General features: G+C 53.9%; 2 protein-coding genes and 1 pseudogene across 2 annotated transcripts in view; all 3 read left to right on the top strand.

Moving 5' to 3' along the window:
- Positions 1-29,518, top strand: part of LOC130038923 (CAP-Gly domain-containing linker protein 1-like) — a gene marked incomplete at its 5' end in the record, with an annotated part of 68,248 nt that extends 38,730 nt beyond the window's left edge. Inside the window, 3 exons of the mRNA XM_056130713.1 lie at positions 24,573-24,642; positions 28,273-28,463; positions 29,498-29,518. Coding sequence (XP_055986688.1) covers positions 24,573-24,642; positions 28,273-28,463; positions 29,498-29,518 — 282 coding nt within the window. The remainder of the gene's footprint in view (positions 1-24,572; positions 24,643-28,272; positions 28,464-29,497) is intronic.
- An 18,554-nt stretch (positions 29,519-48,072) lies between these two features.
- On the top strand, positions 48,073-138,300 carry LOC130038922 (vacuolar protein sorting-associated protein 33A-like; annotated as a pseudogene).
- Positions 93,159-115,684, top strand: LOC130038876 (CAP-Gly domain-containing linker protein 1-like). The gene is given in 11 exon segments (XM_056130684.1): positions 93,159-93,243; positions 93,971-94,512; positions 95,466-95,590; positions 96,727-96,949; positions 100,453-100,627; positions 100,630-100,649; positions 101,004-101,107; positions 102,227-102,284; positions 102,675-103,349; positions 105,704-105,959; positions 115,620-115,684. Coding segments are annotated over 11 exon segments (2,328 nt in total).
- Positions 138,301-141,721: the final 3,421 nt, after the last annotated feature.

Raw genomic sequence — 141,721 nt, 5'->3', positions numbered from 1 at the left:
ATTCTCAAAAAATTAGAAATTGAGCTCCTATTTGACCCAGCAATACCACTCCTGGGAATATATCCCAGAGAGGCCAAAATGTATACTCGAAGTGACATCTGCACTTGTTTGTTCATTGCAGCACTGTTTACAATAGCCAGAATCTGGAAAAAACCTGAGTGCCTGAGAACAGATGACTGGTTAAAGAAACTTTGGTACATCTACACAATGGAGTACTATGTAGCTGTTAGAAAAGATGAAATCATGAACTTTACATACAAGTGGTACTACATGGAAAATATCATGCTAAGCGAAATGAGGCAGAAAGAGAGAGACAAACATAGAAAGATTGCATTCATCTGGGGAACATTAAGTAACAAAATAGGAGACTAACACCCAGCCTGATGGCACCTTCAGACTTCCAGGTACCCCCAAATTGCTGCCGTGCCTTGGACCAGACCCCAAAAACTTGGGGCAGAGTTTACCAAGAAAGTAAACAGGCAAAAGTTAGGTATGTGGGAGACACACCCACAAACCATCTCCAGTTCAGCTCTATATTTGGAGGCATCGCCTCTCTGGTTCCTGATTGAACTGCTTAACGGCCATGATACCAGACACTCAGAAACAAACCTCGAAACCCAACGGTTTTTGGCAGAAATGTGTCGAGTCCCTGCAGTAAGTTACAGGCGCTGGACCACTCCAGGTGGGAATAGATTTTGTGCCTTGGCCTGTTCCCCCTGGCAGCCTGCTGGCTGCCATCTTCCAGAGGCCATTGGACAATCAGGTTTGGGCCCACAGTGACGAGACACATAGGGCCTCATGGGATGGGGGTGGAGCTGGCCCTTTCCTCTCCAACGAGATCCCAAGTCGTCACCCACAAACGGCCTCTCTGGCTTCTGATCAAGCTGTTTAACAGCCATGATCCCAGAGACTCAGAAACAAATCTCGAAACTCAGCAGCTTTTGGCAGAAATGCGTCAGGACCGCACAATAGGTTACTGTTGCTGGGCCACCGGAGGGGAGAAAGGGTGCTGTCCCTGCACCTGCTCCCCCTTGGCGGCTCAGTGGCCACCATCCGCCAGAGGCCACCGGACAGTCAGGTTTGGGCCCACAGTGACCAGATACGTGGGGCCTCATGGGATGGGGGTGGAGCCGGCCTTTTTCTCCCAGTCTCAACAAGACCCCAAGTCACCGCCCACGAATGGCCTCTCTGGCTCCTGATTAAGCTACTTAACGGCCATGATCCCAGAGACTCAGAAACAAATCTCGGAATCCAGTGGCTTTTGGCAGAAATGCATCCAGACCCTGCAGTAGGTTACTGTCGCTGGGCCATTCCAGGGAGGAAAGGGTGCTGTCCCTTCACCTGCTCCCCCTTGGTGGCTTGATGGCCGCCATCCTCCAGAGGCCATTGGACAGTCAGGTTTGGGCCCTCAGTGATGAGACACGTGGGGCCTCACGGGATGGGGGTGGGACCAGCCCTTTCCTCCCCATCCCAACAAGACCTCTAGTCACCGCCCATTAACGGCCTTTCTGGCTTTGATCAAGTTGCTTAACGGCCATGATCCCAGAGACTCAGGAACAAATCTCGGAACCCAGCAGGTTTTGGCAAGAAATCCCTCCAGATTTAATTGTTAAAATTTTGGAATTCCAAAATCGCGCAACCACTACTGCAGCCACATGACATCATATGTTATTTAAAACCAGGAATAGAAAACAAATTGTCTACTGTTGCCTTTTCAGGAGATCTGAGTGTTGGGGTAAAATCCAAAATAATAATGGTGGGTCCCGTGTCAAAATTTTGAATGTAATCAAAGTAGAGAGAGAGTAATGTGGAAATCATTTCCTCCACAGGTAAGGAGAGGGTGTGGGATGGGGGTATACTAGGGTTTTTGGTGGTGGAGAAAGGGTACTGGTGACGGTATGGGCGTTTCATTGTATGACCAAGACTTAAACCCGAAAGTTTTGTAACTGGTCTCATGGTGATTCAATAAATAAAATTATAAAAAATGAAAAAAAAAGAACCACTGGTGAGGTTTAAAGGTAAAAAAAAAGCCAAAACAGGGGGCTGGAGAAATAGCACAGTGGGTAGGGCGTTTGCCTTGCACGCAGCAGACCCGGATTCAATTCCCAGCATCCCAAACGATCCCCAGAGCACCGCCAGGAGTAATTCTTGAGTGAAGAGCCAGGAGTAACCCCTGTGCACCACCAGGTGTGACTCAAAAAGCAAAAAAATAAAAAACCCAAAACAAATAAAACCTTTATTGTATTATTGCAAAGCTTCCAAATCAACGTAGCCTAAAATGAATACCTTCAGTGATTCTCCATAGCGATTTCACGAGATGAAACTAAAAAGACACCATGCAGTACAAACACCATCAATCCATAAAGTCTGGGAAAGAAACTGGAAGTTGCTATATCATTAACCCAAATTAACAGATTCAAAGATGTTTATAAGCACCAACTCCTGTACGTTTGACGCACGTCTCCTCAGGTTGATTTTTCTAGAGAAAGAGCTTGAGCAAGACTGTTCCTTTTAGCCTACATAATACCCAATAGCAGTCCTTGACTTTAGAATCTATGGTAGGGAATCCAAACGGTCTATACATGAATCATGGTTACTTTGCAGGATATCCAAATATTACATCGTACTGTGAATATTCTGTAATACTAGGTTGTAAGTCAGTAAACTCTAGATTGGAGAGAGAGCCCTGGGGCAAGGCTGATGCCTAGCAAGCAGCAAACCCAGATTCCTTTCCCTGGCACTTCATATGGTCCCCAGTATCCCCTCCAGGAGTGATGCCTGAGCAGAGCCCGGAGGAGCCTCAGCACTGCTGGATATGATTCCCAAGTCCCTTCACAAATATAAGTAAGCACCCATTTTGTGGAATATAATATATATGGTCACGGTCCTCCCGTTGTTCACCGATTTGCTCGAGCGGGCCCAGTAATGTCTCCATCGTGAGACTTGTTGTTACTGTGTTTGGCATATTGAATATGTCAAGGGTAGCTTGCCAGGCTTTGCCTTGCGGGCGAGATACTCTCGGTAGCTTGCCAGGCTCTCCGAGAGGGGCGGAGGAATCGAACTCGGGTTGGCCATGTTGGCTGCATGCAAGGCAAACGCCCTACCCACTGTGCTATGGCTCCAGCCCATAATACACACACACACACACACACACACACACACATATGAGATTGATATCCAAGGCTAGGAAAATGGGGGCCAGGAGGCCTTGTCAATGGTTGGAAAAAAACACAAGTGTAGGGGACAGAGGATACTTAGGATAGAGTAGGGACCAGTAAGTCAATAATGGTTGTGATGTAGGCAGGTAGATAGGGAAAGGCCCTTTGCAATGAAACAAAGTTTCATGGAAGAAGATTTCTAGGAATGAGCCACCTTGTGGATACAGAAAGCAAAGGCCCGATAAGACCATCTGCAGACCCTGAGGATATAGGCCTCCCCATGAAATTCCTCTTTTTGGACCTCCCTGGTAACCTCCTTAGCAACAGACTTTTACCTGGGAAGAAGCCTCAGGTGGGGGCAGGTTGGAGAAACCCTATAAAGGCCACCTTGAACAAAGGAGCCCATGTGCTGCTTGCGCCCACGTGGCCCAGCTCATGTGGTGCCCGAGCACATGTGTCACCCGCATCTCCCCTCTTGAGATGTGTACTTTCATGCATTCGTGTCTAATGCTGGGATGTGTGCAGGGTCTCTCTCCACCCTCGGAGAAGCCCGCGTTCTCTCTGGACCCTATACTCTCTCTCTCTCTTACTCTCCATTCCCCCGCTTATCTGCTTATCCCTTTCTCTCCCTCTCCAAAAATCCTCCATATAAAATCTATTTGTTTCACTGCTTGTCTACTCCTGAAATTCCTTTCTGCGAGGTGAGACAAGAACCCAGTAATCCTGGGTCCCGGGTGGAAGAGGCGGCTGGGGAGAAAGTGACCGTCTTTCTCCTCCCCGCTTCACATAAGTCACCCGTGGGACTCACCGACATCAATATCACAGTGGGAGGGTCTTGCCTTGCTTTTTGTCTGACTCACGTTTGATTCCCGCACTCTGTATGGTCCCCCGAGCACCGCCAGGAGTGCTCTCTGAGCACAGAGCCAGGAGTAAGCCCCAAATACCGCCAAATGTGCCACAAAAAAGAACTATCTTGTTACAGATTCGTTTTCTACATTTACTGTTATGACTAAGGAGAACAAAAACTTCAACCAGCGTATCAGGAGAAAAAGACATAATTTAACAGAATGGAAAAAAATCTTGAACTGAGGTGGAGCAGATAAGCCCAGAATTTGAACTTCCTGCAGAAATGCAAACGAAAGTCAGAATGAAAAGGACAAATAGGGGAATTGCAGGATAGCACAGCAGGCAGGGAACTTCCCTTGTTGGAGGCCAACCCAGTGTCGATCCCTGGAATCCCAGGTGGACCCTCCCCCCGCCAGGAGTGATCCTTGAGCGCAGCGCCAGGAGGAAGCCCCTCACATCACCAGGTGTGGCCCCAAAACAAAAGAAAAGAAAAAGGCAGATGGGCCTAAGCATATCTGAGCTTTGCTCTGAAGTCTGGGGCCACAGGGAGCACAGGCTTTGCAGGAGGCAGAGTTCCCTCCCTCCACCCAGCCCCCAGCAAGGAGCCAGGAGTATCCCCAAGGCCAGCCCACTGCCAGGCTGCCGAAGATGGAGGACACAAGGACGGGAAATGCGTTTCCCATGAAATCTACTGTGCTGTAATTCCCTGTGACACAGCGCACCCCCCACCCCACCCCCACCATCTGTTCTGGTTGTGGGGAGACCCCCTCCTCTGTACTCTTGAGTGGCGATTGTCAGGGTCTGTTGCGCGTCCACGGTTGCCTCCCATCTCAGGTCCTTCCATCCGCTCATCCTCCCAGCCCCCACAGCTGGTCCCAAATGGTCGGTTCATCCCTGGTGCTATTTGAAGGAGACAACTCCCAAGTTGGGGGCACACAGACACCCGAGTCCCATCCTCTCCCGCGCTCCCCACAACGCACAGCCCCCCAGAATCAAGGCTGGCGCCCCTGGCTTGAGGAGGAACCATCCGTTAGAACGGGAACCAGTTTTTTGTTTCATTTTGGTTTTGTTTTTTTAAGACACTCGTCTTGGCATGCAACTTAGTGCTGGAGCGGTAGCACGGCGGGGTATGGCCTTGCTCGCGGCCGACCCGGGTTCAATTCCCAGCATCCCATATGGTCTCCTGAGCAACACCAGGAGTAATTCCTGAGTGCAGAGCCAGGAGTAACCCTGTGCATCGCTGGGCGTGACCCCCGGCAAAAATAAATACATAAATAAATTCTAAAATCAAATGACCCATTTAACCACTTTTCCATTTCCCTCTGCTGTCTCATCACCTCTGTTCCCCTTCTCCCCCTATGTCCCAGGAATGTTTATGCAGCCATCCATGGAATGTCACTCTTTCAGGGGCCGGGGAAGTCGTAGAACTGGTACTATCTTGTCTTGTACACAGCTGAGCTGGGTTCAATCCCTGGCACCCCATGTGGTACCCTGAGCCCAGAGCCAGGGTAAACCCTGAGCATGGCCAGGTGTGCACCCATCCACCCCGAAGGAAAAAAACTTTCAGTGAATCTAAGGAACAAATGATGACTTTATTTTTTTTTTGTGGGAGTAATAAATTTTAAAACTATTAAAAAATTTTAAAACAAATATTGAACTGTTTCTTCTCGTTAATCATGGCAAGTTGTGTCTGATTCAGAAATCTGAAGACAACTCAATTGTAGCTAATCCCAGGATCTTCATCGCCAGGTAGAGATTGTAAAGTATTCAGATGTAGGTCTGAGTGTGATGGTACATAAAGTGCTAAAAGGAATTTGCTCTGCTCTCAGGTTGAAAGCCTAGAAGGGTTTAGGTCCACTTTCCCTGGGTTCATGCAGAAACTGCTGCCTGCCCCCAAGGGCCTTGTTGGCGTGCAGTCCTGATGGCGGAGGCTCTCTCCATCCTGGGCTCCCACATGGAGGCGCAGAACTGCTGCCTCTGAGCGAGGTCGTCGGCTACACTCACCCAATCCCTGGGTTTGCTGCGGTTTTTCCCCAGACTGTTGTTATCTCCAGCTTAGCTGCAAGCGATGTGTGCCAAAGGTGTGTCTCTGCACTTTGTGAAAGTCAGCGTTTCTTTCGGGAGATTGTCTCCAAGTTGGGTTTTCAGACAGGTTCAAAACAGGTCCAGCTGCGGAAGGCAGGGCCAGTCCTGCCCTGCTCAGACCACTGCTAAAGCCCAGAGAGGATGGCTGGGGGGGGGGGGGGGAAGTCCTGTTCAGAGTCCCCCACTTCCCTGACGGCCAGGGACAGATACCAGAACCAGAATGTCAGGCTCGGGCTTTGGTCAGGAACTCTGCGGGGCCGGGAGGCAGCCTCCGTGGTCCTGAGCTCACTGTGGGTGCTGATGTCTGGCTGTCTCCGCGCTCACGCGCTGCCGTGCTCACCTCACCCTCTCTTTTTCCTCCCACTCCTGCTTCCTTTGCTCTATCTGTGTGTTGTTGATGGAAAGACTAAAGAAACTATCAACGTTATAATAAATATCATATATTTTTTAGTTTCTAATATTTGGTTCTTGTTTTTTGCATTTTGAAAGGCTGCCCAGTAACACTTTAAGGCATTTGCATCATGACTGAGATTTATTTCTTATGAAAGTCGTAAGGAAAGAATCTGGGTAGTGTGATCCCTTGGGAAAGGTTTCTGGCCCCGGAGACCTCCCTTCCGGCTCTCCTCCCTCTGCTGTTCCTCATGACACCAAATCTAAAGCGTATTTGTGACTCGGGCATCGGTAAAGAGGCCCGATGTCCTCCAGCCACTTGTGGATTGCACGGTAGAAGTCAGAGCTGAGAAGAGACCAAAGGAATTAGCCGTGAGGACTGGTCAGCAGGAGCAGCTGCCAGGGTCTGTTTGGCCGTGTCCATGTAGGGGTCGCCACACGTGCCCACTCGAGGAAAGGCTGCCAGGTGATTGTGCAATGTTCCAGGCTTGTGTCAGGAACATGCCAAGGAAACTGCCCTCCCCTCCTGCCTCAGAGCTGATGGCTCAGGCTAGTTGGATAGTCCTGACCAAAGAATGGGAATGTGGGACTGGAGCGACATTCCAGCGTGGAGAGCGTTTGCCTTGCACACGGCCAACTTGGGTTCGATCCTTGGCATCCCATATGGTCCCCCAAGCACTGCCAGGAGTAATTCCTGAGTGCACAACCAGGAGGATCCCCTGAGATCTCTCCGTATGACCCCCTCCCCCCAAAAAAATCGGAATCTGCTCACGATCACGATCACAACCATCTTGTTGTTCGTCGATTGCCTCGAACAGGCCCCGGTAATGTCTCCTTTGTCCTAGCCCTGAGAATTTTTTAAAAAGTGCCATATTCAAGGCTCTTTCAGGGTTAGCAGAATGAGCCTCATCATTGTTACTGGTATTTGGCATATTGGGTAAGCCACGGGGAGTTTGCCAGACTCTGCCGTGTGGGCAGGTTACATTCGGTAGCCTGCCAGTTTGTCCAAAGAAAGAATGAGATAATAAGATGCTTCCGGGAGCTGGGTTTTATAGTCTCTGGGTCTTGGCCATTGATGGGATTACAGGGCACAAGGGGGCCAGTTGGTGGGTGTAACCCCTGCCTACTGGAATATGGAGGATCTGAGTGGAGGATGCTCAGCCCCAATCCGAGCAGGCTTGGAGATCTCAGCCCCAGGACACGCATGCCTTTGTTCCTCTGCCAGTACCTTCATGCCTGTGGAGAGTGGTCTCAGCATGGTGATGGCTGGTTGTGGAGGTCTTCGGATGCCGGAGCCCTGGTCGGGGTGGGGAGGGAAACTCAACCCGCTCCCCTCCAAGGGGTCCCGGCGAGGACAGCCAAGCACGGGGGCAGGAGACTCTGCTCATCCTCCTTAAACCCCTTCACTTTGAATAAACATTTAAAATCAGATTTTCTAAGTATGTGTTAGATTTAGAGCAAGGAACTCTTAAAATAATCTTGTGGTGGGATCAGTTACCAAATAAGTTTGTTTTGTTTTGCTTTGGGGACACAGTGCTCTTCAGTCATTCCTGCCTCCAGAGACCATGCAGCGCTGGGGACCAACCCAGCTCTCCTGTCTGTGAAGTGTAGACCCCAGCCCAGCCCCAAACACATGCCATAGGAAAGTCAAGATTCCTGACCCACAGGGTCGCATCAGAGATTTCCTTTCCACTAAAACGCTCTTCTTTCCACCTAAACAAGATCCTATTCCCTAGCGAGGTGTTGCTCAGGTAATAGCTTAACTGCACAGAAGTCCACACTTTCCGGTGTATTTCCAGCCCTTGGGTGTTGAATTCAGGAGATCTCTGCTAGTCTCAGATTCTTTGCTTACTACTTAATGATCTGGAGTGTAAGTGTGAGCCACGCACTGAGATAAATACACACTTCTCTTTTCATCTCTGTGAGAATTTCCGTTTGCCGTAAACCCATGAGAAGTCTGTAATGTGTGTGCGGATATCTTGGGTCTCACTAACCAGACATACATTCTGCCATTTCTAACGTGGGCCTCAGTCTCCGATTCCTCCTGTCAGTTTTCGGAGGCATCTGACACTCGGAACATGCTCCTCGTTCACCCACTCACCCGGGGACCAGGGAGACTCGTCTTTTTGCTGTAAGTTACGCCTCATTCAATGTGTCACCTGCCCGCATCACTGGTGCTATGGCCCAGAGCATGTGATCTAAACATGCATGACCCAGTGCTGCAAGGTGGGATGGAGGGAGTGCCCAGTGGCCCTGCCGGCTTCTCCCAGGGGTGCACAGATTCGAACCACTGAGTCGGATACGAACAGCCACAGCTATCCTGGGCCCCAGACTTTAATGAGATCCCCCACTTCACACGCACCTCTGTCTCTCTCCCAATATGCATCCCAGGAGCCACACTTCTGTCCCCTCTCATGTCCTTTCCAGGCTGTGGCATTGCCCAGTCTTGACTGAACGTCCGTCCCCACCCTGTGCTCCCCCACACACGTCCTTTTGTGTGTGTTTTAATTGTTGTCATTGCTTGGTAATAATTTATTCAAGAAATAGCACTTCAACCTGGGATTAGGTGTTTAAAAGAATTCTTTTTTGGGGGGGTGGGGTGGGGGTGCAACAAGTTCTTTTTTCCTTTTTTCTTTCTGTTCTCCATCTTCCAAAGTTATTAACTTGTTTCTTAAAATTCAAATGGACACAATGATACGCGGGTTCTGGCATGTACACACAGGCAAACTTTTTCTCCCTCACAGTCAGTAAAATTTCCCTAAACTTCTGCAAGCATCAAAGCCTGGGCCCCTCCCCCCCGCAATAGTCCTGGGAGCCGCTGAGCGTGGGTTCTAGGGCAGTTGTGCACTGGCCTCTCTCTGGGTTGATTTCTGGCACAGGAAGGGAAGTCGAGGTCCCAGGGGCTGTGAGGACCCGCGGGGCCCTTGACCAGCAGTCCGTGGCCGGAGGGTCCAAGGAGACTCAGTGGGCTGGGGGTTCCCGGAGGTTCATGCCCAGCCGCAGTAGCAGCAGAGCGCGGTGGGGAGAGGACGGTGGCCCCCTGCCCAGACCCGCCCCCGGAACGGCGGGCAGAGGTCGGGCCTCTCCTCCACGGAGAATGGGATGCAGGAGAGACCCCCGACCACGGGGTCAGAAGAAGCCGAGCCGTCTAGGCTTTGCTGCATACCTTTGAGCCCGTTTCCCCACCTGGAGTGGAGGCCGACCCCCCCCAGCAGGCGTGGGGGTGCGTGGTGAGTCTCGGGCGGGGGACGCTGCCGCGGGGACAGCCCCCCCTGCCGGCACGTGCGGGCCGCCCGGGCCTCCGTTGACCCCCATCTCCTTGGCCACGCGGAGCCGGGCGCCCACGAGGAGGAAGACGCGGAGCCCAAAGCCTGAGCCTGAAGCCACCGCCGGACGGGACCCCGCGCCGCATGCGAGGGACCCCCGCCCGCCCCGCCCCGCCCGACTGGTCAGACGCCGAGGCCGCGGTCTAGTCCTGCCGCCGCCACCACCGCCCGCTCCCTCGGACAGACGCCTCTGGACTCAGACCCCCGAGACGGAGGGGGGGGCCGCGCCCACGCCCCAGGACTCGCGCGCCCTGCGCGCCCTGCGCTCCCCGCGGTCCGCCCGCTGCTGCCCCCCAGGAAAGACAGTCACGTGGCCTCGGGGTGCGCCTCGCTGGGCGCCGGGGGCTGGGGGCTGGGGTCCGCCCCGCGTCGGGGAGATGGGCGCTGGGGGTCGCCCGCCGGGAGTCGCCGGCCCTGCTCCGGCCCCCGCCAACCAACCTGGCAACACGGAGCTCAGGCATCCGGCCGGAGGCCCCCCAGGGACCGCTGCGCGGGCAGCGCCCCCTCCTGCGGCTCCGCAGCCACGGGCCGTTCCCGAGGGGCCGGCAGGGAACCCCTGGGACTGGGGACGCGGGCCTGAACGAGGTGCTGCTGGGTGCGGGTGGGCGGGACCCCGAGCCAGGCAGGGCCCGGCACCTGTGCAGTTCGCACGGCGGCCAGCAGAGGGCGCCGCAATCCGCTCACCAGCCTGCTGGGGGTGCTGGTGGGTCCCTCACTGGGCAGGACCCGGCGATGGCCAGGGGAAACCGAGGACCCCCTGAGACCGCTCCCAGGAGCCGGGGCGGGGCGGGGGGGGGGAACATGCCCTCGCAAGGCCAGCTGGCAGTGCAGGGGAGATGACGCCAGGGCACCCTCGTCCCCCCGCCCCCAGTTTCCCGGGAGGGTCCCTCCAAGGGAGCAGAGGCAGCGCTGTGCCCCGGCTCTGCTGGGGGTCTGGGGGGTCTGTACAGCCCCGGGGAGTGCTGAGTCTCAGCGGCCTGTGACCTGGTTCGGTGGGTGGGGCACCCTCGGCGCCCCTAGCGGGACAGTGGGAGATGAGGTGGCATGGGGCCCTGGGGTCAGAGCTGGGGGCTCTTCTGCTTCCGTATGGGGGTCACAGAGACCTTGGTGACCTGGGCCCTCTGGGCTGGGGGCCACCTGCAGCCCCTGCTGTAGTCTGGGCGGGAGAGTCGCGGGGGCCATCCCAGCTGCAGCAGTGCTTGGGAACCATGTGGTGCAGACCCCTGTGCTGCCTCTCTGCCCCCATGTTCTTGATTCTTTCAAAGAAGCGTGTGGGAGCCAGAGACACTAGAGCAGACAGGGCACTTGCTTGGCGTGCAGAAGACTCGGGGTCGAATCCTGGCACCCCATAAGGCCCCCCTGGGTCTGCCAGGAGTGGCCCCTGAGCATCGCCAGGCGTGGCCCCAACAGTCCCCGTCACTGACACTGTTCATCGATTTGCTCGAGCGGGCCCAGTAACGTCTCCACTGTGACAATTGTTACTGTGTTTGGTATATCGAATAGGATACGTCACGGGTAGCTTGCCAGGCTTTGCTGTGTGGGTGAGATACTCTCGGTAGCTTGCCGGGCTCTCAAGAGAACTCGGGTCGCCATGTTGGCCGCTTGCAAGGCAAACACCCTTATTTTGGATCACACCCGGCAGTGCTCAGGGCTTACTCCTGGCTTTGCACTCAGGAATTACTCTTGGTGGAGCTCAGGGACCCTATGGGAAGCCGAGGATTGAACTCAGGTTGGGTCATGTGCCAGGCAAACGCACCTGGGCATTTGTGCCTCTCCCTCTGCCCCCACCCCCAAGAAAGACGTTTTCTCCCTCACAGTCAGTAAAATTTCACTAAACTTCTGCAAGCATCAAAGCCTGGGCCCCTCCCCCCGCAATAGTCCTGGGAGCCGTTGAGCATAGGTTCTAGGGCAGTTGTGCACTGGCCTCTCTCTGGGTTGATTTCTGGCACAGGAAGGGAAGTCGAGGCCCCAGGGGCCCTGAGGACCCTCAGGGCCTACAACCAGCAGTCCGTGGTCGGCGGGTCCTAGGAGGCTCAGTGGTCTGGGGGTTTTCCCACCTGGAGTGGAGGGCGCCCCCGAGCAGGCGTGGGGGTGCGGGGTGAGTCTGGGGCGGGGGCGCTGCAGCGGGGACAGCCCCCTGCCGGCACGTGGGGGACGCCCGCGCCGCCACTGACCCCCATCTCCTAGACCACGCGGAGCAGCGCGCCCCGGATGAGGGAGACTCAGAGCTGGAAGCCTGAGCCCTATGCCACCTCCACCAGACTAGGACCCAGCCCCGCCCGCCCGAGGGGCCAGACACCGAGCCCGCCTTCCAGTCTGGCTGCCGCCGCCGCTGCCCGGACCCCGCGGACAGACGCCTCTGGTCTCAGAGCCCCGCGCCCCCGCGTCCCAGGACTCGCGCGCCCTGTGCTCCCCGCTGCCCGCCCGCCGCTGCCCCCAGGAAAGACGGTCACGTGGCCTCGGGGTGCGCCTCCCTGGGCGCCGGGGGCTGGGGTTCGCCCCGCGTCGGGGAGATGGGCGCCGGGGGTCGCCCGCCAGGAGTCGCCGGCCCTGCTCCTGCCCCCGCCAACCAACCTGGCGGCACGGAGCTCGGGCATCAGGCCGGAGGCCCCCCAGGGACCGCTGCGCGGGCAGCGCCCCCTCCTGCGGCTCCGCAGCCACGGGTCGGCCCCCGAGGGGCGGGCAGGGAACCCCCGGGACGCGGGGACTGGCCTGATTGAGGCGCTTCTGGGTGTGAGTGGGCGGGACCCCCGCGGCAGGCAGGGCCCGGCACCTGTGCAGTTCCCACGGTGGCCAGCAGAGGGCGCCGCGAGCCGCTCACCGGCCTGCTGGGGCTGCTGGTCGGTCCCTCACTGGGCAGGACCCGGCGATGGCCAGGGGAACCCGAGGACCCCCTGAGACCCTCCCGGGAGCCGGAGCAGGGGGTGGGGGGCGGGGAACGTGCCCTCGCAAGGCCAGCTGGCAGTGCAGGGGAGATGACGCCAGGGCGCCCTCTCCCCCCACCCCCATCTTCCTGGGAGGGTCCCTCCAAGGGAGCAGAGGCAGCGCTGTGCCCCGGCTCTGCTGGGGGTCTGGGGGGTCTGTACAGCCCCCGGGGAGCGCTGAGTGTTGGCGGCCTGTGTCCTGGCTCGGTGGGGCACACCCGGCGCCCCTAGCAGGATGGAGGGAGGTGAAGGGGTGTGATGTCACTCTTTTCACGTGACCGCGGCGTCACGTGGCGGCGGGGCCCAGAGGCGCCAAGGCCACGCACCTGCCGTCAGGCGGGTGAACCTGAACGTGCTGAGCGAGTTCCTGGACATGTGCGTGGGCAGCAAGCTGAGGGCCAGGGCGGGCAGCAGCCTCTGGGTCCGGGGGCGCCCCCTAGAGTCGGCAGCCCCGATAGAGGGGGCGTTGTGCTCCCCGCCCCTGCGGCTCGGCTCTGGGAAGGAAAACGGGGGCGACTGGAGTCAGTATCAGCAGGACGAGCCCAGCCCCAGGTCCAGGCACTCCCTGCTGTCCCCGTGTGCGGGGTGGCGCTGCATACTTCCCTGGGTACCACTTCTCCCAGCTGCCCGTTCCTCCACGGTTCGCGCAATCAGTTACGCCAAATGGGGAAAAAGGACCCTGGTGTCGCACAGGCGAAATGCTCACAGGCCGCTTGGCATTCGTCCTGGCCCCCAGTGACACCACCCTTGCCTAGGTAGAGGCGAAGGTCAGCTGGAGGCCTGACTCTCTCAGGAGCACATGACACTGTCCCAGCTTTCCAAATACTCTCTCAGAATTAAGATACCTATGGGATACCTACACGAGAGGTTTTCATTTGATTGACGCTGGATTATATGACGCCTGTTACATGCTGGGTTGAACGGTTTCCTTGGCAGTTCACCCATGGGGTTCATGACCCCAGTCTGACCCCAGGACACTGCATACACAGTCTTTGTGGATGACAGTGAATGTGCTTCCGTGGCCAGTAGCACCCCTTGCCCTGACGCTGTTTTTCTTCAGGCCACGGAAAATGAGTGTGGTCAGCTATTGCTAACTGCAAGTTTTGTTTGTCCAGAGTTTGCAAATGACTGTTGTTTGCTGTTGGCCATTATTGAAATCCCTTTTACTAAAAGAACGGGATGCTTCTCTCTCCCGCAGGCAATACTTTGAGATGAGTATCTCACAGGACCATTTGGCTTGATTGCACAGTACTCACTTCTAAAGGTAAAAAGGTTTTGGTTATTATTATTTTTTTGAAACTGTCATTCTGGACTCTAGCAAGAGTAATATGATGTTCCACTTCTGGAGTAAGTGGTGTGCAGAGCTGTCTGGTTTTTAGAATCACTGACGCTGTTATGAGTGGTAAATGTTTTATCTTCTGTGGACCTTTTGTTTATTTATTTGAAGTAAAAAAAAACATTTTATTTGGTGACCTTTAGAAAGAGGACGAGCGGAGAGAGAGTAACATTTCAGGAGAGACCGTGGGCTTTTCCAAAGACAGAGAGAGAGCCCCTACACACAACCCAACATTAAAAAGGATAGCACAAAAGTCCCCATCTCAAGGAGGGACCGCATTTGCTCGGCTACATGGGCACAAGCAGCTCAGGGGCTCGGGCAGCATAGGAGCCTTCAGTGGACCTTTCAAGGGTGGGTGTGCACCCCCCTCTTCTCCTTGACGGAGCGGCATGTCTTCTGATTGTTACTTCATGTGGCTCAAAGTTTTTCAGACACGGGATTGGTTACTTCAGCCTGAATTTATACACCTGGCTTTGGGGAATCTAAATTTTTATCCTAAAGTGGTTTTGAATTTTATTTGGGGGCTCGTGCCAGGCAGTGCTCAGGACTTACTCCTGGCTTTGCACTTAGGATCACTCCTGGCAGTGCTCAGTGGACAGTATGGGGTGCTGGGGATAGAACCCCGGGTCAGCTGAATGCAAAGCAAGCACCTTCACCACTCTACTTTCTCCCTAGCCCCAGGTCTCCTGAGCACTGCCCGTGGGCACCTCCTGGTGGTGAGTCTTAGCAGTTCGATGAGGCTTGGCGCTGTGGTGGCAGTGATATCCCAGGCCACTCCAGTGGCCACTCTTGGGATGCACATGGCAATGCTTGAGACCCTTGTGGTGCCAGGGGACGAAGTTGGCAGTCATGTGTCAGGCATGTACCGAAACCCCTGCATTCTCTGACTCAAAACTAAAGTCTATTGTGCTTTGGAGTGGGAGTGTTAGAACACCTGAGTTTTTGTTGTTGTTCTGTTTTGTCTGGGCCACCCCTGGCAGTGCTCAGACGTATTCCTAGCTCTACACTCAGGAATGACTCTTGGTGGTGTCTGGGGACGGTGTGGGAGGCCGGCAATCCAACCCGGGTTGGCTGCCTGCAGTGATATCTGAGTTAGGGTCGGCTGCTAAGCTTTAGGGGTTCTGTTCACCATTTGTATGTGTGCTTTCCTAGGAACATGAGGTGGAGAAAATATTCACACTCAAAGGAAGCCGCTTGCGCGCAGTGGATGTCAAGAATATATTTTTTTTCATCAGAGCCCGGCTAGAACTGATGGATATAATTGCTGAAAATGTGCTTAGGTATCTGAGAACTGTTGCATGGTCCATACGAATCATTCCTCTAGTGGTTTTAGTGCTCATCAGGACACCTTTGCTTGCCAGCGCTTTAGGAAGTGGATCTTTGGACAGATGTGAGAGTGTGTCGGAGGAGAATGGGGGGTCAGGAGTAGGATACTCTGCAGCCAGACAAGGATAGATCCTCGGAACCCAGTGTGGTCCCCAAGTCTTCCGGGAGTGAATTCTGAGTGCATAGCCAGGAGTTATCCCTGAGCACCTGCAGGTGTGGCCCAAAAACTATAAATAGAGAATGGGAAACTTTGTGCATTGGGGCTTGGGGAGGCAGGGCAAACCACAGAAACCCACTCTCTTAGGACAGTAGAAAGCTCCGGCCAGTCTCAGTAGAAGGACCCAGATCTTTTTATAAAAAGAAAAACAGCTAGTGGTTCTTCTTCACGTACTGAATACCATATGCTCAAATTTCATAAGCAACGTCAGGAGAAGCTGATTAATATTTAATGCTGCAGCATCTATGGAGGAAGTGCACCAGCCCAGTCTGCATTACGTTTGATCGACATGGCCCCTAAGGACTTAAAAGCATGTGGAGTATTTGCGCAAGATCGGGCACGGTGTGGAGCAAGCTTTTATTTTCCTAGAGACATAACTTGATTAAATACAAACATTTTTTTTCCTGCAAGAAACAGATGTCCATTGCAATAACCCTGAGAGGTTTTTGGGTTTTTTTTTCCCTCTTTTTGCGTGACACCCGGCAATGCACAGGGATTACTCCTGGTTCTGTACTCAGGAATTACCCCCGGTGGTGCTCAGGGGACCATATAGGATGCTGGGAACTGGGAATCGAATCCGAGTCGGCCGCATGCAAGGCAAACGCCATACCCGCTGCGCTGTTGCTCCAGCCCCAACCCTGAGAGTTTTCATGTCCCATCAATGGCCCAAGAGAAAGCAGCACTGCCCCTTGGCAGAGCACAGGTCATCGGTTTCCAGAAAAAGCGTCACATCAAGAGAGCAGGAAAACTCGAAACTTGGGCCGAGTCAGTAGTGGGGGGTTAGCTCATAAGCGTCTCTTTAGAGCCCAATGTGTGTCAGGCACAGGTGGGGCCCTGGGGAGCAGTCCTCGCGTCGGGGCCTCGGGACAACGCACAGTCCTTCTCTTGCAGTGAAGACAGACGTGGCCCCACAAGAGATTTCCACATTTTGTTTGTGCCCCGGCGTAACCTGCTGTGTGAGCAGCGGCTTAAGGACCTGTGTGTCCTGGGCTCCTTCATCCATAGGGAGGAGTACAGCCTGGACCTCATTCCCTTCGACGGGGACCTTCTCTCCATGGAGTCGGAGGGCGCCTTCAGAGTAAGTTCAGTGTTTGCCCTTTGAACTTGACACTCATTTCTGCCTCATTTGTGATGGTGACACTCACACTGGCATTTTAGTGATTCCTGGAAGTGTCCAGTTTCTTCCTTTTGGGGAGAGATGGGAGTTGGTCCACACCCAGCAGTGCTCAAGGTTTACTCCTGGTTCTGTGCTCAAGGATCACTCCTGCGCATGCTCGGGGACCATATGTGGTGCTGGGGCTAGAACCCAGATTGGCTGCGTGCAAGACCAGCGCCTTCCCCTGTGCTGTCTCTCCGGCCTCTGCTCCTCTTGCTTATGGAGAACCTCCTGTTCCAACAAATTGGCTTAAAATTATTGTTGTCCTTACTGAATTCTCAAAAATCAATTGTCCTTAAATGTGTTGATTTCTGGTGTTTCTCTGCTGCTGTTCGATGTTTGTCCTTGTGCCCGTCCCACCCTGACTTGACTGTGGCTGTGGAGGAAGCTTTGAGAGTGGAAGGCAGGGCCGCTCCAGCCAGAAAGAGTCAAATCTGTCATTGCGTTTTTCCAGTTAGCCCTTTGTGAGTGATTTTGTTTCCATGACTCGCCTTTCCCCTTGACTGAGTCTTGGCAAGACCTGAAGACTTTTATCTTACATTTTCATTTTCTAGAAATAAAATTGCTTACATTTTTCATTCAAACTCTTGAGGTTCTGCAGTGTGACCTCAGGGCTGGGTGCAGGGTGTGCGGGAAATTCTGTTTCTCCCACATGCCCGTCCCAGCCCGTTTCCTACTGGTAATTTTCAGCACATATTTATTTGTGATTTATTTGAGATCTCCAAGCCTGCACGGTTTGGGACTGGACCTGTCAGTAGCTAGACAGTTACACCCTCCAACTGCCGTGTAACCCCAACAACGGCCAGGATCCAGAGATTATCACAACAAGCTCCCGGGAGCGCGCGGCTGCGAACATAATTTACTTTTCTCTAAGTTTTCAGGGTACCTTAAATATCCAACCCACACGGCAGAGCCTGGCAAGCTATCCGTGGTCTATGCCAAATAGACCAAATTGATATGCCATATCCAGTAATAAATGGATCTCATTTCCCTAACCCTGAATATGCAGAGTCGAGAAGGATATGGAAGGAGAGGCTGATAAAACACCAAGGCAGACATAGGCTGCCAAAACGCAGAAAAACAAAAATGATTGTCTGTACTTTTAATGCTCGTACGCTGGCATCTACTGCATCCATTGAAGACCTTATGGTACAAGCGCGAAAGATCAAGTACGACATCATTGGTCTGACCGAAACGAGAAGACATCAATCCCATCATGCTGTTTTCGACACTGGAGAAGAACTGTTCCTTGGAACATGTGATAAAAGAGGCGTCGGTGGTGTTGGTATCCTTGTCAATACAAACTTAGTCATGAGCATTGATTCATTCGAATGCCTAACAACCCGAATCGGACAATTACACTTGAATAAATGTGGCTCACTACCGGAAGTTTCTATCTTTGTTGTCTATGCACCAACATCCAGTTATGGTGAAAGAGAAACTGAGAAATTCTACATGGAGCTGGAGAAATTCTATAAAGAAGATCACACCTTCTACAAGATCATTGTCGGTGATTTTAATGCCAAGATAGGACCAAGAAGATCAGTCGATGAACTCCACATCGGAACCCATGGCCTGGAATGGAACGAACAGGGTGACAGACTGTCTGAGTTCATCATGTCAACCAAAACCTTCCATGGTAACTCACAATTCCAAAAGGCTGAATCTAAACGTTGGACATGGGAGTCTCCCGATGGACGGTTACACAATGAAATAGACCACATCATATTCAATCGGCGGTTTTGCCTAACCGACGTTGCTGTTGTCCCAAAATTCTAAACAGGATCAGACCACCGTCTTCTTAGTGCAAAATTCTACCTCACAGAGTGAGGAGAAAAGAATGCAAGGTTTAAGAAGAGGACTCCCAGAACAACCACCAACTGGGAGCTCTTTGGCACTATCGCGGCAACATGGGAAGATGCCGTCATTGACAACATTGATGAGGAATACGGTCGAATGATTCAGCACCTCCATGATTGTGCAAGGAATGCCAAGAGATAGATAACCACAAAAAAACATCTTTCTTCGAACACTCTTGAACTTATTCGCCAACGTGGGTTGGCACATGCCTCAGGCAACCACAAGCGAACATCCAAACTGGCAAAACAGTGCAGAGACGCCATCAAGGATGACCTCAAAAACAGGAGAGCAGCAGTACTGGTTGATGCAGCAGAAGCTGGGAAAAACATTCGTAATGCCCGCCTGTCCTTCACCAACTACAAAACCAAGATGACTGCCCTCCGACATCATGATGGATCTATCACGTCTTCCAGAAGGGCAATGGAGAAGATTATTCATGACTTCTACTCAGATCTCTTTAATAGCCACATCCACTTGCCCACATACCACATACCACATGATGGATATGTCGTTCCCAATGTTCTCCCTTCCGAAATCCAACATGCCATCTCGTCGGTAAAGAAACAAAGAGCACCTGGCCCAGGCAAGATCAGACCTGAACAACTGAAGAACTTACCATCAGTACTCATCAATACATTGGTTCAACTCTTCACACGCTACCTGTCTGAATGCAAGGTTCCATCCCAATGGAAAACCAGCAGGACTCTACTACTATACAAGAAAGGAGACACCCACGACATTGGCAACTATCGCCCAATCTGCCTATTGTCTGTCATCTACAAACTATTCACTCGAGTCATCCTGAATAGGATTAGCAGAACGCTAGATGAAGGAAAACCATGTGAACAAGCTGGATTCCGAAAAGGATTCAGTACCATCGACCATATCCACACAATAACCAAGCTCATTGAGGTATCTCGGGAGTTCAAGATGCCGCTCTGTCTAACGTTCATTGATTTAAAGAAGGCCTTTGATTCTGTTGAGACGGAAGCGGTCATGGAAGCCCTAGCCAATCAGGGCATACAAACTCAATACATCAGGATCCTTCGTGAGCTCTATTGCGGATTCACTACCAAAATCGCACCATTCTACAAAGAAGTAATCATCCATATCAAGAGAGGGGTTCGGCAGGGTGATACCATTTCACCAAAACTCTTCAGTGCCACCCTCGAGAACATCATGCGACGATGGAATGGGAAAACATGGGAGTGAAGATAGATGGTCGGCAACTACACCACCTCTGCTTTGCTGATGACATCGTTCTAATAACACCAAACATCAGCCAAGCGGCACAAATGCTGAACGAATTTGACCGTGAATGTGGAAAGGTCGGACTACAGCTGAATCTTACGAAGACAATGTTTATGAGAAACAGCCTTGTTCCTGACGCTCCATTCGCTCTCAACGGAACCACCATCTCCGAATGCAATGGTTATATATACCTAGGTCGAGAAATCAACATGATGAATGACCTGGCACCTGAGTTGCGCAGGAGGAAGAGAGCGGCTTGGAATGCCTTCAAGAGCATGGAAGAAATAACTAAAAGGACAAAGAACCTCCAGCTACGAACACATCTCTTTGATTCCACTATTCTTCCTGCATTAACATATGCCTCAGAGACCTGGACCCTACGAAAACAGGATGAGAACGCTATTCGTGTCTCTCAAAGAGGAATCGAAAGCACTATGCTTGGAATATCACGATTCACTCAAATGAGAGATAGAATCCGGAGTTCTGATCTTCGTCAACACTCAAGAATCAGGGACGCTGTCTCATTTGCCAAGACATCAAAAATCAGATGGGCTGGACACGTAATGAGGTTTACAGACAACCGCTGGACTAGAGCCATTACTGATTGGATTCCACGAGACATCAAAAGATCACGTGGACGCCCACCTTTAAGATGGTCAGACTTCTTCGTCAAGACCCTAAATGATCGGTTTGAGGCTCTGCATGTTCCTAGAACGAACAGATACCATTGGGCTACGCTAGCACACAACCGGGATGAATGGAGACATTACTGGCACCCGCTCGAATAAATCGATGAATAATGGGGATTAAGTGATTAAGTGATAAGTGATTTATTTGTTTGCTTTGCTTTGGTTTTTGCTTGGGGCCTCACCTGATGATGCTCAGGGGTTACTCTTGGGGGTCCTCAGGGGTCCATATTTGACTCTTTGATGCCAGGGAAGCACCTTCCCAATATACTATCTATCTGGCTCCCGGAGTTTTTCTTTTTTAAATATTGTCTTTTTCTGAAAGGTTGTGTTTTGTTTGCAAATATGATTTTATATGTTTTGTTTACTATCTTTTTTTCCCCTTTATTTTATTTTATTTTTTTTAAAGTTGTAGATTTACAATTTTTTGTGCTTTGGTTTCAATTATACAATGATCAGATACCCATCCCTCCACCAGTGCCCGTTTTCCACCACCATGGATAATATCCCTCCCACCCCCATCCCCCCATCCCCCCTGTCTCTGTGGCAGGGCAATCCCCTGTGTTCTCTCTCTCCTTTTGGGTGTTGTGGTCTGCAAAAGAGGCATTGAGTGGCAAACATGTTCAGTCCATAGTCTACTTTTGACATGCATCTCCCCTCCTGGGAGGATCCTCCAAACATCCTTTATTTGGTGCTCCCTTTTCTATCTGAACTGCCCTTTCCTCTAGGATACCCGGCTGGCCTCTAAGTTATGGAGTAATCCTCCTGGTGCTGATCTCAGCTATTCTTGGGTATTAATCTCATACTTTGTTACTTTGACAGAGGCCCAGCTCTGGGCAACAAAGCTGAACGGCTCCAATTCCAACAGGTACAGCCCGCCCCCAAGGGCCTGGGTTCCTCTCTGGGCACGCGCAGCTAGAAACAGCCCCTAGACAGCCGGTTTTCAACCCCTGATCTGCGTGGGACGGGCACAGAGGCCCAGCTCTGGGCAACAAAGCTGAACGGCTCCAATTCCAAACAGGAGACATTCCCAACTCCTCGCCCAGTGCCAGGGACTTTTTCCGGAGCCGCGGCCGCGTTATGCCATAGGAACCATATCCCACTAAATATGCATAGGAACCATAAGCTAACTTCTTAGATGGAAACTTCTCTATTTTAGCTCAGCCACTAGAAACACAGTAGCCAATAACTCATAAGTCTATCTTAACTCACACTGCATATCAAGCAGAATAGTAACAGTGAACGTGAAGGACTAAACCACACCTCTCACAATGGTAAAGCAACGCAAAAGCCCACCAAACTTTGTTTACTATCTTTATGACAGGGAGCACTTCTGAAAAATTTCTCTTTCAAAGTGTCAGGTTGGCTCTTAGGGGTGCCCGGGCCAGAACTCTGGCTCTTTCTTCTGTGGGGTGAGGTTTCTCCATGCTGAGTCCCTTAAGATAATCTGTAGACCCAAAAGCATTGATTTATTTGAGTTTTCACCCAGATGTTTTTCCTATGGCACATTCTTCACTGGAAATAGGGAAAATTGGGCATGGCTAGAGTTCTGGCAGGCCGAGTGGGGACCCCCCCCAAGTGTGTAACCACCACCTAGAGTGTGCGACCCTCAGCCTCAGCAAGAAAGGGAAGGAAAGGGAAAATAAATAGCGGAATGAAGGGGAAGATGCAAGGGGGAAACACATCAGATTGATAATGTCTTCTAAAAACGGCATACTGGACCAGAGAGATAGTAATGTGGGTAGGGCACTTGCCTTGTCCCTTGCAGACCCGGGTTTGTTCCCTGGCACCCCATACGGTCCCCCAAAACCCGCCAGGTATGACCCCCAGTGCCAAGCCAGGGAGTCAGCCGGAACCCGTGCACGGCCCCAACGCTCCCAGTGCCTGTCTGCGCCCTATGCACCCTCTATCATTGGAAGCTTGTGCAGGTGTGTTTGAGACGCGACCACGTTTCCCTGCATTCCTTGGGCGTGTGAGTTGATTTGTGGTACTGCTGCTGCTGGTCTCAAGACACGACCTTTCGAGAACGCAGGTGCATCACCAGATTTCCAGGCACCATTTCCCCTCGGCATGTTGGTCTCAGCTGCACCTTAAGAGAAAGAACCTGGGGCTCGCTCGGGTTTTGGGCTGCTGTCACCCAGCTCCATGTGGGTTTGCTCACGTCTCTGGGCTTCATCCTGTGGAATCCAGGACTTTCCTGGGCTCCCCGATGGTCTCTCCCCACCCCAGTCATGAAGCAGGGAGGGGCTTGCATGGCCTTGTTTGGTGACAGGACACAGGCCTGCATGCCCCTGTGTGGTGACAGGACAGGGGCCTGCCCGGCCCTGTGTGGTGACAGGACTAGGGGTTCGCCTTCCATCCGAGCCATTGCAGGTCTGGGAGCAGCCTCTCTGCTCCCTTTCCCAGTCAGCAGTGCGGAAGCGTTGAGGAAGCGGCTTGGTCACCCCAGCTGAGGATAGGAGCTGTCTCAGTCACACCCAGGGTTGCTCCTGGCCCTGCGTGGGGGGGGCAAGGCCATCCCAAATGACAGACCCCAGACAGTTCGTTGCCACGGGCCCCACATCCGCCCGTGGATGCTGCATTCACGCCCTCTCTCCCGCCCTGAGCCACGACGGCCCCCGAGCCCGCATCACCTGGGGAGCCCCGAGTTCAGGACAGGAGGGACCCACACACCACCAGTTATGACCCTAGTGGCTGTTAAAGAGTAATTCCAAGGGCTGGAGCTATATACATTCGGAGGGCATTTTCCTTGCACGCATCTGACCCAGGTTCAATCCCCGGCATCCCATATGGTCCCCGAAGCATCACCAGAATAATTCCTGAGTGCAGAGCCAGGGTTATCCCCTGAGCCTCACCGGGTGGGAGTTGTTAGAGGTGTCTCTGTAGTAATACGCCGTTTTTCAAAATGAATGTTTTGTTTGGGTGCTCGGGGCTGGGCAGGGCCAGGCAGGAGCCGGCTTAGCTGTCCGCAGGCAGACACAGTTCCCTCTCTGAACAGTCACCTGTGCCCCTGAGCAGTTTGAAAGAGGCCCCCTAATGCTTTTCTTCCACTGAATCTTCCTCTCTGCTCTGCTCCAATGCGGAGTTTCTGGTCCTTTTCTGAGGACTCTTTGGACATCCCGACCATGATATTTTGGACTGAAGTGTGAGGCTGCACCCCAGACTTGGCAGAGACATCCTACGTGATCTTTGGGGATTTTATGCTCAATCTGGGCCAGGCTCTCTGGGAGGTCTCCCTCTCTACCCCGCCCTCAGTCTGCACCCCTCGTCCTCATGCCTCTGCAGTGCATGCCTGTTGGCTGCTGCCTTAGACAGGGTCAAAGATTCCAGGATGAGGGGCCGGAGCAATAGCACAGCAGGTAGGGCGTTTGCCTTGCATGCGGCCGATGCTGGTTCGATTCCCAGCATTCCATATGGTCCCCCGAGCACCACTAGGAGTAGTTCCTGAGTGCATGAGCCAGGAGTAACCCCAGTGCATTGCCGGGTGTGACCCAAAAAGAAAAAAAATAAAAAGAGAGTCCCAATGGGCACCAGCAGTGCCGCCCCATCAGGTGGAGTGCAGGTGAAGCGCGTTGCGTGATTTCCCTCCTCTGCTCTCTGCACTTGCTGGATGAAGGGATTGAGGCACAGGAGAGATCTTGAGGCCCCGCTGGGGACCATGTGTGCTCTGTCAGCCCTGCTGAACCACCCGGCTGGGCGGCGCGTGCGTGCTCTTTGCTCTTTCTGGGCCAAAGATGTTTCTTTTTGTCTGTGTGTTAAATGGACCTTGTGGCCCTTCTCCAAGACCGTGGCTGCCCTCCTGCTGTCCCCTGTGACACTCGCTGCTGTATGTGGGAGAGGCTGCCTGCCCTTCTACAAGCCCAGAGTGTTCTGCTGTGTGGTCATGCGGGCAGGCGGAGGCCAGCCTTTCCTCGCCCGCCCAGCAATGCTTGCCCCCAGTAGAGATGCTGCCTTGAGGCCTCGGTGCTGACTCACAGAGCCTGTGCCCACGTGCCTGGCCCTCTCCCACAGGAGTGCTACCTGGACAGCGACCAGACGGGCCTGTACCACGCGACCAGGGGCCTGATGAAGCTGCTGGCCTGTACGGGACCATCCCCTAGATCTTCGGCAAGGGCGAGTGCGCCAGGGTGAGCTGGGGCGGGGAGGGAGGCCTCTCTCCTGCGGGTGGGGTTTGGGGCTCCACCTCGCAGTGCTCTTGGCTCTGTGCTCGGGCCACCAAAATGAGTCTGTCTGCGTGCAAGGCGTGACCCCTGGCCCCTCTGCTGTCTCCCAGCCCTCTTTCCTTTTCTCTTTTCTGTTCTTTATCTTTTCTTTTCCATCCCTACTCTCCCTCCCTCTCTCGCCCTCTCCCTCCTCCCGCCCTCTCCATACCCTGCAGTGCTCGGGGCTCACTCCTGGCAGGGTTTGAGGGATCGTACGTGGTGCCAGGAATTGAACCTGTGTCAGCCACCTGCAAGGCAAGCATCCTACCCACCATACTGTCTCGGACCTATCTTGTTTTATTTTATTGTTCCCCTTTTTTCCGCCTTATTTTTAAATTTTGGATTGCCGGGCACCTTTTAGCTTCATTTTAAAATCCGCCCATTGCTAAAAAGTCTCTCCCTGATTCTGTACTTTGTTCCCAGCAAGTGGCCAATATGATGATCAGGATGAAGAGAGAGTTTACAGAAAGTCAGAATTCAATATTTCCTGATTTTGATAACCTCTTGTTGCTTGATTGGAATGTGGATTTATTAACACCACTTGCAACTCAGCCGACATACGAAGGACACATCGATGAAATTTATGGCATCCAGAACAGTAAGTGAAGTGACATCATTTACTAATAGGTTAGATGAGTAAAATCAATCTCAAAAGTGTCTGTTTTTAAAGGTGTGGCCTTTGTGGGTAAGTCTGAATACTTGAAAATGTCAGGCACTGACTTTCAGCCCAAGGTTAAAGCGAGCTCGAGCCAGGACACCATCGGGGAAACCGAGGCTAAGGCCTTGTGCAGAGGGCCATGCGGTGTATAGCCTCGCTGCTCGGGCCGCCCAAGGAGGCATGAGGAATAGAGCGTTTCTGAGGGGTGCCTGGGTCCGAGGTCAGGGGGGTTTGGCCCCGGATGTTAGATTCTGTAGCATTTCAGATCTGAGTGGGGGCTAGGAAGGCTCATGGGGCTAGTGCCAGGCGCACAGCCAGCGCTCGGTGCCATCCGCGCTCCTGCCTCGGCCAGTGAGCACTGAGCCGGGAGTAGCTCCTGCTGGGATACAGTCTGAGAAGTTTCCCACAGTCTGATTCGTTTCTTTTGTTAAGAACAGGGAGCCCCAGGCCACAAGAGGGGTAACTCCGGCGCCTTCAGGAGTGGCCCTGGCCGGGGGCTGGGGAGACAGCCCTGGGGATAGAGCCCGGGTCTGGAAGGACAGGGATGCAGCTAACTGCATGGGGTCTCTCTGCGGACACAGAGCCCTGCAGCTGCTGAGTGCTGGCCGAGTCCAGACAGTGCTGTCTGTCCAGTGTGCCAAGCTGGTTATTGCAGAGTGGATTGCGATGGCGTGTGTGTGCGTGTGTGTGTTCGTGTGTATTAGTGTGTATGTCACTGCAGTGGTGAATGCGTGGCTCAGTGACAGCGGCCACGGAAGCAAAACAGGACCACACATGGAGGCATTTCCACACAACAAAGCGTTTTTCTGCTCTTTCAGGATTATGGGGGTGTTTCCGGTTTGTTTTTTACCAGTTGTTCCGAAGGATAACTTCTTAAGTTGCTTCCTTCTGTGGGGACAGTCGTAAGCAGTGCCCAAGGGACTGTGGGGCTGATCTCGGTGATTTTCTGCTCTGTGGGGCCAGTCTGTGGCCCTGGAGCCACTGGGTTTGTGCCTGGCAGCAGCTGGGGGTGATGCCACACACACAGCCCCTCCCCAGACTCCTGCTCCAAGGTTTCACTGGTACGGGAGCACCCCGTGCGAGGGGTCCCTGCCTCCTGGTGCTTCTGCAAGTCCTTCGAGGAATCTAGCAGAGGTGCTAGGGTTTTGGGTGCAGAGGTGTCAGAGATGGGGCTCGTGGGGTGCCTCCGTGGGGAAGGAGTTTCGGGAGCTCACAGTCTCTTCACATCACACACTTACTTCTGATCAAACATTTAATTAAGGGAGAGGGCTGGAGTGATAGTACAGTGGGTAGGGCGTTTGCCTTGCACACGGCTCAGTCCGGGTTCAATTCCCAGAATCCCATATGGTGCCCTGAGCACCGCCAGGAGTAATTCCTGAGTGCAGAGCCAGGAGTGACTCCTGTGCATTGCTGGGTGTGACCCCCCCAAAAAGAAACCATTAAGAGAAATCTGAAAAACAAGGAGAAATTGGGCTTCCCCATAACCCCCCAGCTCTGCGCCCGTGGCTGGACCGAGGGCGATGGCAGGCCCGTGCAGGAGCTGCGTGCAGGCTGCCAGGGCCAGCGGCTGCCCCTCTGCTTTGAGCTGGAATGCGAGGTCTTGCCGACCTCGTGTATCTCAGCATGTGCTCAGGCCCCGAGTCCCGCGGCCACCATGGCGTGCTGTCTCCAGACGCTGGTGCCCGGGCTGTTCCGAGGGGCTTAGGATTTGGAAAGCATCCGAGAAGTCTTTTTCTTCCGTCGGTCACTTTCTCTCCCCACATTCTCTGAGGCAGGAGTTCTTCTTGTTGCTTTATGATTCTCAGCACCCACCCCACAGTGCTCAGGGCCCTCACGGGGCAGTGCTCAGAGGAACAGACAGCTGGACTTGAGCGTGCGCTGCCCCCGATGACCCGTCTCTCTGGACCCACAGCAGTGGAGCTGATTGTGTGTAGACACGTCGGGATTTGTGTTGAAAGTGGAGGAGATGATTTTTTGAAAGGAACCAACTTGGAGCTAGAGGCAGTGCAGCAGTTAGGGTGAGTTTGGTCCCCAGGACCGCATATGGTTCCCCCAGTCACTGCCAAGAATTAGCCCAGAGCACAGAGCCAGGAATAAGCCTTGAGCACTGACAGGTTTGGCCCAAAAATCAGAGAAAGGAAACAGAAAGGAAAGATGCCGTCGGAGCTGTCTCCTGCCCTCAAGCACACTTCCATGCTGAGATGATTCCTGGGATCTTGTTTTTTTTTTTTCTTTTTCTTTTTCTTTTTCTTTTTCTTTTTCGGAGAGTGTCTTCCCTGCATGGCAAAGCCTGGCAAGCTACCCATGACGTGTTCTATATGGCAAACAAAGTAACAAGTCTCAAAATGGAGACGTTACTGGACCCGCTTGAGCAAAATCGATGAACAATGGGAGGACAGTGACAGGGGTCACACTTGGCAATGCACAGGGGTAACTCCTGGTGCTGCACTCAGGAGTTACTCCTGGCAGTGCTCAGGAGGGCATATGGGATGCTGGGAATCGAACCTGGGTCTGCCCCGTGCAAGGCAAACACCCTCCCTGCTGTGCTATCACTCCTGCCCCATCCTGGGCTCCACTTGGCTTGTTGAAATGGCGGTATAGACGGCATGCACTTGCACGCGCCAGCAGGACAGACAGTGGGCCGCCCTGGGGCATGTTTCCTCGGGTGGCCCCATTCTGAGTTTGGTTAAGGCTGGCAGTGGCAGGAGGCGTCCCGCAGACCAGGCCAGGGAAGCCGTGCGTGAAAAGCGTGAGTGTCCTACGCAGGTGTGCATCTAGTGACTCAAAGCCCAGTGCTCTCCCCTGACAGGAAGTCTCTGGAGTCTCACTTGGGGTGTCCCCTCCCGTGCAGGTCATGTAAAGCTGCCACCCGAGAAATTCGTCCTGAAGAGGCAGGGTGATATGCAGGACCTGCCCACAGAGGCCAAGAAGCTGCCGCTGGACTCAGCCAAGGAGCTCTACGCCGAGATCCGAGACCGCAACTTCAACGCCGTGGGCGCTGTGCTCAGCAAGAAGGCCAAGGTCATCTTGGCCACCTTTGAGGTGACTGGGGCCTGGGGCCAGGCGGCAGGCGGGCTGTGCGTGCCCGGGGAAAGGTGGTGCCAGGCCCTCTCCTGGTGTCAGGTCCTTTGCCAGTCATCGTCTGCACTCCCGGTCCCTCCCTCCTTCTTCCCAGCCGCTGGATATAGGGAAAATTGAGCATGGCTGGAGTTCTTGCAGGCCGAGTGAGACCCCCCCCCCCGACGTGAGTAAGCACCACCTACAGGGTGCGACCCTCAGCCTCAGCGAGAAAGGGAGGGAAAGGGAAAATAAATACCCGAATGAAGGGGAAGATGCAAGGGGGAAACACATCAGCTTGATAATATCTTCTAAAAACAGCGTACCAGGGCCAGAGAGATAGTAAGGTGGGTAGGGCACTTGCCTTGCCCCTGGTAGACCCGGGTTCATTCCCAAGCACCCTATACGGGCCCCCAATCCCTGCCAGGTGTCACCCCCAGTGCCAAGCCAGGGAGTCAGCCGGAACCTGTGCATTGCCCCAATGCTCCCGGTGCCTGTCTGCGCCCTCTGCGCCCTCTGCCATTGGAAGCTTGTGCAGGTGTGTTTGAGATGCGACCGCGTTTCCCTGCTTTCTTGGGCATGTGAGTTGATTTGTGGTACTGCTGCTGCTGGTCTCAAGACACGACCTTTCGAGAACGCAGGTGCATCGCCAGATTTCCGGGCACCTTTCCCCCTCAGCATGTTGGTCTCAGCAGCACCTTAAGAGAAAGAACCCGGGCCTCGCTTGGGTTCTGGGCTGCTGTCACCCAGCTCCCTGTGGATTTGCCCATGTCTCTGAGCTTCAGCCTGTGGAATTCAAAACTTTCCTGGGCTCCCCCGATGGTCTCTCCTCACCCCAGTCAAGGAGCAGGGAGGTGCTTGCATGCCCTTGTGTGGTGACAGGACATGGGCCTGCCTGCCTCTGTTTGGTGACAGGACAGGGGCCTGCCCGACCCTGTGTGGTGACAGGACTCGGGGTTCACCTTCCATGCGAGTCATTGCAGGTCTTGGAGAGGCCTCTCTGCCCCTTCTTTTCCCAGTCAGCAGTGCAGAAGCGTTGAGGAAGCGGCTTAGTCACCACAGCTGAGGGTAGGGGCTGTCTCGATCACACCCACGGTCACTCCTGGTCCTGCGCGGGTGGCGTGGAGTCATCCCAACAGACAGACCCGAGACAGTTCGGAACCAAGGGCCCCACATCCCCCTGTGGATGCTGCATTCTTGTCTTCTCTCCCGCCCTGAGCCACGATGGCCCCCGAGCCTGCATCCCGGGGGTGTGGGGGGAAGTCACGGCTCAGCTCACCTGAGCTGCTCTCAGGGGCCCGCACTCCGGGTAGTCTGCTCGAGGGACCCCAGAACTTGGGCACCCTGGCGTGCGTCATGTGAGCAGTCAGATTGGGCTCAAGGTGCTGGGGGGCTCGCCCCGCCCGGGTGGAGATTGCCAAGGGCCCCGGCGCCCTCACCAAGGTCCATCTCTGAGGCTTCCTCGTGTGAATATGAGGGATCTTCCAGCAGTCACAGGACGGAGTCTGCTGCTTGTGTCCGACCCCCCCACACACACACACACAGACTGATTTTTATGTAACTTCCTCATAGAACGGTGTGCGGTGCTGCCCGAGGGGAACAAGGGGTCCTCAGTGTCCTAAAGGGGGAAAATGACCCAAATTGAGGTGTTTCCTGTGTGCCAGTGTCCCATCACGCCACAGCTCCCAGGGCTGGTGTTTCCCTGTCCAGAAGACGCTGGACAGACGTGAGCCAAAGCTCTAGCTGGGAGGAAGCATTTGTACCGCGGGATGAAGTAGAACTGCCTTTGAGTCAAGCTGACATTTTCAAGAAATACAAAACAGACTTTTTCCCCCCATTTTTAGTACCAGAGCAGATAACCCCCAAGGTTATTTGCTTCCCTGAAAGATATTTAGCTTGCCCTTTCAAAGTTCATTTAGAGCAGATCTTGGCGTTCAATCAGGGTTGGGTGGTAACTGAGGTCAGAGTGTTTGCTTATTTGTGGCCTTCTTTGTCTCTTAAGAGGAACCGTAGTTAGAGGCCACCAGAGAAAACAAAACACAAGCACCCGCTTCCTCCCAGCTTGGTTCCTCTGTTCTCAACCCCCGGCCATTTGTCTATGCATCTTCCCCAGAACAGGCGGGGGACAGAGGTAGAAGGAAGGTCTGAGAAGCCCCTGCATGGTGCTCCCCGAGCAGTGCTCCCCATCTTTGTGACTTCTGTTGAGGTTCTGAAATGAGTCATCAGGTGCTAGTGACAAATGTGTCATGTACGGCGTGACACAAAGGTGGAGTTTGTGCCATCAGTTCCCATGGTGGGAGAAGGTCGGGTTTTGGGGGTCAGTGGCAGGAGGATATGACCCATAGCATGTCAGATTTATCTCGGGTGGGGGAAAACGGGTCGTTTGGGGAGAAGTGTGCTTGGGGTACAGATTTGCCGCGTTTTTCTGGATTTCTCTCTCTCTCTCTCTCTTTTTTTATGTAGGAGTTCTGCTATTTATCCAGCCACTGATTAGCTGATTGAATTGTGCATGAACTCCATCTTACTTTTTTTTTCACTTTTTATGATTTTATTTATTGAATCACCATGAGAGCAGTTACAAAGCTTTCAGGTCTAAGTTTCGGTCATACAATGAAACACCCGTACCTTCACCAGTGCCCATACTCTACCCCAAACAACCTCAGTATATCCCCATCCCACACCCTCCCCTTACCAGTGGGGCAGATGATTTCCACATTACTCTCTCTCTACTTTGATGACATTCAATATTTTGACACCAGACCCACCATTATTATTTGAGATTTTGCCCCAACACTCAGATCTGCTGAAAAGGCAACAGGAGACAATTTGTTTCCTATTTCTGGTTATGAATAACACATGATGTTTCATGGCTGCAGTACTGGCCGCACAATTTTGAAATTCCGAAATTTGAACACTTAATTCTGGAGGGATTTCTGCCAAAACCTGCTGGGTTCCTGAGAATTGCTCCTGAGTCTCTGGGATCATGGTCATTAAGCAGCTTGATCAGGAACCAGAAAGGCCGTCTGTGGACAATGACTTGGGGTCTCTTGGGGACGGGGAGGACAGGACTTGCTCCACCACCATCCTGTGAGGCCCAACAAGTTTTGTCACTGAGGTCCCAAGCCTGACTGTCCAGTGGCCTCGGGAGGATGGCGGCCACCGGGCCACCAGAGGAAACAGGCCAAGGCATGAAACCGTGGGCCCAGCACAGCAGGGACCAGACGCATTTCTGCCAAAAGCCACTGGGTTTCGAGATTTGTTTCTGAGTCTCTGGGATCATGGCCATTAACAGTTCAATCAGGAACCAGAGAGGCCATGCCTCCAATGATCTAGCTGAGCCGGAGGTGATTTGTGGGTGTGTTTCCCACATACCTAACTTTTGACCGTTTACTTTCTTGGTAAACTTTGCCCCAAGTTTTTGGGGTCTGGCCAAAGGCACAACAGCAATTTGGGGGTATCTGCAAGTGTGTAGGCGCCATCAGGCTGCTGATGAACTCGCCTCACAGGTACAGTGTTTTTTGTTTGTTTGTTTGTGTTTTTATGTAGGAGTACTGCTATTTATTCAGCCACTGATTAGCTGATTGAATTGGGCATGAACTCCACTGTCAAAAACTACGCACGCAGAAGGTTGTGTGTTCGTGGGCTCTCTGGACGGCTCTATCTCACCGCCTGTGTTCAGTGCCCTAGAGCCACTGTGTGTGGCCTGCATCGGGATGGCTGTTGGCCAAGGCCAGATGAAGGAAGAGATGAGGGCAAGACTGGTTGATTTTTGTAGCAGTTTATTACAAGGAAGTTTATCCCATAGAAGAAATTTATGTTATGGTGGGCCTAGATTCTCTCAAGCACAAGTTCTCCTTGCTAGTCTCTTAGTAGTCCATCTTTCAGCCCTGCTCTTTCATTCTCCAGCTCCCTTCTAGTCTGGGCTGACACTCCACCCAGTCAGGTAGCCATATCAACATAAGAAAGCCCTTCCTGACTGCTCAAGGGCAAGATACCTCTTAAGGTGTTTTTCTCTTTTCCTCAGTCCAATAAACTATCAACTATTCCTGAGGTTGTGCAGGAGGAACAGAACAGTGTTATCCTACACTCCACCTTACTTTTTTTCCCATAATTTTCTTTCTTTCTTTCTTTCTTTCTTTCTTTCTTTCTTTCTTTCTTTCTTTCTTGCTTCCTTCCTTTCTTTCTTTCTTCTTATATTTATTTATTGAATCACTGTGGGAAAAGTTGCAAAGCTTTCAGATTTAAGTCTCAGTCATACAATGATCAAACACCGTTTTCTTCAACCTTCACCAGTACTCATTTTTCACCACCAAGAACCCCAATATACCCCACCTCCCACCCACCCAATGCCTATGAGGCAAATCATTTCTAATTAACTCTTCTCTACATTGATTACATTCATTATTTTGACAAAAGATGCACCATGATTGCTTAGAATTTACCCCCCAACAATCAGAATGGCTGAAAAGGCATTGTGAAATACATTGTTTTCTATATAAAGTTCGGAGTTCCAGGACTGGAGAGATAGCACAGGGGTAGGACGTTTGCCTTTCACGTGGCCAACCCGGGTTCGAGTCCCAGCATCCATATGTTCCCCTTAGCAATGCCAGGAGTAACTCCTGAGTGCAGAGCCAGGAGTAACTCCTGAGTGCTGAGCCAGGAGTAAACCCTGTGAGTGTAGAGCCAGGAATAACCCTTGTGCATCGCCAGGTGTGACCCAAAAAGCAAAAAAAAAAAATGTTTGGAATTCCTCCCCTCCAAACACAGGTGTGATGCCCTGTGTATCGTTGAGCAAGCAGAAGGAAAGCAAAGAGCTTGGGCCCAGTGGTTGATGCAGATTGCTGGGCCGGGCCGTCGATCAAGGGAGATTTGGGGATCTCTGGGACCCATCCTCGGGCCCAGTGCTCTCCGGGGACCCTAGCTTGGTCGTGTCCTACGAGTTGGGGGCGAGCCTGGCCTTTGGGCTCGCGTTGTGTTTGGACGGGCAGGTGGGGGTGTTCAGGGCCCAGCTGCTGACACCTGATCCCGCCCTGGCCAGGTGGGAGGACTGAGATTGGCGGCTGGCCCCTGAGATGCCCAAGATAACCAGTCAAGGAGATAACCAGAGTCAATCCCAGTCGAGCTGGGTGATAGGCTGAGATAATGCACAGAGCCACTGAGGCAGATCCTGTCTGGAGACACTCGGGCACCTTGATCGCAGGCAGGCCTGACCTGGCAGGGGGCGGGGGCGAGTTGGCACCAACCTCGTCGTTTCCGTGGCTCGGAGCTTCCGTGCCCTTCGGCTTGCTCTGCTGTAGTTTTGTTTTTGGGTCACACCTGGATGTGCTCCGGGGTCAATCTTGGCTCTGCACTCAGGACTTACTCCTGGACGTGCTCGGGGGTCCCTATGGGATGCCGGGATTGAACCCGGGTCAGTTGTGTGCAAGGCAAATGCCCTCCCCGCTATACTAGACTTCTGGCCCCAAGGCCCAAAACTTAAAGAAAAATCCTTGCTGGGGTTTCCCCGTCCCTGGCGTCCTGTCAGCCTCGTGGGTCTGCACACGGCTTGTGCGACTGCCTCGAGTGGCCAGTGACAAGGGCGCCCGCGTGTCCTCCTGCTCCCCAGGGCTGCTCTCTGCCGGTGCTCCTGGCCCTGCAGCCCTCAACTCCTGCCCTGTGTTCACTCCTCCTTTCTGTGGTGTCCCCCTCCTCTCTCGGTGGCCCTCCCCCTGGGGTCACCCCCCTTCCTGCGTGGTGCTGGGACAGCAGAGCTGCCGGGTTTGTGCCAGCTTTGTGCCAGGTGCACGGTTGACCCCGGGGGCTTGGATTCAGGACCTCCTGCTTGTGAGGCAGTGCTCAAAACCCCCTCTTGTACATTCCTCCCCTCCAAGCTGAAGGAACGGACTTGACCCACGTTCAGGCTCACACTTCTGCTTCCTGCTGAATCACTGCCGGCCACTAGGAGGCCAGGACCCGTGTGCCACGCCTGTGTGAAGCAGGGACGTTCCAGGGCGTGAGCCTGCTAGCGTCTTTGTCATGGACACACGTGGTCCCATCACAGGATTTAGGGTCAGGGTCCAAACACAGGAGCATGGGGGTGGGGGGGTGGGGGCTTGTTCAGGCCGGAGACTCTACTAGGCTCACACACAGCATTGAGTGCTCAAGTCTCAGGGAGACAGTGAGGCTCAAACACATTTTCTTTTGCGCTGTTTTTTTCTCTTTTTTTTTTTTTTTGGCTTTTTGGGTCACACTCAGTGATGCTCAGTGTTGCCTACTGACCAAGTAAAAGAATGCTTGATTTTTCATTCCCCCTTTGTCCTGCTCAAAGCTGGGCAACTTCCCAGTACAGGAGGTTTCAGTTTGGGGAAAATGCACCCTTGTAAATGATTTGTAAATGATGTATGAGGAAGAGCACAATCTTTGCAGATATGTCAAAGCTATATCAAAGCAGGTCGTTCTGACCAATAGCATTATGCCGAAAGGGTCACCAGGTGGCTGACCAACAGTGCATGGCTCTGCTCATTGTCCCATCCACTTTCCCACGTCCCATCCCATTTCCTTCTTTTGGGTGGGCTGTGGAAACATACTTAAGTCTGTACTTATGCTCTGAATAAACGCACGCATTCATGCCATCTCCTGAGTGACGAACCCTGTGTGACTCGAGTGCTGATTTCACCCTGACGGCCCTCCCCTGGCTCGGCCCCGCAGCGCCGGACGTGGCACTCAGGAATTACTCCTGGCAGTGCTCAGGACTGGTGATCAAATCTTGGTCAGCCGTGAGCAAGGCAAACCCCTCCCCACTGTGCTCTCACTCCAGCCCCTCCTTTTGCATCTTTTTGTGTTTTTTCCGAATTGATTGATTTCCAAGTAGCGTTTGCCGGCCCTGACGTTCTCTGCAGAGTCCCTTGTTGCACACTGTGTTTCGTGGGCACCTTGACATGAAGACTTGGCGCTTGCCTGCTGCATGGCTGACCCCATAGGTCCCCAGAGCACCGCCAGGAATGATTCCCGAGTGCAGACCCAGGAGTAACCCTGAGCACTGCCGAGTGTCCCAAAAAAAACAAAAGGAAAGAAAGAAAATAGGTATCCTTGCCTGGAAGGGTAGCCCAGGGCCAATGAGCCTGCCTTGGCTGTGGCTGACCCCACCCCACCCTGTACGTCCCTCCCCACCCAGGTCCTGCCAGGATGAGCTCCCATGACTGGATCAGAGTCAGCCCTGAGCACCATCAGATGTCCCGTCCTCAGCCCCCAGGTTAGGTCACTCCGCCCTCCCCCCCTCCCCCCCACTCCCCGGTTCCCGCTCACTCATCCTCAAGGGGACCCGCACTCATTCAGCTTGTGCTCCCATCCGGAGCAGGCCAGGCCATACTCCTCTGTACAGCTCTCAGGCCTTAGTGGGCTGGGCCACTCCCTGACCACGGTGCGGCCGGTGTTGCTCACAGCACTGGGGTCACAGAGAGCAGGGCTGTCAGGGTCGAGCTCAGGGCCTCTGCCCTTTCGCTCTACCCCCCCCCGACCCCCCCCGCCCCCGCGGCTCACAGATTTCCTGGCACGGCTCCTGAGGAGGGCCCTGGGCAGGGTCACTGGGTCCAGGTCCCACTCGGGGGATGCTGAATGACCTCAGTTGGAGATCTGTAACTGACAAACATTTGTCAAAAGTTTTCTGAAACCACTTTCACAGGGCCCGCGGATCCAGAACTGGGCCCCGCAGGGACCAGAGGCTCGTTGGCCATGTAGTGCTGACGTCTGCAGGGCAGCCCTCCGGAGCCTCAGCCAGACACTGACATCACGAAGGGTGTCGCCTGCCCCTTTAAGAATGGCCCATGATGCCCTCCTCCTTGCTGAATTCTAATTCTACCTCAGAAAATTCTAGACTCCAACTGCCATTTTCAGTCTCTCCACGAGACTGGCACGAGCCTGTTTGGCAGAGCTCAGTACTGAAGCTGCGAGTGCAGTGTGACACAGGTGAATCTGAGTCTCTGGGCTTTCTGCCCGCGTGCGGGCGGCTTTTTTCTCTAACAGTTCTTTAGTGTATGATAGTTTTTAATCTATAGTTAGTTTAAGTTTTTTTACTAGTTATATATATATTTTTGGGTGGGGTGGGGGCAGGGTGGGGTGGGGTGGCCACACCTGGCTGTGCCCAGGGGTGACCCTGGCCAGCTAACGTCCCTGTGCTGCCGGAGATCGAGCCCAGGACAACTGGATATAAGGCAAGTGCCCTCCCCACTCTCCTGCCTCTCTGCCCCTTGCGGACTTCTCTATTGAAATATGGAATGACTCTGAAGTCAGTGGGCCCTCATGGGGGGCTGATGAGAAGCAGAGGAGAAGATATCACTCCCCCGGGACTGGCTGGAGCGCTGGCACTGCTGAGTGCAATGAGCCCCGCCAGCCCCATGACGCCCACTAGGCCTTCCCGGGGTCTTGGGCCGGAGTGAGGGGTTGCCATTTTCAGGGAAAGGGAGTCGATCCTCGACCTCCTCAGGCCCCAGGGCCTTTGTCCTCCTCGCAGAAAAGCATTTCAGGAGATGAGCATGAAGCAGAAACATTTTATTTGGAGGCCTTTGGGAAGGGGAAGGAGGGAGGGAGTAACACGCTCGAGAGAGAGTGCGGCTTCTCCAGAGGTGCAGATAGCCACTGAACATATTATGTTGCTAGGTTACATTCGGTCTGAAAGTCCACACCTCAGGAGGGGAGAAGCCCGTGACATGACGGACTTCATAGGCAAGAGCAGTACCTGGGCTCGGGCACACATGAGCGCCCTCCCTTGGTTCAAGGTGGCAATCTAGGGATTTCCCCAGGCTGCCACACGTGGGAGTTTCTAGCTACCTAGAGTCCGTTGCTAGGGTGGTTGCCAAGGGGGTAGAGTTGAGTGGTCCATGGTCCTCTTAGAAATTCCTTTCCTGCCCTTTGTTCCTATTCCCTCGGGGGGTCCAGCCTGCTCTGGGCCTCATAATGTGGGTTAATTTTGACAAGACCTTGGGTCCCGTGCACTCAGGTAGTCTTTTGGTGGCCATGAAGCTTTTGTTGACTTTCTCAGAGTTCCATCGCCATGGGGACGCTTCCCCCATCTACCTGTCTGCCTCAGTTCTGTGGGTTAAGAAATGGAGTTTATTCTGGCTTGTGGTTATCCAACCTGGGCAGCGTCACAAGGAATGAAGGAAACGCCGAAAACTCCTTCGCTCCCCTTTGGCTCAATTTTTTTTTTTCTTTTTGGGTCACACCTGGTGATGCACAGTGTTTACTCCTGGGTTTGCACTCGGGAATCACTCCTGGCAGTGCTTAGAGGACCATATGGGATGCTGGGAATCGAACCTGGGTCAGCCGCGTGCAAGGCAAATGCCTTTCCCAGTGTGCTATCGCTCTCCAGCCACCCATGGCGCAGTCTTGCTGGGTCCTTTTCCCTGGCAGTTCTCAGCCCATAGAAAAAAGTGTGCCTGTTGCTTGCCTTAGCTTCTACGTGTAACCCTGGGCCTCTCACACATATACATACGCACACACGCACACACAAGACCAGTCATCACTGCTGAGTCGCCTGCCGGCTCGTCAGTGTCTGGACGGGGAGGTGGTCAGAGACACTCGCGGTGCTCAGGGATGATTTCTGGCTCCTGAATGTGTTTGGTGGTGGGAGTGATGGCAGGGAGGGCGTGAGGGTCAGCTGCCTGCAGGGCAAGTACCTGTCCCCTCTGCTCTCTGGCCCCGAATCGGCATTTGTTTGTTTGTCTGTTTTGGATTGAGTTTTTGCGCAGGAATGGCACTTGGTGGGCTCAGGGGGCTGTGCGGGAGACTGGGGGTCGCACTCGGGGTGGCGAGTGCCAGACTGGCAGCTGTCTGGGCTCCGGAAGCTGCTGTGGTCGCTCGCCTGAGACAGACTCTCTCCTCTGCTCTTCAGAGATTTAGTCCTGAGAACGAGTGTGCCTCAGAAGGCCCCAAAGTGGGCTCGATGGTCGGGGCCTGATAGTGGCCGCGGCAGCGTCTGACCGCCTGACCATGAGTCTGCTGAGGCCCAGCGGGCTGAAGGCCCCCACCAAGATCCTCAAGCATGGGAGCTGGGCCCTGAAGACATCCTCGGCCGGTAAGTGCGCTCAGCCCAGGCCAAGGGAGACTCATTCCCACCCGGGAACCCCATCCCGAGTCCTCGCCCGGGAAGGGCTCCCTGAGCTGTAGACACGTCCGTGGCTCTGGGGACAGCTCTCACACACGAGTGTCACGTTCTGTGAGTTTAGTGTCACGGCAACCGGTGACAGCTGAGGCGACCAACACGCTCCCTTCTAACTGCTAGCTCCCTGGCCCGGGCTTGGGGACAGGCTTAGGGAGGTGGACTCACCTGGACTAGAGGGCCTCATTGCCGGCCAAAGCCACAGTACAGCGGGGAGGGCAACTGGCACCCCATGTGACTCTCCACCCTCAACCTCACCATGAGTAACCCTGAACGGAGAACCAGAAATAGGCCCTGAGCATTGGCTGGGTTGCTCCCCGCCCAAAAGAAAAAGAAGATGGGCCAGTGGACACAGCAGAAATAAGACACTGGGTTCGAGCTTTCACCTGGCTTGGTCCGTAGTATCACGGGGTGTATCCAAAGATTTCCCTGAGCTGCCCAAAGTATGACTGCGGCCTGGGATGCTGCGGTAGGTGAGCACGTCCGCTTCACGGCTGGCCCGGTCAGGCTTCGCCACAAGCAGCCCCCGTCATTGGCTGGGAGTAGCCACGAGCACTGCTGGGTGTCCCTCTCCCCCAACCACACTTTAACTGCACCTGCACAGGCCCTTACTGTCCCTTCTGACCCTTTTGACCCTTTCTGCTGTTCCAGCGGCTGCTCCCGTTGAGATGACCGTGCCTGGGGAGAAAAACCCCAGCGCCCCCTCCTCGGAGATGCAGGAGGAGTTTGTGGGCGACTTCCAGGTCGGGGAACGAGTCTGGGTGAACGGGAACAAGCCTGGATTCATCCAGTTCCTCGGGGAGACCCAGTTTGCCCCTGGTCAGTGGGCCGGGATCGTCTTGGACGAGCCCATCGGCAAGAACGACGGCTCGGTGGCGGGTGTGCGCTACTTCCAGTGCGAGCCGCTGAAGGGCATCTTCACCCGGCCGTCCAAGCTGAGTAGGAGCTTGCAGGCCGACGATGAGACCAACTGCCGGCGGCCAGCGCCTGCCGCCTGGGCCACACCGCCCCTGTCGGCCTCCCCGGCCCTTGCCGGCACCACGAAGGTGCCCCAGTCCCCCGCGAAGGAGTCACCGGCCACCCCTCACTTCAGCAGGCTGACCAGGACGGCCAGCGAGTCCATCTCCAACCTCTCTGAGGCTGGCTCCCTCAAGAAAGGGGAGCGGGAGCTGAAGCTCGGGGACCAGGTGCTGGTGAGTGCCGAGGGCAGCGGTCGCGGGTGGCTGTCCATTCGCCTGTCTGGTTCATCAGTTCCTCCAGACTCGCGGTTTGGGTGGAAGCAGGAGTAGCCGGGACGCCTGGTCCTGCAGTTTCCAGCGTGATGGATGCGTGCGGGGATGCTGCCAGTTTTACCAGTTTAGCCAAAACAGGGTGGAGGGGTCATGCCGTGGGGAGGGGTCATGCTTTGCACGCCTCTGACCCGGGGTTTAAATCTTGGTCCCATGTACAGTCCCCCAAGCACATCCCAGAGTGATCCGTGAGCACCAAGCCAAGAGTAAGCCCTGAGCACTCTGAATGTGACTCAAAAACAAACCAATGAACAAAGTTGGAAATCGGTTCTATTTCTCTGGTTTTCGATGTTTTTGCTTGGGGCGTCACAGGGTGGTCGCACACAAAGCCAGTGCCCTTCCCCCGGTGCTCCAGCCCTGTTTGTCAGCATTCCTGTCAGTGTCCAGCGCTGTGATTCTGTTTTGCTCTGTGTCCCGGGAGCCAAGCGTCAAGCCAAGGCATAGTGAAGGAGAACTGGAAGATCGAACTCTGCTAAGATACGAGAACAGTCATTTTCCTTTAGCTGGTTTCTGGCTTAATTGTTCTCCAGCGGTGGGGTTGCCAGTGCTCCGCTCCCACACCCAAGGGGCAGCGACCCCCTCGCCACACCAGGTGGCTGGCCTGGGTCAGAGATTCCCGGGGGTGTGGTCAGCCAGGCTACCGGTGACAGCGAGTGGGTGTGAATGCTGCTGCCTTGCATGGACACTGAGCAGCAGCGTCTGCTCACCCTGTAGGCGTTGCGGGGGGAAATGGCACTTTGACCTTTGGGGTTTCTTCAGGAAATCCCGACTCTGAAGCCAGAATGTTCGTTTGCGGGGGTGGGGGCGCTGTGCGCAGTCCAGGGTGCCTGACCCAAGTCCCTCCATCCCTCCAGAGGTGGGAGGCATGGAGGCCCGTGTGGTGCGCTTCCTCGGGGAGACAGACTTCGCCAAGGGGAATTGGTGCGGCGTAGAGCTGGACAAGCCACTGGGCAAGAACGATGGTGCCGTGGCCGGAACGAGGTGGGTCCCCCTGCCCCCCTAGACAGCCTGGGGCCATGCACGGTGCCCGGGAGGCGCTGAGGGGACTGCAGGCCACTTCACTTGGTTCTTAGGCGGGGCCACTTCCGGTGGCACTCGGGTACCCTGCAGGGATGTGGTTACATTCTGGGGCCCCCATATGCAGCTGTGTTTGGGCCGCAGGAACCCCCCGGGCCTGCTGTCACCCTTCAGATGCCGGGGAGGCTCCTTGGAATCGCCCTTGATTTGCGTGGTGGGGGTGGGCGGTATGCGAGCGAGTGTGGGTGTGAATGTATGAGGGAGTGTGTATGTGAGCGTGTGAGTGTGGGGCTGTGAGAGTGTTGGTGGGGTCGTGGGCATGAGAGTGTTGGTGGGGGTGTGAGCGTGTTTGTGGGGGAATGAGAGCGTGTCAGTGTTGGTTTGAGAGCGTGCAAGTGTTGGTTGGGGTGTGCGTGTGTGTTACTGTGGGGCTGTGGGTGTGTGGTAGTGTTGGTTGGGGTGTGAGTGTGTGTGGGTGTGGGAGTGTCGGTGGGGTGTGAGTGTGAGTGTGTGTTGGTTTGGGTGTGAGTATGTGTGTTTCTGGGGAGTGAGTGTGTGTGAGTGTGGGGCTGTGGACATGTGGGAGTGTCTGTTGGGGTGTGAGTTTGTGTGTTTGATGGGGTGGGAGTGTGAGAGTATGGGAGTGTTGGTTGGGGTGTGAGTGTGTTTGTTGGGCTGTGAGAGTGTGGAAGTGTGGGAGTGTTGGTTGGGGTGTGAGTGTAAGTGTGTTGGTTGTGGTGTTTATGTGTGGGAGTGTTGGTTGGGGTGTGTGTGTGTTTGTTAGGTTGTGAGTGTGTGTGAGTGTGGGCTGGTGGAGGGTATGATGTTTGTTGGGGAGTGAGTGTGAGTGTGGCGCTGTGGAAATGTGGGAGTGTTGGTTGGGGTGTGAGTGTGAGTGTGTTTGTTGGGGTGGGAGTGTGAGAGTGTGGGAGTGTTGTTTGGGGTGCGTGTGTGAATGTGTTTTTTGGGGTGTGAGTGTGTGGGCATGTGGGGCTGTGGGAGCATGTTCGTTTGTGGGGGTGTGAGACTGTGGGACTCAGTGGACTTCTGGGTCGGCGCTTGTGTCTCTTGCCGAAGGTGTTTTTGTCCCCCCCTCCTCGTTGTCCGCAGGTACTTCCAGTGTCAGCCCAAGTATGGCTTGTTTGCTCCCATTCACAAAGTCACCAAGATCGGCTTCCTGTCCACGACGCCGGCCAAGGGCAAGGTGGCCGCCGTGAGGCGTGTGATGGCCACCACCCCCGCCAGCCTGAAGCGCAGCCCTTCGGCCTCCTCGCTCAGCTCCGTCAGCTCCGGGGCCTCATTCGAGAGCAGCAGACCCGGCCGGACGGGACTAGTAAGCAGCCCCCCACCACTGCGGGGTGCTCGGGCCCCCACAGACTCCCACAGCCCCAGGGGCGAGAGGCGGAGCAGGAGCACGTGGGCTGAGCAGCTCCGGGTGGCAGGCGAGTGGCTTCTCAGCCACCACCAGTGACAGGAGCAGGGATGGGCCTTTCCTGGGGTGCTCAGGGCTCCTCTCTGGCCTCAGGCCACCTTAGGGATGAAGTGGGGTAGCTGAAGGGGGCGCCTGAGGGTCAGAGCAGGGCCCAGAGACTCTGGGGAACGCTTGGCCCTTCATCTTGCTTCTTTACTCTCTCCGTCTCTCCCTGCTCCCTCCTGTCCCTCTGCACCGCTGTCCACATGCAGAGTGGCCTCGACTTCTGTCCATTGCGGTGCCGCAATTCAAAGCTGGGGCCTCGTGGCTTCTCCCCTCACGTCTATCTGAGTCATAAACACTAAAGTGTGTCTGAATATGCAAGGGTGCCCTGAGATATTGTCCACAGGGAAACGGGCCCACGATGGAGAGGGTGTCCCGGGGGGCTGGCTTTGCTGGGGGCTGCGCTTCCTGCCGCCGCCTCTGCTCCGTGCATTGACCCTCGATGCAGAAGAGGAGGGAGTGAGTGTGTGTGCAACAGAAGATACAAAACAGATGACACGGGAACGGGAGCCAGGAGGCCACGCGCCGTGGGCACAGGCCTGGGGCCAGTCCTGTCTTGCTCGACCACCACCAGGTTTCCCTGCCCCACCTGCATCCTCACGTCCGACTCCTCCTTCCCTTCGCCTCACCATTTAGGAGGGGAGCAGACTCAGAAGCCCCTCTCCTTCCCTCGCGAACCAGCCCATTTGTGGAATTTGGTTTTGTTTTACTGCTTGACTGTGGGCCATACCCTACAGTGCTTCAAGGGGCCGTTTGCAGTGCTGGGGTTTTGCCGGGGCCTCCCACCTCCAAGCAAGAGCCCTACGCCTGAGACGTATCTCCATCCCCCCCCCCCCGCTATCTTGTTTTGTTCTGTTTTGGGGTCACACTTGGCAGAGCTCAGGGCTTTCTCCCACCTCTGTGCTCGGGATTATTCCTGGCGGGCCTCCGGGATTGACCCTGGGCAGCGCTGGGGCTTCGCTCTCCAGCTCTTTGGCCCCTGCCTTGCATATCTTTATGCAGGGTGGAGCTCACTCCTAAACTGAACATCACCGTTAGCGTCTATGACAGGAATATAGAAAGATTCTGTGTGACTTCACGGAAGTATACCTCGACAACATAATTCCATAAGTGCACACACAAGCATTCATACACACAGTCACTCATACATGTACACATAGTGCATACCGTATATACACAGGCTTATGGGTATACACACACAGGCACATACATGCATAAACACAACGCGCGCATGCACACAGGTGCGTGTAGATATGCCCACTGGAACATACATGCACGCATACATACATGCACACGGGTCCGTGCGTGCCCTATGGAGGCCTCCCTGTTTGTCTGTTGGCTGAGTTGCTCTTCTGAGGTACCAGGCTCCCACAGAAGGCCTGGCCTTGCTGGGATGGAGCCTGGGGCCTCACAAACCACGCGCAGGGCAGAGGCTTTGGCATCAGCATCCTGAGTTCAGCTCGTGGCCCCGAACTTGCCAGCCCCTCAGCACGCGCCTCCCCCCATGCTAGGGGTGCTGCTTTCTCCCTGTTCCGGGGCCTGAACCTCACAGTCTCGTCTCCATAGTTGGCTGAAAGAAGCCCATCGCTCCTGTGCTGGTTTCCTCAGTGCCCAGGAAGCGCGTGCTTCTGGCCTGCCCCACCCGCTCAGGCCAGGAGGCTCAGGGAACACCTCCGCCCGCCTTTCTTAGTTTTTATTTTTGCTCTTTGGGGTTCACCTGGCAGTGCTCAGGGACTCCAGGCGTGGTGCTTGGGGGCTGCTCCCGGTGGAGGGGGGTTGAGCCCGGGTCTTGGTGTTAGACCCCCAAGGCTGGCAAGCTCTTACCAGGCACCCCTTGAAATCCGAGTTGACTGCAGTTCCCGAGAGCACTGCACATGGCTGGCCCGAGAGCTCGTGTGCTCCTAGAAATTTTAGTTATTATTTGGTTTTGGGGACACACCCAGTGGTGCTCAGGGCTTATTCCTGGCCCTCTGCTTGGGGGGTGGGGTCACTCCTGATGGTGCTGGATCTTGAACCTCTGCAAGCACCTTCCCCCACCCCCCCCAACAGACTCTTTGGCCCTGGGGAGGGCATTTAATCTGACCAGATATACTTTAAGTGTATCGGGAAATCACGGCCAGGTCCTTACGCACAGGCAAGGATGATCCCGCTCTCCGGACAGAACCAGGTGGCTCGAGAGCTCCCAGCAGGCAAAGCAGCAGTGGACAGCCTGGGCCTTGCTGGGCCCGTTGGTCAGGAGGCGTTTGGCAGCAGCTCAGATGATGCGGGGAAGCGGCAAGAGAACCTGCGGCTGGACCGCAGCAGGGCGATGGAACAGGGATGGCCGGGCAGAAGGAGCAGAAGTCCTGGCCATCGCCGCTGCAGCCCCCCGCCACCATGTGCCCGAAGAATGAAGATCAGGTCCCGCCTTGTCCCCTCCTGCAGGGGCCGTTGTGCAGAGAGGGATCTGGGTCTGCAGAGCAACATGAGTGACCACGAGCCCAGGATAGAACGGATAGGACCCCCGGTCCCCGCAGCCCTTCAGCCCACTCCCCTCCCCTCCTCACTGTCTTTGCCTCTTCTCTCCTTCCCTTTGTGCTTGGTCTTTCCCTGAGCTGCCCTTGCTGTCCTGCTCGCTGGGCGTGAGCCCTCACACATTCTCACCCACCACTTTTTCCTTTTTTTATTTCCTGGACTTTGGCTATGCCCCAGCAATACTCAGGACTTACTCTGGACTCTGCACCCAGGAGTCACTCCTGGTGGGCTCGGGACCCAATGGGGTGGGTACCTGTTATCCAGCTCGGGTCAGCGGCGTGCAAGGCCAGCGCCTTTCCCGCAACTTTATCATTCTAGCCTCTCATCCCCCATTTTCGAAGGCAGATGGCACAGGGGTCTTTTATAGGGTCACACCCAGTGACCCCCGGGGGCACGGGGCCATTCCCAGAGACAAGAGTCTCTGGTTACTGCTATTCAGGCATGGGGCGGGTGCCCAGGAGAGCGAGGTGAGCTGGAAGGAAGAGGAAGAGAGAAGGGACAGGCTGCCCAGGGAGACCCTGACGGACCTGCAAGGCTGAAGATGCTGGAGCTGGCCTCAAGCTCAAGCCAAGGGCTCATCCGTAAGGAAGCTCAGGCCAGAGCAGGCTGTGGAGGGGGCTGCCTCGGGCTCTGCAGAAGAGTCTCCGGATTCCCACGAGGCCCGAGGTCAGTGGATTCCAGGTCCCTTCCAAGGATCTTCGGGAAAGTTTCAAGATGTTTCTGCTGAGAGTCGCTGCCCCATATGCAAGGATGCAGCACTGCTCCATGTGCTTTGCCGAGGATCACCGCGAGCATGCCCGTGTCGGCCGGCCCCATCCCCTTCACGTCTCTTTTTCCTTTGCAGTTGCCGGAAACCTCCACCTGCTACGCCCAAAAGATCTCTGGCACCACCGCCCTCCAGGAGGCGCTGAAGGAGGAGCAGCAGCACATTGAGAAGCTGCTGGCCGAGCGGGACCTGGAGCGGGCGGAGGTGGCCAAGGCCACGAGCCACATAGGGGAGAAAGAGCAGGTGCTGGCCCTGGCCAGAACGGGCACGACCAGGTGACGTCTGTGCAGACGGCAGTGCCGGGGCCGAGAGACGCCTGCGGTAGAGGCTGGGCGCGAGCTTGGTGCAGGCGGTGCAGGCAGAGGCCGTGGGTCCCCGTCTGCCGTCGTTGCGGTGGCGTCCGGCACGTGGTTTGATCGCATGCGCCTTCTGCTCGCCCTGTGGGGGTTTAGGGAGTGCCGAGTTGTCCGCATCGGTGCTTTCGTGGTGTGGTTCCCCTCTGGCCTTCCAGAAACGCTGTAGCTTAGGTGGGAGATGCATTCAGCTTGCCGTGGTGACAGGTGGCGATGCCAGCCCCCAGAGGGCTGTTGGGGGCGGGCGAGGCCACTCACGTGCCGTTGCCTCTACAGCACGTCCTGGAGCTGGAGGCCAAGAACGACGAGCTGCGGGCCATGCTGGAAGCGACCGACTGGGAGAAGGTGGAGCTGCTGAACCAGCTGGAGGAGGAGAAGAGGTGAGGCTGTGCCCGGAGCTAGGGGCTCCCTCGGGTGGGGCACTCCTGGCCTTCCAGGGCTGTGAGAACCAGAAACCAACGGGTGCCCAGTCCTGAGCGCGGCCTCACCGGGAGGGCTGGGGGGGCAGCTCAGTGGAGCCAAGCCACCCCCGGCCCTCCCTGCTGTGTCCACCTGGCTTGGTATTCAGGAGGCCTGTGCTGGGTGGCAAGGAACTGTCCTAACCCAGTGGGACCCTGTGGGAGTCCCTGTGGTTAAGTCCCAGGCGGGAGGAAACCCACAGTACTCATGGGGCACGACAGCAGACAGACAGGGCTCAGGCTAGGCTGCAGACAGACGGACGTGGTGCTCAGGCCGGGGTGTAGACAGACAGACATGGGGCTCAGGCCAGGCTGCAGACAGACGGACGCGGGGCTGAGGCCTGGCTGCAGACAGATGGACACGGGGTGCTGGCCGAGACCGCCTTTTCAGATGGGCTCCCAGCAGTGTGGTGCCCAGGGGCACTGCCAGTGCCTGGCTCAGCCCCTCAGCTCCACATGCCGACTCGACCGTCACTGGGAGCCCCTCCCCCCGCCCTCCGCCCCCGAGTCATTGGCTGCTTCTCCCCCAGGGGCTCAGTTGTTGTCCCAATGTGGAGACAGGTGCTGGCTGGGAGGGACTGGCAGGTGCCGCGGGTCAGTTTTTAACCACCTCTGTTAGCTGCGAGGCAGAAAGGGTTGATATTATACTGCACCTGGCGTTGGCTCGGCCTAGCTTCCTCCTGTAGCCTGTGGGTCCCACCCAGTGCTCGAAGCTGAGGGGACTCGCTGACTTTCTTTTTTTTCTTTTTGGGTCAAACCAGCGATGCTCAGGGGTTACTCCTGCCTCGGCACTCAGGAATTACTCCAGGCATTGCTCCGGGGTCCATAGTGGTATGCTGGGAATTGAACCCGGGTCGGCCACGTGCAAGACAAACGCCCTGCCTGCTGTACTCTCGCTCTGGCCCTCCCCGACTCTCTCAGCCCTCCTGTGTGTGGAGCCGGGGGCTGGGACAGGCGCATCTACAAGATGGTGGCCCTCATGGGGGGCAGCAGTGACGCCCCTCACAACGTCTCCCTCTCCCCCACAGGAAAGTGGAAGACCTCCAGTTCCGAGTCGAGGAGGAGTCCATCATCAAAGGCGACCTGGAGGTAAAGCCTGGGCAGGTCCCGGAGGCTTGCAGGGTGCAGGCAAGGATGTGGGGCGGCCTGGCCGACCCCGCTGGGACCACTTCTGCTGGAGACTCCGAATCAGACAGGGATACCTGGGGTCATGCACCTGGCAGGGCCCGGCTGACACATCTCTGCTCCTTGGGGCTGGAGGCTGCTCTTTATGAGCGTTTTTCTCTCGTTCTGACATTCGGGTCTATGCCTTTGCCTCAGCTTTGATTTTCAGTCGAGCAGCACAAATCAAATCCTTTAGAACCCCATTTTTTAGAAGTTTTTCCTTAAAACAAGAAGAAGCAAAGAGTCAGTTTGGAAAAGAAAAATTTCTATTTCTGCTTCTTTTCCTTCCTGTTTTAAGTTCATGGAAATTTTGTTTTCCCACCAGAAGGAGGTGAAGTCCCTGCAGGTGGCCTCTGAGAAGCTCGCCAAGGAGAACGAGGGCCTGAGGACCAAGCTGGACCATGCCAACAAGGAGAATGCGGACATGATCGCCCTGAGGAAGTCCAAACTGGAGACGGCCATCACCCCGCACCAACAGGCCATGGGCGAGCCGAAGGCATCCGTGAGCCAGGGCGTGGGCGCCGAGGCGGCCGAGCTGGCCGAGCTCAAGATGCAGATCGAGAGGCTACAGTTCGAGTACCAGCAGGAGGTGGAGAGCCTGAAGGCCCAGCAGGCGCCTGAGCGTGCAGCACACGCCTCCGAGCTGAAGACGCTCAGGTCACGGCTGTTCAGGACGGCCCAGGAGCAGAAGAACAGCCTGGAGGCCGCATGGGCCAAGCTTGAGCAGATCGAGGACCAGCACCTGGTGGAGGTGGAGGACGCCCTGAACAAGCTGCAGGAGGCGGAGACGAAGGTAAAGCACCTGGACGGGTTGCGGGCTGTGTGTAGTCAGCAAGCCCAGGCCCTGGCCAATGCCACGGCACAGCTGGAGGCCACCCAGCAGAAGCTCTTGCAGCTCGATGGGCTCTGGAAGGCCAGTTCCGAAGGTCAATTGGGAATGGAGAAGCTCAGGCAGCAGCTCCAGGTGGCTGAGCGGCAGATTCAGGAGTTAGAGAATGCAAAGCGGGCCGAGAGCTGCAGGTTGGTTCTCGGGCGCCCTCGCCCACTTCCACGCTCGCTCCCTGCATGCTGTGTGTCAGTCTGCTCACCGCTGTGTTCCGGCTTGGTGCTGACAGGTCTCCCGGTCACGTCCCGTGCGGTTCCCTCTGAGGGGACTGAGAAGGAGTCGGCATGATTCGGGGGTTGTCATTGGTCCCCAGCACCCGGATGCCGTGCTAGCCTTGGCCCCGGCTAATCGGGCCCATCTGGGGTCTTTCTGAAACAGAGAATTCTTCACGAGGCCAGTGAGAAAACAAGATAGGAGCCCCCAGAGCAAACCTCTGCCCCCCACCTCTTGGGCTTGCTGCATACTCGCCGAGTTCGCCCAGACTCTTGGGCTCGAGTCAGGCCACGAGGGTCTTTCCCTGACCTTGCTGACCACCTGCTCGTGTGACGGGCTTTGCCCTCCTCTCCCCGAGGCGCCTCAGTTCCCAGCTGGTGCTCGATGCCTCTGAGTCTCTGAGCTCCCTCAAGGCTGGTGACGTGGCCCATCTTGGTATTTCTCATTGCCAGCCCCTCCCTCCCTGCAGCACAAGCCCCCGCGCAGCCCTGCAGAGATTTCATCCCTTTCAGCTTCTAACATGTGCTTGGGCCAAGTCCGCCTTCCAGCATGGCCCCCTGCTGGCCACAGGCATGGACTCTCATGGTAGCCCTGACCCTGGGGAAGGACGAGACAGTGAGATGTGGGCCAAGCCGAGGAAGCTGCAGTTCTCACCAAGGAGCCCCGAGAGATGCCCTTTTCCTCCTATAGGATTGTGGTGGCAGGGACGTGCCCTCACCCCCCCCCACCCCCCGCGCTGGTCACTTTGTTGGAGAAACTTCTCTGTTGGCCAAGATGGAAGGGCTGTGGGCTTTCTAGACAGGACTGACAGACATAACAGAAGGGCCCCGAGACCCCCGGGAGTTCCTCTCAGGACTCAGGACTCCTTGGCTGGCATTCCAGAAACACCGGCTGAAACAAATGGAATCAATTCCTAGGACAAAGCAGGGGATAGCTGACCCACTTGTTCGCATCAAGATGTAACAAACGTCAAGTTCTGGTGACTGCTGTCTAGGGGATTAGAGGTTCCTCATTTTAAATTTCATATTGAAACCCCTCAAACTTTTAAAGTCACAGAAAAGAAACTACAAGAAAGTAAATCTTGGGGGCCGGAGTGATAGTACAGTGGGAAGGGCATTTGTCTTGCACGCGGCCCACATTGGTTTGATCTCCATCATCCCATAGGGTCACTGTCATTGTCTCTATCCTCCCGTTGTTTATCGATTAGCTCGAGCGGACCCAGTAACGTCTCCATTGTGACACTTGTTACTGTGTTTGTCATATCGAATACATCACGGGGAGCTTGGCAGGCTTGCTGTGCAGGCGAGATATTCTCGGTGAGCTGGCCGGGTTACATCCAAGGAGAAATTCCTGAGCATTTAGGGTAACCGAAAAAGCCAAAAGGAAAAAGAAAGATAACCTTTTATTCCCTCCCTCCCCTCCCTTTCCCTTTCTTCCCTGTTTCCTCCCTCCCTCCTTCCTATCCTTAGCTTCCCTCCTCCCTTGCTTACTTCCTTCTTCCTCGCCAAGCCATGCTCTGGGCTCTGGGGTCTTCGCGCCCAGCAGTAGTGGGGCTTTGCAGCTTGTGGACCGATCTCATTCTCGCCCAGTGGTGCTGCAGTTCCCACTCGGGCCTGGTGTGTACTCAAGCCCTTTGTGCCGTCTCCCCGCCCCTGGAAAGTCAGTCTTTCTCATAGGCTTTCTTATTTTCTGGTCACGCCAAAGTTAGGTCTAGAAAACGCCTCTGTTTGGGCCGTTTTCAATAACCACTAGACAGTCATCACCAGAACTGCCGGCGCCAAGGCCTTGGCTTCGTGAACTTCAGGCAATCACGCTCACCTCATGCCTCTGTTCTTCGGGGTTGTGTTGGGTCATGGGCTTCTCATACGTGTTTTCTGTTTTGTTTTCCCCTTCCCGTTCCTGTTTGTCTCCTTGGTCCATTCACTCCATCCTTGTGACTCTGGTAGGCCGATAGCCTGGCCGAAGAGCTGCAGGGGAAGGGGCTAGCGCTTCGTAGTCTTCAGGAGAACTTGAACGAAAGCGGCCGAGCTGAGGGGCCGTGTGTGCGCGCGTGTGTGTGCATGTGTGTTTGCGTGTGCATGCTGGTGAGCAGAGCAGAGGGGCCGTGTGTGTGCGTGTGTGTATGTTTGTGTGTTTGCATTGTGTGTGTGTGTGTTCATGTTTGTTCGTGTGTGTGCGTGTGTGCTGGGAGCGGGCAGGGGGCCAGCGGCTGACAGTGGCCCCCGGCTCCCCACAGGAGGAGAAGGTGGACGTGAGCCGCAGCCAGTGCCAGGCTCTACAGGCCGAGCACGCCAAGGCCAGCGGGGAGATCCAGGGGCAGCACGAGGAGGCGCCGCAGGCCCTTCAGCAGCTGCTGCTGCAGGCGAAGGAGAAGCTGCAGGCGGTGCAGGCGGAGAACGGGAGCCTGCTGCGGGAGGTGGCCGAGCTGAAGACGCAAGCCAACAAGGCCAAGGTGGGTGGGCGCAGGGCAGCGCCGCGGCTGATGGCGGCCGTGGCCCGTATGTGTGTTGGTGCCCGGCCGCTTTCCACCACGCACCGCAGCCAGGGCTACGTCTCCTCTCTGGACCACCTGCTGGCCCAGTTCTGTGGCCAGCAGCCTCGTGTGCATGCTCAGGTCAGTCCCATTCCGGTAACATGGCCGTCTGCGGTCAGCTGCCCAGCACACACCAGTAGCCTGCTGCGGCTCATGGCTGCTGAGCTGGACAGAGAAGATAGCCCTTGCTGCAGAAAGTTCTGGAAAGTACATGGCGGTTCAACTGTGGTGTGCATTGAGACTCAGAAATGAAAACGCACAACCTGTTGCTGACGGGCAGGGAGAGCAGGTGAGGGAGACCCTGACCCGTGTGCGACCAGTCCTCCTGGAGCCCCTGGGTCCCTCCCAAATGACTGCAAACACTGCCCTCCCATTGTTCATCAATTTGCTCGAGCGGGCCCACTAATGTCTCCATTTTGAGACTTGTTACTGTGTTTGGCAAGCAAAAACTGTTGGCTTCAGTCTCCAAAGCTTGGTGGATTCGTCTGGATTTTCTATAAAGTGGATAACTTTTGGGACTAAGTCCATTTCCTGCCTCTGTTTGTCCCTGTGAAAATCGTTTGAAAAGCAGTGGTTGCTTTTCCCTTCCCCTCCTGCACAAAGTTCCAAAACAAAATACTTTTTGTAGTTCTTTGAATTGTATTGAAAACTAGTTTTTGAATGCATCCCTTCTAGGACAGAGTGATGGATTTTATAATAGAAGAATTGAAGTGGGGGGAAAAATCTTATGCCCCAATGTCAAGATCCAACTGTACTTACACCTTCCGGGGAGCTGTCAGGAATCATTTCAGACAGCATTTCAAAAATCAACTCGGCTGATAGTAGAATGGGTAGGGTGCTGCCTTGTACTCGGCCAACCTGGGGTTGATCCCCAGCATCCCGTCCTCCGGCCCTGCCAGCAGTGATCCCTGAGCACAGAACCCTGAGCGAGACCCGAACACCAGCAGGTGTGGGGCCCCCATCCACAAAATAGGCAGGTAGTTATGTTGACGCTAAGAAGCTAACTGTGTCTGAGCCTCTCCATCCTGAGTCTGTGTGTGTGTGTGTGTGTGTGTGTGTGAGTGTGTGCGCGTGCGCGTATACACGCGTGTGCAGGTAAGACTACTCTGCCATTTTCATTTCTGGTATTTAGGCCACATGAAGTGCTTGGCTTGCGTGTGCCTGCTTGATCTCATTCTTGTTTCCATTCTTCCCCGCTTTTTGTTTCTGCAGTCCTTAACTTGCTTATTAAGCTCGGCCAAAGAAGAGATGGAGCTGATGTCAGAGGATCGCAGGGCCCTGAGGTCAGAGAATGAATTGCTGGCGAAGGAGAAGCTCTGTCTGAAGTCCGAGAGAGGGTGGTTTCAATTGAAACTCAGAGAAGCGGAGGCCAAAAACTCTTCGCTGCGGGAAGAGCAGAGGAAGCTCTGGCTGTTGAACCAAGCGATTCGCATGGATAAGGAGAAGGTCATCGAGGCCAGGTGGGCCGCGGAGAAGCTGTGCCAGCAGGAGCGGCTGGACCGAGAAGCCCTCGAGGCGGAGAAAGAGAAAGTGCTGGAAGAGGGCAGGGCGGTGCAGGAGGAGCTCCAGAGGGTGGGCGCGGAGAAGGACGCACTGCAGGTCTCCAAGCTGGGGCTGCAGGCCCTGGTGGAGGAGCTGCAGATGAGCAAGAGCAGCCTGGTGGCCGAGTGTAAGAAGGGCCTGGAGGAGAGGGGCCAGCTGGAGGAGCATGTCAAGAAGCTGGTTCTGGAGAACCTATCCCTGGCCAAGGACAAGGACAACATCATCCAGAAGCTGCAGTGCTCCTACGAGGAGCTGGCTCGGGATCAGAAGTCGCTGGTGCAAGAGATCGAGGAGCTCACGGCTGAGAAGGAGGAGGCCGCCCGCGTGGAGTCGGCCCTGCGTGAGCAGCTGAACAGCCTTGTCTCTGAGAAGGAGCTGCTGGGCCAGAAGGCCACGAAGCTCCAGCGGCAGCTGCACTGGCTGCTGAAAGACCAGGCGCTGCTGGAGGCGCAGCAGACCGAGCTGCTGGCCGAGCGGGAGGCGTCCCTGCAGGCCCTGGCCTCCCTGGAGGACACCAGGAACACCAATGCGATGATGCAGAGTAAGGTGGGTGATGGTAGTGACCAGGGCTGTGTAGGCCCGGCCTCAGCCTTGAGAGAAACCATATCCTGGGCCATAGTGATAGCACAGCGGGGAGGGCGTTTGACTTACACACCGAATTCCCAGGTTCAATCCCCGGCATCCCATATGGTCCCCTGAGCACCGCCAGGAGTAATTCCTGAGTGCAGTGCTAGGTGAGCCAGTGCCCTCTGACCTCACAGCCCCACTTTCCCGGGCTCGAGTGACTGCTGACAGCCTGAGCTGTTCCACCCTAGCCAGGAGTGATCCCTGAGCACAGAGCTAGGGTTTAGTCCCTACCCCACTGGGTGTGGCCCCCAAACAAACCAAACTGACTACCCACAAAGGTTCTAGATAAGCATGTATACATACACAGACATGTACATATGTATATATGTGTGTATGCTTCAAAAGAGTCGGGGAATATCTACCATTTAAAATATCTGAGAATGATGCCAGAGCAATAGCATAGCAGGTAGGCTGTTGGCCTTGCACATGGCCAACCCAGGTTCCATCCCCGGCATCCCATATGGTCCCTGAAGCACCGCCAGGAGTACTTCCTGGGTGCAGAGCCTGGAGTCACTCCTGAGCAACGCCGGATTGTGACCCAAAAACCCCCTCCCCAAATTAATTGATTCTTTAAAATAACAGAAGCCAAAAAGAGGGAAGCTGAGGAAGAAGGGGCTGTGCTCCCCTGGCGCCCGTGAGAACCAGGGGCCGCGCACATGCTGCCGGAACCCCACCCCCACACGCTCCCAGCACAAGAGGTGATGCTTAAGGAGTGAGAGGCCCCATGGACAAGGACACATCCCTTCAGTCAAGGGGTCATGTCCTTGCCAGAGCCCTCCAATGCCCTTCCTCTTGCTGCTCTCCCAGAACCTGGGCTTCGGGCTCCCATAAAATTGTCAAATCATCACTTTGCCAGAGTCGAACACCACTTTGGAGGGCTTCTTCCCTGCCAGGAAGGTTCAGTCGCAAACGGAAGCGCCCACCAGCATGTGGCTTTTCCAGCCTCATTGCGCATACTCTAGGCCCAGAGCTGGGGGAGTCTGGTTCTCTGGGCTGCCTTCCTGCTTCTTGCTCCTGTCAAGGGAGACAGCTGGGTGTGGTCCTCCGGGGTTTGCACACTTGGCTGCAGTCCGGTGCCCGCACCTACCATCACCAAGCTCGGATCTGGCCTGCAGCAGGAGTCAGCCTTGGGGCCTCCTTGATGTCTCTCCTTCCCCAACCCCCCTTCCATCCCACCCGGGTCTGCAGCGCTTTATCGTTTGAATCCTCTCCGAGGAAGGGGACCATCTGGGTCCCAGTGCCCTGAGGAGTTCCCGCACACCCTCACTTCCTGCACTTCTGTACTTAACAGCCGGTGGCCCTGGAGGGCACTTGTGGGCTGAAGTGAACTTTGCATGTGGGCTGTGCAGGTGGACCCTGTATGGGTTTGTTGGGAACTGAACATTTCCATGTTTTGTTTTGTTTTGTTTTGTTTTGTTTTGTTTTCAGCTGGAGGAAGAGAGATCTGCGTTTCTTGGCTCTAGTGTGGTATGGCCTGGGCACTCTCAGAGACTGGCCATCAGAACTTGCCCTGAGGGAGAAAAAGAATCAGTCTGTTTTTCTGGTTTTATTTACACTTTCTTTGGGGGCCACACGTGGCGATACTCCAGGCTTCCTCCTGGCTCTGCACTCATGAATCACTCCTGGCTGCTCTCCGGTGGCCCCTATAGGATGCCAGGGATCAAACCTGGGTTGGCTGCGTGTGAGGCAAGCACCTTTCCCGCTGTGCTATCACTCAGACCCAACGCGCCTGCCAGTTTTCAAGTGAAACATGAATGTTTGTGCCTACAGTCATGCTTGCTTTTTTAAAGTGGGATTTCCCCCCGCCGCATTCATTTGAAAGAAGTGAGTTTGTCTTTGTAGGAGAGGGAAGACCCCTCTTGACTCCCTGCTCTGAGAAGAACCGAGGGGTACCAGCATCTCCTCCTGGGGTCTTCCCTGGGCACCCGGGAGCTTGCGCTCAGGAAGGGAAAGGGGAGCTCTGGCTGCCTCCAACCCTGTGGCGGGGACTGGAAGCGGGGCCCAGCCTCCTCTGTGGCGGGCTCCCATGGCTCCCGCAGATGGCTCACCGTCTCACGCTCTCCTTGAACACAGATTGATTTCCTGAATTCCGTGATTGTGGACCTCCAAAGAAAGAATCAGGACCTCAACATGAAAGTGGAGATGATGTCCGAGGGGGCTCTCAAAGGGAACGGGGACGACCTCAACAATTACGACAGCAACAACTTCGGCCCGGCCACCTCATTCTCTGCACTGTGCAGAAATCTCCAGCAGTTCCTGGATTAGATAGCAAGTACTTGTGAAACACCTAAAATAACCAATTTACTGTCTTTACAAAGTTTACTTTTTTTCCACTGTGGTTTTAGATGAATGTATGATGAGAAATTCAACATTAATAATTTTGGATTTTCTTATCAGAAAAAATTAAATGAAGGACCTGAACCATCAGAAGTTTATCATCCAGTCTGAATCTCTTTATGTTCATTTGAATGTTTTCTAGTTCTGTAAAACGTGATAAATAATGTACCATCAGGGCTACATGTATTATAAGAACTTCTATAATTGTATATATGCTTTTGATGTATTTTCCTCTGGAGATTATCAAGTGTCTCACCAGTGAAAGATCGTAATCCATTGACATTTTGAGTAATAAACACGATTGAAATTGTTTCACAAACTATGTAAAGCAGTATTAAAATTAGAGCAAACAATGTTCTTTATCTACTTGAATAAAATTATTTCCATTTTGCCAGTGACAACTGATTATTTCCGGTTTATTTATAAAAGATTTTTGGCTAGCAATCAAGAACTATAGAGTCAAAGAAGTCAAAGAGTTTCTACAATGGAATTCTGATACACCAATTTCTTTTTGTTTCTTTATGTTTGTGCCACACCTGGTGATGTCTTAGGGCTTATTCATGGCTCTGCACTCAGGAATCACTCCTGACAGTGCTTGGGCAGACTATACGGAACGTCAGGGATTGAAGCCAGATTGGCCAAAGCACATGCCCTACCAGCTGAACTATTGCTCTGTGCCTGTATACCATTTTCTTAAAAGTGTTTATCTTGGGATAAAGAGGTAGTACAGTGAGTAGGTTTCTTATCTTGCATGTGGCTGATCTGGGTTCAATTGCAGGAATCCCATCCAGTCATCTGTGCCCCGGCAGGAGCAATCACTAAGTGCAGAGGCAGGAGTAAACCGTAAGAAGCACTGGGTTGGGGGTATGGTGCCACCAGCAGGTCTCTCTGTACCTGTGAGATGAGTGCATCAGCAGCCTGATGGCGCCTTCAGACTTCCAGGTACCCCCAAATTGCTGCTGTGCCTTGGGCCAGACCCCAAAAACGTGGGGCAGAGTTTACCAAGAAAGTAAACAGGCAAAAGTTAGGTATGTGGGAGACACAGACACAAACCACCTCCAGTCCAGCTATATAATTGGAGGCATGGCCTCTCTGGTTCCTGATTGAACTGCTTAACGGCCATGATCCCAGAGACTCAGAAACAAATCTCGAAACCCAACAGCTTTGGGCAGAAATGTGTCCAGTCCCTGAAGTAAGTTACAGGCGCTGGGCCACCCCAGGTGGGAACAGATTTCGTGCGTTGGCCCGTTCCCCCTGGCAGCCTGCTGGCCGCCATCCTCCGGAGGCCACTGGACAGTCAGGTTTGGGCTCACAGTGACGAGACACGTAGGGTCTCACGGGATGTGGGTGGAGCTGGCCCTTTCCTCCCCAACGAGACCCCAAGTCGTCACCCACAAACGGCCTCTCTGGCTGCTGATTTAATCTTGGAACCCAGCAGGTTTGGGCAAGAAATTCCTCCAGATTTAATGGTTAAAATTGTGGAATTTCAAAATCGCGCAGCCACTACTGCAGCCACGCGATGTCATATGTTATTCATAACCAGGAGTAGAAAACAAATTGTCTACTGTTGCCTTTACAGCAGATCTGAGCACCAAATAATAATGGTGGGTCCGGTGTCAATATATTGAATGTAATCAAAGCAGAGAGAGTAATATGGAAATTATCTCCTCTACAGGTAGGGGGAGGGTGTGGGATGGGTCTATACTGGGGTTTTTGGTGGTGGAGAATCGGCCCTAATGAAAGTACGGGTGTTTCATTTTATGACCAAGACTTAAACGCGAAAGCTTTGTAACTGCTCTCATGGTGATTCAGTAAATAAAATTATAAAAAATGAAAAGAAAACCACTAGGTGAGGTTTAAAAACAAAAAAAAAACCCCAAAACAAACAAAACCTTTCTTGCATTATTGCAAAGCTTCCTAGTCAATGTACCCTAAAATGAATGCCTTCAGTGATTCTTCACAAGACAAAAATGAAAGGACACCAAGCAGTACAAACACCATCAATCCGTAAAGTCTGGGAAAGAACTGGACATTGCTATATTATTAACCCAAAATGAACAGAACCAAATATGCTTATAAGCACCAACTCCTGTACGTTTGAAGCACATGTCCTCACGTTGAGATTTCTGGAAAAAGAACTTGAGTAGGACCGTCACTTTCAGCCTTCATAATACCCAATAGCAGTCCTTGACCTTAGAATCTATGGTAGGGAATTCAAACGGTCTATACATGAATCATGGTTACTTTGCAGGATATCCAAATATGATTACATCGTACTGTGAGTATTCTGTAATACTACGTTGTAAGTCAGTAAACTGCAGATTGGAGAGAGAGCCCTGGGGCAAGGCTGATGCCTACCAAGCAGCAAACCCAGATTCTTTTCCCTGGCACTTCATAGTGTCCCCAGTATCCCCTCCAGGAGTGATGCCTGAGCAGAGCTCGGAGGAGCCTCAGCACTGCTGGATATGATTCCCAAGTCCCTTCACAAATATAAGTATGCACCCATTTTGTGGAATAGATATATATGGTTACAGTCCTCCCATTGTTCATTGATTTGCTTGAGCGGGCCCAGTAATGTCTCCATCGTGAGACTTGTTTTTACTGTGTTTGGCATATCAAATACGTCACGGGGAGCTTGCCAGGTTCTGCCGTGCGGGCGAGATACTCTCGGTAGCTTGCTAGGCTCTCCGAGAGAGGCGGAGGAATCAAACTCGGGTCGGCCATGTTGGCTGCGTGCAAGGCAAACTCCCTACCCGCTGTGCTATGGCTCCAGCCCATAATACACACACACACACACACACACACACACACACACACATATTTGAGATTGATATCCAAGGTTAGAAAAATGGGGGCCAGGAGGCCTTGTCAATGGTTGGAAAAAACCACACATGTAGGGGACAGAGGATGCTTAGGATAGAGTAGGGACCAGTATGGCAATAATGGTTGTGATGTAGGCAGGTAGATAGGGAAAGGCCCTTTGCAATGAAACAAAGTTTCATGGAAGAAGAATTCTAGGAATGAGCCACCTTGTGGATACAGAAAGCAAAGGCCTGATAAGACCATCCGCAGACCCTGAGGATAAAGGCCTCCTCCCCATGAAATTCCTCTTTTTGGACCTCCCTGGTAACCTCCTTAGCAACGGACTTTTACCTGGGAAGAAGCCCTACGTGGGGGCAGGTTGGAGAAACCCTATAAAGGCCACCTTGAACAAAGGAGCCCATGTGCTGCTTAATTCCTGCACTCTGTTTGGTCCCTCGAGCACCGCCAGGAGTGTTCTCTGAGCACAGAGCCAGGGGTAAGCCCCGAACACCGCCAAATGTGCCACAAAAAAGAACTATCTTGTTACAGATTCGTTTTCTGCATGTGCTGTTATGACTAAGGAGAACAAAAACTTCAACCAGAGTATCAGGAGAAAAAGACATACTTCAACAGGATGGAAAAAATCTTGAACTGAGGTGGGGCAGATAGGCCCAGAATTTGAACTTCCTGCAGAAATGCAAACGAAAGTCAGAATGAAAAGGACAAATAGGGGAAGTGCAGGATAGCACAGCGGGCAGGGAACTTGCCTTGTTTGAGGCCAACCCAGGGTCGATCCCTGATCCCCAGCATCCCAGGTGGACCCTCCCCCGCCAGGAGTGATCCTTGAGCGCATCGCCAGGAGGAAGCCCCTCACATCACGAGGTGTGGCCCCAAAACAAAAGAAAAGAAAAAGGCAGATGGGCCTAAGCATATCTGAGCTTTGCTCTGAAGTCTGGGGCCACAGGGAGCACAGGCTTTGCAGGAGGCAGAGTTCCCTCCCTCCACCCAGCCCCCAGCAAGGAGCCAGGAGTATCTCCAAGGCCAGCCCACTGCCAGGCTGCCGAAGATGGAGGACACAAGGAAGGGAAATGCGTTTCCCATGAAATCTCCTGTGCTGTAATTCCCTGTGACACAGCGCACCCCCCACCCCACCCCCACCGTCTGTTCTGGTTGCGGGGAGACCCCCTCCTCTGTACTCTTGAGTGGCGATTGTCGGGGTCTGCTGCGCGTCCACGGTTGCCTCCCATCTCAGGTCCTTCCATCCACTCATCCTCCCAGCCCCCCAGAGCTGGTCCCAAATGGTCGGTTCATCCCTGGTGCTATTTGCAGGAGACAACTCCCAAGTTGGGGGCACACAGACACCAGAGTCCCATCCTCCCCCGCGCTCCCCACAATGCACAGCCCCCCAGAATCAAGGCTGGCGCCCCTGGCTTGAGGAGGAACCATCCGTCAGAACGGGAAGCAGTTTTTTGTTTCATTTTGGTTTTGTTTTTTTAAGACACGCATCTTGGCATGCAACTTAGTGCTGGAGCGGTAGCACAGCGGGGTAGGGCCTTGCACGCGGCTGACCCGGGTTCGATTCCCAGCATCCCATATGGTCTCCTGAGCAACACCAGGAGTAATTCCTGAGTGCAGAGCCAGGAGTAACCCTGTGCATCGCTGGGCGTGACTCCCGGCAAAAATAAATTCATAAATTCTAAAAAATAAATGACCCATTTAACCACTTGTCCATTTCCCTCTGCTGTCTCATCACCTCTGTTCCCCTTCTCCCCCTATGTCCCAGGAAAGTTTATGCAGCCATCCATGGAAAGTCATTCTTTCAGGGGCTGGGGAAGTCGTAGAACTGGTACTATCTTGTCTTGTACACAGCTGAGCTGGGTTCAATCCCTGGCACCCCGTGTGGTACCCTGAGCCCAGAGCCAGGGTAAACCCTGAGCATGGCCAGGTGTGCACCCATCCACCCCGAAGGAAAAAAACTTTCAGTGAATCTAAGGAAAAAATGATGAGTTTATTTTTCTTTTGTGGGAGTACAAAAATTTAAAACTATTAAAAAATTTTAAAACAAATATTGAACTGTTTCTTCTCGTTAATCATGGCAAGTTGTGTCTGATTCAGAAATCTGAAGACAACTCAATTGTAGCTAATCCCAGGATCTTCATCGGCAGGTAGAGATTGTAAAGGATTCAGATGTAGGTCTGAGTGTGATGGTACATAAAGTGCTAAAAGGAATTTGCTCTGCTCTCAGGTTGAAAGCCTAGAAGGGTTTAGGTCCAGTTTCCCTGGGTTCATGCAGAAACCGCTGCCTGCCCCTCAAGGGCCTTGTTGGCGTGCAGTCCTGATGGCGGAGGCTCTCTCCATCCTGGGCTCCCACATGGAGGCGCAGAACTGCTGCCTCTGAGCGAGGACGTCGCCTACAGTCACCCAGCCCCTGGGTTTGCTGCGGGTTTTCCCCAGACTGTAGTTATCTCCAGCTTAGCTGCACGCGATGTGTGCCAAAGGTGTGTCTCTGCACTTTGTGAAAGTCAGCGTTTCTTTCGGGAGGTTGTCTCCAAGTTAGGTTTTCAGACAGGTTGAAAACAGGTCCAGATCTGTCGGGATGGGAGATTTGTGATGAAAGTAGATAATGGACCAAACATGATGACCTCTCAGTGTCTGTATTGCAAACCATAATGTCCAAAAGTAGAGAGAGAGTATGGGGAATATTGTCTGCCATGGAGGCAAGGGGTGGGTGTAGAAGGGGGGCGGTATACCTGGGAGATTGGTGGTGGGGAATGTGCACTGGTGGAAGGATGGGTGTTTGATCATTGTGTGATTGTAGCCCAAACATGAAAGATTGTAAGTCTCTCATGGTGATTCAATAAAAATAAATAAATAAAATTAAAAAAATAAATAAATAAATAAATAAATAAATAAAAGAAAACAGGTCCAGCTGCGGAAGGCAGGGCCAGTCCTGCCCTGCTCCGACCACTGCTAAATCCCAGAGCAGACGGGGGCGGGGTGGTCCTGTTCGGCGTACCCCACTTCCCTGACGGCCAAGGACAGATACCAGAACCAGAATGTCAGGTGCGTGCTTTGGTCAGGAACTCTGCGGGTCCGGGAGGCAGCCTCCGCGGTCCTGAGATCACTGTGTGTGCTGATGTCTGGCTGTCTCTGCGCTCACGCACTGCCGTGCTCACCTCACCCTCTCTTTTTCCTCCCACTCCTGCTTCCTTTGCTCTATCGGTGTGTCTTTGATGGAAAGACTAAAGAAACTCTATCCACGTTATAATAAATTTCATATATTTTTTTAGTTTCTAATATTTGGTTCTTGTTTTTTGCATTTTGAAAGGCTGCCCAGTAACACTTTAAGGCATTTGCATGATGACTGAGATTTATTTCTTATGAAAGTCGTAAGGAAAGAATCTGGATAGTGTGATCGCTTGGGAAAGGTTTCTGGCCCCGGACACCTCCCTTCCGGCTCTCCTCCCTCTGTTGTTGCTCATGACACCAAATCTAAAGCGTGTGGCTTTCAAGGGGCCCACGTATTTGTGACTCGGGCATCGGTAAAGAGGCCCGATGTCCTCCAGCCACTTGTGGATTGCACGGTAGAAGTCAGAGCTGAGAAGAGACCAAAGGAATTAGCCGTGAGGACTGGTCAGCAGGAGCAGCTGCCAGGGTCTGTTTGGCCGTGTCCATGTAGGGGTCGCCACACGTGCCCACTCGAGGAAAGGCTGCCAGGTGATTGTGCAATGTTCCAGGCTTGTGTCAGGAACACGCCAAGGAATCTGCCCTCCCCTCCTGCCTCACAGCTGATGGCTCAGGCTAGTTGGATAGTCCTGACTAAAGAATGGGAATGTGGGACTGGGCGACATTCCAGCGTGGAGAGTGTTTGCCTTGCACACGGCCAACTTGGGTTTGATCCTTGGCATCCCATATGGTCCCCCAAGCACTGCCAGGAGTAATTCCTGAGTGCACAACCAGGAGGATCCCCTGAGATCTCTCGGTATGACCCCCTCCTCCCCCCAAAAAATTGGAATCTGCTCACGATCACGATCACAACCATCCTGTTGTTCGTCAATTGCCTCGAACAGGCCCCAGTAATGTCTCCTTTGTCCTAGCCCTGAGAATTTTTTAAAAAGTGCCATATTCAAGGCTCTTTCAGGGTTAGTAGAATGAGCCTCATCATTGTTACTGGTATTTGGCATATTGGGTAAGCCACGGGGAGTTTGCCAGACTCTGCCGTGTGGGCTGGTTACATTCGGTAGCCTGCCAGTTTATCCAAAGAAAGAATGAGACAATAAGATGCTTCCGGGAGCTGGGTTTTATAGTCTCTGGGTCTTGGCCGTTGATGGGATTACAGGGCACAAGGGGGCCAGTTGGTGGGTGTAACCTCTGCCTACTGGAATATGGAGGATCTGAGTGGAGGATGCTCAGCCCCAATCTGAGCAGGCTTGGAGATCTCAGCCCCAGGACACGCATGCCTTTGTTCCTCTGCCAGTACCTTCATGCCTGTGGAGAGTGGTCTCAGCATGGTGGTGGCTGGTTGTGGAGGTCTTTGGCTGCCGGAGCCCTGGTCGGGGTGGGGAGGGAAACTCAACCTGCTCCCCTCCAAGGGGTCCCGGCGAGGACAGTCAGGCGCGGGGGCAAGAGACTCTGCACATCCTCCTTAAACCCCTTCACTTTGAATAAACATTTAAAATCAGATTTTCTAAGTATGTGTTAGATTTAGAGCAAGGAACTCTTAAAATAATCTTATGGTGGGATCAGTTACCAAATAAGTTTGTTTTGTTTTGCTTTGGGGACACAGTGCTCTTCAGTCATTCCTGCCTCCAGAGACCATGCAGTGCTGGGGACCAACCCAGCTTTCCTGTCTGTGAAGCGTAGACCCCAGCCCAGCCCCAAACACATGCCATAGGAAAGTCAAGATTCCTGACCCACAGGGTCCCATCAGAGATTTCCTTTCCACTAAAACGCTCTTATTTCCACCTAAACAAGATCCTATTCCCTAGCGAGGTGTTGCTCATGTAATAGCTTAACTGCACAGAAGTCCACCCTTTCCGGTGTATTTCCAGCCCTTGGGTGTTGAATTCAGGAGATCTCTGTTAGTCTCAGATTCTTTGCTTTCTATTTAATGATCTGGAGTGTAAGTGTGAGCCAGGCGCTGAGAGAAATACACACTTCTCTTTTCATCTCTGTGAGAATTCCCGTTTGCCGTAAACCCATGAGAATTCTGTAATGTGTGTGCGGATATCTTGGGTCTCACTAACCAGACATACATTCTGCCATTTCTAACGTGGGCCTCAGTCTCCGATTCCTCCTGTCAGTTTTGGGAGGTATCTGACACTCGGAACATGCTCTTCGTTCACCCACTCACCCGGGGACCAGAGAGACTCGGCTTGTTGCTGTAAGTTATGCCTCATTCAATGTGTCACCTGCCCGCATCACTGGTGCTATGGCCCAGAGCATGTGATCTAAACATGCAAGACCCAGTGCCGCAAGGTGGGTTGGAGGGAATACCCAGTGGCCCTCCCAGCTTCTCCCATGGGTGCGCATTCCCTCCATCCCCAAGGCACACAGATTTGAAACACTGAGTAGGACACGAACATCCACTGCTGTCCTGGACCCCAGACTTTAATGAGATCCCCCACTTCACACGCACCTCTGTCTCTCTCCCAATATGCATCCCACGAGCCACACTTCTGTCCCCTCTCATGTCCTTTCCAGGCTGTGGCATTGCCCAGTCTTGACTGAACGTCCGTCCCCACCCTGTGCTACCCCCCACACGTCCTTTTGTGTGTGTTTTAATTGTTGTCATTGCTTGGTAATAATTTATTCAAGAAATAGCACTTCTTCCTGGGATTAGGTGTTTTAAAGAATTCTTTTTTGGGGGGGTGGGGTGGGGCTGCAACAAGTTCTTTTTTTTTTCTTTCTGTTCTCCATCTCCCAAAGGTATTAACTTGTTTCTTTAAATTCAAATGGACACAATGATACGCTGGTTCTGGCATGTACACACAGGCAAACTTTTTCTCCCTCACAGTCAGTAAAATTTCACTAAACTTGTGTAAGCATCAACGCCTGGGCCCCTCTCCCCGCAATAGTCCTGGGAGCCGTTGAGCGGGGGTTCTAGGGCAGTTGTGCACTGGCCTCTCTCTGGGTTGATTTCTGGTACAGGAAGGGAAGTCGAGGCCCCAGGGGCCATGAGGACCCTCAGGGCCTGTGACCAGCAGTCCTTGGCCAGCGGGCCCTAGGAGGCTCAGTTGGCTGGGGGTTTCCCCACCTGGAGTGGAGGGCGCCCCCTAGCAGGCGAGGGGGTGCGTGGTGATTCTGGGGCGGGGGCGCTGCAGCGGGGACAGCCCCCTGCTGGCAAGTGCGGGCCTCCCGGGTCGCCCGCTGACCCCCATCTCCTAGACCGGCTGGGCAGGGTTCCCCCCCCCCCACGAGGGAGATGAGGAGCCCGAAGCCTGAGCCCAACGCCACCGCTGGACCCAGACCCAAAGCCGCACGCCAGGGGCCCCCGCCCGCCCCGCCCGAGGGGCCAGGATCCCAGGCCGCCATCCAGTCCTGCCGCCCCCGCCCCCGCCGCCCGAGCCCCGCGGACAGATGCCTCAGGACTGAGACCCCCGCGCCGGGGGTCCGCCCCCGCGGCCCAGGACTCGCGCGCCCTGTGCTCCCCTCCGCCCGCCCGCCCCTGCCCCCAGGAAAGACGGTCACGTGGCTTCGGGGTGCGCCTCGATGGGCGCTGGGGGCTGGGGTCCGCCCCGCGAGGGGAGACGGGTGCCGGGGGTCGCCCGCCAGGAGTCGCGGGCCCTGCTCCGGCCCCGCCAACTCACCTGGCGCCACGGAGCTCGGGCATCCGGCCGGAGGCCCCCCAGGGACCGATGCGCGGGCAGCGCCACCTCCTGCGGCTCCGCAGCCACGGGCTGGCCCCTGAGGGGCGGGCAGGGAACCCTTGGGACAGGGGGACGCGGCCTGAGCGAGGCGCTGTTGGGTGCCGTTGGGCGGGACCCCCTGCGCCAGTCAGGGCCCCGCACCTGTGCAGTTCGCACAGCGGCCAGCAGATGGCGCAGCGAGCCGCTCACCGGCCTGTTGGGGCTGCTGGTCGGTCCCTCACTTGGCAGGACACAGTGATAGCCAGGGGAACCCGAGGACCCCCTGAGACCGCTCCCAGGAGCCGGGGTGGGGCAGGGGGGGAACAAGCCCTCGCAAGGCCAGCTGGCAGTGCAGGGGAGATGACACCAGGGCGCCCTTGTTCCCCCGTCCCCAGCTTCCCGGGAGGGTCCCTCCAAGGGAGCAGAGGCAGCGCTGTGCCCCTGCTCTGCTGGGGGTCTGGGGGGTCTGTACAGCCCCCGGGAAGCGCTGAGTCTCGGAAGCCTGTGCCCTGGCTCCGTGGGGCACCCTGGGCGCCCCTAGCGGTATGGAGGGAGATGAGGGGGTGTGATGTCACTATTTTCACGTGACCGCGGCGTCACGTGGCGGCGGGGCCCAGTGGAGCCAAGGCCACGCACCTGTGGTCAGGCGGGTGAACCTGAACGTGCTGCGCGAGTTCCTGGACATGTGCGCGGGCAGCAAGCTGACAGTTGGGGTGGGCGGCGGCCTCTGGGTCCGGGGGCGCCACCCAGAGTCAGCAGCCCCCAGAGAGGGGGAGAGAGGGGGCGTTGCGCTCCCCGCCCCTGTGGCCTGGCTCTGGGAAGGAAAACGGGAGCGACCTGAGTCCTTCTCAGCAGGACGATTACAGCCCCGCGTCCAGGCACTCCCCGCTGTCCCCGTGTGCGGGGTGGCGCTGCATGCTACCCTGGGTACCACTTCTCCCAGCTGCCTGTTCCTCCACGGTTCGCGCAATCAGTTATGCCAAATGGGGAAAAAGGACACTGGTGTCGCACAGGCGAAATGCTCACAGGCCGCTTGGCATTCGTCCTGGCCCCCAGTGACACCATCCTTGCCTAGGTAGAGGCGAAGGTCAGCTGGAGGCCTGACTCTCTCAGGGGCACCTGACACTGTCCCAGCTTTCCAAATACTCTCTCAGAATTAAGATACCTATGGGATACCTACACGAGAGGTTTTCATTTGATTGATGCTGGATTATGTGACACCTGTTACATGCTGGGTTGAACGGTTTCCTTGGCAGTTCACCCACGGGGTTCATGACCCCAGTCTGACCCCAGGACACTGCATACACACTCTTTGTGGATGACAGTGAATGTGCTTCCGTGGCCAGTAGCGCCCCTTGCCCTGACGCTGTTTTTCTTCAGGCCACAAAATAGGAGTGTGGTTAGCTATTGCTAAAGGCAAGTTTTGTTTGTCCAGAGTTTGCAAATGACTGTTGTTTGCTGTTGGCCGTTATTGAAATCCCTTTTACTAAAAGAACGGGATGCTTCTCTCTCCCGCAGGCAATAGTTTGAGATGAGTATCTCACAGGACCATTTGGCTTGATTGCACAGTACTCACTTCTAAAGGTAAAAAGGTTTTGGTTATTATTATTTTTTTGAAACTGTCATTCTGGACTCTAGCAAGAGTAATATGATGTTCCACTTCTGGAGTAAGTGGTGTGCACAGCTGTCTGGTTTTAGAATCACTGACGCTGTTATGAGTGGTAAATGTTTTATCTTCTGTGGACCTTTTGTTTATTTATTTGAAGTAAAAAATCATTTTATTTGGTGACCTTTAGGAAGAGGACGAGCGGAGAGAGAGTAACATTTCAGGAGAGAACGTGGGCTTCCCCAAAGACAGAGAGAGCCCCTACACACATCCCAACATTAGAAAGGAAAGCAAAAAAGTCCCCATCTCAAGGAGAGCTGCGGGCACCGCATTTGCTCGGCTACATGGGCACAAGCAGCTCAGGGGCTCAGGCAGCATAGGAGCCTTGAGTGGACCTTTCAAGGGTGGGTGTGCACCCCCCTCTTCTCCTTGACGGAGCGGCATGTCTTCTGATTGTTACTTCATGTGGCTCCAAGTTTTTCAGACACAGGATTGGTTACTTCAGCCTGAATTTATACACCTGCCTTTGGGGAATCTAAATTTTTATCCTAAAGTGGTTTTGAATTTTATTTGGGGGCTCGTGCCAGGCAGTGCTCAGGACTTACTCCTGGCTTTGCACTTAGGATCACTCCTGGCAGTGCTCAGTGGACAGTATGGGGTGCTGGGGATAGAACCCCGGGTCAGCTGAATGCAAAGCAAGCACCTTCACCACTCTACTTTCTCCCTAGCCCCAGGTCTCCTGAGCACTGCCCGTGGGCACCTCCTGGTGGTGAGTCTTAGCAGTTCGATGAGGCTTGGCGCTGTGGTGGCAGGGATATCCCAGGCCACTCCAGTGGCCTCTCTTGGGATGCACATGGCAATGCTTGAGACCCTTGTGGTGCCAGGGGGCGAAGTTGGCAGTCATGTGTTAGGCATGTACCGTAACCCCTGCATTCTCTGACTCAACACTAAAGTCTACTGTGTTTTGGAGTGGGAGTGTTAGAACACCTGAGTTTTTGTTGTTGATCTGTTTTGTTTGGGCCACCCCTGGCAGTGCTCAGACTTACCCCTAGCTCTGCACTCAGGAATGACTCTTGGTGGTGTTTGGGGACAGTGTGGGAGGCCGGCAATCCAACCCGTGTTGGCTGCCTGCAGTGATGTCCGCGTTTGTGTCGGCTGCTAAGCTTTAGGGGTTCTGTTCACCATTTGTATGTGTGCTTTCCTAGGAACATGAGGTGGAGAAAATGTTCACACTCAAAGGAAGCCGCTTGCGAGCAGCGGATGTCAAGAATATCATTTTTTTCGTCAGACCCCGCCTAGAACTGATGGATATAATTGCTGAAAATGTGCTTAGGTATCTCAGAACTGATGCATGGTCCATAAGGAATCATTCCTCTAGTGGTTTTAGTGCTCATCAGGGCACCTTTGCTTGCCAGCGCTTTAGGAAGTGGATATTTGAAGAGATGTGAGAGTGTGTCAGAGGAGAATGGGGGGTCAGGAGTAGGATACTCTGCAGCCAGACAAGGATAGATCCTCGGAACCCAGTGTGGTCCCCAAGTTTTCCAGGAGTGACTTCTGAGTGCATAGCCAGGAGTTATCCCTGAGCACCTGCAGGTGTGGCCCAAAAACTATAAATAGAGAATGGGAAACTTTGTGCATTGGGGCTTGGGGAGGCAGGGCAAACCACAGAAACCCACTCTCTCAGGACAGTAGGAAGCTCCGGCCTGTCTCAGTAGAAGGACCCGGATTTTTTTTATAAAAAGAAAAACAGCTAATGGTTCTTTTTCAAGTACTGAATACCATATGCTCAAATTTCATAAGCAACGTCAGGAGAAGCTGATTAAAATTTAATGCTGCAGCATTTATGGAGGAAGTGCACCAGCCCAGTCTGCATTACGTTTGATCGACGTGGCCCCTACGAACGGACTTAAAAGCATGCGGGGTATTTGTGCAAGATCGGGCACGGTGTGAAGGAACCATTTATTTTCCTAGAGACATCGCTTGATTAAATAGAAACATTTTTTTTTCTGCAAGAAACAGATGTCCATTGCAATAACCCTGAGAGGTTTTTGGGGTTTTTTTTCTCTTCTTGGGTGACACCCGGCAATGCACAGGGGTTACTCCTGGCTCTGTACTCAGGAATTACCTGTGGTGGTGCTCAGGGGACCATATAGGATGCTGGGAACTGGGAATCGAATCCGAGTCGGCCGCGTGCAAGGCAAACGCCCTACCCGCTGCGCTGTTGCTCCAGCCCCAACCCTGAGAGTTTTCATGTCCCATCAATGGCCCACGAGAAGCAGCACTGCCCCTTGGCAGAGCACAGGTCAGCGGTTTCCAGAAAAAGCATCACATCAAGAGAGCAGGAAAACTCGAAACTTGGGCCGAGTCAGTAGTGGGGGGTTAGCTGATAAGCGTCTCTTTAGAGCCCACTGTGTGTCAGGCACAGGTGGGGCCCTGGGGAGCAGTCCTCGCGTCGGGGCCTCGGGCCAAGGCACGGTCCTTCTCTTGCAGTGAAGAGAGACGTGGCCCCACAAGAGATTTCCACATTTTGTTTGTGCCCCGGCGTAGCCTGCTGTGTGAGCAGCGGCTTAAGGACCTGGGCGTCCTGGGCTCCTTCATCCGTAGGGAGGAGTACAGCCTGGACCTCATTCCCTTCGACGGGGACCTTCTCTCCATGGAGTCGGAGGGCGCCTTCAGAGTAAGTTCAGTGTTTGCCCTTTGAACTTGACACTCGTTTCTGCCTCGTTTGTGATGGTGACACTCACACTGGTATTTTTGTGATTCCTGGAAGTGTCCAGTTTCTTCCTTTTGGGGAGAGATGGAAGTTGGTCCACACCCAGCAGTGCTCAAGGTTTACTCCTGGTTCTGTGCTCAAGGATCACTCCTGCGCATGCTCGGGGACCATATGTGGTGCTGGGGCTAGAACCCAGATTGGCTGCGTGCAAGACCAGCGCCTTCCCCTGTGCTGTCTCTCCGGCCGCTGCTCCTCTTGCTTATGGAGAACCTCCTGTTCCAACAAATTGGCTTAAAATTGTTGTTGCCCTTACTGAATTCTCAAAAATCAATTGGCCTTAAATGTGTTGATTTCTGGTGTTTCTCTGCTGCTGTTCGATGTTTGTCCTTGTGCCCGTCCCACCCTGACTTGACTGTGGCTGTGGAGGAAGCTTTGAGAGTGGAAGGCAGGGCCGCTCCAGCCAGAAAGAGTCAAGTCTGTCACTGCGTTTTTCCAGTTAGCCCTTTGTGAGTGATTTTGTTTCCATGACTCGCCTTTCCCCTTGATTGAGTCTTGGCAAGACCTGAAGTCTTTTATCTTACATTTTCATTTTCTAGAAATAAAATTGCTTACATTTTTCATTCAAACTCTTGAGGTTCTGCAGTGTGACCTCAGGGCTGGGTGCAGGGTGTGCGGGAAATTCTGTTTCTCCCACACACCCGTCCCAGCCCGTTTCCTACTGGTTATTTTCAGCACATATTTATTTGTGATTTATTTGAGATCTCCAAGCCTGCACGGTTTGGGACTGGACCTGTCAGTAGCTAGACAGTTACACCCTCCAACTGCCGTGTAAACCCAACAACGGCCAGGATCCAGAGATTATCACAACAAGCTCCCGGGAGCGCGCGGCCGCGAACATTATTTACTTTTCTCTAAGTTTTCAGGATACCTTAAATATCCAACCCACACGGCAGAGCCTGGCAAGCTATCCGTGGTCTATGCCAAATAGACCAAATTGATATGCCAAATCCAGTAATAAATGAATCTCATTTCCCTAACCCTGAATATGCAGAGTCGAGAAGGATATGGAAGGAGAGGCTGATAAAACACCAAGGCAGACATAGGCTGCCAAAACGCAGAAAAACAAAAATGATTGTCTGTACTTTTAATGCTCGTACGCTGGCATCTACTGTATCCATTGAATTCCTTATGGTACAAGCGCGAAAGATCAAGTACGACATCATTGGTCTGACCGAAACGAGAAGACATCAATCCCATCATGCTGTTTTCGACACTGGAGAAGAACTGTTCCTTGGAACATGTGATAAAAGAGGCGTCGGTGGTGTTGGTATCCTTGTCAATACAAACTTAGTCATGAGCATTGATTCATTCGAATGCCTAACAACCCGAATCGGACGATTACACTTGAATAAATGTGGCTCACTACCGGAAGTTTCTATCTTTGTTGTCTATGCACCAACATCCAGTTATGGTGAAAGAGAAACTGAGAAATTCTACATGGAGCTGGAGAAGTTCTATAAAGAAGATCACACCTTCTACAAGATCATTGTCGGTGATTTTAATGCCAAGATAGGACCAAGAAGATCAGTCGATGAACTCCACATCGGAACCCATGGCCTGGAACGGAACGAACAGGGTGACAGACTGTCTGAGTTCATCATGTCAACCAAAACCTTCCATGGTAACTCACAATTCCAAAAGGCTGAATCTAAACGTTGGACATGGGAGTCTCCCGATGGACGGTTCCACAATGAAATAGACCACATCATATTCAATCGGCGGTTTTGCCTAACCGATGTTGCTGTTGTCCCAAAATTACAAACGGGATCAGACCACCGTCTTCTTCGTGCAAAATTCTACCTCACAGAACGAGGAGAAAAGAATGCAAGGTTTAAGAAGAGGACTCCCAGAACAACCACCAACTGGGAGCTCTTTGGCTCTATTGCGGCAACATGGGAAGATGCCGTCATTGACAACATTGATGAGGAATACGATCGAATGATTCAGCACCTCCATGATTGTGCAAGGAATGCCAAGAGATAGATAACCACAAGAAACCATCTTTCTTCGAACACTCTTGAACTTAATCGCCAACGTGGCTTGGCACATGCCTCAGGCAACCACAAGCGAACATCCGAACTGGCAAAACAGTGCAGAGAAGCCATCAAGGATGACCTCAAAAACAGGAGAGCTGCAGTACTGGTAGATGCAGCAGAAGCTGGGAAAAACATTTGTAATGCCCGCCTGTCCTTCACCAACTACAAAACCAAGATGACTGCCCTCCGACATCATGATGGATCTATCACATCTTCCAGAAGGGCAATGGAGAAGATTATTCATGACTTCTACTCAGATCTCTTTCATAGCCACATCCACTTGCCCACATACCACATACCACATGATGGATATGTCGTTCCCAATGTTCTCCCTTCTGAAATCCAACATGCCATCTCGTCGGTAAAGAAACAAAGAGCACCTGGCCCAGACAAGATCAGACCTGAACAACTGAAGAACTTACCATCAGTACTCATCAATACATTGGCTCGACTTTTCACACGCTACCTGTCTGAATGCAAGGTTCCATCCCAATGGAAAACCAGCAGGACTGTACTACTATACAAGAAAGGAGACACCCACGACATTGGCAACTATCGCCCAATCTGCCTATTGTCTGTCATCTACAAACTATTCACTCGAGTCATCCTGAATAGGATTAGCAGAACGCTATATGAAGGACAACCATGTGAACAAGCTGGATTCCGAAAAGGATTCAGTACCATCGACCATATCCACACAATAACCAAGCTCATTGAGGTATCTCGGGAGTTCAAGATGCCGCTCTGTCTAACGTTCATTGATTTAAAGAAGGCCTTTGATTCTGTTGAGACGGAAGCGGTCATGGAAGCCCTAGCCAATAAGGGTGTACAAACTCAATACATCAGGATCCTTCGTGAGCTCTATTGCGGATTCACTACCAAAATCGCACCATTCTACAAAGAAGTAATCATCCATATCAAGAGAGGGGTTCGGCAGGGTGATACCATTTCACCAAAACTCTTCAGTGCCACCCTCGAGAACATCATGCGACGATGGAATGGGAAAACATGGGAGTGAAGATAGATGGTCGGCAACTACACCACCTCCGCTTTGCTGATGACATCGTTCTAATAACACCAAACATCAGCCAAGCGGCACAAATGCTGAACGAATTTGACCGTGAATGTGGAAAGGTCGGACTACAGCTGAATCTTACGAAGACAATGTTTATGAGAAACAGCCTTGTTCCTGACGCTCCATTCGCTCTCAACGGAACCACCATCTCCGAATGCAACGGTTATATATACCTAGGTCGAGAAAACAACATGATGAATGACCTGGCACCTGAGTTGCGCAGGAGGAAGAGAGCGGCTTGGAATGCCTTCAAGAGCATTGAAGAAATAACTAAAAGGACAAAGAACCTCCAGCTACGAGCACATCTCTTTGATTCCACTATTCTTCCTGCATTAACATATGCCTCAGAGACCTGGACCCTACGAAAACAGGATGAGAACACTATTCGGGTCTCTCAAAGAGGAATCGAAAGAACTATGCTTGGAATATCACGATTCACTCAAATGAGAGATAGAATCCGGAGTTCTGATCTTCATCAACGCTCAAGAATCAGGGACGCTGTCTCATTTGCCAAGACATCAAAAATCAGATGGGCTGGACACGTAATGAGGTTTATAGACAACCGCTGGACTAGAGCCATTACTGATTGGATTCCACGAGACATCAAAAGATCACGTGGACGCCCACCTATAAGATGGTCAGACTTCTTCGTCAAGACCCTAAATGATCGGTTTAAGGCTCTGCATTTTGCTAGAACGAACAGATACCATTGGGCTACGCTAGCACGCAACCGGGATGAATGGAGACATTACTGGCACCCGCTCGAATAAATCGATGAATAACGGGGATTAAGTGATTAAGTGATAAGTGATTTATTTGTTTGCTTTGCTTTGGTTTTTGCTTGGGGCCTCACCTGATGATGCTCAGGGGTTACTCTTGGGGGTCCTCAGGGGTCCATATTTGACTCTTTGATGCCAGGGAAGCACCTTCCCACTATACTATCTATCTGGCTCCCAGAGTTTTTCTTTTTTAAATATTGTCTTTTTCTGAAAGGTTGTGTTTTGTTTGCAAATATGATTTTATATGTTTTGTTTACTATCTTTATGACAGGGAGCACTTCTGAAAAATTTCTCTTTCAAAGTGTCAGGTTGGCTCTTAGGGATGCCTGGGCCAGAACTCTGGCTCTTTCTTCTGTGGGGTGAGGTTTCTCCATGCTGAGTCCCTTAAGATAATCTGTAGACCCAAAAGCATTGATTTATTTGAGTTTTCACCCAGATGTTTTTCCTATGGCACATTCTTCACTGGAAATAGGGAAAATTGGGCATGGCTGGAGTTCTGGCAGAACGAGTGGGGACCCCCCCCCAAGTGTGTAACCACCACCTAGAGTGTGCGACCCTCAGCCTCAGCAAGAAAGTGAGGGAAAGGGAAAATAAATAGCGGAATGAAGGGGAAGATGCAAGGGGGAAACACATCAGCTTGATAATGTCTTCTAAAAACGGCGTACTGGACCAGAGAGATAGTAATGTGGGTAGGGCACTTGCCTTGTCCCTTGCAGACCCGGGTTTGTTCCCTGGAACCCCAAACGGTCCCCCAAGCCCCGCCAGGTGTGACCCCGAGTGCCAAGCCAGGGAGTCAGCCGGAACCCGTGCACGGCCCCAAAGCTCCCAGTGCCTGTCTGCGCCCTCTGCGCCCTCTATCATTGGAAGCTTGTGCAGGTGTGTTTGAGACGCGACTGCGTTTCCCTGCAGTCCTTGGGCATGTGAGTTGATTTGTGGTACTGCTGCTGCTGGTCTCAAGACACGACCTTTCGAGAACGCAGGTGCATCACCAGATTTCCAGGCACCATTTCCCCTCGGCATGTTGGTCTCAGCAGCACCTTAAGAGAAAGAACCTGGGGCTCGCTTTGGTTCTGGGCTGCTGTCACCCAGCTCCCTGTGGGTTTGCTCACGTCTCTGGGCTTCATCCTGTGGAATCCAGAACTTTCCTGGGCTCCCCGATGGTCTCTCCCCACCCCAGTCATGAAGCAGGGAGGGGCTTGCATGGCCTTGTTTGGTGACAGGACACAGGCCTGCATGCCCCTGTGTAGTAATAGGGTACGGGCCTGCCTGCCCCTGTGTGGTGACAGGACTATGGGTTGCCTTCCATACGAGCCATTGCAGGTCTGGGAGCGGCCCCTCTGCTCCTTTTCCCAGTCAGCAGTGCGGAAGCGTTGAGGAAGCGTCTTGGTCACCCCAGCTGAGGATAGGAGCTGTCTCGTTCACACCCAGGGTTGCTCCTGGCCCTGCGTGGGCGGGGCAAGGCCATCCCAACAGACAGACCCAAGACAGGTCCTTGCCATGGGCCCCACATCCGCCCGTGGATGCTGCATTCACGCCTTCTCTCCCGTCCTGAGCCACGACGGCCCCCGAGCCCGCATCACCTGGGCAGCCCCGAGTTCAGGACAGGAGGGACCCACACACCACCAGTTATGACCCTAGTGGCTGTTAAAGAGGAATTGCAAGGGCTGGAGCTATATACATTCGGAGGGCATTTGCCTTGCACACAGCTGACCCAGGTTCAATCCCCGGCATCCCATATGGTCCCCGAAGCACCACCAGAATAATTCCTGAGTGCAGAGCCAGGGGTATCCTCTGAGCCTCACCGGGTGGGAGTTGTTAGAGGTGTCTCTGTAGCAATACGCCGTTTTTCAAAATGAATGTTTTGTTTGGGTGCTCGGGGCTGGGCAGGACCAGGCAGGAGCCGGCTTAGCTGTCCGCAGGCAGACACAGTTCCCACTCTGAACAGTCACCTGTGCCCCTGAGCAGTTTGAAAGAGGCCCCCTAGTGCTTTCCTTCCACTGAATCTTTCTCTCTGCTCTGCTCCAATGCGGAGTTTCTGGTCCTTTTCTGAGGACTCTTTGGACATCCCGACCAGGATGTTTTGGAATGAAGTGTGAGGCTGCACCCCAGACTTGGCAGAGACATCCTACATGATCTTTGGGGATGTTATGCTCAATCTGGGCCAGGCTCTCTGGGAGGTCTCCCTCTCTACCCCGCCCTCAGTCTGCACCCCTCGTCCTCACGCCTCTGCGGTGCAAGCCTGTTGGCTGCTGCCTTAGACAGGGTCAAAGATTCCACGATGAGGGGCTGGAGCAATAGCACAGCAGGTAGGGCGTTTGCCTTGCATGCGGCCGACACGGGTTCGATTCCCAGCATCCCATATGGTCCCCCGAGCACCACTAGGAGTAGTTCCTGAGTGCATGAGCCAGGAGTAACCCCAGTGCATTGCCGGGTGTGACCCAAAAAGAAAAAAGATAAAAAGAGAGTCCTGCGATGGGCACCAGCAGTGCCGCCCCATCAGGTGGAGTGCAGGTGAAGCGCGTTGCGTGATTTCCCTCCTCTGCTCTCTGCACTTGCTGGATGAAGGGATTGAGGCACAGGAGAGATCTTGAGGCCCCGCTGGGGACCATGTGTGTGTGCTCTGTCAGCCCTGCTGAACCACCCGGCTGGGGGGTGTGTGCGTGCGTGCTTTTGCTCTTTCTGGGCCAAAGAAGTTTCTTTCTGTCTGTGTGTTAAATGGACCTTGTGGCCCTTCTCCGAGACCGTGGCTGCCCTCCTGCTGTCCCCTGTGACACTCGCTGCTGTATGTGGGAGAGGCTGCCTGCCCTTCAACAAGCCCAGAGTGTTCTGCTGTGTGGTCACGCGGGCAGGCGGAGGCCAGCCTTTCCTCGCCCGCCCAGCAATGCTTGCCCCCAGTAGAGATGCTGCCTTGAGGCCTCGGTGCTGACTCACAGAGCCTGTGCCCACGTGCCTGGCCCTCTCCCACAGGAGTGCTGCCTGGACAGCGACCAGACGGGCCTGTACCACGCGACCAAGGGCCTGATGAAGCTGCTGGCCTGTACGGGACCATCCCCTAGATCTTCGGCAAGGGCGAGTGCGCCAGGGTGAGCCGGGGCGGGGAGAGAGGCCTCTCTCCTGCGGGTGGGGTTTGGGGCTCCACCTCGCAGTGCTCTTGGCTCTGTGCTCGGGCCACCACAATGAGTCTGTCTGCATGCAAGGCATGACCCCTGGCCCCTCTGCTGTCTCCCAGCCCTCTTTCCTTTTCTCTTTTCTGTTCTTTATCTTTTCTTTTCCATCCCTACTCTCCCTCCCTCTCGCGCCCTCTCCCTCCTCCCGCCCTCTCCATACCCTGCAGTGCTCGGGGCTCACTCCTGGCAGGGTTTGAGGGATCGTATGTGGTGCCAGGAATTGAACCTGTGTCAGCCACCTGCAAGGCAAGCATCCTACCCACCATACTGTCTCGGGCCTATCTTGTTTTATTTTATTGTTCCATTTTTTCCGCTTTATTTTTAAATTTTGAATTGCCGGGGTCTTTTTACCTTCATTTTAAAATCCGCCCATTGCTAAAAAGGCTCTCCCTGACTCTGTACTTTGTTCCCAGCAAGTGGCCAATATGATGATGAGGATGAGGAGAGAGTTTACAGAAAGTCAGAATTCAATATTTCCTGTTTTTGATAACCTCTTGTTGCTTGATTGAAATGTGGATTCATTAACGCCCCTTGCGACTCAGCTGACATACGAAGGACTCGTTGATGAAATTTATGGCTCCAGAACAGTAAGTGAAGCGACATCATTTACTAATAGGTTAGCTGAGCAAAATCAATCTCAAAAGTGTCTGTTTTTAAAGGTGTGGCATTTGTGTATAAGTCAGAATACTTGAAAATGTCAGGCACTGACTTTCAGCCCAAGGTTAAAGCGAGCTCGAGCCAGGACACCATCGGGGAAACTGAGGCGAAGGCCTTGTGCAGAGGGCCATGCGGTGTGCAGCCCCGCTACTCAGGCCGCCCAGGGAGGCGTGAGGAATAGAGCGTTTCTGAGGGGTGCCTGGGTCTGAGGTCAGGGGACTTTGGCCCCGGGTGTTAGATTCTGTAGCATTTCAGATCTGAGTGGGGGCTAGGAAAGCTCACAGGGCTAGTGCCAGGCGCACAGCCAGCACTCAGTTCCATCCACGCTCCTGCCTCATCCAGTGAGCACTGAGTCGGGAGTAGCTCCTGCTGGGATACAGTCTGAGAAGTTTCCCACAGTCTGATTGTGTCTTTTCTTCAGAACAGGGAGCCTTAGGCCGCAAGAGGGGTAACTCCTGCGACTTCAGGAGTGGCCCTGGCCGGGGGCTGGGGAAACAGCCCTAGGGATAGAGCCCCGGTCTGGAAGGACGGGGATGCAGCTAACTGCATGGGGTCTCTCTGGGGACACAGAGCCCTGCAGCTGCTGAGTGCTGGCCGAGTCCAGACAGTGCTGTCTGTCCAGTGTGCCAAGCTGGTTATCGCAGAGTGGATTGTGATGGCGTGTGTGTGTGTGTGTGTGTGTGTGTGTGTGTGTTCGTGTGTGTTAGTCTGTATGTCACTGCAGTGGTGAATGCGTGGCTCAGTGACAGCGGCCACGGAAGCAGAACAGGACCACACATGGAGGCATTTCCACACAACAAAGCGTTTTCCTGCTCTTTCATGATTATGGGGGTGTTGCCGGTTTTTTTTTTTACCAGTTGTTCCAAAGGATAACTTCTTAAGTTGCTTCCTTTTGTGGGGACAGTCGTAAGCAGTGCCCAAGGGACTGTGGGGCTGATCTCGGTGATTTTCTGCTCTGTGGGGCCAGTCCGTGGCCCTGGGGCCACCGGGCTTGTGCCTGGCAGCGGCTGGGGGTGATGCCACACAGACAGTCCCTCCCCAGACTCAGGCTCCGAGCTTTCACTGGCACGGGAGCACCCCGTGCGAGGGGTCCCCACCTCCTGGTGCTTCTGCAAGTCCCTCGAGGGATCTGGCAGAGGTGCTGGGGTGGCTGGTGCAGAGATGTGAGAGATGGGACTTGTGGGGTGCCTCCGGGGGGAAGGCGTTTTGGGAGCTCACAGTCTCTTCACATCACACACTTACTTCTGATGAAACATTTAATTAAGGGAGAGGGCTGGAGTGATAGTACAGCGGGTAGGGCATTTTCCTTGCACGCGGCTCAGCCCGGGTTCGATTCCCAGCATCCCATAGTGTCCCCTGAGCACCATCAGGAGTAATTCCTGAGTGCAGAACCACTAGTGACTCCTGTGCATTGCTGGGTGTGACCCCCCCAAAAAAGAAAAAATTATGAGAAATCTGAAAAACAAGGAGAAATTGGGCTTCCCCATAACCCCCCAGCTCTGCGCCCGTGGCTGGACCGAGGGCGATGGCAGGCCCGTGCAGGAGCTGCGTGCAGGCTGCCTGGGCCAGCGGCTGCCCCTCTGCTTTGAGCTGGAATGCGAGGTCTGGCCGACCTCGTGTATCTCAGCATGTGCTCAGGCCCCGGGTCCCGCGGCCACCGTGGCGTGCTGTCTCCAGATGCTGGTGCCCGGGCTGTTCCGAGGGGCTTAGGATTTGGAAAGCATCCGAGAAGTCTTTTTCTTCCGTCGGTCACTTTCTCTCCCCACATTCTCTGAGGCAGGAGTTCTTCTTGTTGCTTTATGATTCTCAGCACCAACCCCACAGTGCTCAGGGCCCTCACGGGGCAGTGCTCAGAGGAACAGACAGCTGGACTTGAGCGTGTGCTGCCCCCGATGACCCGTCTCTCTGGACCCACAGCAGTGGAGCTGATTGTGTGTAGACACGTCGGGATTTGTGTTGAAAGTGGAGGAGATGATTTTTTGAAAGGAACCAACTTGGAGCTAGAGGCAGTGCAGCAGTTAGGGTGAGTTTGGTCCCCAGGACCGCATATGGTTCCCCCAGTCACTGCCAAGAATTAGCCCAGAGCACAGAGCCAGGAATAAGCCTTGAGCACTGACAGGTTTGGCCCCAAAATCAGAGAAAGGAAACAGAAAGGAAAGAAGCCGTTGGAGCTGTCTCCGGCCTTAAGCAAACTTCCATGCTGAAATGATTCCTGGGATCTTGTTTTTGATTTTGTTTTTCTTTTTCTTTTGACTTTTCTTTTTCTTTTTCGGAGAGTATCTTGCCTGCATGGCAAAGTCTGGCAAGCTACCCGTGACGTGTTCTATATGGCAAACACAGTAACAAGTCTCAAAATGGAGACGTTACTGGGCCCGCTTGAGCAAAATCTATGAACATTGGGAGGACAGTGACAGGGGTCACACTTGGCAATGCACAGGGGTTACTCCTGGTGCTGCACTCAGGAGTTACTCCTGGCGGTGCTCAGGGGGCCATATGGGATGCTGGGACTCGAACCTGGGTCTGCCCCGTGCAAGGCAATCACCTTCCCTGCTGTGCTATCACTCCAGCCCCATCCTGGGCTCCTCTTGGCTTGTTGAAATGGCGGTATAGACGGCATGCACTTGCACGCGCCAGCAGGACAGACCTGCAGTTAGGCCGCCCTGGGGCATGTTTCCTCGGGTGGCCCCATCCTGAGTTCAGTTCGGGCTGGCAGTGGCAGGAGGTGTCCCGCGGGCCAGGCCAGGGAAGCCGTGAGTGGAAAGCGTGAGCGTCCTACGCTCGTGCGCATCTAGTGACTCAAAGCCCAGTGCTCTCCCCTGACAGGAAGTCTCTGGAGTCTCACTTGGGTGTCCCCTCCCGTGCAGGTCATGTAAAGCTGCCACCCGAGAAATTCGCCCTGAAGAGGCAGGGTGACGGGCAGGACCTGCCCACAGAGTCCAAGAAGCTGCCGCTGAACTCAGCCGAGGAGCTCTACGCTGAGATCCAAGACCGCAACTTCAACGCCGTGGGCGCCGTGCTCAGCAAGAAGGCCAAGGTGATCTTGGACACCTTTGAGGTGACTGGGGCCTGGCGCCAGGCGGCAGGCGGGCTGTGGGCGCCCGGGGAAAGGTGGTGCCATGCCCTCTCCTGGTGTCAGGTCCTTTGCCAGTCATCATCTGCATTCCCTGTCCCTCCCTCCTTCCTCCCAGCTGCTGGCGGTGGCGGCATCTCCACTAGCTCCTGCATCTACGGAATCCGGGTTCAGCCGGAGCAGGCTGGGAAGGCGTGTGATAATGAGAGCACAGTCCCCGGCCCCCAGCTTCGTTAGCACCTCGCGCCCTCCTGCTGCTCATTTATTTTGGGTTCAGCTCACTTTTGAAACCTGAATCAGTAAAATGATAGAAGCTGAATGTTTTAACTCTGGGGGAAGTTTTTAAAAATCACTTTTTCCCTTGAAGGCTGATTTCCTGATTTCATCTTTTTTAGGAGTTATCTCCACAATATCAGTATTTGTATTTCTTTGGGTTTTTTTTTGTTTGTTTTTTGAGGGGAGGCACACCCAGAGGTGCTCAGGGCTAACTCCTGGCTCTGCGCTCAGGGATCACTTCTGGTGGGCTGAGGCAACCACATGGGATGCTGGGGATCGAACCCAGGCTGGCCGCATGCAAGGCAAGCGCCTCGACACTGTTCTGTCACTCTGACCCCATGGTTGTTGTATTTCTGAAGTTGCTTTTGTCTCAGTTGGGTTTTGTTCCTCAATTTTTTATTTCCTCACCGTGACTTATAAAACTATGGATAAGAAGTGTCAGGCATTCACTGTTCCAGCTCCGAGCTCGCCATGGTGTCCAGTTCCCTCCCTTCCCGCTGCCAGTGCTCAGGGCTGGCTCCTGGCAGGCCTCGGGGTTCTGTGGGGAGGCCGGGCACTGAGCAAGCGCCTCCCACACTGTATAGCTTGGACCCAGTAAACGTTTTACACTTGATTTGCTATTGTTGAAGTCTCAGGCTATACGAGCGTTAGCTTTTGTGGCTTCAAGGCACAGTTTGCTGAGCTCCACATCTGTGGCAGGAACCATGCAGTGTCAGGTGTGGCCTGCGTGGGCCCTGGGCTCCCTCCCGTCCACATGGTCTCCCAGTGCTGCAGGATGTGGCTGTCGCAGTACCTGGACCCACCAACCTGCCTTTTCTATTTTCCTGTGGCTGTGGGATCTGGTTATAGCCTAATTCGTTTTGTGTCCATTTCTCACACTAAAAATTAAGTTGGGGGAGCCGGAGTGATAGCACAGCAGGTAAGGCGCTTACCTTGCATGCAGCTGACCTGGACTCACTCCCCAGCCTTCCATGTGGTCCCGGTGCATGCCAGCAGTGATTCCTGAGTGCCAGGCCAGAAGAAAGAGGGCAGAGCCATGCGTCAGCTCTGCACCACCAGGTCTGATCCATAAAGCTGTAGGGGCGGGGGTGGGGGAGAGAGAGAGAGAGAGAGAAGGAGAGAAGAGAGAGATTGGGAAATTGGGTAGAGGGTGGAGATGGCAGGGCTGAGCGGGGTAGGCTGGAGCACACTGTGTTCCTCCCCAAAGTCAAATCCAGGATGGCAGCGTGGAGGACGTTTGCCTTTAATGCGGCCAACCCAGGTTGTGATCCCTGAGTGCAGCACCAGGAGGGAGCCCTGAGCACCGCAGGGTATGGCCTCCGCCGAAACAAACAAACAAAAAGAGATCCCATGGCCCATTGGGCAGAGAGGAGTTGGTTGACTCCAGGTGTCGCTCTCGAATCCTCCACAGAACCCCACGGACATCTCGGCTATGCCTCCCTCAGCATGCGGCTGGCCCAGCTGCTCTCCCGGCCTGGTTGGCGCAGAATCGAGGAATTTCTGCACATCCTCCCGGGTCCCCACTTCGAGGAGTGGCAGCCGCTGCCCAGGTGCCTGCAGAAGAAACGTAGGTTTGTGAGTGATTTTGTTTTCGTGACCCGCCTTTCCCCTTGATTGAGTCTTGGCAAGACCTGAAGACTTTCATCTTACATTCTCATTTTTAGAAATAAAATTGCTTACATTTTTCATTCAAACTCTTGAGGTTCTGCAGTGTGACCTCAGGGCTGGGTGCAGGGTGTGCGGGAAATTCTGTTTCTCCCACACGCCCGTCCCAGCCTGTTTCCTACTGGTTATTTTCAGCACATATTTATTTGTTTGCTTTGCTTTGGTTTTTGCTTGGGGCTTCACCTGGTGATGCTCAGGGATTGCTCTTGGTGGTCCCCAGGGGTCCATATTTGACTCTTTGATGCCTGGGAAGCACCTTCGCACTGAACTATCTGTCGGGTCCCCGGGACATTTTCTTTTTTAAATGTTGTCTTTTTCTGAAAGGTGGATTTTTGTTTACAAATATGATTTTATATGTTTTGTTTACTATCTTTATGACAGGGAGCACTTCTGAAAACTTTCTCATTCGAAGTGTCAGCTTGGCTCTTAGGGGCGCCCAGGCCAGAACTCTGGCTCTATCTTCTGTGCGGTGAGGTTTCTCCATGCTTAGTCCCTTAAGAGTATCTGTAGACCCAAAAGCATTGATTTATGTGAGTTTTCAACCAGATGTTTTTCCTATGGCATATTCTTCACTGGAAATAGGGAAAATTGGGCATGGCTGGAGTTCTGGCAGGCCGAGTGAGACCCCCCACCCCCCAAGTGGGTAACCGCCATCTAGAGTGTGCGACCCTCAGCCTCAGCGAGAAAGGGAGGGAAAGGGAAAATAAATACTGGAATGAAGGGGAAGATGCAAGGGGGAAACACATCGGCTTGATAATATCTTCTAAAAACAGCGTACCAGGGCCAGAGAGATAGTAAGGTGGGTAGGGCACTTGCCTTGCCCCTGGCAGACCCGGGTTCGTTCCCAAGCACCCCATATGGTCCCCCAAGCCCGCCAAGTGTCACCCCCAGTGCCAAGCCAGGGAGTCAGCCTGAACCCGTGCACTTCCCCAACGCTTCCGGTGCCTGTCTGTGCCCTCTGTGCCCTCTGCCATTGGAAGCTTGTGCAGGTGTGTTTGAGATGTGACCGCGTTTCCCTGCTTTCCTGGGTGTGTGCGTTGATTTGTGGTACTGCTGCTGCTGGTCTCAAGACACGACCTTTCTAGAACGCAGGTGCATCACCAGATTTCCGGGCACCCTTTCCCCTCAGCATGTTGGTCTCAGCAGCACCTTAAGAGAAAGAACCCGGGCCTCGCTGTGCCATCGGCCCCTGTGGTTAACGTAAACAAATTTTTTATAATACGGAATTATGGCTGGAGCGATATTACAGTGGACGGGCGTTTGCGTTGCACGCAGCCAACATGGCCAACCCGAGTTCGATTCCTCCACCCCTCTCAGAGAGCCCGGCAAGCTACCAAGCGTATCTCGCCCGCCCGGCAGAGCCTGGCAAGCTCCCCGTGACGTATTCGATATGCCAAACTAAGTAACAACAAAGTCTCCAATGGAGACGTTACTGGGCCCGCTCGAGCAAATGGACGAACAACGGGAGGGCCTTTACTTTTTTCACTTTACTTACAGATTTCTGGGTGGTGTGGAGATAGCTTAGAAGGCTAGAGGCCCAGCATCACCTGGGGAGCCCCGGGTTCAGGACAGGAGGGACCCACACACCACCAGTTATGACCCTAGGGGCTTTTAAAGAGGAATTGCAAGGGCTGGAGCTATATACATTCGGAGGGCATTTGCCTTGTACGCAGCTGACCCAGGTTCAATCCCCGGCATCACATATGGTCCCCGAAGCACCACCAGAATAATTCCTGAGTGCTGAGCCAGGGGTATCCCCTGAGCCTCGCCGGGTGGGAGTTGTTAGAGGCGTCTCTGTAGTAATACGCCGTTTTTCAAAATGAATGTTTTGTTTGGGTGCTCGGGGCTGGGCAGGGCTGGGCAGGAGCCGGCTTAGCTGTCCGCAGGCAGACACAGTTCCCGCTCTGAACAGTCACCTGGGCCCTTGAGCAGTTCGAAAGATGCCCCCTAATGCTCTCCTTCCCCTGAATCATCCTCTCTACTCTGCTCCAATGCAGAGTTTCTGGTCCTTTTCTGAGGACTCTTTGGACATCCTGACCAGGGTGGCTTAGACTCAAGTGTGAGGCTGCACCCCAGACCTGGCGGACCCATCCTACGGAATCTTTGGGGATGTTATGCTCAGTCTGGGCCACTCTTTGGGAGGTCTCCCTCTGCACCCCGCCCCCAGTCTGCACATCTCCACGGTGTTATATTTTTATTGTTAATTTTTTCACCCGGTGATGCACAGGGGTTACTCCTGGCTCTGCACTCAGGATTTACTCCTGGCGGTGCTCAGGGGACCATGTGGGGTGCTGGGATTCGAACCCACGTTGGCTGCATGCAAGGCAAATGCCCTCACTGCTGTACTATCGTTCCAGCCCCAATACTAGAAGCTTCGGCCTGGGATTCTTGTTCCTTCGGGTCTTTTGCATGGAAGGGTGGGTGTGAGTCAGAACTGAGCGACTGTGGGCGTTGGGGGGATTCTATAGCATGTGGGGTGCCTGTGAGTCTTCCAAGGCATGTGAGGTCGCCCCTGGCAGGTTCTGCAGGGCAGCTGGGGCTAGGACCTGGGTTAGGCCAGAGACCCGCCTCACCTCCGGTCACCTTCTCTCAGTCCTGTTTGCCGGCTTGCTCTTCTCTACGAGCTCTTGCTAACTCTGATTTTTCCCCCTTACATGTGACAATTTCCTCTATCTGGATATTTTGAAGTTGAATGCCAGCGTGAGGTGGGTGACTGGGATGGCTGATGACATTGAGTAGGTGCCGTTTGCATATGTCCTGTGCCTTCAGGCTACATATAGTCTTGAACTGTGTCTGCAGCTCCTGACATTTTGTTTGGAACGAAAGACTGATATTTATGTAACTTCCTCATAGATCGGTGTGTGGTGCTGCCCATCACGCCACAGCTCCCAGGGCTGGTGTTTCCCTGTCCAGAAAATGCTGGACAGACGTGAGCCAAAGCTCTAGCTGGGAGGAAGCATTTGTACCGCGGGATGAAATAGAACTGCCTTTGAGTCAAGCTGACATTTTCAAGAGATACAAAACAGACTTTTTCCCCCCCATTTTTAGTACCAGAGCAGATAATCCCCTAAGGTTATTTGCTTCCCTGAAAGATATTTAGCTTGCCCTTTCAAAGTTCATTTAGAGCAGATCTTGGCGTTCAATCAGAGTTGGGTGGTAACTGAGGTCAGAGTGTTTGCTTATTTGTGGCCTTCTTTGTCTCTTAAGAGGAACCGTAGTTAGAGGCCACCAGAGAAAACAAAGCACAAGCACCCGCTTCCTCCCAGCTTGGTTCCTCTGTTCTCAACCCCCGGCCATGTCTATACATCTTCCCCAGAACAGGCGGGGGACAGAGGTAGAGGGAAGGTCTGAGAAGCCCCTGCATGGTGCTCCCTGAACAGTGCTCCCCATCTTTGTGGCTTCTGTTGAGGTTCTGAAATGAGTCATCAGGTGCTAGTGACAAATGTGTCATGTATGGCGTGACACAAAGATGGAGTTTGTGCCATCAGTCCCTAGGGTGGGAGGAGGGAGCATCGGGTTTTGGGGGTCAGTGGCAGGAGGATGTGACCCATAGCGTGTCGGCTTTATCTCGGGTGGGGGAAAACGGATCGTTTGGGGAGAAGTGTGCTTGGGGTACAGATTTGCCGCATTTTTCTGGATCTCTCTCTCTCTCTCTCTCTCTCTCTCTCTCTCTCTCTCTCTCTCTCTCTCTCTTTTATGTAGGAGTACTGCTATTTATCCAGCCACTGATTAGCTGATTGAACTGTGCATGAACTCCACCTTACTTTTTTTTTCACTTTTTATGATTTTATTTATTGAATCACCGTGAGAGCAGTTACAAAGCTTTCAGGTCTAAGTCTCGGTCATACAATGAAACACCCGTACCTTCACCAGTGCCCATTCTCCACCCCCAACAACCCCAGTATATCCCCATCCCACACCCTCCCCCTACCAGTGGGGCAGATGATTTCCACATTACTCTCTCTCTACTTTGATCACATTCAATATTTTGACACCAGACCCACCATTATTATTTGAGATTTTGCCCCAACACTCAGATCTGCTGAAAAGGCAACAGTAGACAATTTGTTTTCTATTGCTGGTTATGAATAACATATGATGTTTCGTGTCTGCAGTACTGGCCGCACGATTTTGAAATTCTGACATTTGAACACTTAAATCTGGAGGGATTTCTGTCAAAACCTGTTGGGTTCCCGAGAATTGCTCCTGAGTCTCTGGGATGATGGTCGTTAAGCAGCTTGATCAGGAGCCAGAAAGGCCGTTCGTGGGCAATGACTTGGGGTCTCTTGGGGACGGGGAGGACAGGACTGGCTCCACCCCCATCCTGTGAGGCCCAACAAGTTTTGTTACTGAGGTCCCAAGCCTGACTGTCCAGTGGCCTCTGGAGGATGGCGGCCACTGGGCCACCAGAGGGAACAGGCCAAGGCATGAAACCGTGGGCCCAGCACTGCAGGGACCAGACGCATTTCTGCCAAAAGCCACTGGGTTTCGAGATTTTTTCTGAGTCTCTGGGATCAAGGTCATTAAGCAGTTCAATCAGGACCCAGAGAGGCCATGCCTCCAATGATCTAGCTGAGCCAGAGGTGATTTGTGGGTGTGTTTCCCACATACCTAACTTTTGGCCATTTACTTTCTTGGTAACCTTTGCCCCAAGTTTTTGGGGTCTGGCCAAAGGCACAACAGCAATTTTGGGGTATCTGGAAGTGTGGAGGCGCCATCAGGCTGCTGATGCACTCGCCTCACAGGTACAGTGATTTTTGTTTCATGGTTTGTGTTTTTATGTAGGAGTACTGCTATTTATTCAGCCACTGATTAGCCGATTGAATTGGGCATGAACTCCACCTTACATTTTTTCCCATAATTTTCTTTCTTTCTTTCTTTCTCTCTTTTTTTTTCTTCTTATATTTATTTATTGAATCACTGTGGGAAAAGTTACAAAGCTTTCAGATTTAAGTCTCGGTCATACAATGACCAAACACCGTCTTCTTCACCCTTCACCAGTACTCATTTTTCACCACCAAGAACCCCAATATACCCCACCTCCCACCCACCCAATGCCTATGAGGCAAATGATTTCTAACTAACTCTTCTCTACATTGATTACATTCATTATTTCGACAAAAGATGCACCATGATTGCTTAGAATTTACCCCCCAACAATCAGAATGGCTGAAATGGCATTGTGAAATACATTGTTTTCTATATAAGGTTCGGAGTTCTGGGGCTGGAGAGATAGCACAGCGGGTAGGGCGTTTGCCTTTCACGTGGCCAACCCGGGTTCGAGTCCCAGCATCCATATGGTCCCCTGAGCAATGCCAGGAGTAACTCCTGAGTGCAGAGCCAGGAATAACCCTTGTGCATCACCAGGTGTGACCCAAAAAGCAAAAAAAAAAAAAAAAGTTTGGAGTTCCTCCCCTCCAAGTTTCGCTCAGCAAGCAGAAGGAAAGAAAAGAGCTTGGGCCCGGTGGTTGATGTAGATTGCTGGGCCAGGCCGTCGATCAAGGGAGATTTGGGGATCTCTGGGACCCATCCTCGGGCCCAGTGCTCGTCCCCTAGCTTGGTCGTGTCCTACGAGTTGGGGGCGAGCCTGGCCTTTGGGCTCGCGTTGTGTTTGGACGGGCAGGTGGGGTGTTCAGGGCCCAGCTGCTGACACCTGATCCCGCCCTGACCAGGTGGGAGGACGGAGATTGGCGGCTGGCCCCTGAGATGCCCAAGATAACTAGACAAGGAGATAACCAGAGTCAATCCCAGTCGAGTTGGGTGATAGGCTGAGATGACGCACCGAGCCGCTGAGGCAGATCCTGTCTGGAGACACTCGGGCACCTTGATCGCAGGCAGGCCTGACCTGGCGGGGGGCGGGGGCGAGTGGGCACCAACCTCGGTGTTTCCGTGGCTCAGAGCTTCCGTGCCTTTCGGCTTGCTCTGCTGTAGTTTTGTTTTTGGGTCACACCTGGACGTGCTCCGGGGTCACTCTTGGCTCTGCACTCAGGACTTACTCCTGGAGGTGCTCGGGGGTCCCTATGGGATGCCGGGATTGAACCCGGGTCAGTTGTGTGCAAGGCAAATTCCCTCCCCGCTGTACTAGACTTCTGGCCCCAAGGCCCAAAACTTAAAGAAAAATCCTTGCTGGGGTTTCCCCGTCCCTGGCGTCCTGTCAGCCTTGTGGGTCTGCACACGGCTTGTGCGACTGCCTCGAGTGGCCAGTGACAAGGGCGCCCGCGTGTCCTCCTGCTCCCCAGGGCTGCTCTCTGCCCGGTGCTCCCGGCCCTGCAGCCCTCAACTCCTGCCCTGTGTTCACTCCTCCTTTCTGTGGTGTCCCCCTCCTCTCTCGGTGGCCCTCCCCCTGGGGTCACCCCCCTTCCTGCGTGGTGCTGGGACAGCAGAGCTGCCGGGTTTGTGCCGGCTTTGTGCCAGGTGCACGGTTGACCCCGGGGGCTTGGATTCAGGACCTCCTGCTTGTGAGGCAGTGCTCAAAACCCCCTCTTGTACATTCCTCCCCTCCAAGCTGAAGGAACGGACTTGACCCACGTTCAGGCTCACACTTCTGCTTCCTGCCGAATCACTGCCGGTAGCCAGCAGGCCAGGACCCGTGTGCCACGCCTGTGTGAAGCAGGGACGTTCCAGGGCGTGAGCCTGCTAGCGTCTTTGTCATGGACACACGTGGTCCCATCACAGGATTTAGGGTCAGGGTCCAAACACAGGAGCATGGGGGTGGGGGGGGGTGGGGGCTTGTTCAGGCCGGAGACTCTACTAGGCTCACACACAGCATTGAGTGCTCAAGTCTCAGGGAGACAGTGAGGCTCAAACACATTTTCTTTTGCGCTGTTTTTTTCTGTCTTTTTTTTTTTTTTGGCTTTTTGGGTCACACTCAGTGATGCTCAGTGTTGCCTACTGACCAAGTAAAAGAATGCTTGATTTTTCATTCCCCATTTGTCCTGCTCAAAGCTGGGCAACTTCCCAGTACAGGAGGTTTCAGTTTGGGGAAAATGCACACTCGTAAATGATTTGTAAATGGTGTATGAGGAACAGCACAATCTTTGCAGTTATGTCAAAGCTATATCAAAGCAGGTCGTTCTGACCAATAGCATTATGCCGAAAGGGTCACCAGGTGGCTGACCAACAGTGCATGGCTCTGCTCATTGTCCCATCCACTTTCCCACGTCCCATCCCCTTTCCTTCTTTTGGGTGGGCTGTGGAAACATACTTAAGTCTGTACTTATGCTCTGAATAAACGCAGGCATTCATGCCATCTCCTAAATGACGAACCCTGTGTGACTCGAGTGCTGATTTCACCCTGACGGCCCTCCCCTGGCTCTGCCCCGCAGCGCCGGACGTGGCACTCAGGAATTCCTCCTGGCAGTGCTCAGGACTGGTGATCGAATCTTGGTCAGCCGTGAGCAAGGCAAATCCCTCCCCACTGTGCTCTCACTCCAGACCCTCCTTTTGCATCTTTTTGTGTTATTTTCAGAATTGATTGATTTCCAAGTAGCGTTTGCTGGCCCTGATGTCCTCTGCAGAGTCCCTTGTTGCACACTGTGTTTCGTGGGCACCTTGACATGAAGACTTGGCGCTTGCCTGGTGCATGGCTGACCCCATAGGTCCCCTGAGCACCGCCAGGAGTGATTCCCGAGTGCAGACCCAGGAGTAACCCTGAGCACTGCCGAGTGTCCCAAAAAACAAAAGGAAAGAAAGAAAATACGTATCCTTGCCCGGAAGGGTAGCCCAGGGCCAAAGAGCCTGCCCTAACTGTGGTTGACCCCACCCCAGCCTGTACGTCCCTTCCCACCCAGGTCCTGCCAGGATGAGCTCCCATGACTGGATCAGAGTCAGCCCTGAGCACTGTCAGATGTCCCGTCCTCAGCCCCCAGGTTAGGTCACTCCGCCCTCCCCACCTCCCCCCACTCCCCGGTTCCCGCTCACTCATCCTCGAGGGGACCCGCACTCATTCAGCTTGTGCTCCCATCCGGAGCAGGCCAGGCCATACTCCTCTGTACAGCTCTCCGGCCTTAGTGGGATGGGCTACTCTCTGGCCACGGTGCGGCCGGTGTTGCTCACAGCACTGGGGTCACAGAGAGCAGGGCTGTCAGGGTCGAGCTCAGGGCCTCTGCCCTGTCGCTCTGCCCCCCCCCCGACCCCCCCCCCGGCTCACAGATTTCCTGGCCCGGCTCCTGAGGGGGGCCCTGGTCTGGGTCACTGGGTCCAGGTCCCACTCGGGGGATGCTGAATGACCTCAGTTGGAGATCTGTAACTGACAAACATTTGTCAAAAGTTTTCTGAAACCACTTTCACAGGGCCCGGGGATCCAGAACTGGGCCCCGCAGGGACCAGAGGCTCGTTGGCCATGTAGTGCTGACGTCTGCAAGGGCAGCCCTCCGGAGCCTCAGCCAGACACTGACATCACGAAGGGTGGCGCCTGCCCCTTTAAGAATGGCCCATGATGCCCTCCTCCTTGCTGAATTCTAGTTCTACCTCAGAACATTCTAGACTCCAACTGCCATTTTCAGTCTCTCCACGAGACTGGCACGAGCCTGTTTGGCAGAGCTCAGTACTGAAGCTGCGAGTGCAGTGTGACACAGGTGAATCTGAGTCTCTGGGCTTTCTGCCCGCGTGCGGGCGGCTTTTTTCTCTAACAGTTCTTTAGTGTATGATAGTTTTGAATCTTTAGTTAGTTTAAGTTTTTTTACTAGTTATATATATATATATATATATAAATATATATATATTTGGGTGGTGTGGGGGCGGGGTGGGGTGGGGTGGCCATACCTGGCTGTGCCCAGGGGTGACCCTGGCCGGCTAACGTCCCTGTGCTGACGGAGATCGAGCCCAGGACAACTGGATATAAGGCAAGTGCGCTCCCCACTGTCCTGCCTCTCTGCCCCTTGCGGACTTCTCTATTGAAATATGGAATGACTCTGAAGTCAGTGGGCCCTCATGGGGGGCTGATGAGAAGCAGAGGAGAAGATATCACTCCCCCGGGACTGGCTGGAGCGCTGGCACTGCTGAGTGCGATGAGCCCCGCCAGCCCCATGACGCCCACTAGGCCTTCCCGGGGTCTTGGGCCAGAGTGAGGGGTTGCCCTTTACAGGGAAAGGGAGTCGATCCTCGACCTCCTCAGGCCCCCGGGCTTTTGTCCTTCTCGCAGAAAAGCATTTCAGGAGATGAGCATGAAGCAGAAACATTTTATTTGGAGGCCTTTAGGAAGGGGAAGGAGGGAGGGAGTAACACGCTCGAGAGAGAGTGCGGCTTCTCCAGAGGTGCAGAAAGCCACTGAACATGTTATGTTGCTAGGTTGCATTAGGTCTGAAAGTCCACACCTCAGGAGGGGAGAAGCCCGTCACATGACCGACCTCATAGGCAAGAGCAGTACCTGGGCTCGGGCACACATGAGCGCCCTCCCTTGGTTCAAGGTGGCTAATCTAGGGATTTCCCCAGGCTGCCCCTGGTGGGAGTTTCTAGCTACCTACAGTCCGTTGCTAGGGTGGTTGCCAAGGGGGTAGAGTTGAGTGGTCCATGGTCCTCTTAGAAATTCCTTTCCTGGGCTTTGTTCCTATTCCCTCGGGGGGTCCAGCCTGCTCTGGGCCTCCTAATGTGGGTTAATTTTGACCAGACTTTGGGTTCCGTGCCCTCAGGTGGTCTTTTGGTGGCCATAAAGCTTTTGTTGACTTCCTCGGAGTTCCATTGCCATGGGGACGCTTCCCCCATCTACCTGTCTGCCTCAGTCCTGTGGGTTAAGAAATGGAGTTAATACTGCCTTGTGGTTATCCAACTTGGGCAGCGTCACAAGGAACGTAGGAAACGCCGAAAACTCCTTCGCTCCCCTTTGGCGCAATTTTTTTTTCTTTTTGGGTCACACCTGGTGATGCACAGGGTTACTCCTGGGTCTGCACTCGGGAATCACTCCTGGCAGTGCTTAGAGGACCATATGGGATGCTGGGAATCGAACCTGAGTCGGCCGCGTGCAAGGCAAATGCCCTTCCCACTGTGCTATCGCTCTCCAGCCCCCCATGGCGCAGTCTTGCTGGGCCCTTTTCCCTGGCAGTTCTCAGCCCATAGAAAAAAGTGTGCCTGTTGCTTGCCTTAGCTTCTACGTGTAACCCCGGGCCTCTCGCACATACACATACGCACACACGCACACAGAAGACCAGCCATCACTGCTGAGTCGCCTGCCGGCTCGTCAGTGTCTGGACGGGGAGGTGGTCAGTGACACTCGCGGTACTTAGGGATGATTTCTGGCTCCTGAATGTGTTTGGTGGTGGGAGTGATGGCAGGGAGGGCGTGATGGTCAACTGCCCGCAGGGCAAGTACCTGTCCCCTCTGCTCTCTGGCCCTGAATCGGCAGTTGTTTGTTTGTCTGTTTTGGGTTGAGTTTTTGCGCAGGAATGACACTTGGTGGGCTCAGGGGGCTGTGCGGGAGACTGGGGGTCGCACTCGGGGTGGCGAGTGCCAGACTGGCAGCTCTCTGGGCTCCGGAAGCTGCTGTGGTCGCTCCCCTGAGACAGACTCTCTCCTCTGCTCTTCAGAGATTTAGTCCTGAGAACGAGTGTGCCTCAGAAGGCCCCACAGTGGGCTCGATGGTCGGGGCCTGGTAGTGGCCGCGGCAGCGTCTGACCGCCTGACCATGAGTCTGCTGAGGCCCAGCGGGCTGAAGTCCCCCACCAAGATCCTCAAGCATGGGAGCTGGGCCCTGAAGGCACCCTCGGCCGGTAAGTGCGCTCAGTCCAGGCCAAGGGAGACTCATTCCCACCCGGGAACCCCATCCCGAGTCCTCGCCCGGGAAGGACTCCCTGAGCTGTAGACAAGTCCATGGCTCTGGGGACAGCTCTCACACACGAGTGTCACGTTCTGTGAGTTTACTGTCACGGCAACCGGTGACAGCTGAGGCGACCAACACGCTCCCTTCTAACTGCTAGCTCCCTTGCCCAGGCTTGGGGACAGGCTTAGGGAGGTGGACTCACCTGGACTAGAGGGCCTCATTGCCGGCCAAAGCCACAGTACAGTGGGGAGGGCAACTGGCACCCCATGTGACTCTACACCCTCAACCTCACCATGAGTAACCCTGAACGTAGAACCAGAAATAGGCCCTGAGCATTGGCTGGGTTGCTCCCCGCCCAAAAGAAAAAGAAGATGGGCCAGTGGACACAGCAGAAATAAGACACTGGGTTCGAGCTTTCACCTGGCTTGGTCCGTAGTATCACGGGGTGTATCCAAAGATTTCCCCTGAGCTGCCCAAAGTATGACTGCGGCCTGGGATGCTGCGGTAGGTGAGCACGTCCGCTTCACGGCAGGCCCAGCCAGGCTTCGCCACAAGCAGCCCCCGTCATTGGCTGGGAGTAATCCCGAGCACTGCTGGGTGTCCCTCCCCCCCAACCACACTTTAACTGGACCTGCACAGGCCCTTCCTGTCCCTTCTGACCCTTTCTGCTCTTCCAGCTGCTGCTCCCGTTGAGAAGACCATGCCTGGGGAAAAAACCCCCATCGCCCCCTCCTCGGAGATGCAGGAGGAGTTTGTGGGCGACTTCCAGGTCGGGGAACGAGTCTGGGTGAACGGGAACAAGCCTGGATTCATCCAGTTCCTCGGGGAGACCCAGTTTGCCCCTGGTCAGTGGGCCGGGATCGTCTTGGACGAGCCCATCGGCAAGAACGACGGCTCGGTGGCGGGTGTGCGCTACTTCCAGTGCGAGCCGCTGAAGGGCATCTTCACCCGGCCGTCCAAGCTGAGTAGGAGCTTGCAGGCCGACGATGAGACCAACTGCCGGCAGCCAGCGCCTGCCGCCTGGGCCACACCGCCCCTGTCGGCCTCCCCGGCCCCTGCCAGCACCGCGAAGGTGCCCCAGTCCCCCGCGAAGGAGTCACCGGCCACCCCTCACATCAGCAGCCTGACCAGGACGGCCAGCGAGTCCATCTCCAACCTCTCTGAGGCCAGCTCCCTCAAGAAAGGGGAGCGGGAGCTTAAGCTTGGGGACCGGGTGCTGGTGAGTGCCGAGGGCAGCGGTCGCGGGTGGCTGTCCATTCGCCTGTCTGGTCCATCAGTTCCTCCAGATTCGCGGTTTGGGTGGAAGCAGGAGCAGCCGGGACGCCTGGTCCTGCAGTTTCCAGTGTGATGGATGCGTGCGGGGATGCTGCCAGTTTTGCCAGTTTAGCCAAAACAGGGTGGAGGGGTCATGCCGTGGGGAGGGGTCATGCTTGGCACGCCTCTGACCCGGGGTTTAAGTCTTGGTCCCATGTACAGTCCCCCAAGCACATCCCGGAGGGATCCCTGAGCACCAAGCCAAGAGTAAGCCCTGAGCACTCTGACTGTGACTCAAAAACAAACCAATGAACAAAGTTGGATATCGGTTCTATTTCTCTGGTTTTCGATGTTTTTGCTTGGGGCGTCACAGGGTGGTCGCACACAAAGCCAGTGCCCTTCCCCTGGTTCTCCAGCCCTGTTTGTCAGCATTCCCATCATTGTCCAGCGCTTTGATTCTGTTTTGCTCTGTGTCCCGGGAGCCAAGCGTCAAGCCAAGGCATAGTGAAGGAGAACTGGAAAATCGAACTCTGCTAAGATACGAGCATAGTCACTTTCCTTTAGCTGGTTTCTGGCTTAATTGTTCTCCAGCGGTGGGGTTGCCACTGCTCCGCTCCCACACCCACGGGGCAGCGACCCCCTCGCCACACCAGGTGGCTGGCCTGGGTCTGAGATTCCCGGGGGTTTGGTCAGCCAGGCCACCAGTGACAGCGAGTGGGTGTGAATGCCGCTGCCTTGCCTGGACACTGAGCAGCAGTGTCTGCTCACCCTGTAGGGGTTGCGGGGGGAAATGGCACCTTGACCTTTGGGGTTTCTTCAGGAAATCCCGACTCTGAAGCCAGAATGTTCGTTTGCGGGGGTGGGGGCGCTGTGCGCAGTCCAGGGTGCCTGACCCACGTCCCTCCATCCCTCCGGCAGGTGGGAGGCATGGAGGCCGGTGTGGTGCGCTTCCTCGGGGAGACGGACTTCGCCAAGGGGGATTGGTTCGGCGTAGAGCTGGACAAGCCACTGGGCAAGAACGATGGTGCCGTGGCCGGAACGAGGTGGGTCCCCCTGCCCCCCCAGACAGTCTGGGGCCATGCAGGGTGCCCGGGAGGCGCTGAGGGGACTGCAGGCCACTTCTCTTGGTTCTTAGGCGGGGCCACTTCCGTTGGCACTCGGGGACCCTGCAGGGATGTGGGGACAGCCTGGGGCCCCCTACATGCAGCTGTGCTCGGGCCGCAGGAACCCCCGGGCCTGCTGTCGCCCTTCAGATGCCAGGGAGGCTGCTTGGAATCGCCCTTGGTTTGCGTGGTGGGGGTGGGCGGCGTGCGAGAGAGTGTGGGTGTCAATGTATGAGGGAGTGTGTATGTGAGCGTGTGAGTGTGGGGCTGTGAGAGTGTTGGTGGGGGCGTGGGCATGAGAGTGTTGGTGGGGGTGTGAGCGTGTTTGTGGGGGAATGAGAGCGTGTCAGTGTTGGTTTGAGAGCGTGCAAGTGTTGGTTGGGGTGTGCGTGTGTGTTACTGTGGGGCTGTGGGTGTGTGGAAGTGTTGGTTGGGGTGTGAGTGTGTGTGGGTGTGGGAGTGTCGGTGGGGTGTGAGTGTGAGTGTGTGTTGGTTTGGGTGTGAGTATGTGTGTTTCTGGGGAGTGAGTGTGTGTGAGTGTGGGGCTGTGGACATGTGGGAGTGTCTGTTGGGGTGTGAGTGTGTGTGTGTTTGACGGGGTGGGAGTATGAGAGTATGGGAGTGTTGGTTGGGGTGTGAGTGTGTTTGTTGGGCTGTGAGAGTGTGGAAGTGTGGGAGTGTTGGTTGGGGTGTGAGTGTAAGTGTGTGTTGGTTGTGGTGTTTATGTGTGGGAGTGTTGGTTGGGGTGTGTGTGTGTTTGTTGGGTTGTGAGTGTGTGTGAGTGTGGGCTGGTGGAGGGTATGATGTTTGTTGGGGAGTGAGTGTGAGTGTGTTTGTTGCGGTGTGAGTGTGAGTGTGTTTGTTGGGGTGGGAGTGTGAGAGTGTGGGAGTGTTGTTTGGGGTGCGTGTGTGAGTGTGTTTGTCGGGGTGTGAGTGTGTGGGCATGTGGGGCTGTGGGAGCGTGTTCGTTTGTGGGGGTGTGAGACTGTGGGACTCAGTGGACTTCTGGGTCGGCGCTTGTGTCTCTTGGTCTCTTGCCGAAGGTGTTTTTGTCCCCCCCTCCTCGTTGTCCGCAGGTACTTCCAGTGTCAGCCCAAGTATGGCTTGTTTGCTCCCATTCACAAAGTCACCAAGATCGGCTTCCCGTCCACGACGCCGGCCAAGGGCAAGGTGGCCGCTGTGAGGCGTGTGATGGCCACCACCCCCGCCAGCCTGAAGCGCAGCCCTTCGGCCTCCTCGCTCAGCTCCGTCAGCTCCGGGGCCTCATCCGTGAGCAGCAGGCCCGGCCGCACGGGACTAGTAAGAAGCCCCCCACCACTGCGGGGTGCTCGGGCCCCCACAGACTCCCACAGCCCCAGGGGCAAGAGGCGGAGCAGGAGCACGTGGGCTGAGCAGCTCCGGGTGGCAGGCGAGTGGCTTCCCAGCCACCACAGGTGACAGGAGCAGGGATGGGCCTTTCCTGGGGTGCTCAGGGCTCCTCTCTGGCCTCAGGCCACCTTAGGGATGAAGTGGGGTAGCTGAAGGGGTGCCTGAGGGTCAGAGCAGGGCCCAGAGACTCTGGGGAACGCTTGGCCCTTCATCTTGCTTCTTTGCTCTCTCCGTCTCTCCCTGCTCCCTCCTGTCCCTCTGCACCGCTGTCCACATGCAGAGTGGCCTCGACTTCTGTCCATTGCGGTGCCTCAATTCAAAGCTTGGGCCTCGTGGCTTCTCCCCTCACGTCTATCTGAGTCATAAACACTAAAGTGTGTCTGAATATGCAAGGGTGCCCTGAGATATTGTCCACAGGGAAACGGGCCCACGATGGAGAGTGTGTCCCGGGGGGATGACTTTGCTGGGGGCTGCGCTTCCTGCCGCTGCCTCTGCTCCGTGCATTGACCCTCGATGCGGAAGAGGAGGGAGTGAGTGTGTGTGCAACGGAAGATACAAAACAGATGACACGGGAACGGGAGCCAGGAGGCCACGCGCCGTGGGCACAGGCCTGGGGCCAGTCCTGTCTTGCTCGACCACCACCAGGTTTCCCTGCCCCACCTGCATCCTCAGGTCCGACTCCTCCTTCCCTTCGCCTCACCATTTAGGAGGGGAGCAGACTCAGAAGCCCCTCTCCTTCCCTCGCGAGCCAGCCCATTTGTGGAATTTGGTTTTGTTTTTCTGCTTGACTGTGGGCCATACCATACAGTGCTTCAAGGGGCCATTTGCAGTGCTGGGGTTGTGCCGGGGCCTCCCACCTCCAAGCAAGAGCCCCACGCCTGAGACGTATCTCCAGCCTCCCCCCGCTGTCTTGTTTTGTTCTCTTTTGGGGTCACACTTGGCAGAGCTCAGGGCTTTCTCCCACCTCTGTGCTCGGGATTATTCCTGGCGGGCCTCCGGGATTGACCCTGGGCAGCGCTGGGGCTTCGCTCTCCAGCTCTTTGGCCCCTGCCTTGCATATCTTTATGCAGGGTGGAGCTCACTCCTAAACTGAACATCACCGTTAGCGTCTATGACAGGAATATAGAAAGATTCTGTGTGGCTTCACGGAAGTATACCTCGACAACATAATTCCATAAGTGCACACACAAGCGTTCATACACACAGTCACTCATACATGTACACGTAGTGCATACCGTGTATACACAGGCTTATGGGTATACACACACAGGCACATACATGCATAAACACAACGTGCACATGCACACAGGTGCGTGTAGATATGCCCACCAGAACATACATGCATGCATACATACATGTACACGGGTCCGTGCGTGCCCTGTGGAGGCCTCCCTGTTCGTCTGTTGGCTGAGTTGCTCTTCTGAGGTACCAGGCTCCCACAGAAGGCCTGGCCTTGCTGGGATGGAGCCTGGGGCCTCACAAACCACGCGCAGGGCAGAGGCTTTGGCATCAGCATCCTGAGTTCAGCTCTTGGCCCCGACCTTACCCAGCCCCTCAGCACGCGCCTCCCCCCATGCTAGGGGTGCTGCTTTCTCCCTGCTCCGGTGCCTGAACCTCACAGTCTCGTCTCCATAGTTGGCTGAAAGAAGACCATCGCTCCTGTGCTGGTTTCCTCAGGGAGCTGTCTCGGGCCCAGGAAGCGCGTGCATCTGGCCTGCCCCACCCGCTCAAGCCAGGAGGCACAGGGAACACCGCCGCCCGCCTTTCCTTGTTTTTATTTTTGCTCTTTGGGGTTCACCTGGCAGTGCTCAGGGACTCCAGGCGTGGTGCTTGGGGGCTGCTCCCGGTGGAGGGGGGTTGAGCCCGGGTCTTGGTGTTAGACCCCCAAGGCTGGCAAGCTCTTCCCAGCCACCCCTTGAAATCCGAGTTGACCGCAGTTCCCGGGAGCACTGCGCATGGCTGGCCCGAGAGCTCGTGTGCTCCTAGAAATTTTAGTTATTATTTGGTTTTGGGGCCACACCCAGGGGTGCTCAGGGCTTATTCCTGGCTCTCTGCTTGGGGGGTGGGGTCACTCCTGATGGTGCTGGATCTTGAACCTCTGCAAGCACCTTCCCCCCCCCCCCAACAGACTCTTTGGCCCTGGGGAGGGCATCTAATCGGACCAGATATACTTTAAGTGTATCGGGAAATCACGGCCAGGTCCTTATGCACAGGCAAGGATGATCCCGCTCTCCGGACAGAACCAGGTGGCTCAAGAGCTCCCAGCAGGCAAAGCAGCAGTGGACAGCCTGGGCCCTGCTGGGCCAGTCGGTCAGGAGGCGTTTGGCAGCAGCTCAGATGATGCGGGAAAGTGGCAAGAGAACCTGTGGCTGGACCGCAGCAGGGCGATGGAACAGGGATGGCCGGGCAGAAGGAGCGGAAGTCCTGGCCACCCCCGCCGCAGCCCCCGCCACCATGTGCCCGAAGAATGAAGATCAGGTCCCGCCTTGTCCCCTCCTGCAGGGGCCGTTGTGCAGAGAGGGATCTGGGTCTGCAGAGCGACCATGAGCAACCACGAGCCCAGGATAGAACGGACAGGACCCCCGGTCCCCGCAGCCCTTCAGCCCACTCCCCTCCCCTCCTCACTGTCTTTGCCTCTTCTCTCCTTCCCTTTGTGCTTGGTCTTTCCCTGAGCTGCCCTTGCTGTCCTGCTCGCTGGGCGTGAGCCCTCACACATTCTCACCCACCACTTTTCCTTTTTTTTTCCCTGGACTTTGGCCATGCCCCAGCAATACTCAGGACTTACTCTGGACTCTGCACTCAGGAGTCACTCCTGGTGGGCTCGGGACCCTATGGGGTGGGTACCTGTTATCCAGCTCGGGTCAGCGGCATGCAAGGCCAGCGCCTTTCCCGCAACTTTATCATTCTAGCCTCTCATCCCCCATTTTCGAAGGCAGATGGCACAGGGGTCTTTTATAGGGTCACACCCAGTGACCCCCGGGGGCACGGGGCCATTCCCAGAGACAAGAGTCTCTGGTTACTGCTATTCAGGCATGGGGCGGGTGCCCGGGAGAGCGAGGTGAGCTGGAAGGAAAAGGAAGAGAGAAGGGACAGGCTGCCCAGGGAGACCCTGACGGACCTGCAAGGCTGAAGATGCTGGAGCTGGCCTCAAGCTCATGCCGAGGGCTCATCCTTAAGGAAGCTCAGGCCAGAGCGGACTGTGGAGGGGGCTGCCTCCGGCTCTGCAGAAGATCTCTGGATTCCCACGAGGCCCGAGGTCAGTGGAACCCAGGTCCCGTCCAAGGATCTTCGGGAAGGTTTCAAGACGTTTCTGCTGAGAGTCGCTGGCCCATATGCAAGGATGCAGCACTGCTCCATGTGCTTTGCCGAGGATCACCGCGAGCATGCCCGTGTCGGCCGGCCCCATCCCCTTCACGTCTCTTTTTCCTTTGCAGTTGCCGGAAACCTCCTCCCGCTACGCGCACAAGATCTCCGGCACCACCGCCCTCCAGGAGGCGCTGAAGGAGAAGCAGCAGCACATTGAGAAGCTGCTGGCCGAGCGGGACCTAGAGCGGGCGGAGGTGGCCAAGGCCACGAGCCACATGGGGGAGATAGAGCAGGAGGTGGCCCTGGCCGGAACGGGCACGGCCAGGTGACGTCTGTGCAGACGGCAGTGCTGGGGCCGCGAGACGCCTGCGGTAGAGGCTGGGCGCCAGATTGGTGCAGGCGGTGCAAGGAGAGGCCGTGGGGCCCCGTCTGCCGTCGTTGCGGTGGCATCCGGCGCGTGGTTTGATCGCATGCGCCTTCTGCTCGCCCTGTGGGGGTTTAGGGAGTGCCGAGTTGTCCGCATCGGTGCTTTCGTGGTGTGGTTCCCCTCTGGCCTTCCAGAAACGCTGTAGCTTAGGTGGGAGATGCATTCAGCTTGCCGTGGTGACAGATGGCGATGGCAGCCCACAGAGGGCTGTAGGGGGCGGGCGAGGCCACTCACGCGCCGTTGCCTCTACAGCACGTCCTGGAGCTGGAGGCCAAGAACGACGAGCTGCGGGCCATGCTGGAAGCGGCCGACTGGGAGAAGGTGGAGCTGCTGAACCAGCTGGAGGAGGAGAAGAGGTGAGGCCGTGCCCGGAGCTGGGGGCTCCCTCGGGTGGGGCACTCCTGGCCTTCCAGGACTGTGAGAACCAGAAACCAACGGGTGCCCAGTCCTGAACACGGCCTCACCGGGAGGACTGGGGGCGGAACTCAGTGGAGCCAAGCCACCCCCGGCCCTCCCTGCTGTGTCCACCTGGCCTGGTATTCAGGAGGCCTGTGCTGGGTGGCAAGGAACTGTCCTAACCCAGTGGGGCCCTGTGGGAGTCCCTGTGGTGAAATCCCAGGCAGGAGGAAACCCACAGTAAACATGGGGCACGACAGCAGACAGACATGGCTCAGGCTAGGCTGCAGACAGATGGATGTGGTGCTCAGGCCGGGGTGCAGACAGACAGACATGGGGCTCAGGCCAGGCTGCAGACAGACGGACGCGGGGCTGAGGCCTGGCTGCAGACAGATGGACACGGGGTGCTGGCCGAGACCGCCTTTTCAGGTGGGCTCCCGGCATTGTGGTGCCCAGGGGCACTGCGAGTGCCTGGCTCAGCCCCTCAGCTCCACATGCCAACTCGACAGTCACTGGGAGCCCCTCCCCCCCGCCTCCCCCTCTCCCCCGCCCCCGAGTCATTGGCTGCTTCTCCCCCAGGGGCTCAGTTGTTGTCCTGATGTGGGGACAGGCGCTGGCTGGGAGGGACTGGCAGGCGCCGCGGGTCAGTTTTTAACCACCTCTGTTAGCTGCGAGGCAGAAAGGGTTGATATGACACTGCACCTGGTGTTGGCTCGGCCTAACTTCCTCCTGTAGCCTGCGGGTCCCACCCAGTGCTCGAAGCTGAGGGGACTCGCTGACTTTCTTTTTTTTTTCTTTTTGGGTCAACCCAGCGATGCTCAGGGGTTACTCCTGCCTCGGCACTCAGGAATTACTCCAGGCATTGCTCCGGGGTCCACAGTGGTATGCTGGGAATTGAACCCGGGTCGGCCACGTGCAAGACAAACGCCCTGCCTGCTGTACTCTCGCTCTGGCCCTCCCCGACTCTCTCAGCCCTCCTGTGTGTGGAGCCGGGGGCTGGGTCAGGTGCATCTACAAGATGGTGGCCCTCTTGGGGCGCAGCAGTGACGCCCCTCACAACGTCTCCCTCTCCCCCACAGGAAAGTGGAAGACCTCCAGTTCCGAGTCGAGGAGGAGTCCATCACCAAAGGCGACCTGGAGGTAAAGCCCGGGCAGGTCCCGGAGGCTTGCAGGGTGCAGGCAAGGATGCGGGGCAGCCTGGCCAACCCCGCCGGGACCACTTCTGCTGGAGACTCCGAATCAGACAGGGATACCTGGGTTCATGCACCTGGCAGGGCCTGGCTGACACATCTCTGCTGCTTGGGGCTGGAGGCTGTTCTTGATGAGCGTTTTTCTCTCGTTCTGACAGTCGGGTCTATGCCTTTGCCTCAGCTTTGATTTTCAGTCGAGCAGCACAAATCAAATCCTTTAGAACCCCATTTTTAGAAGGTTTTCCTTAAAACAAGATGAAGCAAAGAGTCAGTTTGAAAAAGACAAATTTCTATTTCTGCTTCTTTTCCTTCCTGTTTTAAGTTCATGGAAATTTTGTTTTCCCACCAGATGGAGGTGAAGTCCCTGCAGGCGGCCTCTGAGAAGCTCGCCAAGGAGAACGAGTGCCTGAGGACCAAGCTGGACCATGCCAACAAGGAGAATGCGGACGTGATCGCCCTGTGGAAGTCCAAGCTGGAGACGGCCATCACCCCGCACCAACAGGCCATGGGCGAGCCGAAGGCATCCGTGAGCCAGGGCGTGGGCGCTGAGGCGGCCGAGCTGGCCGAGCTCAAGATGCAGATCGAGAGGCTACAGTTCGAGTACCAGCAGGAGGTGGAGAGCCTGAAGGCCCAGCAGGCGGCTGTGCGTGCAGCGCATGCCTCTGAGCTGAAGACGCTCAGGTCGCGGCTGTTCAGGATGGCCCAGGAGCAGAAGAACAGCCTGGAGGCCGCACGGGCCAAGCTCGACCAGATCGAGGACCAGCACCTGGTGGAGATGGAGGACGCCCTGAACAAGCTGCAGGAGGCGGAGACGAAGGTAAAGCACCTGGACGGGTTGTGGGCCGTGTGTAGTCAGCAAGCCCAGGCCCTGGCCAATGCCACGGCACAGCTGGAGGCCACCCAGCAGAAGCTCTTGCAGCTCGATGGGCTTTGGAAGGCCAGTTCCTAAGGTCAATTGGGAATGGAGAAGCTCAGGCAGCAGCTCCAGGTGGCTGAGCAGCAGATTCAGGAGTTAGAGAATGCAAAGCGGGCCGAGAGCTGCAGGTTGGTACTCGGGCGCCCTCGCCCACTTCCACGCTCGCTCCCTGCATGCTGTGTGTCAGTCTGCTCGCCGCCGTGTTCCGGCTTGGTGCTGACAGGTCTCCCGGTCACGTCCCGTGCGGTTCCCTCTGATGGGACTGAGAAGGTGTCGGCACGATTCTGGGGCTGTCATTGGTCCCCAGCACCCGGATGCCGTGCTAGCCTTGGCCCTGGCTAATCGGGCCCATCTGGGGTCTTTCTGAAACAGAGAATTCTTCACGAGGCCAGTGAGAAAACAAGATAGGAGCCCCCAGAGCAGACCTCTGCCCCCCACCCCTTGGGCCCGCTGCATACTCGCCGAGTCCGCCCAGACACTTGGGCTCGAGTCAGGCCGCGAGGGTATTTCCCTGACCTTGCTGACCACCTGCTCGTGTGACGGGCTTTGCCCTCCTCTCCCCGAGGCGCCTCAGTTCCCAGCTGGTGCTCAATGCCTCTGAGCCTCTGAGCTCCCTCAGGGCTGGTGACGTGACCCATCTTGGTATTTCTCATTGCCAGCCCCTCCCTCCCTGCAGCACAAGCCCCCACCCAGCCCTGCAGAGATTTCATCCCTTTCAGCCTCTAAGGGGTGCTTGGACCAAGTCCGCCTTCCAGCATGGCCCCCTGCTGGCCACAGGCATGGACTCTCATGGTAGCCCTGACCCTGGGGAAGGACGAGACAGTGAGATCTGGGCCAAGCCGAGGAAGCTGCAGTTCTCACCAAGGAGCCCCGAGAGATGCCCTTTTCCTCCTATAGGATTGTGGTGGCAGGGACGTGCCCTCAACCCCCCCCCCCCCCCGCTCCCCTCGCGCTGGGCACTTTGTTGGAGAAACTTCTCTGTTGGCCAAGATGGAAGGGCTGTGGGCTTTCTAGACAGGACTGACAGACATAACAGAAGGGCCCCGAGATCCCCGGGAGTTCCTCTCAGGACTCAGGACTCCTTGGCTGGCATTCCAGAAACATCGGCTGAAACAAATGGAATCAATTCCTAGGACACAGCAGGGGATAGCTGACCCACTTGTTCGCATCAAGATGTAACAAACGTCAAGTTCGGGTGACTGCTGTCTAGTGGATTAGAGGTTCTTCATTTTAAATTTCATATTGAAACCCCTCAAACTTTTAAAGTCACAGAAAAGAAACTACAAGATAGTAAATCTTGGGGGCCGGAATGATAGTACAATGGGAAGGGCATTTGCCTTGCACGCGGCCCACGTGGGTTCGATCTCCATCATCCCATAGGGTCACTGTCATTGTCTCTACCCTCCCGTTGTTTATCGATTAGCTCGAGGGGACCCAGTAACGTCTCCATTGTGACACTTGTTACTGTGTTTGTCATATCGAATACATCACGGGGAGCTTGGCAGGCTTTGCCTGCAGGCGAGATACTCTCGGTGAGCTGGCCGGGTTACTGCCAAGGAGAAATTCCTGAGCATTTAGGGTGACCGTAAAAGCCAAAAGAAAAAAAAAAGATAACCTTTTATTCCCTCCCTTCCCTCCCTTTCCCTTTCTTCCCTGTTTCCTCCCTCCCTCCTTCCTATCCTTAGCTTCCCTCCTCCCTTGCTTACTTCCTTCTTCCTCGCCAAGCCATGCTCTGGGCTCTGGGGTCCTCCCGCCCAGCAGTAGTGGGGCTTTTCAGCTTGTGGACCGATCTCAGTCTCGTCCAGTGGTGCTGCAGTTCCAACTCGGGCCTGGTGTGTACTCCAGCCCTTTGTGCAGTCTCCCCGGCCCTGGAAAGTCAGTCTTTCTCATAGGCTTTCTTATTTTCTGGTCATGCCAAAGTTAGGTCTAGAAAACGCCTCTGTTTGGGCCGTTTCCAATAACCACTAGACAGTCATCACCAGAACTGCCGGCGTCAAGCCCTTGGCTTCGCGAGCTTCAGGCAATCACGCTCACCTCACGCCTCTGTTCTTTGGGGTTGTGTTGGGTCATGGGATTCTCATACGTGTTTTCTGTTTTGTTTTCCCCTTCCCATTCCTGTTTGTCTCCTTGGTCCATTCACTCCATCCTTGTGACTCTGGTAGGCCGATAGCCTGGCCGAGGAGCTGCAGGGGAAGGGGCTAGCGCTTCATAGTCTTCAGGAGAACTTGAACGAAAGCGGCCAAGCTGAGGGGCCGTGTGTGCGCACGTGTGTGTGTACATGTGTGTTTGTGTGTGCATGCTGGTGAGCAGAGCAGAGGGGCTGTGTGTGTGCGAGTGTGTATGTTTGTGTGTTTGCGTTGTGTGTGTGTGAGTTCGTGTTTGTGCGTGTGTGCTGGGAGCGGGCAGGGGGCCGGCGGCTGACGGTGGCCCCCGGGTCCCCGCAGGAGGAGAAGGTGGACGTGAGCCGCAGCCAGTGCCAGGCTCTACAGGCCGAGCACGCCAAGGCCAGCGTGGAGAGCCAGGGGCAGCACGAGGAGGCGCCGCAGGCCCTGCAGCAGCTGCTGCTGCAGGCGAAGGAGAAGCTGCAGGCGGTGCAGGCGGAGAACGGGAGACTGCTGCGGGAGGTGGCCGAGCTGAAGACACAAGCCGACAAGGCCAAGGTGGGTGGCCGCAGTGCAGCGCCGCGGCTGATGGCGGCCATGGCCCGTGTGTGTGTTGGTGCCCGGCCGCTTTCCACCACGCACCGCAGCCAGGGCTACGTCTCCTCTCTGGACCACCTGCTGGCCCAGTTCTGTGGCCAGCAGCCTCGTGTGCATGCTCAGGTCAGTCCCATTCCGGTAACATGGCCGTCAGCGGTCAGCTGCCCAGCACACACCAGTAGCCTGCTGCGGCTCATGGCTGCTGAGCTGGACAGAGAAGATAGCCCTTGCTGCAGAAAGTTCTGGAAAGTACATGGCGATTCAACTGTGGTGTGCATTGAGACTCAGAAATGAAAACGCACAACCCGTTGCTGACGGGCAGGGAGAGCAGGTGAGGGAGACCCTGACCCGTGTGCGGCCAGTCCTCCTGGAGCCCCTAGACCCCTCCCAAATGACTGCAAACACTGCCCTCCCATTGCTCATCGATTGGCTCGAGCGGGCCCACTAATGTCTCCATTTTGAGACTTGTTACTGTGTTTGGCAAGCAAAAACTGTTGGCTTCAGTCTCCAAAGCTTGGTGGATTCGTCCGGATTTTCTATAAAGTGTATAACTTTTGGGACTAAGTCCATTTCCTGCCTCTGTTTGTCCCTGTGAAAATCGTTTGACAAGCAGTGGTTGCTTTTCCCTTCCCCTCCTGAACAAAGTTCCAAAACAAAATACTTTTTGTAGTTCTTTGAATTGTATTGAAAACTAGTTTTTGAATGCATCCCTTCTAGGACAGAGTGATGGATTTTATAACAGAAGAATTGAAGTGGGGGGAAAAATCTTATGCCCCAATGTCAAGATCCAACTGTACTTACACCTTCCGGGGAGCTGTCAGGAATCATTTCAGACGGCATTTCAAAAATCAACTCGGCTGATAGTAGAATGGGTAGGGTGCTGCCTTGTACTCGGCCAACTTGGGGTTGATCCCCAGCATCCCGTCCTCCGGCCCTGCCAGCAGTGATCCCTGAACACAGAACCCTGAGCGAGACCCGAACACCAGCAGGTGTGGGGCCCCCATCCACAAAATAGGCAGGTAGTTATGTTGACGCTAAGAAGCTAACTGTGTCTGAGCCTCTCCATCCTGAGTCTGTGTGTGTGTGTGTGTGAGTGTGTGCGCGTGCGCGTATACACGCGTGTGCAGGTAAGACTACTCTGCCATTTTCATTTCTGGTATTTAGGCCACATGAAGTGCTTGGCTTGCTTGTGCCTGCTTGATCTCATTCTTGTTTCCATTCTTCCCCGCTTTTTGTTTCTGCAGTCCTTAACTTGCTTATTAAGCTCGGCCAAAGAAGAGATGGAGCTGATGTCAGAGGATCGCAGGGCCCTGAGGTCAGAGAATGAATTGCTGGCGAAGGAGAAGCTCTGTCTGAAGTCCGAGAGAGGGTGGTTTCAATTGAAACTCAGAGAAGCGGAGGCCAAAAACTCTTCGCTGCGGGAAGAGCAGAGGAAGCTCTGGCTGTTGAACCAAGCGATTCGGTTGGATAAGGAGAAGGTCATCGAGGCCAGGTGGGCCGCGGAGAAGCTGTGCCAGCAGGAGCGGCTGGACCGAGAAGCCCTCGAGGCGGAGAAAGAGAAAGTGCTGGAAGAGGGCAGGGCGGTGCAGGAGGAGCTCCAGAGGGTGGGCGCGGAGAAGGACGCACTGCAGGTCGCCAAGCTGGGGCTGCAGGCCCTGGTGGAGGAGCTGCAGATGAGCAAGAGCAGCCTGGTGGCCGAGTGTAACAAGGGCCTGGAGGAGAGGGGCCAGCTGGAGGAGCATGTCAAGAAGCTGGTTCTGGACAACCTATCCCTGGTCAAGGACAAGGACAACATCATCCAGAAGCTGCAGTGCTCCTACGAGGAGCTGGCTCGGGATCAGAAGTCGCTGGTGCAAGAGATCGAGGAGCTCACGGCTGAGAAGGAGGAGGCCGCCCGCGTGGAGTCGGCCCTGCGTGAGCAGCTGAACAGCCTTGGCTCTGAGAAGGAGCTGCTGGGCCAGAAGGCCACGAAGCTCCAGCGGCAGCTGCACTGGCTGCTGAAAGACCAGGCGCTGCTGGAGGCGCAGCAGACCGAGCTGCTGGCCGAGCGGGAGGCGTCCCTGCAGGCCCTGGCCTCCCTGGAGGACACCAGGAACACCAATGCGATGATGCAGAGTAAGGTGGGTGATGGTAGTGACCAGGGCTGTGTAGGCCCGGCCTCAGCCTTGAGAGAAACCATATCCTGGGCCATAGTGATAGCACAGCGCGGAGGGCGTTTGACTTACACACCGAATTCCCAGGTTCAATCCCCGGCATCCCATATGGTCCCCTGAGCACCGCCAGGAGTAATTCCTGAGTGCAGTTGTAGGTGAGCCAGTGCCCTCTGAACTCACAGCCCCACTTTCCCGGGCTCAAGTGACGGCTGACAGCCTGAGCTGTTCCACCCTAGCCAGGAGTGATCCCTGAGCACAGAGCTAGGGTTTATTCCCTACCCCACCGGGTGTGGCCCCAAACAAACCAAACTGACTACCCACAAAGGTTCTAGATAAGCATGTATACATACACAGACATGTATATATGTATATATGCGTGTATGCTTCAAAAGAGTCGGGGAATATCTACCATTTAAAATATCCGAGAATGATGCCGGAGCAATAGCATAGCAGGTAGGGTGTTGGCCTTGCACATGGCCAACCCAGGTTCCATCCCCGGCATCCCATATGGTCCCCGAAGCACCGCCAGGAGTACTTCCTGGGTGCAGAGCCTGGAGTCACTCCTGAGCAACGCCGGATTGTGACCCAAAAACCCCCTCCCCAAATTAATTGATTCATTAAAATAACAGAAGCCAAAAAGAGGGAAGCTGAGGAAGAAGGGGCTGTGCTCCCCTGGCGCCCGTGAGAACCAGGGGCCGCGCACATGCTGCCTGAACCCCACCCCCACACGCTCCCAGCACAAGAGATGATGCTTAAGGAGTGAGAGGCCCCTTGGACAAGGACACATCCCTTCAGTCAAGGGGTCATGTCCTTGCCAGAGCCCTCCAATGCCCTTCCTCTTGCTGCTCTCCCAGAACCTGGGCTTCGGGCTCCTATCACATTGGCAAATCTTCACTTTGCCAGAGTCGAACACCACTTTGGAGGGCTTCTTCCCTGCCAGGAAGGTTCAGTCGCAAATGGAAACGCCCACCAGCATGTGGCTTTTCCAGCCTCTTTGCGCATGCTCTAGTCCCAGAGCTGGGGGAGTCTGGTCCTCTGGGCTGCCTTCCTGCTTCTTGCTCCTGTCAAGGGAGACAGCTGGGTGGGGTCCTCCGGGGTTTGCACACTTGGCTGCAGTCCGGTGCCTGCACCTACCATCACCAGGCTCGGGTCTGGCCTGCAGCAGGAGTCAGCCTTGGGGCCTCCTTGATGTCACTCCTTCCCCAACCCCCCTTCCATCCCACCCGGGTCTGCAGCGCTTTATCGTTTGAATCCTCTCCAAGGAAGGGGACCATCTGGGTCCCAGTGCCCTGAGGAGTTCCCGCACACCCTCACTTCCTGCACTTCTGTACTTAACAGCCGGTGGTCCTGGAGGGCACTTGTGGGCTGAAGTGAACTTTGCATGTGGGCTGTGCAGGTGGACCCTGTATGGGTTTGTTGGGAACTGAACATTTCCATGTTTTGTTTTGTTTTGTTTTGTTTTGTTTTCAGCTGGAGGAAGAGAGATCTGCGTTTCTTGGCTCTAGTGTGGGATGGCCTGGGCACTCTCAGAGATTGGCCATCAGAACTTGCCCTGAGGGAGAAAAAGAATCAGTCTGTTTTTCTGGTTTTATTTACACTTTCTTTGGGGGCCACACCTGGCGATACTCCAGGATTCCTCCTGGCTCTGAACTCATTAATCACTCCTGGCTGCTCTCCGGCGGCCCCTATAGGATGCCAGGAATCAAACCTGGGTTGGCTGCGTGCGAGGTAAGCACCTTTCCCGCTGTGCTATCACTCAGACCCAACGCGCCTGCCAGTTTTCAAGTGAAACATGAATGTTTGTGCCTACAGTCATGCTTGCTTTTGTAAAGTGGGATTTCCCCCCGCCCCATTCATTTGAAAGAAGTGAGTTTGTCTTTGTAGGAGAGGGAAGACCCCTCTTGACTCCCTGCTCTGAGAAGAACCGAGGGGTACCAGCATCTCTTCCTGGGGTCTTCCCTGGGCACCCGGGAGCTTGCGCTCAGGAAGGGAAAGGGGAGCTCTGGCTGCCTCCAACCCTGGGGCAGGGACTGGAAGCGGGGCCCAGCCTCCTCTGTGGCGGGCTCCCATGGCTCCCGCAGATGGCTCACCGTCTCACGCTCTCCTTGAACACAGATTGATTTCCTGAATTCCGTGATTGTGGACCTCCAAAGAAAGAATCAGGACCTCAACATGAAAGTGGAGATGATGTCCGAGGCGGCTCTCAAAGGGAACGGGGATGACCTCAACAATTACGACAACAAAAACTTCGGCCCAGCCACCTCATTCTCTGCACTCTGCAGAAATCTCCAGCAGTTCCTGGATTAGATAGCAAGCTACTTGTGAAACACCTAAAACAACCAATTTACTGTCTTTACAAAGTTTATTTTTTTCCACTGTGGTTTTAGATGAATGTATGATGAGAAATTCAACATTAATAATTTTGGATTTTCTTATCAGAAAAAATTAAATGAAGGACCTGAACCATCAGAAGTTTATCATCCAGTCTGAATCTCTTTATGTTCATTTGAATGTTTTCTAGTTCTGTAAAACGTGATAAATAATGTACCATCAGGGCTACATGGATTATAAGAACTTCTATAATTGTATATATGCTTTTGATGTATTTTCCTCTGGAGATTATCAAGTGTCTCACCAGTGAAAGATCGTAATCCATTGACATTTTGAGTAATAAACACGATTGAAATTGTTTCACAAACTATGTAAAGCAGTATTAAAATTAGAGCAAACAATGTTCTTTATCTACTTGAATAAAATTATTTCCTTTTTGCCAGTGATAACTGATTATTCTCCGGTTTATTTATAAAAGATTTTTGGCTAGCAATCAAGAACTATAGAGTCAAAGAAGTCAAAGAGTTTCTACAATGGAATTCTGATACACCAATTTCTTTTTCTTTATGTTTGTGCCACACCTGGTGATGTCTTAGCGCTTATTCATGGCTCTGCACTCAGGAATCACTCCTGACAGTGCTTGGGCAGACTATACGAAACGTCAGGGATTGAAGCCAGATTGGCCAAAGCACATGCCCTACCAGCTGAACTATTGCTCTGTGCCTGTATGCCATTTTCTTAAAAGTGTTTATCTTGGGATAAAGAGGTAGTACAGTGAGTAGGTTTCTTATCTTGCATGTGGCTGATCTGGGTTGAACCGCAGGAATCCCATCCAGTCATCTGTGCCCTGGCAGGAGCAATCGCTAAGTGCAGAGGCAGGAGTAAACCGTAAGAAGCACTGGGTTGGGGGTATGGTGCCACCAGCAGGTCTCTCTGTACCTGTGAGGTGAATGCATCAGCAGTCTGATGGCGCCTTCAGACTTCCAGGTACCCCCTATTTGCTGCTGTGCCTTGGGCCAGACCCCAAAAACGTGGGGCAGAGTTTACCAAGAAAGTAAACAGGCAAAAGTTAGGTATGTGGGAGACACAGACACAAACCACCTCCAGTCCAGCTATATAATTGGAGGCATGGCCTCTCTGGTTCCTGATTGAACTGCTTAACGGCCATGATCCCAGAGACTCAGAAACAAATCTCGAAACCCAACAGCTTTGGGCAGAAATGTGTCCAGTCCCTGAAGTAAGTTACAGGCACTGGGCCACCCCAGGTGGGAATAGATTTCGTGCCTTGGCCCGTTCCCCCTGGCAGCCCGCTGGCCGCCATCCTCCAGAGGCCACTGGACAGTCAGGTTTGGGCTCACAGTGACGAGACACGTAGGGCCTCACGGGATGTGGGTGGAGCTGGCCCTTTCCTCCCCAACGAGACCCCAAGTCGTCACCCACAAACGGCCTCTCTGGCTGCTGATTTCATCTTGGAACCCAGCAGGTTTTGGCAAGAAATTCCTCCAGATTTAATGGTTAAAATTGTGGAATTTCAAAATCGCGCAGCCACTACTGCAGCCACGCGATGTCATATGTTATTCATAACCAGGAGTAGAAAACAAATTGTCTACTGTTGCCTTTACAGCAGATCTGAGCACCAAATAATAATGGTGGGTCCGGTGTCAATATATTGAATGTAATCAAAGCAGAGAGAGTAATATGGAAATTATCTCCTCTACAGGTAGGGGGAGGGTGTGGGATGGGTCTATACTGGGGTTTTTGGTGGTGGAGAATGGGACCTGATGAAAGTACGGGTGTTTCATTTTATGACCAAGACTTAAACGCGAAAGTTTTGTAACTGCTCTCATGGTGATTCAATCAATAAAATTATAAAAAATGAAAAGAAAACCACTGGGTGAGGTTTAAAAGCAAAAAAAAAAAACCCCAAAACAAACAAAACCTTTCTTGCATTATTGCAAAGCTTCCTAGTCAATGTACCTTAAAATGAATGCCTTCAGTGATTCTTCACAAGACAAAAATGAAGGGACACCAAGCAGTACAAACACCATCAATCCATAAAGTCTGGGAAAGAACTGGACATTGCTATATTATTAACCCAAAATGAACAGAACCAAATATGCTTATAAGCACCAACTCCTGTACGTTTGAAGCACATGTCCTCACGTTGAGATTTCTGGAAAAAGAACTTGAGTAGGACTGTTACTGTCAGCCTTCATAATACCCAATAGCAGTCCTTGACCTTAGAATCTATGGTAGGGAATTCAAACGGTCTATACATGAATCATGGTTACTTTGCAGGATATCCAAATATTATTACATCGTACTGTGAGTATTCTGTAATACTACGTTGTAAGTAAGTAAACTGTAGATTGGAGAGAGAGCCCTGGGGCAAGGCTGATGCCTAGCAAGCAGCAAACCCAGATTCTTTTCCCTGGCACTTCATAGGGTCCCCAGTAACCCCTCCAGGAGTGATGCCTGAGCAGAGCCCAGAGGAGCCTCAGCACTGCTGGATATGATTCCCAAGTCCCTTCACAAATATAAGTAAGCACCCATATTGTGGAATATGATATATATGGTCACAGTCCTCCCGTTGTTCATTGATTTGCTTGAGCGGGTCCAGTAACGTCTCCATCGTGAGACTTGTTGTTACTGTGTTTGGCATATTGAATATGTCAAGGGTAGCTTGCCAGGCTTTGCCTTGCGGGCGAGATACTCTCGGTAGCTTGCCAGGCTCTCCGAGAGGGGCGGAGGAATCGAACTCGGGTCGGCCATGTTGGCTGCGTGCAAGGCAAACGCCCTACCCGCTGTGCTATGGCTCCAGCCCATAATACACACACACACACACACACACACACACACACACACACACGAGATTGATATCCAAGGCTAGAAAAATGGAGGCCAGGAGGCCTTGTCAATGATTGGAGAAAACCACACGTGTAGGTGACGGAGGATGCTTAGGACAAAGTAGGGACCAGTATGGCAATAATGGTTGTGATGTAGGCAGGTAGATGGGGAAAGGCCCTTTGCAATGAAACAAAGTTTCATGGAAGAAGAATTCTAGGAATGACCCACCTTGTGGATACAGAAAGCAAAGGCCCGATAAGACCATCCGCAGACCCTGAGGATAAAGGCCTCCTCCCCATGAAATTCCTCTTTTTGGACCTCCCTGGTAACCTCCTTAGCAACGGATTTTTACTTGGGAAGAAGCCCTACGTGGGGGCAGGTTGGAGAAACCCTATAAAGGCCACCTTGAAAAAAGGAGCCCATGTGCTGCTTAATTCCTGCACTCTGTATGGTCCCCCGAGCACCGCCAGGAGTGTTCTCTGAGCACAGAGCCAGGGGTAAGCCCCGAACACCGCCAAATGTGCCACAAAAAAGAACTATCTTGTTACAGATTCGTTTTCTGCATGTACTGTTATGACTAAGGAGAACAAAAACTTCAACCAGAGTATCAGGAGAAAAAGACATACTTCAACAGGATGGAAAAAATCTTGAACTGAGGTGGGGCAGATAGGCCCAGAATTTGAACTTCCTGCAGAAATGCAAACGAATGTCAGAATGAAAAGGACAAATAGGGGAAGTGCAGGATAGCACAGCGGGCAGGGAACTTGCCTTGTTTGAGGCCAACCCAGGGTCGATCCCTGATCCCCAGCATCCCAAGTGGACCCTCCCCCACCAGGAGTGATCCTTGAGCGCATCGCCAGGAGGAAGCCCCTCACATCACCAGGTGTGGCCCCAAAACAAAAGAAAAGAAAAAGGCAGATGGGCCTAAGCATATCTGAGCTTTGCTCTGAAGTCTGGGGCCACAGGGAGCACAGGCTTTGCAGGAGGCAGAGTTCCCTCCCTCCACCCAGCCCCCAGCAAGGAGCCAGGAGTATCCCCAAGGCCAGCCCACTGCCAGGCTGCCGAAGATGGAGGACACAAGGAAGGGAAATGCGTTTCCCATGAAATCTACTGTGCTGTAATTCCCTGTGACACAGCGCACCCCCCCACCCCACCCCCATCGTCTGTTCTGGTTGCGGGGAGGCCCCCTCCTCTGTACTCTTGAGTGGCGATTGTCGGGGTCTCCTGCGCGTCCACGGTTGCCTCCCATCTCAGGTCCTTCCATCCGATCATCCTCCCAGCTCCCCACAGCTGGTCCCAAATGGTCGGTTCATCCCTGGTGCTATTTGCAGGAGACAACTCCCAAGTTGGGGGCACACAGACACCAGAGTCCCATCCTCCCCCGCGCTCCCCACAACGCACAGCCCCCCAGAATCAAGGCTGGCGCCCCTGGCTTGAGGAGGATCCATCAGTCAGAACGGGAAGTAGTTTTTTGTTTCATTTTGGTTTTGTTTTTTAAGACACTCGTCTTGGCATGCAACTTAGTGCTGGAGCGGTAGCACAGCAGGGTAGGGCCTTGCACGCGGCCGACCCGGGTTCGATTCCCAGCATCCCATATGGTCTCCTGAGCAACACCAGGAGTAATTCCTGAGTGCAGAGCCAGGAGTAACCCTGTGCATCACCGGGCGTGACTCCCGGCAAAAATAAATACACAAATAAATTTTAAAATATAAATGACCCATTTAACCACTTGTCCATTTCCCTCTGCTGTCTCATCACCTCTGTTCCCCTTCTCCCCCTATGTCCCAGGAATGTTTATGCAGCCATCCATGGAAAGTCACTCTTTCAGGGGCCGGGGAAGTCGTAGAACTGGTACTATCTTGTCTTGTACACAGCTGAGCTGGGTTCAATCCCTGGCACCCCATGTGGTACCCTGAGCCCAGAGCCATGGTAAACCCTGAGCATGGCCAGGTGTGCACCCATCCACCCCGAAGGAAAAAAACTTTCAGTGAATCTAAGGAACAAATGATGACTTTATTTTTTTTTGTGGGAATAAAAAAATTTAAAACTATTAAAAAATTTTAAAACAAATATTGAACTGTTTCTTCTTGTTAATCATGGCAAGCTGTGTCTGATTCAGAAATCTGAAGACAACTCAATTGTAGCTAATCTCAGGATCTTCATCGCCAGGTAGAGATTGTAAAGGATTCAGATGTAGGTCTGAGTGTGATGGTACATAAAGTGCTAAAAGGAATTTGCTCTGCTCTCAGGTTGAAAGCCTAGAAGGGTTTAGGTCCAGTTTCCCTGGGTTCATGCAGAAACCGCTGCCTGCCCCCAAGGGCCTTGTTGGCGTGCAGTCCTGATGGCGGAGGCTCTCGCCATCCTGGACTCCCACATGGAGGCGCAGATCTGCTGCCTCTGAGAGAGGACGTCGCCTACACTCACCCAGCCCCTGGGTTTGCTGCGGTTTTTCCCCAGACTGTAGTTATCTCCAGCTTAGCTGCACGCGATGTGTGCCAAAGGTGAAAGTCAGCGTTTCTTTCGGGAGCTTGTCTCCAAGTTAGGTTTTCAGACAGGTTGAAAACAGGTCCAGATCTGTCGGGATGGGAGATTTGTGATGAAAGTAGATAATGGAACAAACATGATGACCTCTCAGTGTCTGTATTGCAAACCATAATGTCCAAAAGTAGAGAGAGAGTATGGGGAATGTTGTCTGCCATGGAGGCAGGGGGAGGGTGTAGAAGGGGGCGGTATACCTGGGAGATTGGTGGTGGGGAATGTGCACTGGTGGAAGGATGGGTGTTTCATCATTGTGTGATTGTAGCCCAAACATGAAAGATTGTAAGTTTCTCATGGTGATTCAATAAAAATAAATAAATAAAATTTAAAAAATAAATAAATAAATGAATAAATAATAAAAAAGAAAACAGGTCCAGCTGCGGAAGGCAGGGCCAGTCCTGCCCTGCTCCGACCACTGCTAAAGCCCAGAGCAGACGGGGGCAGGGTGGTCCTGTTCAGCGTACCCCACTTCCCTGACGGCCAAGGACAGATACCAGAACCAGAATCTCAGGTGCGGGCTTTGGTCAGGAACTCTGCGGGTCCGGGAGGCAGCCTCCGCAGTCCTGAGCTCACTGTGGGTGCTGATGTCTGGCTGTCTCTGCGCTCACGCGCTGCCGTGCTCACCTCACCCTCTCTTTTTCCTCCCACTCCTGCTTCCTTTGCTCTATCTGTGTGTCTTTGATGGAAAGACTAAAGAAACTCTATCCACGTTATAATAAATTTCATATATTTTTTTAGTTAATAATATTTGGTTCTTGTTTTTTGCATTTTGAAAGGCTGCCCAGTAACACTTTAAGGCATTTGCATGATGACTGAGATTTATTTCTTATGAAAGTCGTAAGGAAAGAATCTGGATAGTGTGATCCCTTGGGAAAGGTTTCTGGCCCCGGACACCTCCCTTCCGGCTCTCCTCCCTCTGCTGTTGCTCATGACACCAAATCTAAAGCGTGTGGCTTTAAAGGGGCCGACGTATTTGTGACTCGGGCATCGGTAAAGAGGCCCGATGTCCTCCAGCCACTTGTGGATTGCACGGTAGAAGTCAGAGCTGAGAAGAGACCAAAGGAATTAGCCGTGAGGACTGGTCAGCAGGAGCAGCTGCCAGGGTCTGTTTGGCCGTGTCCATGTAGGGGTCGCCACACGTGCCCACTCGAGGAAAGGCTGCCAGGTGATTGTGCAATGTTCCAGGCTTGTGTCAGGAATGCGCCAAGGAAGCTTCCCTCCCCTCCTGCCTTAGAGCTGATGGCTCAGGCTAGTTGGATAGTCCTGACCAAAGAATGGGAATGTGGGACTGGAGCGACATTCCAGCGTGGAGAGCGTTTGCCTTGCACACGGCCAACTTGGGTTCAATCCTTGGCATCCCATATGGTCCCCCAAGCACTGCCAGGAGTAATTCCTGAGTGCACAACCAGGAGGATCCCCTGAGATCTCTCATTATGACCCCCTCCCCGCCCAAAAAAATCGGAATCTGCTCATGATCACGGTCACAACCATCCTGTTGTTTGTCGATTGCCTCGAACAGGCCCCAGTAATGTCTCCTTTGTCCTAGCCCTGAGAATTTTTTAAAAAGTGCCATATTCAAGGCTCTTTCAGGGTTAGTAGAATGAGCCTCATCATTGTTACTGGTATTTGGCATATTGGGTAAGCCACGGGGAGTTTGCCAGACTCTGCCGTGTGGGCAGGTTACATTCGGTAGCCTGCCAGTTTGTCCAAAGAATGAATGAGATAATAAGATGCTTCCGGGAGCTGGGTTTTATAGTCTCTGGGTCTTGGCCGTTGATGGGATTACAGGGCACAAGGGGGCCAGTTGGTGGGTGTAACCCCTGCCTACTGGAATATGGAGGATCTGAGTGGAGGATGCTCAGCCCCAATACGAGCAGGCTTGGAGATCTCAGCCCCAGGACACGCATGCCTTTGTTCCTCTGCCAGTACCTTCATGCCTGTGGAGAGTGGTCTCAGCATGGTGGTGGCTGGTTGTGGAGGTCTTTGGCTGCCGGAGCCCTGGTCGGGGTGGGGAGGGAAACTCAACCTGCTCCCCTCCAAGGGGTCCCGGCGAGGACAGCCTGGCGCGGGGGCAGAAGACTCTGCTCATCCTCCTTAAACCCCTTTACTTTGAATAAAGATTTAAAATCAGATTTTCTAAGTATGTGTTAGATTTAGAGCAAGGAACTCTTAAAATAATCTTATGGTGGGATCAGTTACCAAATAAGTTTTTGTTTTGCTTTGGGGACACAGTGCTCTTCAGTCATTCCTGCCTCCAGAGACCATGCAGTGCTGGGGACCCCAGCCCAGCCCCAAACACATGCCATAGGAACCTCAAGATTCCTGACCCACAGGGTTGCATCAGAGATTTCCTTTCCAGTAAAACGCTCTTATTTCCACCTAAACAAGATCCTATTCCCTAGCGAGGTGTTGCTCATGTAATAGCTTAACTGCACAGAAGTCCACCCTTTCCGGTGTATTTCCAGCCCTTGGGTGTGGAATTCAGGAGATCTCTGTTAGTCTCAGATTCTTTGCTTACTATTTAATGATCTGGAGTGTAAGTGTGAGCCAGGCGCTGAGGGAAATACACACTTCTCTTTTCATCTCTGTGAGAATTCCCGTTTGCCGTAAACCCATGAGAATTCTGTAATGTGTGTGCGGATATCTTGGGTCTCACTAACCAGACATACATTCTGCCATTTCTAACGTGGGCCTCAGTTTCCGATTCCTCCTGTCAGTTTTCGGAGGCATCTGACACTCGGAACATGCTCTTCGTTCACCCACTCACCCGGGGACCTGAGAGACTCGGCTTGTTGCTGTAAGTTACGCCTCATTCAATGTGTCACCTGCCTGCATCACTGGTGCTATGGCCCAGAGCATGTGATCTAAATATGCATGACCCAGTGCCGCAAGGTGGGTTGGAGGGAAAACCCAGTGGCCCTCCCGGCTTCTCCCAGGGGTGCACATTCCCTCCATCCCCAAGGCACACAGATTCGAACCACTGAGTAGGACACGAACATCCACTGCTGTCCTGGACCCCAGACTTTAATGAGATCCCCCACTTCACACGCACCTCTGTCTCTCTCCCAATATGCATCCCACGAGCCACACTTCTGTCCCCTCTCATGTCCTTTCCAGGCTGTGGCATTGCCCAGTCTTGACTGAACGTCCGTCCCCACCCTGTGCTCCCCCACACACGTCCTTTTGTGTGTGTTTTAATTGTTGTCATTGCTTGGTAATAATTTATTCAAGAAATAGCACTTCAACCTGGGATTAGGTGTTTAAAAGAATTCTTTTTTGGGGGGTGGGGTGGGGCTGCAACAAGTTCTTTTTTTTTCTTTCTGTTCTCCATCTCGCAAAGGTATTAACTTGTTTCTTTAAATTCAAATGGACACAATGATACGCTGGTTCTGGCATGTACACACAGGCAAACTTTTTCTCCCTCACAGTCAGTAAAATTTCACTAAACTTCTGCAAGCATCAAAGCCTGGACCCCTCCCCCCGCAACAGTCTTGGGAACCGTTGAGCATCAGTTCTAGGGCAGTTGTGCACTGGCCTCTCTCTGGGTTGATTTCTGGTACAGGAAGGGAAGTCGAGGCCCCAGGGGCCATGAGGACCCTCAGGGCCTGTGACCAGCAGTCCTTGGCCAGCGGGTCCTAGGAGGCTCAGTGGGCTGGGGGTTTTCCCACCTGGAGTGGAGGGCGCCCCCTAGCAGGCGAGGGGGTGCGTGGTGAGTCTGGGGCGGGGGCGCTGCAGCGGGGACAGCCCCCTGCCGGCAAGTGCAGGGTGCCCGGGCCGCCGCTGACCCCCATCTCCTAGACCACGCTGGGCAGGGTGTCCCCCCCCCCCCCACGAGGGAGATGAGGAGCCCGAAGCCTGAGCCCAACGCCACCGCTGGACCCAGACCCAAAGCCGCACGCCAGGGGCCCCCGCCCGCCCCGCCCGAGGGGCCAGGATCCCAGGCCGCCATCCAGTCCTGCCGCCCCCGTCCCCGCCGCCAGAGCCCCGCGGACAGATGCCTCAGGACTGAGACCCCCGCGCTGGGGGTCCGCGCCCGCGGCCCAGGACTCGCGCGCCCTGCGCTCCCCGCCGCCCGCCCGCCGCGGCCCCCAGGAAAGACGGTCACGTGGCCTCGGTGTGCGCCTCGATGGGCGCCGGGGGCTGGGGTCCGCCCCGCGCGGGCAGACGGGCGCTGGGGGTCGCCCGCCGGGAGTCGCGCGCCCTGTTCCGGCCCCCGCCAACCCACCTGGCGCCACGGACCTCGGGCATCCGGCCGGAGGTCCCCCAGGGACCGCTGCGGGGGCAGCGCCACCTCCTGCGGCTCCGCAACCATGGGCTGGCCCCCGAGGGGCGGGCAGGGAACCCCGGGACGGGGGGGACGCGGCCTGAGCGAGGCGCTGATGGGTGTCAGGCAGGGCCCCGCACCTGTGCAGTTCGCACGGCGGCCAGCAGAGGGCGCGGCGAGCCGCTGACCGGCCTGCTGGGGCTGCTGGTCGGTCCCTCACTGGGCAGGACCCGGTGATGGCCAGGGGAACCCGAGGACCCCCTGAGACCGCTCCCAGGAGCCGGGGTGGGGCGGGGGGGGGGAAACATGCCCTTGCAAGGCCAGCTGCCAGAGCAGGGGAGATGACGCCAGGGCGCCCTCCTCCCACCGCCCCCAGCTTCCCGGGAGGGTCCCTTGGAGGGAGCAGAGGCAGCGCTGTGCCCGGGCTCTGCTGGGGGTCTGGGGGGGGGGTTGTACAGCCCCCGGGAAGCACTGAGTCTCGGCGGCCTGTGCCCTTGCTCCGTGGGGCACCCCCGGCGCCCCTAGCGGTATGGAGGGAGATGAGGGGGTGTGATGTCACTATTTTCACATGACCGCGGCGTCACGTGGCGGCGGGGCCCAGCGGAGCCAAGTCCGCGCAACTGTCTTCAGGCGGATGAACCTGAACGAGCTGCGCGAGTTCCTGGACATGTGCATGGGCAGCAAACTGACAGCCGGGGCGGGTGGCGGCCTCTGGGTCTGGGGGCGCCACCCAGAGTCAGCAGCCCCGAGAGAGGGGGCGTTGCGCTCCCTGCCCCTGTGGCCTGGCTCTGGGAAGGAAAACGGGAGCGACCTGAGTCCTTCTCAGCAGGATGATTACAGCCCCGCGTCCAGGCACTCCCCGCTGTCCCCGTGTGCGGGGTGGCGCTGCATGCTACCCTGGGTACCACTTCTCCCAGCTGCCTGTTCCTCCCCGGTTCGCGCAATCAGTTACGCCAAATGGGGAAAAAGGACCCAGGTGTCGCACAGGCGAAATGCTCACAGGCCGCTTGGCATTCGTCCTGGCCCCCAGTGACACCATCCTTGCCTAGGTAGAGGCGAAGGTCAGCTGGAGGCCTGACTCTCTCAGGGGCACATGACACTGTCCCAGCTTTCCAAATACTCTCTCAGAATTAAGATACCTATGGGATACCTATACGAGAGGTTTTCATTTGATTGATGCTGGATTATGTGATGCCTGTTACATGCTGGGTTGAACGGTTTCCTTGGCAGTTCACCCACGGGGTTCATGACCCCAGTCTGACCCCAGGACACTGCATACACAGTCTTTGTGGATGACAGTGAATGTGCTTCCGTGGCCAGTAGCGCCCCTTGGCCTGACGCTGTTTTTCTTCAGGCCACAAAATAGGAGTGTGGTTAGCTATTGCTAATGGCAAGTTTTGTTTGTCCAGAGTTTGCAAATGACTGTTGTTTGCTGTTGGCCGTTATTGAAATCCCTTTTACTAAAAGAACGGGATGCTTCTCTCTCCCGCAGGCAATAGTTTGAGATGAGTATCTCACAGGACCATTTGGCTTGATTGCATAGTACTCACTTCTAAAGGTAAAAAGGTTTTGGTTATTATTATTTTTTTGAAACTGTCATTCTGGACTCTAGCAAGAGTAATATGATGTTCCACTTCTGGAGTAAGTGGTGTGCAGAGCTGTCTGGTTTTTAGAATCACTGACGCTGTTATGAGTGGTAAATGTTTTATCTTCTGTGGACCTTTTGTTTATTTATTTGAAGTAAAAAAAATCATTTTATTTGGTGACCTTTAGGAAGAGGACGAGCGGAGAGAGAGTAACATTTCAGGAGAGAACGTGGGCTTCTCCAAAGACAGAGAGAGCCCCTACACACATCGCATCATTAGAAAGGAAAGCACAAAAGTCCCCATCTCAAGGAGAGCTGCGGGCACCGCATTTGCTCGGCTACATGGGCACAAGCAGCTCAGGGGCTCGGGCAGCATAGGAGCCTTCAGGGGACCTTTCAAGGGTGGGTGTGCTCCCCCCTCTTCTCCTTGACGGAGCGGCATGTCTTCTGATTGTTACTTCATGTGGCTCCAAGTTTTTCAGACACAGGATTGGTTACTTCAGCCTGAATTTATACACCTGCCTTTGGGGAATCTAAATTTTTATCCTAAAGTGGTTTTGAATTTTATTTGGGGGCTCGTGCCAGGCAGTGCTCAGGACTTACTCCTGGCTTTGCACTTAGGATCACTCCTGGCAGTGCTCAGTGGACAGTATGGGGTGCTGGGGATAGAACCCCGGGTCAGCTGAATGCAAAGCAAGCACCTTCACCACTCTACTTTCTCCCTAGCCCCAGGTCTCCTGAGCACTGCCCCTGGGCACCTCCTGGTGGTGAGTCTTAGCAGTTCGATGAGGCTTGGCACTGTGGTGGCAGGGATATCCCAGGCCACTCCAGTGGCCTCTCTTGGGATGCACATGGCAATGCTTGAGACCCTTGTGGTGCCAGGGGGTGAAGTTGGCAGTCATGTGTCAGGCATGTACCGTAACCCCTGCATTCTCTGACTCAAAACTAAAGTCTACTGTGCTTTGGAGTAGGAGTGTCAGAACACCTGAGTTTTTCTTGTTGGTCTGTTTGGTTTGGGCCACCCCTGGCAGTGCTCAGACTTACCCCTAGCTCTGCACTCAGGAATGACTCTTGGTGGTGTTTGGGGACGGTGTGGGAGGCCGGCAATCCAACCCGGGTTGGCTGCCTGCAGGGATGTCTGAGTTTGGGTCGGCTGCTAAGCTTTAGGGGTTCTGTTCACCATTTGTATGTGTGCTTTCCTAGGAACATGAGGTGGAGAAAATGTTCACACTCAAAGGAAGCCGCTTGCAAGCAGCGGATGTCAAGAATATCAATTTTTTGGTCAGACCCCGGCTAGAACTGATGGATATAATTGCTGAAAATGTGCTTAGGTATCTCAGAACTGATGCATGGTCCATACGGAATCATTCCTCTAGTGGTTTTAGTGCTCATAAGGACACCTTTGCTTGCCAGCGCTTTAGGAAGTGGATCTTTGGACAGATGTGAGAGTGTGTCGGAGGAGAATGGGGGGTCAGGAGTAGGATACTCTGCAGCCAGACAAGGATAGATCCTCGGAACCCAGTGTGGTCCCCAAGTTTTCCAGGAGTGACTTCTGAGTGCATAGCCAGGAGTTATCCCTGAGCACCTGCAGGTGTGGCCCAAAAACTATAAATAGAGAATGGGAAACTTTGTGCATTGGGGCTTGGGGAGGCAGGGCAAACCACAGAAACCCACTCTCTCAGGACAGTATGAAGCTCGAGCCTGTCTCAGTAGGAGGACCCAGATTTTTTTATAAAAAGAAAAACAGCTAGTGGTTCTTTTTCAAGTACTGAATACCATATGCTCAAATTTCATAAGCAACGTCAGGAGAAGCTGATTAAAATTTAATGCTGCAGCATCTATGGAGGAAGTGCACCAGCCCAGTCTGCATTACGTTTGATCGACATGGCCCCTACGAACGGACTTAAAAGCATGCGGGGTATTTGCGCAAGATCGGGCACGGTGTGAAGCAACCATTTATTTTCCTAGAGACATCGCTTGATTAAATAAAAACATTTTTTTTCTGCAAGAAACAGATGTCCATTGCAATAACCCTGAGAGGTTTTTGGGTTTTTTCCCTCTTTTTGGGTGACATCCGGCAATGCACAGGGATTACTCCTGGTTCTGTACTCAGGAATTACCCCCGGTGGTGCTCAGGGGACCATACAGGATGCTGGGAACTGGGAATCAAATCCGAGTCGGCCGCGTGCAAGGCAAACGCCCTACCCGCTGTGCTGTTGCTCCAGCCCCAACCCTGAGAGTTTTCATGTCTCATCAATGGCCCACGAGAAGCAGCACTGCCCCTTGGCAGAGCACAGGTCAGCGGTTTCCAGAAAAAGCATCACATCAAGAGAGCAGGAAAACTCGAAACTTGGGCCGAGTCAGTAGTGGGGGGTTAGCTGATAAGCGTCTCTTTAGAGCCCACTGTGTGTCAGGCACAGGTGGGGCCCTGGGGAGCAGTCCTCGCATCGGGGCCTCGGGCCAAGGCACTGTCCTCTCTTGCAGTGAAGACAGACGTGGTCCCACAAGAGATTTCCACATTTTGTTTGTGCCCCGGCGTAGCCTGCTGTGTGAGCAGCAGCTTAAGGTCCTGGGCGTCCTGGGCTCCTTCATCCATAGGGAGGAGTACAGCCTGGACCTCATTCCCTTCGACGGGGACTTTCTCTCCATGGAGTCGGAGGGCGCCTTCAGAGTAAGTTCAGTGTTTGCCCTTTGAACTTGACACTCGTTTCTGCCTCGTTTGTGATGGTGACACTCACACTGGCATTTTAGTGATTCCTGGAAGTGTCCAGTTTCTTCCTTTTGGGGAGAGATGGGAGTTGGTCCGCACCCAGCAGTGCTCAAGGTTTACTCCTGGTTCTGTGCTCAAGGATCACTCCTGCGCATGCTCGGGGACCATATGTGGTGCTGGGGCTAGAACCCAGATTGGCTGCGTGCAAGACCAGCGCCTTCCCCTGTGCTGTCTCTCCGGCCGCTGCTCCTCTTGCTTATGGAGAACCTCCTGTTCCAACAAATTGGCTTAAAATTGTTGTTGCCCTTACTGAATTCTCAAAAATCAATTGTCCTTAAATGTGTTGATTTCTGGTGTTTCTCTGCTGCTGTTCGATGTTTGTCCTTGTGCCCGTCCCACCCTGACTTGACTGTGGCTGTGGAGGAAGCTTTGAGAGTGGAAGGCAGGGCCGCTCTAGCCAGAAATAGTTAAGTCTGTCACTGCGTTTTTTCCACTTAGCCCTTTGTGAGTGATTTTGTTTCCATGACCCGCCTTTCCCCTTGATTGAGTCTTGGCAAGACCTGAAGACTCTAATCTTACATTCTCATTTTCTAGAAATAAAATTGCTTACATTTTTCATTCAAACTCTTGAGGTTCTGCAGTGTGACCTCAGGGCTGGGTGCAGGGTGTGAGGGAAATTCTGTTTCTCCCACACGCCCGTCCCAACCCGTTTCCTACTGGTTATTTTCAGCACATATTTATTTGTGATTTATTTGAGATCTCCAAGCCTGCACGGTTTGGGACTGGACCTGTCAGTAGCTAGACAGTTACACCCTCCAATTGCCGTGTAACCCCAACAATGGCCAGGATCCAGAGATTATCACAACAAGCTCCCGGGAGCGCGCGGCCGTGAATATTATTTACTTTTCTCTAAGTTTTCAGGGTACCTTAAATATCCAACCCACACGGCAGAGTCTGGCAAGCTATCCGTGGTCTTTGCCAAATAGACCAAATTGATATGCCAAATCCAGTAATAAATGGATCTCATTTCCCTAACCCTGAATATGCAGAGTCGAGAAGGATATGGAAGGAGAGGCTGATAAAACACCAAGGCAGACATAGGCTGCCTAAACGCAGAAAAACAATAATGATTGTCTGTACTTTTAATTCTCATACGCTGGCATCTACTGCATCCATTGAAGACCTTATGGTACAAGCGCGAAAGATCAAGTACGACATCATTGGTCTGACCGAAACGAGAAGACATCAATCCCATCATACTGTTTTCGACACTGGAGAAGAACTGTTCCTTGGAACATGTGATAAAAGAGGCGTCGGTGGTGTTGGTATCCTTGTCAATACAAACTTAGTCATGAGCATTGATTCATTCGAATGCCTAACAACCCAAATCGGACGATTACACTTGAATAAATGTGGCTCACTACCGGAAGTTTCTATCTTTGTTGTCTATGCACCAACATCCAGTTATGGTGAAAGAGAAACTGAGAAATTCTACATGGAGCTGGAGAAGTTCTATAAAGAAGATCACACCTTCTACAAGATCATTGTCGGTGATTTTAATGCCAAGATAGGACCAAGAAGATCAGTCGATGAACTCCACATCGGAACCCATGGCCTGGAACGGAACGAACAGGGTGACAGACTGTCTGAGTTCATCATGTCAACCAAAACCTTCCATGGTAACTCACAATTCCAAAAGGCTGAATCTAAACGTTGGACATGGGAGTCTCCCGATGGACGGTTCCACAATGAAATAGACCACATCATATTCAATCGGCGGTTTTGCCTAACCGATGTTGCTGTTGTCCCAAAATTCCAAACGGGATCAGACCACCGTCTTCTTCGTGCAAAATTCTACCTCACAGAACGAGGAGAAAAGAATGCAAGGTTTAAGAAGAGGACTCCCAGAACAACCACCAACTGGGAGCTCTTTGGCTCTATTGCGGCAACATGGGAAGATGCCGTCATTGACAACATTGATGAGGAATACCATCGAATGATTCTGCACCTCCATGATTGTGCAAGGAATGCCAAGAGATAGATAACCACAAAAAACCGTCTTTCTTCGAACACTCTTGAACTTATTCGCCAACGTGGCTTGGCACATGCCTCAGGCAACCACAAGCGAACATCCGAACTGGCAAAACAGTGCAGAGAAGCCATCAAGGATGACCTCAAAAACAGGAGAGCTGCAGTACTGGTAGATGCAGCAGAAGCTGGGAAAAACATTTGTAATGCCCGCCTGTCCTTCACCAACTACAAAACCAAGATGACTGCCCTCCGACATCATGATGGATCTATCACATCTTCCAGAAGGGCAATGGAGAAGATTATTCATGACTTCTACTCAGATCTCTTTCATAGCCACATCCACTTGCCCACATACCACATACCACATGATGGATATGTCGTTCCCAATGTTCTCCCTTCTGAAATCCAACATGCCATCTCGTCGGTAAAGAAACAAAGAGCACCTGGCCCAGACAAGATCAGACCTGAACAACTGAAGAACTTACCATCAGTACTCATCAATACATTGGCTCGACTTTTCACACGCTACCTGTCTGAATGCAAGGTTCCATCCCAATGGAAAACCAGCAGGACTGTACTACTATACAAGAAAGGAGACACCCACGACATTGGCAACTATCGCCCAATCTGCCTATTGTCTGTCATCTACAAACTATTCACTCGAGTCATCCTGAATAGGATTAGCAGAACGCTAGATGAAGGACAACCATGTGAACAAGCTGGATTCCGAAAAGGATTCAGTACCATGGACCATATCCACACAATAACCAAGCTCATTGAGGTATCTCGGGAGTTCAAGATGCCGCTCTGTCTAACGTTCATTGATTTAAGGAAGGCCTTTGATTCTGTTGAGACGGAAGCGGTCATGGAAGCCCTAGCCAATCAGGGCGTACAAACTCAATACATCAGGATCCTTCGTGAGCTCTATTGCGGATTCACTACCTGTTGGGTAACATTGCTTTGTCCTTCAAGAAGCTTAGGTTTATCTGATTACACCCATCACAGTGCACAGTGCTCCTGAAGCACTTCCACTTCCATTGTGTTTATCTCTAAACAGTCTTCCCTATGCTCTCCTTCCCACCCAGTTAATCAGCTTTCCCCTTAATCAGACTTTGTTAATTTGTAAGATCAGTTTCCTAGAAATGTATGATTTTATATGTATGAGTGAAATATTGCCTTTTTCCTCTCCTTATGCCTTATGAACAATTTACTTTAAGGTAATATCCTTTTCGTATAGATACAGAAAGACCGTTAACATTATGCTTTGTAACTTAGGATTTGATTGGCCTTGAATATTATTCACTCCTGTGCATCTGCTTTCTCGACTTAAGCCTCAGTTGCCCTTAGTTCCTAACACCCAAAAATCAGGGTCCCGATGAGGGACTGAATGGACCCAGGGCAAGCAGTGAGCTACCCTGGCAGCGAAATGGGCCAAGCCAAAGTGCCACGATTCTTAACTATAAGTTAAGAGTTTGATCATAGACAAATGCTGTCATGATACAAAGGTAACGACAAGACTAGGATCCTGCTAGGGGTGAGAAAGACTATCTGGCCTGAGCAACGTAGTCTGAGATCAAGATGGCCCTAGGAGAGCAATTCTATAAGTTTAAGATATTTCTTACTGTATCCATACAAAATGATTTATATTATATTCTTGTACACTTGTCGGACAAGGAGAGGAGAGGCACGCCCATGGGATTCTGCTCTAGGGTGGGTCCTCCTGCTGAGGAAGGATCTGTCCTAGGAGCGGTCTTCCCTGAGGCTAAGATTTCTACCCCTGTTGATCTCCACCCCTATTGATTGTGACCGCACCTATGTGTATTTGTTCCCCCAATTCCTCATGGAGAGAGGATTTAACTGTACTGTAGGAGGGGGCAGAGATAGAGGGCAGAAAGAAGGAAGAGAGTTCAGAGAGGATCAGAACCCAGACTCCAGAGAAGGAGGATGAAGGGGAATGGAGAAGGAGAATGAAGTAGCTGGGGGAGGAAGAATGGGGGCAGAGATAGAGAGACAGATGAGGAGAGAATCAGAATAAACTATGACTAATACCTACCAGCCTGGCCCTCGTTCCTTCCTCCGCCTGACCATCGCCATCGACCTCTCTGGGGTGGTAGAAGGGTGAGACTACCGAACGCGGGTGGCGGGAGAGATAGAGCCGCCGCCATGTGGGTGCCGTGCCCTCTATCTTGTGTGACTTTACACAACTACCAAAATCTCACCATTCTACAAAGAAGTAATCATCCATATCAAGAGAGGGGTTCGGCAGGGTGATACCATTTCAACAAAACTCTTCAGTGCCACCCTCGAGAACATCATGCGACGATGGAATGGGAAAACATGGGAGTGAAGATAGATGGTCGGCAACTACACCACCTCCGCTTTGCTGATGACATCGTTCTAATAACACCAAACATCAGCCAAGCGGCACAAATGCTGAACGAATTTGACCGTGAATGTGGAAAGGTCGGACTACAGCTGAATCTTACGAAGACAATGTTTATGAGAAACAGCCTTGTTCCTGGCGCTCCATTCGCTCTCAACGGAACCACCATCTCCGAATGCAACGGTTATATATACCTAGGTCGAGAAATCAACATGATGAATGACCTGGCACCTGAGTTGCGCAGGAGGAAGAGAGCGGCTTGGAATGCCTTCAAGAGCATTGAAGAAATAACTAAAAGGACAAAGAACCTCCAGCTACGAACACATCTCTTTGATTCCACTATTCTTCCTGCATTAACATATGCCTCAGAGACCTGGACCCTACGAAAACAGGATGAGAACGCTATTCGGGTCTCTCAAAGAGGAATCGAAAGAACTATGCTTGGAATATCACGATTCACTCAAATGAGAGATAGAATCCGGAGTTCTGATCTTCATCAACGCTCAAGAATCAGGGACGCTATCTCATTTGCCAAGACATCAAAAATCAGATGGGCTGGACACGTAATGAGGTTTACAGACAACCGCTGGACTAGAGCCATTACTGATTGGATTCCACGAGACATCAAAAGATCACGTGGACGTCCACCTATAAGATGGTCAGACTTCTTCGTCAAGACCCTAAATGATCGGATTAAGGCTCTGCATGTTCCTAGAACGAACAGATACCATTGGGCTACGCTAGCACGCAACCGGGATGAATGGAGACATTACTGGCACCCGCTCGAATAAATCGATGAATAACGGGGATTAAGTGATTAAGTGATAAGTGATTTATTTGTTTGCTTTGCTTTGGTTTTTGCTTGGGGCCTCACCTGATGATGCTCAGGGGTTACTCTTGGGGGTCCTCAGGGGTCCATATTTGACTCTTTGATGCCAGGGAAGCACCTTCCCACTATATTATCTATCTGGCTCCCGGAGATTTTCTTTTTTAAATATTGTCTTTTTCTGAAAGGTTGTATTTTGTTTGCAAATATGATTTTATATGTTTTGTTTACTCTCTTTATGACAGGGAGAACTTCTGAAAAATTTCTCTTTCAAAGTGTCAGGTTGGCTCTTAGGGGTGCCCGGGCCAGAACTCTGGCTCTTTCTTCTGTGGGGTGAGGTTTCACCATGCTGAGTCCCTTAAGATAATCTGTAGACCCAAAAGCATTGATTTATTTGAGTTTTCACCAGGATGTTTTTCCTACGGCACATTCTTCACTGGAAATAGGGAAAATTGGGCATGGCTGGAGTTCTGGCAGGCCGAGTGGGGACCCCCCCCCCCAAGTGTGTAACCACCACCTAGAGTGTGCGACCCTCAGCCTCAGCAAGAAAGGGAGGGAAAGGGAAAATAAATACCGGAATGAAGGGGAAGATGCAAGGGAGAAACACATCAGCTTGATAATGTGTTCTAAAAACGGCATACCAGGGCCAGAGAGATAGTAATGTGGGTAGGGCACTTGCCTTGTCCCTTGCAGACCCGGGTTTGTTCCCTGGCACCCCATACGGTCCCCCAAGCCCCGCCAGGTGTGACCCCCAGTGCCAAGCCAGGGAGTCAGCCGGAACCCGTGCCCGGCCCCAAAGCTCCCAGTGCCTGTCTGCGCCCTCTGCGCCCTCTATCATTGGAAGCCGAGTCCAGACAGTGCTGTCTGTCAAGTGTGCCAAGCTGGTTATTGCAGAGTGGATTGCGATGGCGTGTGTGTGTGTGTGTGTGTGTGTGTGTGCTCGTGTGTGTTAGTGTGTATGTCACTGCAGTGGTGAATGCGTGGCTCAGTGACAGCGGCCACGGAAGCAGAACAGGACCACACATGGAGGCATTTCCACACAACAAAGCGTTTTCCTGCTTTTTCATGATTATGGGGGTGTTTCCGGTTTGTTTTTTACCAGTTGTTCCAAAGGATAACTTCTTAAGTTGCTTCCTTTTGTGGGGACAGTCGTAAGCAGTGCCCAAGGGACTGTGGGGCTGATCTCGGTGATTTTCTGCTCTGTGGGGCCAGTCCGTGGCCCTGGGGCCACCGGGGCTGTGCCTGGCAGCGGCTGGGGGTGATGCCACACACACAGTCCCTCCCCAGACTCCTGCTCCGAGCTTTCACTGGCACGGGAGCACCCCGTGCGAGGGGTCCCCACCTCCTGGTGCTTCTGCAAGTCCCTCGAGGGATCTGGCAGAGGTGCTGGGGTTGCTGGTGCGGAGGTGTGAGAGATGGGGCTTGTGGGGTGCCTGCCGGGGGGAAGGCGTTTGGGGAGCTCACAGTCTCTTCACATCACACACTTACTTCTGATGAAACATTTAATTAAGGGAGAGGGCTGGAGTGATAGTACAGCGGGTAGGGCATTTTCCTTGCACGTGGCTCAGCCCGGGTTCGATTCCCAGCATCCCATAGTGTCCCCTGAGCACCACCAGGAGTAATTCCTGAGTGCAGAGCCACTAGTGACTCCTGTGCATTGCTGGGTGTGACCCCCCCAAAAAAGAAAAAATTAAGAGAAATCTGAAAAACAAGGAGAAATTGGGCTTCCCCATAACCCCCCAGCTCTGCGCCCGTGGCTGGACCGAGGACGATGGCAGGCCCGTGCAGGAGCTGCGTGCAGGCTGCCTGGGCCAGCGGCTGCCCCTCTGCTTTGAGCTGGAATGCGAGGTCTTGCCGACCTCGTGTATCTCAGCATGTGCTCAGGCCCTGGGTCCCGTGGCCACCGTGGCGTGCTGTCTCCAGACGCTGGTGCCCGGGCTGTTCCGAGGGGCTTAGGATTTGGAAAGCATCCGAGAAGTATTTTTCTTCCGTCGGTCACTTTCTCTCCCCACATTCTCCAATGCAGGAGTTCTGGTTGTTGCTTTATGATTCTCAGCACCCACCCCACAGTGCTCAGGGCCAACACGGGTCAGTGCTCAGAGGAACAGACAGCTGGACTTGAGCGTGCGCTGCCCCCGATGACCCATCTCTCTGGACCCACAGCAGTGGAGCTGATTGTGTGTAGACACGTCGGGATTTGTGTTGAAAGTGGAGGAGATGATTTTTTGAAAGGAACCAACTTGGAGCTAGAGGCAGTGCAGCAGTTAGGGTGAGTTTGGTCCCCAGGACCGCATATGGTTCCCCCAGTCACTGCCAAGAATTAGCCCAGAGAACAGAGCCAGGAATAAGCCTTGAGCACTGACAGGTTTGGCCCAAAAATCAGAGAAAGGAAACAGAGAGGAAAGAAGCTGTCAGAGCTGTCTCCCGCCCTCAAGCAAACTTCCATGCTGAGATGATTCCTGGGATCTTGTTTTTGTTTTTGTTTTTCTTTTTCTTTTGACTTTTCTTTTTCTTTTTCGGAGAGTATCTTGCCTGCATGGCCACGTCTGGCAAGCTACCCGTGACGTGTTCTATATGGCAAACACAGTAACAAGTCTCAAAATGGAGACGTTACTGGGCCCGCTTGAGCAAAATCGATGAACAATGGGAGGACAGTGACAGGGGTCACACTTGCCAATGCACAGGGGTTACTCCTGGTGCTGCACTCAGGAGTTACTCCTGGCGGTGCTCAGGGGGCCATATGGGATGCTGGGACTCGAACCTGGGTCTGCCCCGTGCAAGGCAATCACCTTCCCTGCTGTGCTATCACTCCAGCCCCATCCTGGGCTCCTCTTGGCTTGTTGAAATGGCGATATAGACGGCATGCACTTGCACGCGCCAGCAGGACAGACAGTGGGCCGCCCTGGGGCATGTTTCCTCGGGTGGCCCCATCCTGAGTTCAGTTCGGGCTGGCAGTGGCAGGAGGCGTCCCGCGGGCCAGGCCAGGGAAGCCATGCGTGAAAAGCGTGAGCGTCCTACGCTCGTGCGCATCTAGTGACTCAAAGCCCAGTGCTCTCCCCTGACAGGAAGTCTCTGGAGTCTCACTTGGGTGTCCCCTCCCGTGCAGGTCATGTAAAGCTGCCACCCGAGAAATTCGCCCTGAAGAGGCAGGGTGCCGGGCAGGACCTGCCCACAGAGTCCAAGAAGCTGCCGCTGAACTCAGCCGAGGAGCTCTACGCTGAGATCCAAGACCGCAACTTCAACGCCGTGGGCGCCGTGCTCTGCAAGAAGGCCAAGGTCATCTTGGCCGCCTTTGAGGTGACTGGGGCCTGGGGCCAGGCGGCAGGCGGGCTTTGGGCGCCCGGGGAAAGGTGGTGCCAGGCCCTCTCCTGGTGTCAGGTCCTTTGCCAGTCATCGTCTGCACTCCCTGTCCCTCCCACCTTCCTCCCAGCTGCTGGCGGTGGCGGCATCTCCACTAGCTCCTGCATCTAGGGAATCGGGGTTCAGCCGGAGCAGGCTGGGAAGGCGTGTGATAATGAGAGCACAGTCCCTGGCCCCCAGCTTCGTTAGCACCTCGCGCCCTCCTGCTGCTCGTTTATTCTGGGTTCAGCTCACTTTTGAAACCTGAATTCGTAAAACGATAGAAGCTGAATTTTTTAACTCTGGGGGAAGTTTTTAAAAATCACTTTTTCCCTTGAAGGGTGATTTCCTGATTTCATCTTTTTTTAGGAGTTATCTCCACTCTATCAGTATTTGTATTTCTTTGGGTTTTTTTTTTTTTTGAGGGGAGGCACACCCAGAGGTGCTCAGGGCTAACTCCTGGCTCTGCGCTCAGGGATCACTTCTGGTGGGCTGAGGCAACCACATGGGATGCTGGGGATCGAACCCAGGCTGGCCGCATGCAAGGCAAGCGCCTCGACACTGTTCTGTCACTCTGACCCCATGGTTGTTGTATTTCTGAAGTTGCTTTTGTCTCACTTGGGTTTTGTTCCTCAATTTTTTAATTTCCTCACAGTGACTTATAAAGCTATAGATAAGAAGTGTCAGGCATTCACTGTTCCAGCTCCGAGCTCGCCACGGTGTCCAGTTCCCTCCCTTCCCGCTGACAGTGCTCAGGGCTGGCTCCTGGCAGGGCTCGGGGTTCTGTGGGGAGGCCGGGCACTGAGCAAGCGCCTCCCACACTGTATAGCTTGGACCCCGGAAACGTTTTACACTTGATTTGCTATTGTTGAGGTCTCAGGCTATACGAGCGTTAGCTTTTGTGGCTTCAAGGCACAGTTTGCTGAGCTCCACATCCGTGGCAGGAACCATGCAGTGTCAGGTGTGGCCTGCGTGGGCCCTGGGCTCCCTCCCGTCCACATGGTCTCCCAGTGCTGCAGGATGTGGCTGTCGCAGTACCTGGACCCACCAACCTGCCTTTTCTATTTTCCTGTGGCTGTGGGATCTGGTTATAGCCTAATTCGTTTTGTGTCCATTTCTCACACTAAAAATTAAGTTGGGGGAGCCGGAGTGATAGCACAGCAGGTAAGGTGCTTACCTTGCATGCAACTGACCTGGACTCACTCCCCAGCCTTCCATGTGGTCCCGGTGCATGCCAGGAGTGATCCCTGAGTGCCAGGCCAGGAGGAAGGCCGGGGCACTGCCTTGCACGTGATTCAAACATGCCCTGGGCAACCCAAAGACCCAAATTCTTAAAAATGCACTCTTGGCAACCAGGGCTGGAGCTGGGGCACATTGTGTGTGTGGGCGGGGGACGTGGGAGGGTGGGTGGCCTGGGTGCATTCCCAGCACTGCTTTGGCTGTGTCTGGGGCATGCCCCGTGTGTGTGTGTGTGTGTGTGTGTGTGTATGTGTGTGTGTGTGTGCGTGTATGTGTGTGTGTGCGTGTGCGCACACGCACACACACAGGTGTGCGAGGCCCTGAGTGCTGTCCCCAGTACTGTCGTGACCTTCTCCCCTCCCTCAGGAAAGGCACAATGTCAAGACGGTGGGCGAGATCAAGCAGATTGTCTCCCAGCTACCCCATATGCAGGTGACACGGGGCTCCCTGGCCAACCACACCTCCATCGCCGAACTCATCAGGGATGTAACGAGTGAGTGCCCTGTCCCGGGCTCAGGCTCAGGGTGTGTCACTGGCTCCCTGCTACTTCTGGGGGGGCCTCCGGCTACTGTTTCACTTGTGCATTGTTCCCTGTGCCAGCCGCTGTGTCCTCACAGGAATGTTCCGAGTGTGACTGTTGGGTTCTGCGGGGTCAGGTGGTGCAGCAGGACTCTCCCAGGCTCTGGGTGGCGCCAGCACTGCTTCGCCAGACCTGGCAATACTTGCTGAAGTTGGTTTCAGTCTGATGTGTCAAGGAGCTGGAGTTGGAGCGGTACTGCAGTGCCTGGCACACAGCCGGCCCGGGCTGGATCCCGGAGTCCCATATGGTCTCCGAAGCCTGCCAGGCGTGATCCCTGAGCACCACCGGGAGTGGCCCCCAAAGTAACCAAAGTATAATGCCCTTGGGAAATTGCTTTAATTAGTGTGAAGGGGAAGCTGCTAGGGCCCAGGCCCTGGGGCTCTGTGTCTAGGCGCACCTCGGGGCACAGGCTGTCAGCCTCTCTGTTCTGGAATGTGCCTTCCTGGTGATGACTTAAACTTGGTGCTTGCTTGCTACTTTGCATGCCTTTGGGAGAAATGAGCATTTATCCCACTTCTGAGTTGCTCGTGTGTTAATAATGTTTCAGCGTCTGAAGACTTCTTTGATAAGTTAACCGTGGAGCAGGAGTTTATGTCTGGAATAGACACTGATCAGGTACGTGAACACTAAAACTGTTTTAGCCGATAGTTAACGAGATTGGCAAACAGAACTCGAGGTAGGAAAGGAATCGCTTTGATTCCTGTGTCTGGCCTAAATACCTGTCAAAGCAGTGCAAAATGTGCGGAAAGAGATTCTGCCAAGGGATAGGTTTCTGTTGACCGGGGGTGGTGTGTGTGTGTGTGTGTGTGTGTGTGTGTGTGTGTGTTCCATTGTGTGTGTGTGTGTGTGCATGTGTTCCATTGCTGTTTGCTGTCCTCAGAGAAACAAGACCCAGCCCTGAAGCCCAAGACTATTGAAGCCCATCAGGGATTATTTAAGAGCATGGGTTATATGATCCCTTTTCCTGTCTGCCTGTCAATAAATCCCACATTCTCACTTGCAGCAAGCAAACGCCCAAATCCCCCACAGTCCTTGATACTTTACTGATGCTGCTCAGGTGTCGCTGACAAGTGGGACAGTTGCACCCGCCCGTAGCCCCTGGAGCTTAGGTTGTCCAGGGAGTGTGGGCAGGAGCGTGAGCCAATCTCCAGCCTCTCCTTGATTGGGCCTCTCAGGGGCCAGGGAACGCCCAGGACTGCAGGCCCAGACCCGGCTCTCACACATGAATCTGCCATGACTCTAGGTCAACAGGTACATGGAGGACTGCATCGCCCAGAAGCTTCCACTCATCAAGGTGCTCAGGCTCATTTGCCTGCAGTCGGTGTGCAACAGTGGGGTCAAGCAGAAGGTTCTGGATTATTACAAAAGAGAAATTCTCCAGGTCAGTGTTTCTAAGTGACTCATTTGCCAAGGAAGAAATTTATTAAAAAGGCAGTTGGCCTTGCATGTGCCCACCTGGGCTCGATCCCCGGCACCCATATGGGTTCCCTGAGCCCCACCAGCACTGATCCCTGAGCACAGGAAGTGGGGGGGGGCGGGCAAAAGCAAACAAAACAAAGGAGACATCTGGACAATAGCACGTCAGGAGGTGTGGTTGGCCTCCTTTTCTTACTCAGTTATTTCAGTACACTGTCATCTACCTTCCTTACGTTGGGCCCATGCATTCTGACTTTAAAGTGAAAATGTGGGGTCCAAAGAGCTAGAAAGGGGCTGGAGCAATAGCATAGCGGGTAGGGCGTTTGCCTTGCACGCAGCCGACCCTGGTTCGATTCCCAGCATCCCATACGTTTTCCTGAGCACCGCCAGGAGTGATTCCTGAGTGCAAAGCCAGGATTAACCCCTGAGGATCGCCGGGTGTGTCCTGAAAAGCAAAACAAACAAACAAACAAACACAAAAACCCAACAAACCAAGAGGTAGAAAGGGGTCAGGCACTTGTCTTGCATGCTGCCGGGTATGACTCAAAAACAATAGTATCAAAATGAGATTGAAAATGTTCGCTCCCTCTTCGGAAGTGGGAGATCTAGCAGGCTCCCCAACTTCTCTGGCAGACATACGGCTACGAGCACATCCTGACGTTACAGAACCTGGAGAAGGCCGGGCTGCTGCGGCCCCAGCAGTGGGGCAGGAACAGCTACCCCCCCATCCGGAAGACCCTGCGCCTCTGGATGGACGATGTGAATGAGCAGGTGAGCCGAGTCTTCGTGCACACGCATGCACATGCACGCCATCTAATAGGCGAGCTGAGCCTTCACGCACATGCATGCGGACCAACATACACACACAGACACATACATAGACATACACACACACATTTCCCCAGTGGTGTGGCATCCTGCTGGTGGGAAGGCGCTGCCCTTGCAGAAGCCAGGACTGAGAGGGGCTTTTGGGGGATGCTCTTTGAAAATGGGGGCTGGGGGGTGGGAAACGGGGGCCCTTGTCCACTTAGGCCTCAGGGCGGGGGAGGCTGGTCTGGACTCAAGGAAGCCTCTGGTCAGGGAGAAGGCCAGCCTCAAGTAAGAGGATTGGGGACCAACACAACTGACTCACTGTGGGCAGTTGGGGCTGCTGGATTCAGAGTCACTGTGAGGGGGGGGGGTTTCAGACTGGGGGTGACTGTGATGCAGGGGGCTGTCACTATCACCCTTGGGAGATTTTGGCTTGGCTCTGCCCTGGGGCCTCTCCCCCTGGAAGAATGCCTGAGAGCAGCTTGGCTGGGCTTAGAACTCTCCACATTCCCTCCCCCCAGTGGGCCAAGTTTCTATAGGAGAAGTTTCTCACCAAATCGATGAACAGTTTTTCTTCTGTGGGGGACGGATGGAATCTTTCCCGGGCAGACAGGTGAATGTTCAGACCCAGCGGTGCTGGGGTTTGGCCACGCACCTGCCCTCTGCACGTGCTGCTGGGCACTGGCACCTTCCAGCACACAGGGGCACCAAGCAGCTTTCTGAGATTGGTTTGAGACAGGACTCAGGGCCAGGAGAGGTGAGGGCAGAGCCATGCGTCAGCTCTGCACCACCAGGTCTGATCCATAAAGCTGTAGGGGCGGGGGTGGGGGGGAGAGAGAGAAAGAGAAGGAGAGAAGAGAGAGATTGGGAAATTGGGTAGAGGGTGGAGATGGCAGGGCTGAGCGGGGTAGGCTGGAGCACACTGTGTTCCTCCCCAAAGTCAAATCCAGGATGGCAGCGTGGAGGACGTTTGCCTTTAATGCGGCCAACCCAGGTTGTGATCCCTGAGTGCAGCACCAGGAGGGAGCCCTGAGCACCGCAGGGTATGGCCTCCGCCGAAACAAACAAACAAAAAGAGATCCCATGGCCCATTGGGCAGAGAGGAGTTGGTTGACTCCAGGTGTCGCTCTCGAATCCTCCGCAGAACCCCACGGACATCTCGGCTATGCCTCCCTCAGCATGCGGCTGGCCCACCTGCTCTCCCGGCCTGGTTGGCGCAGAATCGAGGAATTTCTGCACATCCTCCCGGGTCCCCACTTCGAGGAGTGGCAGCCGCTGCCCAGGTGCCTGCAGAAGAAACGTAGGTTTGTGAGTGATTTTGTTTTCGTGACCCGCCTTTCCCCTTGATTGAGTCTTGGCAAGACCTGAAGACTTTCATCTTACATTCTCATTTTTAGAAATAAAATTGCTTACATTTTTCATTCAAACTCTTGAGGTTCTGCAGTGTGACCTCAGGGCTGGGTGCAGGGTGTGCGGGAAATTCTGTTTCTCCCACACGCCCGTCCCAGCCTGTTTCCTACTGGTTATTTTCAGCACATATTTATTTGTTTGCTTTGCTTTGGTTTTTGCTTGGGGCTTCACCTGGTGATGCTCAGGGATTACTCTTGGGGATCCTCAGGGGTCCATATTTGACTCTTTGATGCCTGGGAAGCACCTTCGCACTGAACTATCTGTCGGGTCCCCGGGACATTTTCTTTTTTAAATGTTGTCTTTTTCTGAAAGGTGGATTTTTGTTTACAAATATGATTTTATATGTTTTGTTTACTATCTTTATAACAGGGAGCACTTCTGAAAAATTTCTCATTCGAACTGTCAGCTTGGCTCTTAGGGGCGCCCGGGCCAGAACTCTGGCTCTATCTTCTGTGCGGTGAGGTTTCTCCATGCTTAGTCCCTTAAGAGTATCTGTAGACCCAAAAGCATTGATTTATGTGAGTTTTCAACCAGATGTTTTTCCTATGGCATATTCTTCACTGGAAATAGGGAAAATTTGGCATGGCTGGAGTTCTGGCAGGCCGAGTGAGACCCCCCACCCCCCAAGTGTGTAACCACCATCTAGAGTGTGCTACCCTCGGCCTCGGCGAGAAAGGGAGGGAAAGGGAAAATAAATACTGGAATGAAGGGGAAGATGCAAGGGGGAAACACATCGGCTTGATAATGTCTTCTAAAAACAGCGTACCAGGGCCAGAGAGATAGTAAGGTGGGTAGGGCACTTGCCTTGCCCCTGGCAGACCCGGGTTCGTTCCCAAGCACCCCATACGGTCCCCCAAGCCCCACCAAGTGTCACCCCCAGTGCCAAGCCAGGGAGTCAGCCTGAACCCGTGCACTTCCCCAACGCTTCCGGTGCCTGTCTGCGCCCTCTGCGCCCTCTGCCATTGGAAGCTTGTGCAGGTGTGTTTGAGATGTGACCGCATTTCCCTGCTTTCTTGGGCGTGTGAGTTGATTTGTGGTACTGCTGCTGCTGGTCTCAAGACACGACCTTTCGAGAACGCAGGTGCATCACCAGATTTCCGGGCACCCTTTCCCCTCAGCATGTTGGTCTCAGCAGCACCTTAAGAGAAAGAACCCGGGCCTCGCTGTGCCATCGGCCCCTGTGGTTAAAGTAAACAAATTTTTTTTTAATACGGAATTATGGCTGGAGCGATATTACAGTGGCAGGGCGTTTGTGTTGCACGCAGCCAACATGGCCGACCCGAGTTCGATTCCTCCACCCCTCTCGGAGAGCCCGGCAAGCTACCAAGCGTATCTCGCCCGCCCGGCAGAGCCTGGCAAGCTCCCCGTGACGTATTCGATATGCCAAACTCAGTAACAATAAAGTCTCCAATGGAGACGTTACTGGGCCCACTCGAGCAAATGGACGAACAACGGGAGGGCCTTTACTTTTTTCACTTTACTTACGGATTTCTGGGTGGTGTGGAGATAGCTTAGAGGGCTAGAGCCCCAGCATCACCTGGGGAGCCCCGGGTTCAGGACAGGAGGGACCCACACACCACCAGTTATGACCCTAGGGGCTTTTAAAGAGGAATTGCAAGGGCTGGAGCTATATACATTCGGAGGGCATTTGCCTTGTACGCAGCTGACCCAGGTTCAATCCCCGGCATCCCATATGGTCCCCGAAGCACCACCAGAATAATTCCTGAGTGCAGAGCCAGGGGTATCCCCTGAGCCTCGCCGGGTGGGAGTTGTTAGAGGTGTCTCTGTAGTAATACGCCGTTTTTCAAAATGAATGTTTTGTTTGGGTACTCGGGGCTGGGCAGGGCTGGGCAGGAGCCGGCTTAGCTGTCCGCAGGCAGACACAGTTCCCGCTCTGAACAGTCACCTGGGCCCTTGAGCAGTTCGAAAGAGGCCCCCTAATGCTTTCCTTCCCCTGAATCATCCTCTCTACTCTGCTCCAATGCAGAGTTTCTGGTCCTTTTCTGAGGACTCTTTGGACATCCTGACCAGGGTGGCTTAGACTCAAGTGTGAGGCTGCACCCCAGACCTGGCGGACCCATCCTACGGAATCTTTGGGGATGTTATGCTCACTCTGGGCCACTCTTTGGGAGGTCTTCCTCTGCACCCCGCCCCCAGTCTGCACATCTCCACGGTGTTATTTTTTTATTGTTAATTTTTTCACCCGGTGATGCACAGGGGTTACTCCTGGCTCTGCACTCAGGATTTCCTCCTGGCGGTGCTCAGGGGACCATGTGGGGTGCTGGGATTCGAACCCACGTTGGCTGCATGAAAGGCAAATGCCCTCACTGTTGTACTATCGTTCCAGCCCCAATACTAGAAGCTTCGACCTAGGATTCTTGTTCCTTCGGGTCTTTTGCATGGAAGGGCAGGTGTGAGTCAGAACTGAGCGACTGTGGGCGTTGGGGGGATTCTATAGCATGTGGGGTGCCCGTGAGTCTTCCGAGGCATGTGAGGTTGTACCTGGCAGGTTCTGCAGGGCAGCTGGGGCTAGGACCTGGGTTAGGCCAGAGACCTGCCTCACCTCCGGTCACCTTCTCTCAGTCCTGTTTGCCGGCTTGCTCTTCTCTTCGAGCTCTTGCTAACTCTGATTTTTCCCCCTTACATGTGACAATTTCCTCTATCTGGATATTTTGAAGTTGAATGCCAGCGTGAGGTGGGTGACTGGGCTGGCTGATGACATTGAATAGATGCCGTTTGCATATGTCCTGTGCCTTCAGGCTATATATAGTTTTGAACTGTGTCTGCAGCTCCTGACATTTTGTTTGGAACGAAAGACTGATTTTTATGTAACTTCCTCATAGAACGGTGTGTGGTGCTGCCCATCACGCCACAGCTCCCAGGGCTGGTGTTTCCCTGTCCAGAAAATGCTGGACAGATGTGAGCCAAAGCTCTAGCTGGGAGGAAGCATTTGTACCGCGGGATGAAATAGAACTGCCTTTGAGTCAAGCTGACATTTTCAAGAGATACAAAACAGACTTTTCCCCCCCCCCATTTTTAGTACCAGAGCAGATAATCCCCTAAGGTTATTTGCTTCCCTGAAAGATATTTAGCTTGCCCTTTCAAAGTTCATTTAGAGCAGATCTTGGCGTTCAATCAGAGTTGGGTGGTAACCGAGGTCAGAGTGTTTGCTTATTTGTGGCCTTCTTTGTCTCTTAAGAGGAACCGTAGTTAGAGGCCACCAGAGAAAACAAAGCACAAGCACCCGCTTCCTCCCAGCTTGGTTCCTCTGTTCTCAACCCCTGGCCATTTGTCTATACATCTTCCC

Source organism: Sorex fumeus, unplaced genomic scaffold, assembly GCF_029834395.1.
Source record: "Sorex fumeus unplaced genomic scaffold, SorFum_2.1 ptg000081l, whole genome shotgun sequence".
Classification (NCBI taxonomy): domain Eukaryota; kingdom Metazoa; phylum Chordata; class Mammalia; order Eulipotyphla; family Soricidae; genus Sorex; species Sorex fumeus.
Note: the sequence above shows the minus strand (reverse complement) of the source record. Positions and strands in the feature narration are given on the sequence as shown.